The sequence below is a fragment of the Haliotis asinina genome, chromosome 8 (genome assembly GCF_037392515.1).
Source record: "Haliotis asinina isolate JCU_RB_2024 chromosome 8, JCU_Hal_asi_v2, whole genome shotgun sequence".
Lineage (NCBI taxonomy): Eukaryota > Metazoa > Mollusca > Gastropoda > Lepetellida > Haliotidae > Haliotis > Haliotis asinina.
In genome coordinates, this window is record NC_090287.1 from 52,331,215 (window position 1) to 52,475,393 (window position 144,179).

The following is a 144,179-nucleotide window of genomic DNA, read 5'->3' on the forward strand; positions in this document are numbered from 1 at the left end:
TGCTACGACGGTATACCTGATCATCAGGCGAAACACATGTAGCTATATTATCCTCAGGATGTTCTAGAAGAGACATGCCTGTATTTCTCACTAGCTCGTATACAGGATCTTCCTCGTGAACTATGATAAGAATGTCGTCGTCATCACCCCGTGGTCGTGAAGGTTGCCCAGTCCCGGACTGGTTTGATGTGTCATTAATGCTGCGACGGTACACCTGATCATCAGGCGAAACACATGTAGCTATGTTATCCTCAGGATGTTCTAGAAGAGACATGCCTGTATTTCTCACTAGCTCGTATACAGGATCTTCCTCGTGAACTCTGATAAGAATGTCGTCGTCATCACCCCGTGGTCGTGAAGGTTGCCCAGTCCCGGACTGGTTTGATGTGTCATTAATGCTACGACGGTACACCTGATCATCAGGCGAAACACATGTAGCTATATTATCCTCAGGATGTTCTAGAAGAGACATGCCTGTATTTCTCACTAGCTCGTATACAGGATCTTCCTCGTGAACTATGATAAGAATGTCGTCGTCATCACCCCGTGGTCGTGAAGGTTGCCCAGTCCCGGACTGGTTTGATGTGTCATTAATGCTGCGACGGTACACCTGATCATCAGGCGAAACACATGTAGCTATGTTATCCTCAGGATGTTCTAGAAGAGACATGCCTGTATTTCTCACTAGCTCGTATACAGGATCTTCCTCGTGAACTCTGATAAGAATGTCGTCGTCATCACCCCGTGGTCGTGAAGGTTGCCCAGTCCCGGACTGGTTTGATGTGTCATTAATGCTGCGACGGTACACCTGATCATCAGGCGAAACACATGTAGCTATGTTATACTCAGGATGTTCTAGAAGAGACATGCCTGTATTTCTCACTAACTCGTATACAGGATCTTCCTCGTGAACTCTGATAAGAATGTCGTCGTCATCACCCCGTGGTCGTGAAGGTTGCCCAGTCCCGGACTGGTTTGATGTGTCATTAATGCTACGACGGTACACCTGATCATCAGGCGAAACACATGTACATATATTATCCTCAGGATGTTCTAGAAGAGACATGCCTGTATTTCTCACTAGCTCGTATACAGGATCTTCCTCGTGAACTCTGATAAGAATGTCGTCGTCATCACCCCGTGGTCGTGAAGGTTGCCCAGTCCCGGACTGGTTTGATGTGTCATTAATGCTGCGACGGTACACCTGATCATCAGGCGAAACACATGTAGCTATGTTATCCTCAGGATGTTCTAGAAGAGACATGCCTGTATTTCTCACTAACTCGTATACAGGATCTTCCTCGTGAACTATGATAAGAATGTCGTCGTCATCACCCCGTGGTCGTGAAGGTTGCCCAGTCCCGGACTGGTTTGATGTGTCATTAATGCTGCGACGGTACACCTGATCATCAGGCGAAACACATGTAGCTATGTTATCCTCAGGATGTTCTAGAAGAGACATCCCTGTATCTTTCACTAACTCGTATACAGGATCTTCCTCGTGAACTATGATAAGAAAGTCGTCGTTGTGTGCCATGTTGTGATGGGGGTAGAGTGAAAGATTGAGAGAGAGAGCTGTTTATATATAGTTTTCGTAAGTTGAGGCGACGGCGTCGTGACTCGGGGTGGTCGGGGGTGGTGGTTGGAGGACGACTGTGTAATTAGGTCTGGTTACATCAGAGATGATTTTCGCCTTCCAACACGTGATATCGAGTGGACATTTGTGACGGCTATGACAACAATGAGAGTCGAGGAGCATGTGTGAGCCCACAATCAAAACATAGTATTCATCTATACGAGACAATAGACAAGTGTTTGGGAAAGAAAAGCGGCCTTGAGGCGACGGTGTCGACTCTCACACACAGTGGTCGGGATAATTGCGGAATTAGGTCCTATTAGCAATACGTTAATGAGATAATAGAAGCGATTTTCACCTTCAACCAGACGGTATCGAGCGTAACAAGGCTGTGACTACAATGAGGGCATGCCCAATTAACCTTCGGAATGTGGTGGTTTTACCCACACCGCTAGGACCTCCTAGTAAAAGTCTGAATGTGTTAGGGAATTGAAAAATTCTGTCGATTAGGCGTTCTTGTCTGTCAGCGTGATAGCCAGCCATGTATGCTCGGGAGGAGGTTGTGACAACGCCACGCGAGAGCGCAAGTGTGAAAAAGGTAAGGAGGGGACAGCCGAGGAATACGTTGAGGGGAGAATACCAATACGCTTGTTTCGTGTTTTGTTGTCTTTCTCCAAAGAAGGTTGTCTTTGTTCGAAAATGGAATCCGCGGCTACAAAGGGAGAAAGATACATGTGTGTATCTGTGCATACGTTAGTCGGGCTACTGGTAGTTGGTGTAACTGTCGCGTGCTGCACACTGGCCGTCATTGCTTCCACAGCTATTTCCACAGAGTAATGGTGTAAAATAACCGCCAACACTGAACGCATAAATAATCTTATGAAAGCATTACGGCGAAATACTCTACAGCGTCTTTGTTAAAATACGCGTATTTGTATTCTGGTGTATGCAGCAGGGAGAATGTACAACCCACATCAAAGGCATGACACACCGATCCATAGTTATGACACATTGTTTCCGTTGTACGACTAACCCGATGTATGACACGACGTTCTACTAACTACTCGCACACTGTTCCAAAAGTATAACAGACCCTCCCCAAACCACATCATTTTGTCGAGGACCCCGTTCCATAGATTCTACTACTGAAAGCGTGTGGGGAGAGCGCATAGTCGCGCAAAACGTATGACACACCGTTCCAAAATTAGGAGACATACCATTCTAAAAGTATCAGTCGTCGTTCTTAATGTACGACCGACTGTTCTCTAAACAATATGCGTTAATGCGATAATGGAGACGATTTTCGCCTTCGACCAGATGGTATCGAGTGTACATTGCTCTGACTGCAATGAAGACACGTCCAATTAACCTTTGAGGTTGTGGAGCAAATATGAGCTTGACCAAAATCAAACCATACTGTTTAGTAAGACGTACTCCTCGCTAGTTCCTTACCACCACAACCACCTTCTAGGGAACCATGGCTTCAAGCAACGATACTCCTCTATACCGCTGGAAGTGTCCACATATGTCTGATCACGTGTTCGAGAACTGTCCGTTGGCGGTGTGTGGAAATAAATGTGATGAAATATTCCCCCATGCCGTGCACAGTTTGTCAGAAGACTGGCCATTACAGGAGGACATTCATTCACACCATGCAAAGTGGTGTTACTTGCGGCTTTTAGTGCTTCTGCAGTGAGGTAGTGTCCCGCAACGATATCATACATATTGGACGTAATAGGTATAATTTGACCCCTCAGAGTCCACTGCCAGGACGAGACGTCACGCCCCACTCCCTCTTTTGTCCGTACGTGACCACTGATGGTGACGAGAGTATGACGCGCAACAGACAGGCAGAAAAGATGGAAAAAGATGTGAAGTTTGCTGCAACGTCTTTCCGTGTTGTATTGTAGAGAGCTTTACATACACAGAAGGGCGTGTTACTTTTGAGTGTCTTGGAACATTTGTTTTGCTGCTTTGTATTGTAGAGAGCTTTACATTGACAGTGTGACATTTACAGACCTCCTTCAAAAAGTGTTATTTATTTCCCCTGCGTTGTGTTTTTTTACGATAAAGAACGTAACACTCCTCCTCTTGCTGCTTTACCGTTCTTTACCTCACTTATTACCTTTATGTAGAATATCACCGTCTTACCGTCTTGTATTGTAGAGAGCTTTACACAGACGGGGGTGGTCGTGTGATTAAGAGTGCGCGGGAATGTGTCTTGCGGTCTAGTATTGTAGAAAGCTTTACATGGACTGTGTGACATTTCATGAGGTGAAAAAATGCGCGTGAGGGCAATAGTGAATACTGGTAGGGTAGTCTGACGTCATGAGGAGGGTATTATTTGACACACACACGTAATTCACGTGTGCGCGCACGCACGCACGCATTCACACAAGACAATCATATCCCCACATAGACTATCTGTGACGTCAGATAGACTTTCTGTGCGATGACCGCCATGTCACACCATCCCGTGACGTCAATCGCGGGGTAGGTGTATAGCGACGTCATGTCGTTCTGACGTCATACGTGTTTGACGACATTGGTGACTCCACATTTTCGAGGTTGCGTCACCACATGAGCATCGTCTCCCCTGTCTAGACCTGATTCATGTCCAAAATCTTATGCAACTGTTGCTGGTGTCTAAATAGTTCCGATTGGACCATGTTGAATCTGGTCACGTGACTGCAAAAACTCATGTAACGTAACTGTACTGTACTGTAACTGCCTCAACAATTCGTGTTCAAGACTAGACCACACGGCCCGCGAAAATCCGCGTTAGTCTTCAGCAACATGCCTTTAAAAGACAAGCGGGATCCAGTGGTCAGGCTTGCTGACTTGGTTGTCACGTGTCCTGTCCAAATTGCGTCATTCGATGTTCATGGTGCTGATCACTGGATTGTCTGACCCAGGCTGGATTATTTACAGAAAACACCATATAGATGGACTGACTATTGCTGAATGTGGCGTTAAACAGCAGACAAACAAACAAAACAAAACATTCTGTTGCTAGGGTTATGCGGAATTGATCAACAAGTTGATCTCCTCAAAACTGAAATATGTTTTACGTACAATCAACTTCGATGACCCAGATAAACGTACACTGTTAGTATTTGGGATGAAACTAATTTGACGTGGGTCCGACCACCTTTGAAATACACAGCGGGGACTCTCTTCACGACTGGAAACTCCAGACCCGGGCTCAACATAATATACAGAACAGCAAAAACTCCGCAAGTTTCGAATATATGAAGTCTCATGAACGTAAACGTTCATGTGTGTGTGTTCTATTTAAAAACTTGAAAAAAACGGCGTTGCGTTTCTTTTGCTGTTCATTGTATATATATATATATATATATATATATATATATATATATATATATATATATATATATTGAGACTCGAACTCATAACGGAGCCCGATCGCTTATCGGAATGCAGTCTTAGGACTGAGATGAACGAAAGTGATATTCAATAAACCACTTGTAGATGGAAACGATAAAATCATGTTTTCAGATCAGATCAGCGAAAACATTTCAGAGGAATGACCTTCTCTAATAAATGAACACGTTACACTGTTAAACAAGACTCTACTTTAATGCACATTTCCATGTATCGCCTGAGAATAGATCGAGTGACAACTTATTTAAACCGTTTATGAAATGGACCGGTTTTCGGCATGTTCTTGGTTGACCATCTGACTCATAGAGTTTCACATAAACAGTTTACCACTGTTACAAGGAAGCTCAATGGATATACGTTGGGCCACACTTAGAAGAAGGGAGACCTTGTTCAAATGTAGAAATTTGGGGTAAAAAGTAGAACAAATGTAACTCGGACGATAAGAGATTATCTGAACTATTTCATGGCTGAATGAAAACGTACGTGTTTATTACATGGATGAAGCCCATATCTCGGGTCCACCGCGTTGATATTGCTTCAGTATTGCTACTGGGGCACTGATGCGGAGCAATTTCCGTGGACTGGTGGTTTCGTTTGTTATTGTGTTTCTCCCGTGAGTACCCGGATGATATCCCAGAATTCGTGACTGGTTCGTGATCTCTGCTGCGCCTCCCATATGCGCAATTGATAGTTTATGTGTAGACTGATCAGATGAAGTCATTTTACTTCGTTGTTATGAAAACAAATCAAACACCTTGAAGTTTACTCATCTGCCAGTGATATAAAAAAAAACACGTTAGGACTGAAAAATAACGAGGTCCATGTATGTCTTTATATTTTGTCTTATAAACCTAACTAGTCCCTTGTCACATTTGTATGCATTTTGAAAGTTAATAAAAAAAACCCCATACGGTCTGCTAATACTTACAGTGAATTTCTAACATGATTTTAATATCTAAACATTGTATAAGTCTTTGAAGGGCATTTAGAAGTGAAATACATAAGAATGAAGATTTTTATGGATATCAACTTCTTTATATGAGAACACAATGTTTCGGAGTTAATGCTTACTCCTTCATCAGATGAACTCAGAAACGTTGTGTTCTCATATAAAGAAGTTGATATCCATAAAAATCTTCATTCTTAAACATTGTATAGATTGCCAGCGTGAATCATATTTCACACACACCCTATCCGCGACCTGGTGCATGTTATCTGTAATACAGATTCTGCTGAATGCTACAAGAAATAAATTAAAACAAAATGCAAATATTAAATTTAAGACAGTTACAGCAACAATGTCAGGCTATTACCTCGTTCATGAATGTATCCATCAATACCCACATAAAAGAACGATTTTCCATTCATCTGCAGATGGTAAATAATCCTGCTCTATGTTTTGTGTCTTTCAGCAATCTAATATGCGAAAAAGTGACACATCGTTTGAGAAATTTTCACACTGGTGTATACATAATCTCACCGGTCACCCAGGACAGCACACCTGGCAACTAACTGTATGATGTCCGCCATTAGTTAGCCTATACTGAGCAACAATCAATGAATCAATGTAGTGACGGTTATTTCTTTGTCGGAAGGATGTTGTTTTTACACTCGTACTTTACGACAGGGTGTATTTAGTATAGATTATGTAAATCTACACTCATAACACTGCCTTGTTGACAAATCCGTGCGGAAGTAACTAATCAATCAGTGGGTTATTGGTTAATCCTTTGATCGATGTTTGTTTTTGTAACTCAGCTGATAAACCCTCTTGCACCACTTACATGCACATATTACATAACATTCAATACATTTGCCACTACAGACCTTACTTTATAATGTTGAGTATTTACTCCAGACAGGAGAAATGCCAAATGGGAACCTGTGTCGAGTAATTTTTGTGGTGTTACCACTATTTATACCCATTATAAATTCATTAACTGACCATCAGGTGAATGATGACAAATCATGTAGGTTTATACCACCAAACGCGAGATTCAGCAAGGTAGATGTATTCTCTATGTCGCATGCAGCCTGAAAACACCTTTGGGCCGAAACTGTTTTGAGGATACCAACGGATTTTCGTTGTTACATAAGAAATGCACGTAGGTATTTGTTGTATACTTGGGTAAATGGGTATAATCTTTTTTTTTTATTTTACGTAAGAAAATTTTCAGATTTCTCTACCAATGGCAAAGTTGTTGTTATTAGTTTACGAATAAGGATAAGGAATACCATGGATATTTGTAAATAACGGCATGTGAAGGACATCCGACCTCCTCACTTTTTAGGATGAAGAAATTCTGCAAATGTGGCCAGGAACCCAGTCCCTTTGTCCGTCACGGTCGAGGGAGCGGGTGCTGACCAATTTGCAGCTTGGTTTCGTAATTAGACCGTTGGTGAGAAACATTTTTCGCTCCGCATCAGTGCCCCTTTTTATAAATTAACTCACTCGCACACTCACAACACGGACGAAACAAGCCTGATCAACACCGCACTCAGATGAATGCATCCAGGTACCATGACGAGAAATAATTTAAAATTTGTATACATTCCATATATTGTTACAATAGCAATCCGTAAACCAGAAAATATAAACATCTGGGCTAATTGCTGCCTAGTGGCACGATACTAGTAACCAAGTCATATTCCTCCATCTCGACCGCAGTCGTCACTCAGCATTATACAGAGGCAAGCTGCAGTATTCGGCAACATAGCAGTATACGTTCCCTTATCTTTTACCTATCTTCATGTCCTGATGGTTTTGTAACCAAACTTTGTGAAGGACCGTCCGTTATTCAAGATCTCGTGATTCTCCACTAGCTCATTCCCCAGTTAATATGTCCAACTATGAGTTGTCTCAATATAAGGCTGTCTTATCGAGCATGTATCGTACTTTCAAGTCTTTCCTGGTCTCAAAATTTTAATTCAATCCAGCGATTCAGCGATTGATAAAGAAAGGGCTTAACTGAGAAAAGCGATTGTTTTCGGTGAATCCTTTCAAAATTCCTAGATTCGGCCATGTATACATAGTTGTGCATATCGAGATGTAAATACATCAAAACATTATTTACGTTAAGACTCGGGGTTGTGACGTGCACCAGTTATCATGACTTGCACAGTCCAATGTGCAACGCCTTCTATCAGAGGACAAATATTGACACAACTGTGTTGATACCTGCCGAGACTTGCTGATTGTTAAGGTTGGTACGTCCGCCTCCGTGGTTTGATGGCTAAAACCTTGGTCGCGTTATATCGAAGGGTGAGCTAGTGAGTAAGGTTTTACGCCGCGTTTTATATCCCATCAATATCAGAGTGGAGGAAACTGAAATGGGCTTGACACGTGGTGAATCGAACCCGCGTCTTCGAACTAGTCGACGAACACTTTAACCACTTGGCTACACGATCGCCCCCATACTAAAGATGTTTAAATAAGGTACTCATGGTTACCTTGCCTGGTTTTGGACAATGACAACGAACGATGTAATCTTCAGATATTTGGCATCATACATTCGCATGATATACAGTGGTTATGGGTGTTAAACAGTTATAGTCCTACTGAAAATATTTACATTTTTTCACCGAGACCTTTCAACCCGTATCAATCACGTTTTAAGGGGACATAACTGCGTACGGACAGCGAACTTACAGCAGCCAAATTGCCGAAGCCTAGCGCAGAGCCAGTGAAACACTTTTTGCATCTACAGTGAGACGATAATACTTCCGCGCTTCCGTGATCTTGGATGTTTTGATATTTCCCTCCAATGACAGCTGGTGTGTAAACTATTCTACAAATCAGGGATACACAAGGTGACCACGAATATCACCTGAACATGACACATGCAATTACGAGAGCCTGCTATTCACAAGCTCGTGGGGCTGTTGTGGGATGTGTTCGTTTCAGATACTCCACGGAAGTTGGCAAAGGAAGAGACGATTTCGCGTCAGCAAAACCATTCAATGACATCCCTTTTAAGAAAGGATACCCTGTCATTAACAATATGCTCGAATTTGCAGGAAAATATGGGAAGATGCATGAATTGATATGGTCTCGCCATCAGCAACTTGGACCGATATTCAGAGAGAAGTTGGGCGTGCTGGACAGTGTTATGATTACAGATGTGGAGGCTATAGGCGATTTCCTGCGCCAAGAAGGAAAGTACCCAATGCGGACCAAGGTACCCGTGTGGAGTCAGTACAGGAAACAGGCAGGGGAGGCTGAGGGAATATTTATGGCGTATGTTTGGTCATTATAGATAACTACTACTTTCTTCCTCCTTACACGTGAATATCCGAGCTAGATTTAGTCTTCAGCAACCACACTTGTCGTTAAAGTGAGATTGGTTTTACGTCGCACTCAATAATATTCCAGCTATATGACGGAGGCCTGTAAATAATCGAGTCTGGACCAGACAATCCACTGATCAACAACATGAACATCGATCTGCGGAGTTGGGAACCGATGACCTGAGTCGAGTCAGCGAGTCTGAGCACCCGATTACGTTAGTCGCCTCTTACGACAAGCATAGTCACTTTTTATGACAAGCATGGTTTGCTGGAGGCCTATTCTACCCCGGACTTTCACGGGTCGCTTGTTGTTAGAAGCGACTAGCGAGATCGTGTTGTGATGCTGCTGGTTGACAAATGCCAGTTTGTCCCACAGATCAATACTCATGATATGAAATTAATCACTGGGTTATTTGACCCACCACTGATATGTACAGACCGTTCTGATATTATAGAATATTACTTCGGGCAGCATTACACCACACATTCATTATAGCCGCAGAAAGTTTCAAGGCAAGGCTTGCCCCTTCGTCGTTTGTAACTGCCGTCAAGTGTTTAAAGAAATTTATTCCCTGTAACGCGGTTTTTGTTCAGTTTTTCATTACTTTCCGTGTAAGTCCGATAGGCTGCGACACTTTATATTTAGTTAGTATGAAGGTCTTGCCTAAACATTTTATCAATATCTAAGCCGGGTCTTTCTCAAAATGGTAGCTGCGCCACAGCTATGTGACATTAAAAGATGGTATTCTGGAAAGGTATAACATGTACGTACATCAAAATTAACATTGTAAAGGATTTTATTGTATTCATAGTCCACATATTCGTGTCGCAAAAACTCGTATTTGTATTTGCTTTGTTGTGACTAGTGACAGCGAGGACTGGCAGCGCATGCGCAGTGTGGTAGACAAACCGTTGTTGAAGATCAAGACTGTCGAAAGCTACGCGGACGTTTTTAACACTATAATCACCGAATTTCTGGACAGATTGGCAAGGCTCAGAGGCCCTGATGGGGTTGTTGAAAACATCGACGTGGAGCTCTTCAACTGGTCACTTGAAAGTATATTTATCAGCATTACTTCGTTCTTTTTACTGATTTATTCGTTGCATTTAATTGCATTCTGTAGATCCTGTCCCATCAAGAAGAGTAGGAGAAAGCTGTTATGTTAGTATGTTGCCAGTGTTACATCAGTGCATACGCAAATGCATAAAATATGTAATTAAATTACATAAGAGCAAATGCAACATTTTCAAAATGGCAATTCGATTATGATTTTGCAAAGGCAGTTGTAGCATACTCGACAGGTTAGAAGACTGGATATAACTGATACCATTTATTGGCAAATATATTCATTTCATTCTTCCTTCTGACAATGAAGCTTTCAACAGAAAAAATATACTTTAAAGTCTTTATACAGTGGACAAATTTGGGGGTGTTGCTTTTCAAAGAACTGACATTAATAGTCTTTTAGCTGAAATGATCATATTATTAAATAATGGTTTTTTACCAAAATGGCTTTTACACCAGATAATTTGTCAAATTAACCTTTGTATCAAATAGTTGTTAATCCAAATTTTAAGATCATTTCAAATTTTTTTGTTTCTCAACAATCCCTGCAAAGTTGCATGATGCACCTTAGATAAGGTTAATTTTCTTTTGGAAGAGATCATACGATGTAAACTTTAATTTGGAAATCTAAGAGTTTTACAACGTTAATGTCTTCTATGTAGAGTAGGGGAAAGTTCGTTCAAATCGAAAAGGACAAGTCTTTCTAAAGATTTGTGTGTTCTTTGACAAATTGTTGAAGGTATACTTTTAAGGGAATGGAAATCATTTTGAGGGTGGGGGTTATTTTTTCCAATATGAAGTTGTATCAATGAGTCAGTATTTGATTGCTGGTTATCAGTTACCATCGGTTGATCTCGAGAGGTGCAGTGCGACAGTCAAATTTATAATTCAGCCATTTCCACCGTGCTGTACGACAAACGTATGGGATGCCTGTCCGACGAGCGTTCTGGAGACAGTGAAGAATTTGTGAAAGCCATCCGAGTTATGTTGGAGACAACGGTTGATGTGGGAGTGTTACCTCCAACGCTGGCCAAAATCTTCCGACCTTTCCGATACAGGGATTTCACACGATCCACGGATACTCTGTTCCGTGTAGGTGGGTACAGTGAGTGATTGGGTACAGTTTGGGTGAATGAGTGAGTTTTTTTAAGATCAGAAACAGAGCTGTATAAACCTGGAGCTAGTTTAGTGAAACAAAGCAAACTTGACTCTAGTTTCAGAAGCGAACAGCATATTCCAAATATTAAGGGGAGTATGTGGATCGGGTGGTCAGGCATTCGTCATCGTAACTTAACGACTCTGATATCTGCTCATGATATCAGTCACCGGATTGTCTGTCTTCAGTCGATTGCTTACAGACAGTCGTGATATAGGTGACAGATGCAACAAACCTGTACGAGTGAATTACCTGTGTTCTAGCACGACAGTGTGTGGACGAAGCTCTGGCTAAACTGAAGGCGAAGACCGGCAGTCTCGATGAGGTTGGATTCCTGGAATATCTGCTTCTGAAAGACACCATTTCCCCCAAAGAAATCTACGCCAACGTCACGGAGTTAATGAGCGCTGCTGTCGACACGGTCAGTTGTCCCAAATGGACTGTTTGCTTGTAGCACATCCAGAACAGCAATTTTGAATTCGACTTACGTCGAATTTCTATATAGATGAAACTTCTCAGAATAGGCTTGAGATAGTGTGTGCCGGCCAGCAGCATTCTAGCAATACAAGGGACTCTAGAAATGGACGTCACTTGTACCCATTTTGGGAGTCAAACGTGGGTGTTTGGTTTGACGAACGAACAAGGGTCATAACATATTGTTACGCTTAACCTAAGTTTTATTTATAACGCCATATTCAACAATATTCCATCGACATTGTGAGTTGGATTTCACACCCCTATGAAAAGTATTCCATTTTCTGTACAATGCAAATGATATAGAACAGAGAGGCAGTTCCAAATGACATCGTTCGCACCTGGGATAGATGACAGTTCTCAACTTTGCAAAGACTTAACACTCGATCCATTACGTTTCCTAAAGCACAGGAGTTAAATCAGGTTTGCTAACAACGTTTTCGAATCTGGAGTTAACTCATTTTTGTTAGCAACGTGGATGAATCTGGAATTAACTTATTTTTGCTAGCAACGCTTTCGAATCTCGAGGTATCTCATTTTCGCTAGCAAGGTATTCAGGGCCTTCATTTTCGAAGGTCCCTTAGCGCTAAGATAGTCGTAAGTGCCATGCGTCAGCATTAACCTACGTCTATCTCAGGTCTAAGAAAGCTTCGCTCAAATAGCCATAGTAAGGCTTGTAACATCCATATATTTGTTATCGCGTTGACATTGAAGTTGACTTGTGAAGCTAATCTCTTCGAGACATCTGGTCCATCACTTACAGACCTCAAACACCGTCCAGTTCATGCTTTATGAGGTCGCCAAGAACCCGGATGTTCAGAAGAAGCTGAGAGAGGAACTGGAGAGATCGGTGCCCCCAGGAGAAATCCCCACGCCCGTACATCTCAGGACCATGCCCTACCTCAAGGCAGTTATCAAAGAAACGCTCAGGTAATATCAACCAAGATGTAAAGATGTCTCTATTAAAGCACATTCCATCTTTGGTTGGCAATGTATAGACCATGAAAGAATTCTTTGGAGATTCGGGTTAGAACAGGACTCCTGCATCCTGTGTTACACGACGGTTACTTAAGAGTCGACCTATTGGATCATGTCGTCTGACCCGGTGACGTGGTTAGTTGTGTGTCATTGTACCCCAACCACGGGAATTATTGTTCATGATATCAATCTATGGTTTGATTGGTCTAGGATCCGTCAAATAATCCGAATGTTGCTGACAGCTAACCCACAGGCTACTTACTTGCAAACAAGGATATATTGAGCATCGAGATGAACAGTCAAACAGAATGGGGATAGTGAGGCTGGTTCATAGCAAACCAGTTTGCTTTTGGTCCACATATATTGTGTAAAATAATGAAACAGAAAAACAGCTGCATGTATATAATTGCCTTGGTGAGGCTCACTACTTTTCGATATCCTCTCGTAGAGATAGTGTTCCAGAAGATGTGATATCAGTGAGATCAGGTTTTCCCCTGATCTGTTTGACTAGACGTTTTGTTTATGATAATGCTTGATGAGTGGGTCATCTTTGTCCCAGAGTGGTGGTGGGGATAGTCTAATGGTTAAAGCGTTAGCTCGTCACGCTGAAGCCCTTGGTTCGATTCCTAACAGGGGTACAATGTGTGAAATCATTTCTGATGTCCCAGGCCCAGACATTACTGGAATATTGATAAAAGTGACGTAAAACTCACATTGTTCCAGGTTGTACCCAGTCGGGAGTTACGTTGGACGAATCAACCAGCAAGATATCGTTATTTTGGGATATCAGGTTCCGAAAGGGGTATGTACTGACGGATATGTTAACCTAGCTAGTGTTAACCTATTCATTAACCTATGCTTTGGGGTCTATGTGGATTGATGCACTTCATACGTTCGTTTGAACGTCGTGCCTTGAACAGCGGCGGACAGTAAACTCAAATGGGAGCGACATACGTCATGCAACATCAGATAAATCCACGTCATTCATTTTCTCATCAATCGCGAAATAGCAGACGAGTTAAGATAACTTCACTGAGTGACATTTACAAGTTGGCGTTTTGAACGACGAGGCGAGTTCTGCAGATGTACAACTTCGTTATTATCAGCAATAGCTTGATAACGATATTAGTAGCTGCACCGAAACATCTCTCATATTGACTTAGAGATTGAAGTTGAATATCCATGTAGAACGCTCCTCTGTGACAGTACATTTAGAGTTCCCCCCCCCCCCCTAGATTTCTAGCTTTCATTCGGAACGCATCATAAATATTCGTAGAATGACGTGTTACATAATTGCTTCGCGATGTATACATATGTTCTTGTCATGTTGCAAATGTAATGCCAACAGTTCGGATACTTAAGCAGGGGGACATTAAATGGGATGGTGTAGGATTATCGAGACTAAATTGTAGATGATACTTTGAAATAATGGAATTTGTCTCAACCAATCACAATCCGAAATTTATGTGTAGGAGCAGTCTAGGTAAACTTATCCTCAGTACTTTTTGTTACACTCCACCACTGAGTCCAACAAAACCTTATGGAACGTCGCGTCAGGTAACCTTTGAGATTGATCAATCAGAACACAGCTTACCAACTCGCGAAAGTGCACATTCGCACATACCTTTTGAACTTTTTATCTCGAAAAGGTTCGTACCCGAACGATTCCGAATGCTATTTAGCGTACATTTCCAGGTGATGCACACGGCGTACGTACAACCATGACAACCGTGAGTAATCAGTCGCTGAAAATAGTGTTTTGGCAATATTCAGGATGTTATCTTGCGGAAATATTAGCTAATGGTAACCATATCAGCAGAAACAACAAAGCGTATATACTGCAGGTTACATAACTCTGTTATATGCGGTTTTTTGTTTGCGGAGAGATCTGTGTCGATGACCTGATTATTTTGAAAGTCCCCCCGATCCCTAAATAGTAGCCTTTGTCTGATTTCTTAAACCTATTTAACCGTCTCGCGTTTGATTGGACGGACATTGGTTGCTCAAAGGTTACCTGACGCGACCTTCTACTAGGGTTTGTTAGACTCAGTGGTGGAGTGTAACGAAATACACTGAGACTAAGTTTACTTAGACTGGTGAAGGAGATACCCAATTTATGTCTGCCAGGCAATAAACAGGCCAGGTGTTGACATATTACAACAGTAATGTGAAAACCATTACGTACTCATGGTCAAGCACTTTGGTTTGGTTTGGATGTTATTTAACTGTCCGCACTCTGCAATATTCTTGCTGTATGGCGGTGGTTTGTAAATCTTCATGTGTGAACCTGACAATCCAGGGATCAGCACGTAGTACTTTGACTACAGCCTTTTACAATGATATATGAAGTATAAAATTCCTTTTCCATTCTTTGGGTCGAAGGGGTAGCCTAGTGGTTAAAGCGTTCGCTCGTCACGCTGAAGACCCGGGTTCGATTTTCCACATGGTTACAATGTGCGAAGCCCATTTCTTGTGACACCCGCCCATTCGTAACTACACGCCTTTTTCCGTGACCTGCCATCCGGCTTGCCGGAATGACACGAGTAGTTACGAATGGACACCCATGATATTGCAGGAATATTGCTAAAAGAGGCGTACGTAACTAAACTCAGTCATTTTCCCCTTCCTTAGAAAAATGTGGTTGTGTCTTTGCATGCTGTGGGCCGGTCGCCCTCGCTGTACGATGAAGCGGAGACCTTCCGACCTGAACGCTGGATGAGAGAATTGAGAGAAGCCAGTGACAAACCTGCCGCGTTCTCTCATATACCATTTGGCTTTGGACAGAGGATGTGTGTTGGTGAGGTTAAATGGGGTTTTGGTTCAAGCAAATTGTTCAGAAGTCACTTTTTTGTCTCAGCTTTAGCTCAAACCAGCTGTCTGGATATAATTCAGAGTCCGTTATTGTATTAATTACTCATTTTCACGCTACGGATATATCAACTAAAATGTGTGAAATGTCAAGGACGTGTAAGTGACGTCACGACATCAGTTTATGACCATGCATTATTGATCTCCGATGATTTATCAGCTTGGGGAATCGTTCATAAAACATGTATAAACACAGTGTTAGAAAGTCATCCATCTTCCCTTGAATGTAATACAAGATATAGGTGCTCGGGAAGAATTGTATTAGATGCATAAATATAAGTATTTAAGGAAAGGCACTTCCTAACCACTTTGCGAAATGTATAGTTTCCAAATTTTGCTAGCCAGTCCGGCTAGCTATGGCTGAAAGTTACTAGCCCACAAAATACTTTACATGCTTAAAATATGAATGTGGACACGGGTTTGTTCATTAAACTGCACGAGTATAATGAACATTTTTATCAGGTCATACTCTTGCATGATTTAACAATTAGGAGACAGTGAAGAATGATCCCATGAAAATTTATTAAGCAGCTGGAACAGTTACTGTGGAGATTTACCGGCCCGACTGGGCACGGGCTAGCGGACCAGTGGGTGTTTCGCACACTGTTCCTGACTTTTTGTTTTGTGCAGATGTTTGATAGATGTCAGATGTTTGATCCATAACAAGTGTCTTGTATTAGACCTTTTGTTGTCAGGTCGGCGTGTCGCGGAACTAGAAATGCAACTCTTGGTGGCACAGGTAGGAACTTTACACAATGAATTTGTCAAATGAAATTCACATGTTTATTGTTAATAATATACGTAACACGCATTTTTCCTCCTGTCATCCACATAGCGTCAAATCTGTATTCTGTTTTGTCAGATGTTACAGCGATTTGACCTGAAACCAAGTGGTCAGTCTCCGCCGGACATCGTCCAGTTTGTGATCACCAGACCAAAGGATCCTGTCAGAGTCAAACTGATCGACCGACCTCCTCGTTAGAGCAATGTTATATGATATTCTGTGTAGGATGAGGCGAGACTGTGTAGTGCTTCGTTAAACAATTTAGTCAAGGCAGATAAATGTCCTCTATACCACTATTAAGACTTCGTTAAGCCGAATTTATCCACTGATCACTTTTTGTTGGATCTAATGTATTTATCTTTTGTGTTAACCCTGAAATGTATTCCTCCCTTTGTTTTGATCTCCAGCAACCAATTTAAGAGGAGACTGTCGCCTCCTAATCTCGTAGATCGATACTCATGATGTAAATCACTTGATTGTCTGGTCCAGACTCCATATAAAACGTACTGCGGTTATATTGCCGAGTGTGGTGTTAAACAACAAAGAGCCTTATGACGAACAATGAGATATATGTTCTACCCTGTTTTGGAGTAATTGTAATCATCATCATTATCATCATCCTATCGCAATAGACATTGATACATGCTCCCTAGACGTCCATGAATAAAATATATTTTCTTATCGATTCGTAGAGTTCTTTTTAGCAAAAAGCTACATTCATATACTCTTCAAAAATGTGTGGGAACTATGCTTTCTATGTACGATTGTCGAAATTTTGGGAGATATATGGGATTGAATCAATGTTGATACAATAATAATGGGTGTTTTTAGAATGCATTACCACATGGGATTTCATTCAAAGCAAAGCTGGAGTGGGACATGAAAATTTCAGGATTACAATTTTCAGTCAGTAGTGTATGATTTGACTCTGAAAACCCTGTCCATGCACAGATGCAAGAATATTATCGGGAAAAAATGGTCTACAGTGATTTACCGAGTTACCATAAAAACGTCAAGATTCAAAATGACTCCCCATTCACATGTAGGAGGCTCCCACGTTGTGCACGTGCTTCTCATGCATTGTGTGTGCGTGTGAGGATAACGTGCATTGATGCTGCATACACAAGATGAATGTCATTGTAACGTTCCTCAATGAGTTTTCTTTCTACCAGACTTCAAAGTTCATGTTCCCCTACTTTTTTTAAAAGGACATGTCAATCACTGGTCTAGAAATGATTGTATCTGTGCATTTATTGTAATTATTATTTATTAAATTACCATTATCAAACTATTTTCAGAATTAGTTGTACTGTGTATGACCTAAGACAATTCTTCTCAATATTTCAATGGTGACATGAAAGCATTGGAGTTGCACCAGCTTTGTGAGTCGAAATAGGCCGTAGACGGAATTTAACGCCTACTGAGCCACCATCGTTCTAGCAATGGCGCCAGATGTGACTTATGAACCAGACCAGGGCGATGGGGCAGCTATGCTAGGAGTTGCAAATGCTACAAGAAAAGTTACGAGACCCTGGGCTTACGAGAGCTTTGTGAAACGGGCCCCTGGTTCGGTTCCATTCATGGGTACAGTGTGTGAAGCCCATTTCTGGTGTCCCCCGCCATGATATTGCTTGATGATTGCCGAAGGTGGTGTAAAACTATAACCCTCAAACCCTGTTCGTAATGCGGCTCTTTGTTTTCAAGAATTTTACAGTTTTTTGAAAAACTCCAACATGGTGAAATGTACAAAAGTATATTTTCAGTCTACTGAATGTACATTTGATGTCACATCAGCATTTTTTCAGCGATATAGCGACGATGAGAAAGCATCACACAAAGAAAACTTATTATGCCTGAGATGTTAGAGTTTAAAAACTGGAAGTCTCCCATGATGCTTTGCATAGTTCCGGCACTAAAGAACCTGCTATAGCTGTCTTGCGAAAGAGGTGCGCGCACACACTTACATACACACACATTTAGTACGGGGATTCGAGACGCAGACAGATCAGCGGGAAAGGGACAACGGTCACGAAGACCCTTCAGCTTGCAACCTGTAAAGATCCAGGTTGAATTGGCCTTAAGCAACACATGCTCGTCGTAAGAGGGATCTATTGTCTGACCTACGATCCTGTTGGTCGCCCCTAACAAGCATTTTTAACCCGGATCTTCACGGACCGAGTCCAAAGATTCATTGAGTTCTCTGGACATATTTCTAGAGACCAGTAGCTCTAATAACAGTGTTTAAAACTCCCAAAATTTCAAGCCAGACAGTCGGACTGGAAACTTGAAAATATTACCAGTCTTGATACATACTTGCCAGTCCGGTTTTCAACACTAAAAAACCCCGAAAATACTCGGGTTTCTGAATACTGTCTTTACTGCATGCAAGCTACATGGCCTGGTTTTTAAATCTGTCTCATTTTCTGCCTCACAGTCAAGATAGGACAAATCTGAGTCATTGTCTGAGCCGGCAATGCAATTTTTTTCATTAATATCATCATCATCTGCAGCTAAATGCTATTTAAACACAACGGCACTCTTCAAAGCATTTTTTGGACCTGGGTGAGAAGTCAGGTCTTCTGTGATGATTTTGAGCCCATCTGAACCTGTCTGCCGATGCTGTAAAAAAATATACTGTTAGCCAGTTTGGCAACTTAGGGGTAAAAATATCTACCAGACTACCGCACTGGTTACTTTTGAAATAAGACCGTCCGAGATGAAAATAGACCGTTCCGGACGGTCGGGTAGGAGGACATTTTAAACACTGCTCATACTTATCGAGAATTTGTTTGAAACGAAACAGTGCAAAAAAACAGAACAGATTATAGAACGTCCTGCTATTAACACACCTACCTATAGTTCGGCATGAAATGCATGTGGACCCGGTTTCTTGTACATAACTCTTCATCCAATGATCCAATAGATCTCAAACTTTGCAAGTGGATGTTTTGTCAGACAGTCTAATCACATTGTAAATCACTGATGTTATGCATTTGTATGAATGGATCTGTCTATGTAACTGTCAACAAAATAAACAGCAGACTGCAGACTCCTTGCAGAGGGAGGGAGCCAATGACCTGTAACAGCGGCAGTGTTGGGTGATAAAGGTCAACGTTTGTCAATGTAGCTCTGCACCTGACAGGTAGGAAGAGGTGTCACTGGTCGTGAATTGGGTAAGGTGGGTGCCAGCTGTTAACCATCATACGGGCTTTGTTTCTCTGAGTTGTTCAACCTGAACCAGAAAAAACATTAGTGAGAATTATCCTTTAGGTTAAAATCTTTAAATTTGTAATGTTAATGTCATATTTTGTTTATGCAGTACCTAAGGGGAAATGCAACTAAAGAATACGAAAGGATATTTACCCTTAATCATTAATCGAACCACCCATGGTTAGAACTCAACAACTTTTAAAGCCCCGTTCCCACGTACACAAGCACACACAATCATGCACACTCACTGAAGAAAAGATATATTGAAGACAAAAGTGTTAGGTTTTGATGTCGTTCACATTCCAAATTAAGCAATGCATTTCTAGTAATAACTTTAAGCATATAGATAGTTAATATTTATATTTTCATGATACTTTTATGTGAAATGAGTGTTTCATGTTTATAAGTCGTTGGAGTTAGTGCTGTCATTGGTAAAAGAACTTATATTTCTTTCAAACATAAATATAATATTATAACAAATATAATAACAAAATTAAACTTCATCAAGTTCACTTCATTCTTCCACAGAGGAGTCATCAGTGTCCAGACGAATGAAAGCTGGATGGATCTTTGTGCCAGTACTCTTTCTCCACCTTCTTGACATGTTCAACACAAGCATGTTAGTGTGCAATGTCAATCTCACATATAGCAGAGTTGACTCTGTGCTTGACATCATTCAGCTTGAATGATTGATCTTTCCGGAAGTTTTAAGGTCTCCCCAGATACGTTCGATTGGGTTGAGATCACAGTGGTACGGTGGTACTCTCAAGACCCAATGGCCGTGTTGGCGTAACATGTTGTCAATGATATGTGTGAGTGGAGGTTTTGTAGTTTTAACCAAAGAGTACAGCTGTGGTTTAGTGGCCTTAATTGAAAATTGTATATTTTAATTTGTTAGCCATTGCTGCATATCTGACTTCTTTGTATTTGGCACCCATTGTTTGGATCTAGAACACTGTGATAGGGTGCATTGTCCATGACAAGAAGACTTTTGTCAGACAGAGCTGGCAACAATTGTTCCGCAACATACTGTGTGAAAACCGTTGAGTTAATTTCTGTGTCCATCTGTGCTCTTCGACCTAAATACCAGATTACAACTAGGTAGGAATCAACTGTCACTGTGGGAACCAGCGTGAAGAACGATTAAACGTTCGCCTGTGCCTGTTGGTATTTTCCTACCATCATTGGGATCAGTGGGTAGCCACTTATCCAGGTCTCATCCAGATATGTAGGTTCAAAACCATCCTGTCTTGCCTGCTTAACGTCTCTCTCACACATACAAGTTTTTTGTTTGCTACCTTCTTGTACTTGTATCCAAATTTGAGCAGTAGTTTGCTTAGCATAAACCTAGAAACAGTAAGGCTATGGTCCTCTGCAAGGATGTGTTTAACTTGGTTGTGGACATATGTTCATTTCTGGCAAATAGCCGGCGAATGACATCTCTGATGAACCTGATGTCAACGAATCTAACTTTGGATGCCTACCTTTTTGTACATGGTTTTGTTTATTGGTTGTTTATTGCTCACAATTTATAGCACGATGTTCTCTTTCATGCCAAGAGCAAAAGTTGTACGTTTCATTTAATCCGACACTTTATAAATTGGTTTGCTAGGTTTGCTCTCTCTCTTTTTTAAATTAAACCCCTTTCTAATTAAACGTTTAGCATCATCTGAAGAAGCGTTCATGATGACAGCTAGAAGTCAATGTGAATGATCCAAATGCTCAATCATTGTGCAGTGAACAAGTAACTATCATGAACCGCACGTGCATTCACCTTTCTGACCCAACACTGCCGCTGTTACAGGTCATTGACTCACTCCCTCTGCAAGCAATCTGCGTTCTTCTGTTTATTGTGTTGACAGTTACATAGACAGATTCTTTCGTCCGTGGAGATTTCCAATTGCAAATGGCTTGTTGTCGTTGATATCTCGTTAACATAGGCACAGCTGTTCAGAAAAAAAGTGAACGATTGCCGTTCAAGCCGTCAATTTATGCCTGAATGCATGCACGATGCGCATGCATCTCGATTTTAATATTGCGTTTGGGCGAACACTTCTCTTTCCACAAACAAAACCATTTCTAACCTCAATCTCAAACAGTCCTTTATTGGGTAGAACAGGCTATGCGCACCACGATTCACGTTTGTCTCATCCTTGACGTTCGGTGTATTTATAAAAAAATAGGTTCAAATTCTCCATTGATACTTAACTGTCAGTATTTGTACTTTTATGCAAGAAGTCGATCGGTGATTGTTATTCTGGTCACGTTTTGCAATGGCCCTGCCATACATGCACGTGACATAAATGATTACATGTGTAAACGTATTCATACGCATGCCTTTTTTATACCCTGAGCATTCCGCGACGCAAGCAGGTATCGTTATGGATATTTTCCATTACTCGCTTCGGCAGAGTTGACGATGGATGGTGAAAGTTTTATACCATACCGACTTAGGGTAATTAGTTTACTACTTTAATATACCGAGCATCATATAAACAAGATCGGGATTCCATCCATCGATTTGGTTAATGCGAAAGTGAGGTTGAATCCAATATGGATTCCTAGTTGTGCTGGCCAAGGCAAACGATGAGGTAGAGGTGAGCCGAATGACACGCTCCTCATACATAGACGTGAACACCGGAGGTTCTCAAGGTAGGTGGGTGCTTGGACTTGCAATAATGTAGATATACAAAGGCAGGACACGAAACATTGTGTAACCAGCATTAAGGAAAGAGAAATACAGTGGACTTTGTGTATTGTACAGTTTTTATTAATATATATTAATATTTAAATTATTTTGGGGTTTTTAGTAGTTTTGGTATTCTGCTTTCTTTTGTCTTTTAGGGTTGTTTAACTCTTAGTATTGTTTTGTCTCCATTTCCTATTATATCGCGCCGTGGTCTGTGTATCATGTCCTATATATGGCGATGTCCTGTGTCGTGTCCTCTGTATCGCGATAGTTATCGTGTCCTGACCTATGTATCGTGTTCTGTGTATCTGGGGATGTATCGTGTCCTGACCTATGTATCGTGTTCTGTGTATCTGGGGATGTATGTGTCCTGACCTATGTATCGTGTTCTGTGTATCTGGGGATGTATCGTGTCCTGACCTATATATCGTGTTCTGTGTATCTGGGGATGTATCGTGTCCTGACCTATGTATCGTGTTCTGTGTATCTGGAGATGTATCGTGTCCTGACCTATATATCGTGTTCTGTGTATCTGGAGATGTATCGTGTCCTGACCTATGTATCGTGTTCTGTGTATCTGGAGATGTATCGTGTCCTGACCTATGTATCGTGTTCTGTGTATCTGGAGATGTATCGTGTCCTGACCTATGTATCGTGTTCTGTGTATCTGGAGATGTATCGTGTCCTGACCTATATATCGTGTTCTGTGTATCTGGAGATGTATCGTATCCTGACCTATATATCGTGTTCTGTGTATCTGGAGATGTATCGTGTCCTGACCTATGTATCGTGTTCTGTGTATCTGGAGATGTATCGTGTCCTGACCTATGTATCGTGTTCTGTGTATCTGGAGATGTATCGTGTCCTGACCTATGTATCGTGTTCTGTGTATCTGGAGATGTATCGTGTCATGGCCTATATGTTTTGTGTCCTATGTATGACACTACGTATAGTGTTGGCATCTATACATCTTGTCCTATATATCATGGTGCATATATCACGTGTATCGCGACATGTATCATGTTGTGACCATTTACCAGTATATATCGTGTCGTGACCCGTGTATCGCGACATGTATTATGTTGTGACCATTTACCAGAATATATCGTGTCGTGACACGTGTATCGCGACATGTATCATGTTGTGACCATTTACCAGTATATATCGTGTCGTGACACGTGTATCGCGACATGTATTATGCTGTGACCATTTACCAGTATATATCGTGTCGTGACCCGTGTATCGCGACATGTATTATGTTGTGACCAATTACCGGTATATATCGTGTCGTGACATGTGTATCGCAACATGTATTATGTTGTGACCAATTACCGGTATATATCGTGTCGTGACATGTGTATCGCAACATGTATTATGTTGTGACCAATTACCGGTATATATCGTGTCGTGACATGTGTATCGCAACATGTATCATGTTGTGACCATTTACCAGTATATATCGTGTCGTGACCCGTGTATCGCGACATGTATTATGCTGTTATCATTTACCAGTATATATCGTGTCGTGACCCGTGTATCGCAACATGTATCATGTTGTGACCATTTACCAGCATATACCGTGTCTTGACCTGTGCATCGAGACATGTATCATGTTGTGACCATTTACCAGTATGTATCGCGATACGTATCGTGTCATTACCTATATATTGCGATATGTAGCGTGTCTTGGACCATGTATGCTGTCATTTGTATTGCAGTATGTATCATGTCCTATGTGCCGCAGAACGTATCATATCATCACCTATGTATCGTGACCTACATATCGCAGTACGGTAAGTATCGTATTGTGACCTATCTATCGTGTCCTATATATCACGATACACATTGTATCATCACCTATGTATCGTGACCTACATATCGCAGTACGGTAAGTATCGTATTGTGACCTATCTATCGTGTCCTATATATCACGATACACATTGTATCATCACCTATGTATCGTGACCTACATATCGCAGTACGGTAAGTATCGTATTGTGACCTATCTATCGTGTCCTATATATCACGATACACATTGTATCATCACCTATGTATCGTGTCCTGTGTATCACAGTACGTATCACGTCGAGGCCAATGTATCGTGTCCTGTATATCGCAGGACATATCGTGTCGTGACAGATTTATCGTACCCTATGTATGCGATACATATCGTGTTGTGACTGGTGCACTGTGACCTATATATCACGATAGGCATCATATCAGTGTTTGCGTGTGTTTGGACATGGAATTTACCATCTATCCAGTAAAAAAGGAGCTTGCAGAATGTTCACCGACCAGAACTGTTTACTGAAATTACTGTGTACTGAAATTGCTGTCTTATGCAAAATAATAAATTGGCATTGCTTCATGGGATATCAGTTCCAAGCATACAGATGTTGCAAATTATATAAATTGCCTATTTATTTACATATATACTTGTAATCGATAGCAGCCGAGAGGCTGCAACAATTGTTGTTATTCAAAATGTGTATACTGGAGAGGTTGTGGAGTCAGTGTCACTAAGTCAGGACTGTCTACGACATCTACACAACGACAGAAACTCCACGTCATCTGGAACAGGTAGGTTCCGGCAGACGTCATTCTCAGGGTTAGGTTGCTGAGACGCGAGGAAGCGAAGGAAGCATTCAGCCTCACTCATAAATGGGCAGATATCCAGCTCGCGTGTGTCAAATGGTTAGTGAGGCTGTTGTGATGGAGTAGAACATTCATTCTTAATCACTTTTTGTCATCAGATGGAAATATATCACTATCCAGTCTCACAGCCGCTATCATTCTTTATCACATTTTGTCATCAGGTGGAAATATCACACTATCCAGTGGCACAGCCGGTATCATTCTTAATCATATTTTGTCATCTGGTGGAATTATCACACTATCCAGTCTCACAACCGCTACCATTCTTAATCATGTTTTGACATCAGGTGGAAGTATGACACTATTCAATCCCACAGCCGCTACCATTGTTTATCATGTTTTGTCATCTGGTGGAAATATCACACTATCCAGTCTCACAGCCACTATACCATTCTTAATCATGTTTTAACATATGGTGGAAATATCACACTATCCAGTCTCACAGCCGCTACCATCGTTAATCATGTTTTGACATCTGGTGGAAATATCACACTATCCAGTCTCACAGCCACTACCATTCTTAATCATGTTTTGACATCTGGTGGAAATATCACACTATCCAGTCTCACAGCCACTACCATTCTTAATCATGTTTTGACATCTGGTGGAAGTATCACATTATCCAGTCGCACAGCCGCTACCATTCTTAATCATGTTTTGACATCTGGTGGAAATATCACACTATCCAGTCTCACAGCCACTACCATTCTTAATCATGTTTTGACATCTGGTGGAAGTATCACACTATCCAGTCTCACAGCCGCTACCATTGTTACTCATGTTTTGACATCTGGTTGAAGTATCACACTATCCAGTCTCACAGCCGCTACCATTGTTAATCATGTTTTGACATCTGAGTGAAGTACATTAGCTGCTATGCCAGGGATTTACGGACTGAACTCGCATTTTAAAATCCATCATTGTCGTTAGAGGTAATTTACAGGATCGTGTGGTCAGGTTCGCTGGTTTGCTTGAGACATGGTATTATCGATCTCCATGACGTCATTCACTAGACTGACTGATCCGGACTGGCTTAAAAAAAATAAAAGTATCTCGATTAATGTTGGACACGTTAAGCCAACATCTTTTGACTGGGTTTACTTCCAATGACCCGGAGTGATTCGGTTGAAGAAAGCTGTATCCAAATATAACTGTAGAACGTCGTTCCAGTCGATCACCGAAGGTACGTTTCTCACCTGTGTACAAGTACACACATACGTGTGTATAGTTGGTACAGTGTGTGAAGCCCATTCCCGGTGTCCCCGCCGTATTGCTGAAACATTGCTAAAACGGCGTAAAACTATACTCAGTTTAGTTTTACGCCGCACTCGGTAATATTACAGCTATATGGCGACGGTCTGTAAATAATCGAGTCTGGACCAGACAAATCCAGTGATCAACACTATAAGCATCGATCTGCGCAATTGGGAACCGATGACGTGTGTCAACCAAGTCAGCGAGGATGACCACCCGATCCCGTTAGTCGCCTCTTACGACAAGCATAGTCGTCCTATAAATAATAAAGATATTTTATTGTTGTCAAAAAAACCCCAAACAACTGCACTAATCCCGCAGACTACGCGTATGTATATCATCGTAATCCCAACCTCGGTGGAGCTTTTTTTTCAAGCGAAAAAGCTGTTATGGAGATAGACAATAAGAATATGGAGTATGTGTTAGATGAATTATAGTGATAGGTATATTTTAAAATAATATTGTCCTAATACTCTCATTCAAATAATTTTGTTTTAGCAACCGGTCTGTGTATTTCTCGCTTCCTTTATGTTTGTGTGTGTAACATAAGGTAGTCTATGGTGTAATATTTCATGTCTTTGGTTAAGACTAATAGACTGCATTTTCTAAGCTAAATACCAGGCACGAAGATCACTCCATTTAGCAACGAAGGACAGTAGTGATTTAACGGCAGTAATTTAACTAAACATGTGAAGACCATTTCAGGTGTCACTACTGGAATATTGCTCAAAGCTGCGTAAAACCATACTCACTCACTAATAGCTAAAGCAACCAATAGGCACAATTTGCAATATACAATTAACACCTAACATTCATTTGTAAAGAAAAACAAATTTAGACTTAGTTCTAGACTAACTGGTTGCGTGAAGATAGCCCAAGTAATATTAAGTAAGCAAGCTTCAGTCTACCCCTTACACAATTTACATTCCACCGTCTCCGGAAAAGTATCGTTATTTTATTAATAAACGCTAGTGTAGCGTCAAACATCATTATGTTTCTTTGTTAACGTTTTTGGGTAGAAATGTTAACTTATAAACAAATCTTCTTCGAGATGTTGTTTTACATGCTCTAAAAATGATTTCATTTAAGAGTTTTATTGTATATCTCCTTTAAAATATGATGATATCGTGTGACTGACTATAATGTTGTCTGTGAAATTGGTTGTTCTGACAACAAATGATTATTCATTGATTCAAATATAGCATGAAACGTATACAGTCATTCAAATATAGCATGAAACGTTATACAGTCAGACCGCGTTAGTCCGGACCCCGATAATCCGATACCCGCGATATCCGAACGGTAGCTAGCTGTAAGCATACCTTGAAATATGTATGTCTTCATATCTAGTGCATTACCAAGGATATATATCACTGCTGACTGCCAATCGTAAACTTTAATGGAAGTACCTCCTTGAAATCTGATGAGAGGTTCCGACTGTAGTTTCAGTATAAATTCATACCTGTACTGGGGCGTGGGGTAGTCTAGTGGTTAAAGCGTGGGTTTGTCGCGCTGTACTCCCGGATTCGATTCTCCAGATGGGTACAATATGTGAAGCCCATTACTGGTGTGCCCTGACGTGATGTTGCTGGAATATTGTTGAAACAGGCGTAAAACCACATTCATTCACTCATATCAGTACACGCATGTAATCCAAGTATATTACAATTGATGAGATACGTGTACATGTAGGAATATATATCAGTGTGTATGTCATAACTGAGTGGAGTAAGGTTTAATCAGCCATCCGTGAACGTTGACGTTAGTATCGAGTGGTAAGACAATCGGCGTTTGTAAACAGTTGCCTCAATATAACGCCGAAAGACCTTCGCCCACTAATATTCACTGGAAAAGTGGTCATTCACCTACCTCACAATCAGTGTCAAGCATGCCACTGAGTTTACATGTCTAATGTTTCTGACAAGTAGCCACTGCTGTCGCATTGCGAAATTTAGTCTACCTTACCTCGACATAACGCCAGTACTCGTTCACAATGCCCTTTATATGAATTCCTGACTTGCTATACCTCAGTGGGTGTGACAATACCCTCACACTAGTTTATTTCCAATGAAATAATTATAACTTTCTTGTATTTAATAAATGATTATTATGACAGAAATATCGATATGATACAGACGAAGAACTAGTATTCCCTTAATCCCATTACTTTGCGAGACAGGGCGTGTCCGAGGGAAAACAGGACAATGAGTATATTTCTTGGGGGATTATCAGGGTAGATCAATTATAGTCGTATCTAGTTCGTTATTTGATGAAGGTACAATACAATCATAGGTAACATAGTCTACCTGACATCAATATGTAGTCAATTACTGCCTCTGTAGCATTTTAATTTTCACACTATTTCTTACTGAAAGTGTAGACAAGTCTGGTTTCTTAGCTTCCACTCGGAATATGCATGGGAAGGGTACTTTTGAAAAAAAAAATTAATTCCTAACTATTTAGAAGAATATATATCAAAGTGTTAACACTAAGCTATGTAAAATATTATAGTAAATAATGGGATTATCTAAGATGTGACAATATGGGGTTTTTTCTTCTTTTTTTCACATTTTCTAGATTAAGTACATGCCCATTATCATGTATATGCACATGGCTACAGTATTGTGGTAGTGTCAAATAATTACTTGATCCCAATTCTTTTCTCGATCATACATAAATTCATGTACAGTAATGTCACGTGACTGGCTCAGTGACAGCTGCATGTCACAACTCAGTCGAAACAACCTTAGACTCCGGTTTGCACTTTACTGATATTGTATATACAGCAAGGGCTAAGCGATGCCGCATATCGCTGCATGGAGTATATATCGACCACTCGATACTGGATGTTATAGCGTTTTGAATACGTCATTGACTATATATAGCGTAGGCCAGAGTGAGGCTCTGGTGTGTTATTTATAGTCTGGCTTGCACAACCGATAGAAACATTCAACTAATATATAAGGCCATACATTTACCATATTTCATCAACAATAACGTTTCCCGACTCTAAGCGTGTTCAGCGCGTCAAGATGGTGAAAAAGTCGGAAAAACACGGGGTTCGCTCGGGAAACACTCTCCGAGCTTCGAATACCCGCTTCGCTCGCAAATATCACGGTGAAAGCTGCATAGTGAGAGAGAGTACTAACCTTAGCAGACGACAGGCAAACGACGAAGCAGACGACTCGCATCTTGATGCAGATGGAGTATTCTACTCACTCAACAAAAAGGGAAGGTGGGCTTTGCCAAAACTGATCAAAGAGAATATTAACCACGACGAACACGACGCAAGGGTGTCAATGTACCAAAGACACAAGCTCAAACGTCGGTCGAACTGCGTGGAATTTTCATGTAGCGAAGGACAAGTCAAATCTGTCGTATCAACATCAGGTTACTTTAATGACTCCAGCCTGCTCCCAAGAAATAACAGGAAGGAAGGAGGGAGAAGACGCAAGAAGGGAAAAACAAAAACAGGTCAGTCTAAAGAAGGGGAAGGGGATGAAGGCCAGACTGACCCGGACCCTGATATACGATATGACGTTTTTTATCCCTCACCCGCCACCAGCTCTATTTCTCACAACCCTAAATACATATGGCTACTCGATGATAGCGAATGTGTGAAATCAGGGAAAGGTCATAAAAGGAGGAACAGGAGACACCCTTCTGTGAACTGGGATGAACCAAACCTGGACGCCGAGGAGAATGATTCATTTGATGACCAACAGAGCGAAAATGAATTAGACTTTGATGATGTTCCTGGGGATGTTCAAACACCAGAGGTGATGTTGATTGATGTGTTAGAAGCAGCAGAACGAGCAAGAGGCCTTTGTACCGAGCAGCCAAAACGACGAAAACTGAAGGCAAAGAAGAAGCCACACAGGTTGGAGGAGGACTGGGTTCTCGTCCCAAGTAGGGAAGACGAGAATGATGAAGCATACTCAAGCAGTGACGATGAAAGCAACAGCTCCGGGTCTACGTTCACTAGGCTCCCCCCAACACCGAAGATGGAATCTGTCCGAGTTATCCTTCAGTGTGACACAATTCATCCATACCAACTCCAGGAGACATTCCAACATAGATACACGGAGTCGCAGTGTCAGCCACGGAAATTCATCATAGACACGACAGAGGATGTGTCAGAGGCTGTCAGGAAATCCAAACAAGCACAAATGGGGTTTCTTGGGGGAACTGATTTCTCGTCTTGTCTAGTTTTTTCACGCGATGCAAGTTACGACAAGGGACTAGATGTTTATCAAGTGAAGTTCAACATCAACTGCAGCGTCGGCACAATACGTCTTGAGGCTTTGTTTGATCTGATGCCTACAACGATACCCGAGGTGATACAAGTTACGGCCATGTTTACCTCCACTCTACCAGCTGAAAGCTTCCAGAAGAAGGAGATAGGTGAAATGGCGTCAGCTGATCAAAAGATCATGATGCTGCAGCTGGTACCTTCTGTCAACAAGTGGAACACGCACAGCGTCCATCTTGACGACCTAAGTGTTGATGACAAAGAAGAGATTGAGCACATTTCTGAAGATGAAGCACTGGCGACTGCCCCTACCAACGACAACGAAAGGAAGGAACAATATTGCAACATCTGCTTTGATGAAATCAACCCTGAGCTGTTTGACAGCAAGACGGCAAGCTGTGTCCTGCCATGTCGACACTGGTTCTGTGATGAATGCTGGAACGAACACATTATGGAAAGAATTCACTCGGGTGCTTTAAAGATAAAGTGTCCCGAGTACAAATGTGACTCTGTTGCTGATACAGCAATGCTTCTGTCTATCGTCAGCATCAAGCACGTCCAGTTGCTACAGAAACAAAGGGCTAGTTTGGATGTGGAAACTAATCCAAATTTAAAATGGTGTCCCAATCCAAGATGTGGTCGCGTATTGAAAAGAAGAAACGATGGGAAGGATTCGGTCACAGTCAGTTGTGAGTGTGGTCAGGTCGTCTGCTTCTCCTGCCTCAGAGAAGCTCATTGGCCTGCTTCATGTGAGCAGACGACACAATATGCACAGAAATTAAAGAAGCACGGTGATGACAAGGTAACAGCCGCGGCTGCAGTTGGAGTGCGGGGAAAACAATGCCCCAAGTGTTTCCGACACATTGTGAAGAATGGAGGATGCAAATGCATGGTGTGTCTTTGTGGATACACGTTTTGCTGGATCTGTCGCTCACCATGGGAAGGCAACCATTATTCTGTGAAATGTCGAAGTGTTGGAACATTCCGAAAGACAATCAAACATGTCGATACGTCCAGTCGAGATCACCAGACCAGTTTGTACAAGATGGCTGTTCTTCACAGGAACCAACGCCAGACTAGAAACGTACGAGCTCTCAAATCCACAACCGACTCACTGACCATCCAGCTGCGAAACCTCATGCTTAAGGGGGTTGATATCGGAGCATCACGTATCCAAAACGATGGCACGCCGGTGACAGCCAAGCATGTACGCGACTTCCTCGTGCAGGTGATGCAGCTCAAGCTTGAGCTCAACCACGTGATCGAGTACACGGCAGTGCTTTTGGATGGCCGAATGCTCAACAGAGGATCACGGAAACTGACTCATATTTGTCACAGACTTGACTCAATCTCTAAGTCTATCGATGCAGACTTAGCCAGCAAGGGGAGACAAGAGCTGTTGAGGGTTCTCGGTAGCCTCAGTCATCTCAGGTCCCTGTCTAGGCGGGGAGTTACCGCCCTTGTCAAACACCTGGCACTGGTTCAGCATATCGAAGTATTTGACAAAGAGTGAAAACAATGAGTGTTTCCAGTGACTGGTTTCAATCTGACAGTGTTCAAACGTTCCTTGTCGCTGTGTCTTTCAAAGAAGAGTGATATTATTTATAATGTAATGAATTTCTTGTTATAAAGGTATTATTTGAATATACTTTTGATATTTACAACCTCAGTAGGCCACAGACACATATACACGTCTCACAATGCATGCACTAACATATAATTGTGCAGCCTATCATTTCGTTAGCTGTTTTCACCACGCCCATGCGGCAGAGTAAATAGTGAAACATGTAAGTTTAATTTCTTAGTGGATAATAACATAAATGGAATCCTTAAGGCGGGAAGGTACGGTTGGGTGGCCTAGTGGTTAAAGCGTCCACTCGCCATGTCGAAGACAAGGGTTCGATTCCCCACATGGGGACAGTGTGTGAATTTAAGCCTATTTCTGGTGTCCCTTGCATGATATTGCTGGAATATTGCTAAAAGCGGCGTAAAACTCAACTGACTGACTCATTTGCACGGTATCAAGACCATCAGTCTCTGGATGGAGTAGACTAGGGTATGCTTATAACACGTTAGACTTATCGACTCCTAAAGATCCTGGTCAGAAGTGATCCGCAGCAACCGGGCAAGTCTTGTTGGACGTAGTGCATAGTCAGGCTCAATGACTTGGTTGACACATGTAACGTATCCCAATTGTTTGCTTGATGCTCATGATGTTGATCCCTGGATTGTCTGGTCCAGACTCGATCATTTACAGACTGCCGCCATGTGGCTGGAATATTGCTGAGTGCGGCGTTCAACAACAGACAGATTTAAACGAATAGAGAGCTTTGCAGCTTCAAGAATGAACACCTTGCAACAATGAGACCCACATTACGCGGAAAGTTCCCCTTTTCACTATATAGAGTTGCTTCCATACTGAAGCCTAAATGGAACACAGGATCGTCGGGTCGACTCGAGTCCAGATTCACCAAGATTATGGTTCTAGGCCTGGCAGTACCATGCTATTGTTCAATAGTTCCAGATAAAGTACTACTGAAACCTGCGTGGTGATATTTTTATCAAATAATATATACATATCATTTGATGATGTAATGTTTTCTGATGGACACGACCTTATTGCTGCCTTAAGTTAAAGAAGAAATGTTTTGTTTTGTAAGGTTTGTGTGAGTTCAAATTAAAACTACCCGCACATCTTTATAGCGTAACACGATGCCAATCTTACAAAACGAAACATTTTATGAGCTGTAAAAAACTATATTAGGGGGAACTAATACACCCAGGACATGAAGCAAAGAAAACCTGTCCTTTACAAAATGTCTCTTCGTGCTTGAGAAACAAGGCGGTAGTTTAGTGGTTAAAGCATCTTCTCATCTCGTAAGTTCGATTCCTTACACTGGTGAAAAACTTGCTTGTGTCCACGTCGTAACGTTGTTGGAATATTGATGAAAGCGGCGTAAAACCATATTCACTCATTCCACATCCTTGGTTTAATTATTACCGTTGTGGGCGTGTCGTATGTCTTTTTTATCATAAATATCATTTTTGTTAAACATCTGCGGAACCTGTCAACAGTTTCGATGTCCTCCAATACCAAAATTTCATTTCACGTATAGATGTCAGAATAAATAACACGATGGATTAGCTATTAACGTCAAGGCAGGAGTTGTAGCTGGCTGGGAAATGCTTGTTAACTATTATTTTAGAATAGCACATGGGAGGAGGACCCAGTCCATTGCTAGAACAGTTGAACGCAAGTGTACGTATTACTGGATCCGGATTTGGAATACGGTGTTAGATGGACCCACGAGGATCCTGATTAGATCTGGGCTTCAGCAACCCAGTGCTGTCATAGGGAACTGGCTCGCTGACGTGGTTAGTGTACATAGTCTTATTTCAGTAGAGTACAAATTGATGATCATTTGATTGTTCAGTCCAGATTCGATGTTTATAGAACGGTGTCTTCAGAAGAAAATTAATATTGCTGAGGACAAACAAGGAAACGGTATGATATGTTCTAATACGGACAGAAAAAATAGATGGTAAGAAAAACAAATAATTTTGTGTTTTGTTAAATATATAATTTCACTGAACAAAATGTTAGAAAGTGTAAGTAGCTTACAGATGTGGGATACGTTATGCTAGAAAACAATATGTCTGCCTATCTAGCTTTTAGAAATATAGTTCCTTGAGGACCCTAATCGATTGAACGCTCCATCGCGATCAATGGGTTGCACCGACAGTTGAAGGGAGATAACCCCATTCGCCCTGATTTGTATGATGCGGCATCAGTTATCATCTTATCGTAGCCAGGCTCCCTCACATGCTGACTGTTGCTGTCACCATAAGAGTATACTACATCTGTCCACATCATCCTTTCACTGGTAAAATCCTTGATTATCTACAGCAGGGATAGGTCACTCGCTGTGCCTCATCATGCACTAACACGCACAATGATTTCGTTCTTTCCTAGCGCAACTTCGGTTGAGGTTAACAGTGCTTCAACCAGTTTATTATATCAGTCGGAAACTATCGTCAACTATCGGAAAAACACTCGGTAAGGTTTTCCCTCGATTTCTAAATTATCTTCCAGATTTTACAATGAGTTCTATTCGTCCTGGTGAGTAGAGGCTAGGTTGTACGTGGAGTTATGTCCCTTGCATTTTAGGGCCATAAATTGGCAATATGGTTGTCCACACAGCGTACGTTACAACCATGACAACGGTGAGTAAACAGTCGCTGAAAATAGGGTTTTGGGCAATATTCATTTTGCGGAAATATTAGAATGAATCACACCGAATGAATGTGTTCTATTTTGAAGTTAAGTATGCAGTAAATGTATGTAATGTGCGCGCTTGCGTGCGTATGTGAAATACATGTAATACAATTACGACTCCTTTATTGTCATCCATGCTTAGCGATATTAATCTACAACTCTAGGTAACTCTAGGTCTCCCTGATCTTGGACGATCATTTGTCGAATTTGTTTGACAAAATCGATCCCACAATCGAGTTATTATGCTGGGATGAACGTTGAAGATCCTTGCCACCTCACTTTTTGATTCGCCAGCTTGTAACCGTTAAATTGTCTGATTTCGATCGGCAGCGTTGAGACGTCCCATTTTCGTGTGCAGTACTTGCAAAGATCGTGAATGTGATATCCATCTGGGTCTTTTATAGTCACATGCTGTACTCATGTTTTGCACGTGAGAAACAATCACTGTGCCTGCTATTCGTGCTGCATGACACCCACGCACACCATGACAATCCTGATTGATAAGATTTTTTTAACAGTGTATATCACAGCTGACTGCCACCTTAATTGAATCGCTTCCGTGAAAAACTGATGAGGGGTTCCGATTGCAGTTTAAATATAAATTCCTACCTGCTGAGGGGCATGTGGTAGCCTAGTGGTTAAAGCGTTGGTTCGCCACGCCGTAGACCCTGGTTTGATTCCCCATATGGATACAATATGTGAAACCCATGTCTGTTGTCCCCCGCCGTGATATTGCTGGAATGTTGCTAAAAGCGTCGTAAAACTAGACTCTTTCACTTTCCCATAATTTTCAGTCGGAGGATATATTATAGACTTTCTCCAAGGCCGTTCTAAACGCTAGGCCCATTGATGTACGGTAATTCTATCTTGTGCAGTCTAGGTAAGCTGACAACAAATTCCTTTTAAACTGTTAATTATTACCGGAGGAACTTGTGCAAGCCCAGAGGATGTATTTCAATGCCTAGCAACACCATTCAGATGAGCAATTGTGGCGATCTCTGCCAAACACTATAAATGAAAATATCTTTAGTCATATGCATAAATACATTGTGCAAAGTAAGTGCCTCGGTAAAAGAATAACATGTTTTAATATCATTATGGCTATTCGTTATTGTTCATGTTTCTGATGGGGCGGTGATAAGTTCCATAACTTGTGCACAATCCTTTTCAACATTGCATGAAATATGTTCAAACAGACAAATGTTCCCATGTGGTATATCTCCTGTCTTGCTGCTGGACACATATTAGATGATCCTGCGCACTAAACGCATTTGCGACAAGAGAGGCGGTACAACGAATTGGGCGAGTACACTTGGCTGCTACAGTTAGCTTGACGATTATGCACGTGCAATACACGCTGACCGTGACATGAAATCAACACCGCTACCGATTAACACCTGTCTCTCTACTGTCTAACACCAGTCTCGCCAGCGGAATTATGGACGAAAATCAGCCCGTACAGAGAAATAGGAACAAAATTATGGGATAAAAATATTTCCCCCTTGCTGCTCTGATTTAGCCACCACCATTCAGTAACAGATAACTTTTAACATATTAAAAATTTAAATGAAATACTATATGTAGTTATTATCTGTTTAATATTTAGCAGACGAAAAGTCAACTTTACCCATTAAAACAACGCCGCATATTCCTTCGAATGATAAGACTGCAATTTCAGGCATAAGATACTGATACTCCACGCTAACATCTAGTTCAGACGAAGACAAATAGATGATTGGGGCATTGACAAGCATTTTAGATATTCAATAATTTTGTTTAAAAAACCCAGGAAAATGTCATTTGCTTCGTGAAATGGATCGGTGGTCCTAAACATATTTGCTCAGTATATTGTGTTGATTCAATTGGTTGGGATTGTACCTGTACCCCGTGAAAGGTTCAATATTTATCAGACAACCTGTCTCCCTCTTGATTCAAGTGGATCGTTCTGTGGGGCGTTCCCAAGTATGCAAATTGGGGTCATTTGTCAGGTCGTGGATCATCTTATATGCGTTTACCAGTAGGTAATTACACAGCACTATAGCATCAAGTGTGATATGGTGAATGCCTGAAGGTTATATAATCATGCACCTGGAGGGTGACGAGAGAAATTATTGGATAATTAAGAGAAACATCGATAATAGAATACTCTGATAATAAGTTGACTGAGTAATCAGTATTTTTTATCGTAAACAGTAGATTTGTCACATGTTAGTGCTTAGGTATGTTGACTTACTACAGCTGAATGCACCAATATCTGAGTACCAAGTCCTTGCGTAATAATAGCATAGTTTGTTGACGGGATTAGCCGATAATACGATAAGCAGGGAACCTTTGTTTGTGAATTCAAATCCCAGGTTGGACCCGATCTGATTGCCCAACGCCTGTGTCCACATGCGTAATAAAACTGTCGACATCTGAATTAGAATACATACATTTAAAGAGCGCAGTAATTCACACTTGATGATGTGCTCTGTGCCAGGTGAGAGTTGGAACTCGTAGTATTGACCAAACAGGTAAGTCTCTAGCTGTAAAGAAGAGGCAGTGGTAACGGTTTGGTCGATATCAGAATCCCGTTTCACAAAGCTATCGTAGCGTAGTATAGAAGGTGCGACAGTGAAAACGGTAGCTTTGTGAAACGGGGCCCTGGAAGAGAGTTCCAACTAGACGCAGTTGTGAAAGAAAAACGCTTAAAACCTTTATATGTGTGGACAGAGAAGAGGTGTTGAAGTTATGAGCCGAGGGCTCTGTGAGGATAGTAGACTGGTAGGGGTTCTCTGAGGTATGATGGTGCAGGGTGGTTGTAATGTTCGTAAGTATTAGCCAAGTGGAGGTCATGAAATAATACGTGAAGCACATGGAATCTAATGGAGCTCTTTTATAAGTGGTGAGGTATAAGTGAATTTGGACGATCTCTAGGCAGTTCTAGTTCCACAGGTCGTCTGTGTTTCCCACTAAAGACGACCTCACATAGTGAGAGGGATATTTGAGAGCGATATTAGGGATATTTAACAATTCACTCAGCAAATATTTAATAATCGAGTCTGGATACGAAACACCTTTTGATAGACATCATGAGTGCTGATCTGCACAAATAGAACCACCCGATCCCGTCAGTCGTTCTTACAAGCATGGGTTGCTGAAGACCAACACTTACTCTTATCAATATCCATATCGTCATTGGTTGTCTATATCATGTCAAAAGTACGGACGGCCTAACATATGATTTGGTTCAGAGTTCTAGCATTCAACTCGTGCAGTCCGTCGACATTCCAACCAATCTTGAGTTCTTTCATATGCGTAAAAACGAAACACGTTTTCACCAATGCCCAGGCCACATATATGGAACATTGAGCTAAGAGTGGCGTAATTTCTTCTTTAACAGACTTACGATGATCACTTTGTGAAACAGCGCCTTATGTAGTGACTGTTTGATTGACTTTAATTTCAATAAGTGTTAGGACAACTAGGCCCATTTACACTTTGCCTATCATAAAGGTCTGCTTAGTTTCTAAATTTTTATGAAGTGTCTAAGCTGCCACACGTTTTGATATAAGCAAGAAATGCATTCTCAGCTTCATGGCGAATGATATCCCTTGAACATTATACATACTCCAGCCAATGAGAGGTCAGTATTGAGAGCTTTGAGGGATTCCAGCATTGTCTTACGTTAATTTACATCTGTTTTCGCAATACAACAACAAAGTGCCACATTATCCAGCTAATTACGCCATTTACAGAAATATGTTTGAAGCAGCTAATCTGCACATACACAGTTACTACCATTATCACATGCCCACGTGTCTCAGCATGACGCTTTTAACCCAAGGGAAGTAACTCTATCTGACGCCTAGAGTTACGTTCTCTTGGCCAGACGTGAAACGTGCACGTTGGTCGAAAAACAACTATCGAGGTACTGATGAAGATTACAAGTTTTCAGTAGTAAACTTCCTGTTTAAGCTCCAACCAATGGGCCCAGCGGCAACAGTAGTACCATTAGCACTGTCGGAGATTCTGCACAAAACCCTCTGAGGTGATTATCATATCAATCCCCGGACATTTGTTTATTTTGTTCATTTGTTTATTAGTTTGTTTATGTCAGTCGGATTGGTATATTGGTTTGCTGTTGAACTCAGCAATATCCCAGCTTAATGGTGACGGTCTGTAAATAATCCAGTGATCAACATCATGAGCATCGATCTAGGCAGTTTAATTGGATATAGATCTATATATATGTCAACAAAGCCATCGCAAGCATGAGGTGCTGAAAACCTAACTTGACCATGATATCTACTTTTTGATTCATCGATACTATGAAACAGTTGTGATGTAGGTCTGAAGTCGGACAATATTATTTAAGAAATAATATTTAATAAAATTTAATATTCATAATATTTAAGAAATCAACATCGGGAAGAATCGTGTGAATTTGATAAAGGACGGAGTGTCTGGTCTTACACAAATATATACGGTTTCTGAAGGTGTCACCCTATGTGTTAACTGATTTTAATACATTAAGATATCGAATAACAATGCGCCGCATTAGTGAGAGCATATTTTGTATATGTTCAGTTCATTTGCAAGTAGATCTAACTGAGGATTATTCTTCCAGTCCGCGTGTGTATCGCCCAGTTCCGCCACAGCGCCACGTGTCTATCTCTACCTCATTAAATGACAGGACTCTTCACAGCAATACATCATTGCCTGAGCGATCTTCTGTGCCTCGCGTCCTGTCTTCTTGAGTACGACCGAGGTGAAGGATTAGAGTAGAGGAAATACGGTACGTGTCCACACCTACATGGTTCCCATTTCGTTGTAAATTTACATGAATGGAGAAAGCGATGAGGGATATTCAAAAGGGGTAGTCACTTGCGTCATTGAATTCGAATCTCCGACCTCCCTATTTAACACACTAATCTGAAATACAGTTGCTTTAAAATACTTGTTAATAATTTGTTTTAGATTTATTGCATCATGGAAGTTAAATGGGGGACGTACAGGATTATCCATGAGTTAAGGCCATCACGACTAGGTCAGCCATTGTCCCATTGACCTATAACTCACAATCTCTTTTCACACACACATACAATGAAAGTGGATCTTGGTAATTGCATGTAGTGTCACTAGAGCTTATTAATATGGAAATTTATAACCATTAAGGATTAGATTTTTAGCAGTAGTCATGTTTGAATATTTCACTTATAACGTTGTTCCTAGCCTATGATGACGTACTATGATTATGTGACATTCATCGGACAACTCACTATCTTTATTTTGCCATATAGCTGGAATATTGCTTTGGGCGGCGTTAAACCAGCCAGCGGCGCTTTATGCGTGACATCCAACTTCGGAAATCTTAGAATCTTGTGTTGTTGGCATACAATATATACGGAATTATACAGCTTTGGAGTCGGTCATTTAAAGCGGCCGATTGTCACTCCGCAAGGCCGTGTTCCTTATCAACATAAATGCAATAGGTGATCCCTGTCTGCTGTCCTGATTTTGCTGGAATATATCTAAAGGCACCGCAAAATCAACAACTCACTACTTTGTTTTCTTTGAGATTATTTGTTGGAATTATATTTAATTCAAAAATCGACGTTTCATTTTCGCTTTTGACAGTGAATGGATGTGTTCAGGTTTTCAATATTTCAATATCAAGAAGAGGGACACCGGAAATGAGCCTCATACTTTGTGCCCATGTGGGGAATCGAACCTAGGTCTTCAGTCTGACAAAGAGTACCCCACTACCACTTGCTTATGACACCCATTAAACATGAAGCATCCTACTGTATCGCATTTCGACAATTATATTGAGATGCGTTTGACTTGCAGGGAATACCTTTGGAAGGTTCTAATTGGAGCAGATGGACGAAGAAGTTGTCGTCGCTCATGACGTCGTAAGACACGCAAGCAGCAGTCCTATCAATGACTATATAGCCGGTGCTTTGGGAGGTAGGGTTCAACGCCTTAAGGAGGTTGTCCGTGATACGTCTGGACGCAAAGATGTGTCCCTTATCCTGATAGGATGTGATGATATTGAATACGCCACCGATGGTCCGTAAATACCACGCCCGCGTTTGTGGGCTTTTAGTTTGTTCTTTTCATGAACACGTCTGATACTGCTAAATTGCTGTCCTGGTTAAGTCCACGAAATGAACATGTTTTGAGATGTATCACATAATACACATAGGCAGACCTGGCAGATGCGACCTGTTCTGAAATTCCTGCCTAGATTGATAAAGGTGTGATTGTTTACAACCAGTTGCCATGGAAACATGCTCGTGCCAGTGTTTTGTGTCCAGCTGCCCCATTGATTTAAGTGACTGAATATTGTTTTACGCACCAAATGACTTGTACTCAGACCTGGGACTTCATTCACAAAGCACTAAGGTGATCGTATGTCACTAAGGTAACCTTAGTCCAGTGTTAAAGAATGGTTAACCTTTGTACAGGTTGCTTCGTGAGAGGAGCCCTTGGGCGTGTCTGCCCCAGGAAAACCAATGGTTGATAGCAGGAACAAAACAATGACGCACTAGCAGGCACAGGGTTGGAACCTACGTTGAGTCGGTTCTCTCCACGGGAATGTGATTTTGTTGTTGTTATTTCTTTACCACTGTGGAATATTTGTTATTTTCAAGTTTACTCGCTCCCTTAAATGCCGAGGAAAGGCTGGAGTAAATGAAAACATACGTGTTTCAGGTATGGTGGGGTTGGTGGTTGGACACCCATTCGATACAACAAAGGTAGGTGCGCACCTGAATAGATTATGTCCTAACTAGTAGTAACATATAAGTTTAAAACCTCAAAAAGAAAAACACCAACAAACGTAACGCACCAGCACAAAACCCTCCCAAAAAGACCCCAAAATAGTATATTACATAACACTCCCACACCACACACCGTTCCAATCAACCAATAATTCAACCAACCAACCAACCTACCAGCCAGTCAGACAATCCCAGCCACACCGACTTGAAGCTCTTGCAACATCCCAACATCAAACTAGGGTTACCAAACTTGTTAATATTTCCTACCCTTCTTTTTTTTAAAATGTACCGTTAATTATTATGCATAGAATTAATTGTTATCGCCACGATATGGCTCTAATGTTGCCGATGTGACGATAGCTTTAACTCACTCACTCACTCCTATTCTTCTGATGATATATTGACAACAAAGGCACCTGTTAAAACTTGTTGAATATGTTTGAAAAAAGGATAGGCATTATCCGCATACAAGATGCGACAAAATGGCAGACTCGCTGTTCCTCAAATTGTTTTTGCAATGAAGTATTTCCCCCTAATATTTAATTACAACATTCATGTTCAAAACGACATGCACACAATTAGTTGCATCGTGTATTACTTTGCGATCACCGCATTCGAGACCTGAAAGCCATAAACAAATATTCTACAGAAAACTGGCGCAGTAGATCTACCTCATTACTGAAGTACACCTCTAACAAATCACTAGGATTTCAGGTTCATTTAACTTTAAATCCGAAAAACTAACAAAACATCGAAAGTTTTAACAACTACCTGACTAAAGTTGACATAGTTTAAACAGACCCTGTAATAGATCTAGTATATGGTCTCTGGTTTAAACAATGAGTCAAAACAGAACTGTATATACAAAATATTCTTCATAAACCTAAAATATATGTACATAAATCAAAACATTGTACGGAAATGTTATTCAGTGCCATGTGTGAACATTTACATATGCTCAACAGCAAAAGAAACGCAAGTTTTGAAAAAAATAAAATCTCCTAAACGTAAGCGTTCATGTTCATGTTTTCTATTTAAACACTTGACTAGAAAGACCAGTGTTGTGCTTGTTTTACTGTTAAGTATATTTGGAAGAAATAATAGAACGTGTTCGAATGTGATACTCGTTCACAGTTTTGCTATTGGTTTCGTATAGTGGGAATATGCAAACCGCGTATATCAAACATGAATTGTGAAAAATGTGTGGCAACCGTGTCGTCGTTATAATCTGTATTGGAATCACGTAGAGACGCCTCAGATGACGGTCTCTCGTTCGTTGTTGTGAAAATAGGGTTTCATCAAATATACATCTGAAACGCAGGCGCTGAATGTGTTGACTCCTTATGGTAAAATGAAGAAATTGTAGAAAACTTTCAGAGGTTAAACATTAAAATGTTTCGGGAAAATATAATAAAAGAACCTGTTCGAATGCAATACTCGTTCACAATGTCGCCATTGCTTGGCCAAATGCCAGCATTATCTACTTATCGTGCCCATTATCGCCCTTGGAATGTCGTTCAACATGCGTCCATGGGAACTATTCAGGTGACGGTGTCTCCCAGCCAATATTGGAGCGAGTATGGAGACCATTCGTTAAAAATATAGCTGAAAGAAAGTATAATGAGCATGTATAAACCACATGTACCAAAACTGAATTGTGAAAAACGTGGTAACGTTTTCACCCTCATAACGGCCACTGGAATCTCTTCGAATATTCGTAGGAGACTATTGGTGTGCATCCTTTTTGAGAATTTCGTGTCCAATGCTCGTGGCGTTGACCGCTGGATTGTGTTGTCCAGACCTGACTATTTACAGACAGCTGCCATAAAGCTGGAATATTGCAAAGAAAACCGTAGGCTACTTGCCAATACAAACCTACCCAACCAACTGCAAACAGACAACGATGGAGTATGGGATAAATGACGCAGAGGTGATGAATATTTGTTTGTTTGTTTGTTTGTTTTAACGCCGCACTGAGCACTATTCCAGTCTATAAATACTCGAGTCTGGACAAGGCACTCTAGTGATCAATAGTATGAGCATCGATATTCGTATTTGGGATACGATAACATGTGGCGACCCTGACCAACTGATCCTGTTAGTCCCCTCTTACGACAAGCATGGGTTGTTGAAGGCAAATTCTAGCACGGATCTTCAGATGACCTCGTGTTTAAAATGCAATGATTTCAAGAAAGCCTTGGTGTTCGCAGGTACAGCTGCAGACGCAATCCACCAGGACCAAGTATGATGGCACAATGGATGCACTGAGGCACATACAGTCACAAGGTCTAGTAAGTGTCGGCTAGGGTTGGGAGTTAGTAGTACAGCAGTATTACCCCTGGCGCGAGGGTCCGGTGGGCGAAGCTTTCTAAGGCGCCAGGCTGCTAATCCAGAGAGCTTCGAGGTGCCGGGATCGAGCCCACCTGTGACCGGGTGTGAAAAACCTTGAGCGCCCTTGAGCAGTTGTACAAGCTAACTGGATATCGTCGCCATACAAATGTCTTATATATATAAATGGCTTTGTAACTGTGTGGGCAGTCGAACCCGGGTCTTCGGTGTGATGGGTGACCGCTTTAACCACTAGGCTACAATACCGCAACCTAGGAATATTAAGAATGAACTTGATGATGTCATGTTTGCAAGATCTTTGATAGAGACAATATATGCTTCAAGAGTGCCTCAAGAAACGCAGTTCTTTTCACGAAACGTAGAAGCAGAACAAGTATATCTACAAAACGTGTTAAGGGTATGCCAGATAATCCATGAGCGATTTGGGGGTCCTTAAGTATTTGAGTTGTATATGTTTCATAATATCTTAGATACGGTGAGATAGCCAAGTGGTTAAAGCGTCCGCTCGCCACAATGAAGACCCGGGTTCGATTCCCCACATGAATAAAACCCGCTTCTGTTATCTCCGCTGTGATATTGCTGGGATATTGCCAAAAGCGGCATAAATCTAAACTAACTAAAGTAATATTTTCAGAAAGCATTGACCTTAAAGCATTGTAATTCAGTATCAAAGGAACGATATTAGTAAATGTCTATTAATAGCTTTGCATATGAACTAAAGATAAATGACATTTTGCTTGTGTTACTTGTTGGCTCTTTTTTCTTATTTATGTGTACGTTACTGGTTTCACCCCACTAAACAAATGGACAATATTCCTGCTACATGACAGAGGCTGGTATAAAATCGATTCTGGGCCAGACAATCCAGTGACTGACATAATAAGCACCGTGGGTATGGTGACGTGAATGAACAATGTCCACCTTTTTCCTTTGTTCTTGAAGACGAGAGGTTTCTTCCGAGGGATGTCATGGCCGCTCCTCTCGTACGGCGTCATCAACTCGGTATTCTTCGGAGTCTACGGAAACACCCTACAGTTTATGCAACACAGGCGCAGTGTACGTGATCGAGCGTCGTATTTCGACATCTACATCGCAGGGTGTGTAGCGGGAGCCGCCCAGCTGGTTGTCGCTTGTCCTGTTGACCTCTGTAAGGTCATTCTACAGTCACAGATACCCCACGAAACTACCTCAGGGATAAAAGGTATCACTTAACTTTCGTTTCCATGCTTTCTTTTTTTTATGCCACTCAATATTACAGCTTAATGGCGGCGGTCTGTACAACATCCACATCCTGGTCATGGCAACGAAGTCCGGCAACTCGAAGTGATTAAAACGGGGCATTCACCAAATATGGGTTGGGAACATTTGAAATAAAAAACGGGCTATATCCTCTGGGAAGTACAGACATGTATTAAAATATTGACCACCAATTTCACACTAAATTTTATATTCCGTTCCTTTTATTCGTGTTATTCTAAGCTAGGACGTATGTGCAATTTTCCATTTAGTTCCTTAAAACTCGAAAGAAATGCTTTCTGATGTGGGTAATGGTTGGTCAAAGTTCGCAAAAGGTTATGCTTCCTTGGCATGTAATGGAATGTAGTCATATCTGGGTGTAGTCGTAGCGAGCAAAAATCTGATTTTAATTACTCTGGAACACTTGTGGCATTTTTCGCACGGTTTAGGTTTATAGAACGCTTTGCGCAAACTACTACACGTTACTGTTCTCGACCTCAAACACTCACACACACTCTCTCTCTCTCTCACACACACACACACACACACACACACACACGTTCCTGATTACAGCTTATTTATTTTGCGTTTTCTATCATACTTGTTGAAACTATGTACATGCTTTCTGTTCATATTAGGTACAGCCAGAGTTGCCTCCCCCTACTTCAAAGGACCATGGGAAGCTGTCATGGCGACCGTTCGAGAAAATGGAGTGTCTGGGTGTTACCGAGGCCTCACGGCAATGGCCTTCAGAGACATCCCCAGCTACGGCCTCTACTGTGCAATCTACGAATACCTCACCCACGTGATGCACGATCGTGGACTCACAGACGACCGGGGTATATTCGCCAGTCTCATGGCAGGAGGGACTTCCGGAACAGTCACGTGGTTCTCAATTATGCCATTTGACGTTGTCAAGAGCCGGATGCAAGCGGATTTATCCGGAAGTTATAACGGCATGATCGATTGTTTGAGAAAAACAGTAAAATCAGAGGGTCTCATGGCCTTATATAAAGGAACTTTTGTAACATGTGCGAGAGCATTCCCTGTAAATGCAGCAACGTTTTTAACATATTCGCAGACATTAAAATATCTAAGTTGAAACAGTCCATTCTCTCTTTCAAATGTCCAAGGTTACCTGGGTTATAAATATTGTAAGCTGTGAAGGTCCGGGAATAGGCCTTTAGCAAACCCATGTTTGTAATAAAGGAAGACTATGCCTGTCATAAGAGGCGACTAATGGGATCGGGTGGTCAGGCTCACTGACTTGGTTGACACATGTCATCGGTTCCCAGTTGTGCAGATCGATGCTCATACTGTTGATTACTGGATTGTCTGGTCCAGAGTCGGTTATTTGCAGACTGCCGCCATATAGCTGGAATATTGCTGAGTGCGACGTAAAACTCTTTCAGTCGCTCACTATAAGTGTGGGTTTACCCAACTTTTAGCAATATTCTAACGGTATAACGGCGGGGAAATCAGACATGGGTTTTGTACCCATACGAGGGTCCTTAACAACAACGCTACGCCACCGCCAGCGTCTTATAAGTGCCTCCGCACAGGCTTAGAAATTGTTATAGGGCGGAAGTAAATCCGATTTTATGTCGCTTTGAACATCATTTCAGCTAAATGTTAGATGAAGCCGGAAGACCAAATGATTCTCAACTCGGGTGCAGGCAAATCAATTAAGGATCAGAATCCAGGCAAATGTGCAGCTGAAATTCAAATTAACAGAATTCCCAGCACTGATCCACAATGCTTTCCATCATGCCCAACTAATGTTTAATGGATCCAGGCATACCAGTCGCTTGAGTGAGTGAGTTTAATTTTACGCCGCTTTTGGCCATATTTCAGCAATATCCCATTGTCTTCCCACAGAGGTTACTCAAGTCATATCTTCCCACGTAAGCTCCGTTTTAATGTGGACATATTTCACGATTCTCATAAAATCCTCTGACGGACAAACGTGGCAACACGAATTAGCTCCCTTCTTTCTGTCCTCTTGGAACACATATTATGTCGATGCAGTATGGCGGCCGCCATGGAGTAAGTTGATTATTATACGAAGGACAGATTCGGTATTTTATGCTTAACTGAAAAACAGAAACCAGCAATGAAAAGTGGGGCCACAAATATCCCTCCTGTCCCGATGACCTATGTTGACGTGACACATAAGACATTTAATGGCTAGCTTGTTCGTTGTCAACGAGGCCGACGGAGAAGCCATTGATCTGCCGTTACATGACTGAGTTCTGTCCAGAAGAAATGCACAGGAGCATTCTTAACTATTCGTGTCATTCCGACTGGCTGGATGGCGTCTCACACCCCTCTCGTGGCCATGGGTACGACTGGGTCCTGTCTAAGCGCAAACGGGCATGGAGATGAAAATAGTCTAGTACTATTATCAAGCAATTTGCAAACATGGCTCTTAGAATATCCTACATGCCATGGGCAAAACAGCAATACGGTCATTCCCTTTGCCAATATGTTTCATTGTTGAAAGTTTATCATCCTTTAGCTTATGTTTAAATTGCGCTTGGTATAGTTTTGCGAGGTTTCAAAGTTCAACGTTTCCTCCATTTTCAAGTTTAAAAATGCATTTTACTGTGCGCGATTTGACTGGTTTTCCACGATTCTTGGCAATAATGGTGACTTGAGCAACCTATGTGGGAAGAGAATGGCAATATCCCGGCGCGTACACCAGAACACCAACTTCACACATCTTACCCTTGTGGGGACTCGACGTGAGGAACGGTGGCTACCCCACCGCCCCACAACCCGATGATGCTCATGGTATCTTAGCTGACAATTCCGCCAAGGTGTTTGTTGGTCCAAACTTATTTACCTCCAGGCTGTTGTATCATGATAATACTTTGTGTGAAAGGCATTTTTTGTAATCTACACACTAATCTGACCATATCTTTGCATTTAGGCAGCAAGGAGGACCCATTCTTGTCATACGCTGCAATTTGACAGTACCACGTTGCGCCCCATAAGCCAGACAGTCATGAATTCGAATCCCGGTTCGCGTCGCTGATAGTTCTGGTTTTGTCAGCCCCATTCCTGTGCTCGTAGGTTTCACTTGAAATGTAAACATAAAAAGAATGAAAAACATTGAGGTCATGAGAGGCGGTGGGGTAGCCTAATGATTAAAGCGTTCGCTCGTCATGATGAAGACCCGGGTTCCATTCCCCACATGGGAACAATATGCGAAATCCATTTCTGGTGTCCCCGGTCGTGATGTTCCTTGAATATTGCTGAAAGAGGTGTAAATCCCAACTCACTCACTCACTCACTCACTCACTCACTCACTCACTCCTACATCATGTTCAGACACCGTTCAGTAGTAGGGATGGTGGAAACCTCTCCCATGCACTGACTCACACTCTCCAGTCACGTCAAGCAGGATCGAAATATGCCAGCACTGTATTTCTAATGAGTGATTGATTTTAGCAATTTTCCACCCATATCACGTCAGGGGACACCAGAAATGGGCTTCACACATTGTAGCCATGTGGGTACTCGAGTGGGTTTTCGACATGACGAGCGAACACTTTCATCACTGTGCCCACTTTATTCCTAAGACCCTCAACCGATATAAAAGCGTTCGTAACAAAAAACATTTTCAGCTTTTGGTTGTACCAACTTTATTCCATATTTCCCTAAAAGCAGAACCGAATGACATCCGTAGTTTCATTTTATTTCGAACATTCACAGGTATGCCACATCTGTTCTGTTGGCGTATTGCTGCCATGGCAACTGGACCACTCCCAGGTAACTTCCGGGTTGTCCCAGCCCAGCTTACTGATTTGATTGCCATAGTTCTCCAGGTCAAAATGCACTTCATAACCGTGAGTGTTGGTCTGCTTGCTTCCTGGGCCTCCCTTCTGGGCACACCATTCCAAATTGGGGGCCTCGTCGGGGCAGTCATTGGTAATCATAAACACGTGACTCTGACCAGCACGGGCACCGGTACCAGCGCCAGGGATGGAACCGCCTGTGTTAAAGAATAAAATATCAGCATGGAGTATCCCAATTCATGAGTGAGTGGGTTTATTTTATCGATTGCGTCTTTATGGTGGCGGTAAGTAAATAGTCGAGTCTGCACCAAACTGATCAACAGTGTGATATGGGAAAAGATGACATGTCACAGCCAGGTCATCGAGCCTGACCCCTCGATTTCGATAGAAGCCTTTTACAACAAGCATGGGTTACTGAAGAACTTTGTTTTTATTTTACACTGATAATTTGAAATGATATATGTTGAGAAAATATAATGCAAAGAAGACCAAATGAAAATAAACGAGCGACAAGCTGCCAAACATAGGTGAAAGTATCATGTACATAGATGGACTAAGTGAGTATATTTTTGTCTCAAGGAGACCGGTGACAAACTAGGTACAGTTGGTCCGGTCTAGTAAAGTCTTATTCTTTCTCTTCCCACAGATGTTACTCCTGTCATATCTTCCTGCGTAACCTCTGTTCTAATACGGCCCTTTCATGGTGCGAGTGTTCAAGACTCGCGATTGGAGGCGTTCAGATTTAGTTGTGCAATCAGAGACGTTGTTTCAAGAGTGATCATTCACAAGATCTCGGTGATTTCCGAATGCATCTGGAAAACTTGCCACTACCAGTTTTTGTTTCTACATCCACATCATGGCGGTTGATCCCTGCACTCTCTATTGCCAGTTTCTGATTTTCAGTTAAACGTGAATTACCGAATCTTTCCTTCGCACTTTGATGAACCAACTCCATGGGGGCCGCCATATTGGAGCTAAGTCTACTTAACGCGTGTTCTGACTGGATAGTAACAAGGGAGATAATTCCTGTTGCGATTTTTTGCCGCAAGGGGATTTCTGGATGACCGGGAAATATGGCCGTATAAGAACAGAGGTTATGTAGGAAGATATGACAGGAGAAATCTCTGTGGGAAGAGAATGAGTCTTATTAGGACGTCGTGCAATTTGGTTCCTGAATATACGCCTGTCACCGGAAATCTGGTACCGGAAGTAAGCTTGGACCCCGTCTCGCATATCGCGCAGAGGACGCCAGGAACCACCGGACGTACCGGAAGTAGCGCCTCGCGAAACTTACAAGCCCCTCTACACAAACATCTCTCGGCCCAAACTCCGTGTACTCACCAGTTGTCGTCAGCTTGACGCACTTGCCGCAGCTGTCACCGCACCACTTCGTTCCAGACTTGCTGAACAATTTCTGATTAGCTGCTGCCACATATTGGTTGTTGTTCCATGGGAAAGGTGTGTCATTGTGTCCACACCCACACGCGCCCTTGTGGCCGTCGTTATAACGGGTGGTGGATGCACAGTGCTTGCCGTTATACATCCTGATGCCATTGTGCATTTGACACTTCTGGTTCGCCCAGGCCGAGGCTGTTAAAAAAACAGAAATGGTCTACACAACAAAGAAATCCTTTTCATTACGCGCACAGTAAACTATGTTTCTAATCATGCGAAAAACAAACTGATGAATACAATGAACTATTTTAGGGCGATATATGCCGGCGGTCTGTAACTAATAAATAAATAATCAAGTTTGGACCAGTCATCAACAGCACAAGCATTGATATATGCAATTGGAACACGGGCATAATGTAGTCACCACTTACGCCAAGCATGAGTTACTGAAGATCAATTCTAACCCAGATTTGCACTCAGTGAGTTTAGTTTAACGTAACGGTTGCAATATTCCGGCTGCATCGCGGCGGTCTGCAACCAGTCGAGTCCGGACTAGACAATCCAGTGATCAACAGCATCGATCTATGAAGTTGGAATACGAAGAGAGGCCCGACCACCCGGTTGCTGAAGACCATTTCCAACCCATCTTTACGGGTAACAGCAGTTACTATAGATTTCAGTCGCAACGTGTAAATGAAACTATCTTAACTGTTTTTTAGTTTCTCTATATATTACCAGACATATTAGCAAACAAAAATATGTTATAATGAAAGAATGCCTGGATCGTTGTTGCCGCGGTTTTACATCTACACCCTAGCAACCTGTAAATAATCGTCCAGCAATATTCCATCGATTTACGGAAGAGAACACCAGTAATGGGTTTCAGGCATAGGACCCGTATATGGAGTCGAACCCAGGTCATCGGCGTAAATAGCGAATGCTTTAACCATTAGGGTACCACACCTCCCCAGCAATCGTGTCAAGTACATTCAACTGCGTCATTTACCATTATCTCAGGGTCGACAATCGTTGGGGGTTAGGAATTTGACACAGTTTTTGCATATTTTCTTTCTGAGATAAAATACCTTGTGATATGCTGCCTCAGACACATAGCTGGCGTGTCTTAACGGAGAAGCCGAAACAATGTATTTTGAACCCCAATGTAGCTGAATGATTGGGTACGATATCTACCCTGTGTATGGTTCTTCTTTTTCAGTACAACATCTGTACCAGTCAGTAGCCTACCTCTCATTAGGCACTTTAGCCATTTGCCTGTACTTATTTGTCTCGGCAATTTACCACTATGCCCGTGACTTCAGCATCAAAGCTAGGTTGTAACGGTAGTATGGCTGACTAGCCACTGTGAGAAAGCGGACCCAGCAAAAGATTGTAAAAATATCGGGCTTAGCCGTAGATGCATCCAGGGCATACTGGAGATATATCGGAACGTATTTCCTGGAGATATATCGGAACGTACTTCCTGGAGATATATCGGAACGTATTTCCTGGAGATACCGAGGATGCCATAGGTGATGTTCGTATGTTATCATTTGCACTTATCCATGTCCACAGCGACATGCCACTAAGACCCGTGAAGGTCCCGGGGTAGAACGGGCCTTCAGCAACCTATGTTTGCGAAAAAAAAAAAAAAAGCGACTAGATTTGTCGTAAGAGGCGACTAACGGGACTGGGTGGTCAGGCTCGATGACTTGGTTGACACAGGTCATCGGTTCCCAATTGCGCAGATCGATTCTCATGTTATTGATCACTGGAATGTATCGAGTATTTACAGACCGCAGCCATATAGCTGGGATATTGCTGTGGCGTAAAACTAAACTGAGTCACTCACTCACTGACATGCCACTAAACAAACATTATATTGTCATTGGGCGATGTGCTGCTCGGAAGATGAAGACTTTATAATGTACCGACAGCAATACAGTTTACTCAAAGAATACACTGTCAGACTTCTGTTGTTACTGATCCACATAACTGTCATGTGTTCAAATTATGATTATATATAAAGTAATCAGAAGCTAGCATTCAAGCATTCTAGCATTCAAAATGTATTCTCAACACTACATGCAACAATTGGCTTCAGCCGCTAAAATCAGCACTTGTCTACAGATTTTTCCATATGCACATAAATATATCAAATGTATGCTGACTGATGTTAACACCAACATATCCCCCTCGCCCAACACACCCCCCACCCCCCACCCCCACCCCACACATATACCTCATACCTCACCTAAACCCAAACTAGCAAAATTATATCAATTTATAATTATGCACTGATCCAAGACGCTAGAGAAAACGAATATGATATTTGGACCTAATATGTAAAAGGTGTACTTGATAAATGTGGTCTATCTAATATATTTTATAACCCCGTAGATGCTTCCTGCTAATGGTTAACTTCTCAGGTGGATTCAATCCTCAAAGATCAATTTTGTCAAAGTTTGAAAGCTCAAATAGAAAACAGCCCTTTAGGTTTTTATTACAAATACATTAAAAATCTCCCGATTTTAGAAAATTATCTTCTCATGCCCGCTTATATACCTATACATCTATAGATATACATCTACCAATTTTAAAATACTTATGTTAACACCAACACACCCCATAAGAGTTGTAGGCACTTACCGGCGAACAACAAAAGAATACTGATCGTTGTCTTCATGATGCTACAAATGACTGTCGTTTGTACAAAACGTCTACTTATGTGACTGGAAGATTCTAATCTACAGCGTGTTCAGCCTGACCTGAGCTACTCTAAATATGCATAACCCGGTAGGTCAATTGACACAAGCAGCAGGTGGAATATTAAATGTTTAGCAGCGAACAGCGACCTTGTCTCGGCTGTTGACAATAAAGTGGCATGGGTGCACCCCTTCACAATAATGGACCCAACCAGTTGTGACAGGCATCATGCTTGATGTTTTATTGAATGGTTGCCTTGAACGTCTGAGACCTAGGCACCAGTGGTCTGTTCAAAAATAGATGTGCCATATTTGGATTTCTGAGTCTTGATAGGAACCATGGTACATGCACATCGATGAGATTTTCACCGAATTCCTCTCACGAAGTTCTCAACAAAGTGGACAATGTCAGCACTCCCTCTCCTTGACAGTCACAACAGGCACGTGACAACTGACTCAGCTACCGAGTAAAGATCAAGATTAAAATTGGTCTGCAGTCACCGATGCTTGTACAAGGCGACTAACGGGATCGGGTTTGCAGGTTCATTTGACTTGGTTGAGACATTCATCGTATCTCATTGCGAAGATATGCTCATGACACCAATAACTGGTCTCTCTGGTATTCACAGACGCAGTTAATGATAATAACAGCACACGACTCTTTCCTTCGTGCATGGATTCTGAAGTCTCTTCACTGTACTGACCTCGATGAGCGACTACCTGATTTACTCAAGTCTTTAATGAATGGCTGGTCGACTCAACTTGAAGTGTACTCGCAAGGACAGATTTCGGAATCTATTCCAATCAGAAGGGGAATATTTCAGGGGGGTTCATTCAGTCCTTTGCTTTTTTGTCTGTCTTTAAACTTGAATCCTTTGAGTTTTCTGCTCAATAGGGAGGATTGTTACCAGCCGGACCCCCTCAGCACAGATCCCCAACACCGCTTACTGATCTCATTTGCATTGATGACATCTAGCTCCTTGCCAAAGGAGATACCATTTTGAAAGAAAAGGTTCTCCTTGTCGAGTCCTTTTCTAATGATATTGGCATGGTATTTTGACTCGACATGATGGATCAGTCAAGTTACTATGGGGAGGAGTTATTGAGCATCTTGTAGAAGGTCAGGCCTACACCTATCTTGGAATGCAAGTTCTACCCAACTCTAGAATGCCCAGATTTAAGCATAACTTCGCCTCGAATATATATCTTGCTTAAAGAATATCTCGAGCTCAGAGATAAATGCTCGAAACAAGGTCAAAGCCACCAATACTTTTGCTGTGCCAGTCCTCTCCTATTCGTTTGGAGTGGTTGATTGGACAAAACAAGATACCCAGAGTCTTGACCATGTGACCAGAAGTATCATGTCTGATAATAGAGCCCGCCACCCTCGTTCCCCTCTTAATCCTTTATATATGCCAATCAATTCTGGAGACCGGGGTTTCATTAATGTGGAGGCTCTTCATGGTAGAATTTTATTGTATACATTTGCACATATTTCTCGGATGATCATCTGGCGATGCATGTCAAGATTAATGATGAAAGCAAGGAATTCCACAGCTATTGAAATTTTAACCAATCTGAAATTTGAGGTTGACTTGTTGGTGGCGATGTACTGCTTGACGGTACAGCGATGTTAGTAAACCAGGAGAACTTTTTCACCAAGTCTGCCCAGAGTCTGTCATTTGTTGAGGAGCCTTCTGAGAAATCATTGCATCGTGTGTGCATGCAGTTTGTGGAACAGAATAGCAATCCAGCTGATTGCTTCGCCTGGATAAAGTCGGCTTGTCTCAGATGTGAAGCTGAGGGTTTCCCTGTTACTGCTCAGGACCAGTCACTCCCCACTCGCCAGAATGTGAATTTTAATCAAAGTCGTAATATTAATTTGAAATGTCGACTGTGTAGTGAATTTACAGAGACTGTCCAACACTTTCATAGTCGATGCCCTTCCTTGGGACAAACAGCCTATGTTAAAAGACAAGATGGCATGGCTCGCTGTCTGTGGCCTTGACTCTGAGGCCCATCCATGGTTCCACCCTGAACATGTCGAGGGCGTCATGGAAAATGATGCTTTCATTTACAGCCTGAGGAGAATTCGAGACAACAAACCTGGTCTTGTCCCTTTTGATAAAGCCAATGAATTTATATCACTGAATTTTCTGTCCCTTTTGACAGCTCCATAATTGGCAAGATTCGGGAAATGCATGTTAAATATGCGGACCTCGCCTTTGAAATGTCCCGCTTGCATCCCAAGCAGTACTTTAATTTGCCATTTGGCCATTTGGGGCTGCAGGCTTTAAATTCTACAGGCCCTGAATGAAGTCGCAGGTCCATTTTGTTGAAGTTAAACCAATGAAAACTACACTGTTCACAATTTCACACCGTTTCTACAAAATCAAATAGCGAATCCTATGGCGCAGAGAGACGTTTTCATTTGTGAAAGACTGGTGAAAGACAAGTACCAGGAAGTGAAACTGAAGTTGTTGTAACATTAAGGACCATGAATGATTCCCTAACGTTAATAAAGAAAAAATAACGAAAGATCCCAGTTAGAAAAAAGACAGATACTTAACTGAAGGCCACAAGGACCTGCAAATCTTTGTAACTGCCAGACCAGTACAATAACTACCAGCACGGAGCCTCTGGGCCGGCGATTATTTCGTAGGCTGATCCCAAGTACTCTGTCATCAGGCTCCCCATTTTCTCGGCGCCTTTGGTTTGGTACCTCTCTTGACACAGATCAGTGCCTGGGTTCTCCATCGGGACACTCTGGGTAATGCAGATGGCTGCAGTGTTGGGGAGTCATCATATTCTCTGGAGGGTGGGTGTGACTAGACAGCGTCCCATTCGCTGTATTTCAGTGCATGCCTACGGTGCATGTGAAGAAACCTGGAAAACAATACAGGAACACTTGTACGTCATGCGTTCCCTTATTTGTTTACATCGGGTACTGCTACACTTTAACGTACTGATAGAGCAACCATTTATAAAGTACAACCCATGAAGTCGTAAAAGGCGACTAGTGGGATCGGGTAGACAGACTCACTGACTTGGTGAACACATGCAGTCGTATCCCAGGTACACAGGTCGATGCTCACACTGTTGATCACTGGGTTTTTGTGACTATTTACAGGTCGCCGCCAAGTAGCTGGAATATTGCAGAGAGCAACATTAAACAACATACTAAACTGAACAAAAGTCATCTGGTGCATTTAAACTACGCAGGTCTCATTTGATAAAGGAGATGCATATTTTATTTGTGAAAGAAATCTGATCTGTTCGTGTCAGGATATACTAGTATGTAGGCCAGGATCAGTAGATATCATGTTCTGAGATATGAAACGTGATTCTATGTTTAGACCTTGTGACATTTGTTAGATAATATTAGGAATAACAAAAACACCCATAACATTGTCCACTAACTGACTGCATGATTAACACAGTTTCAAAACAATTGTTACTGAGTGAAAATTGTTGTACACCTGCTACTTTACCAGAAACGTCATCCATCTTGAAACTTTAAATTAATTAAATTACTTTCTAATTACACACCTGTGTCACCTCATTATAACAACTCGTTGCAATGCACATGGTCTAATTTTGGATCAAAAGGGAGATTGGGGTCTCCTCATCACGGTGACGTAGGACGTTCTAGAAGGTATGACGTCAATTAGAAGGTAGGCAATATAAGTCCCCTTCAAACAGTCCCCACGTTATTTACATCTCAGTTGTGACAGAGAACGTATGTATCTGATGCTCTTGGCTCTGCTGGTGCTGGTATTTGTTTCTGTCGAAGACAGAAAATGGATATGACTAGTATCAAAGAAAAGGATTTCATCAACATCTTAAAGAAGGGACAAAGAGAAGGGGAGTTGCACTCTGACACTGCCTCACATATGCTATTGATTGTCCACGTTTGTGATGACGACTGTTCTAGTTCCAATTTAGAAGACCTTTCGATATACCTGACATGTGCAAGGTAACTATTTTAAGAAATCCATCCATTCTAAAACAAATTGGTCTTATTTCATTTCTCGTATGTATGCCCAGTTTTTCACTCGTCAGGCTAGAGATGTCTACAGATTTGAAATAGAACATGCAAAAAAGTCTTCTGTTATTTATGTGACTTGAATTATTTTATATTTGGTTTCGGGATTTACTGTGGGACCGTCGATTTGCCCTGAAAAATGTGATGAAGAAGACGTCTGTGCCACAGGTCAAGTGAACATATTGCGTTTTACCACTAAAGGTGATCGGAATGAAGGCCAAAATGCATGTGAATGTGGGAGCAAGGAGCAAGATTATGATCAATCGAAACACAGTACTGCTTATGCTACAAAAGGTGAAACAGTGCACATGATTTGGCAAGAAGATCCACCCCACAACTTGATGATGGTTTTTTCATGCAATAGTCCTCAAAAACTTTCCCAGGGGTTATGTCTTGTTTGGCCCTGGTAAGAGTACCCCAGAAAGAGATGTCTCGCAGGGGTAGTCATGCGGATTCACATGCGTAATGTAAAATACTGTCTATTTGTGAATATTGGAAACTAAATGAATGGGAAAGTATGTCTGTGTTAGTTGTTTGTGTATATATAGAGGTTTACTCGAATACTCATCTCATTGAGATCCCAAACAAGACAGGAATAAAAGCTTGTTTTCGAGAATTATGGCTAGGTACGTGTTGAAACATTATGAAGTTTTAAGGTTCATGTTAATGATTCCAAAAGACATCTTAGAGATGGACAGAGAACAATTCTTGCTGTCAATGGTATTATAAATAGGTTATGAAAGGGAAAATTCCCGTGACTCAGTATGAAAGACTGAAGGAAAATGATAGAAATAAGACTAGTTCCAAAGACTAGTTCACCCTCTGCGGACGACATACAGTATTTGGAAGAGACTTTTCTCCAGTTTCATGCCCATCGTAGCATTTGTTTTGAAACCACAGTTTGTCAAGGCACTTAGAAATGAGGCTATTCAAAATACCTGGTTGTTAAATAGAGCACTGTCCATTTGCTACGGCTTAGTTTGCCATTCATGCATGACAAGGCAAGAAACAAAATGTTAGTGATGCTGGAAGCCATACCAAGCCATGAAAAGTCAGTTAAGGTATAAAGGGCCACAAAGGCAATCTCGCTTCATTTAGTCGTCGATCAGTGACAGTGACACATCACCTCAATTCGATCCTGTGTTCATCATGAATAATCCACAATACAAACTCTATGTATCCGATGCTGAAAAATGGACCCAATTTTACATACTCAGAGTTGAAAGGAAAGGAGACCCTTATCATTCCATTATACGAGGAGGAGAAAATCTGCTATGATATCTGTGGTTTGGTATTTGGAACTGTATGATCCAGAGTGGAAGAAAATTAAACAAAATCCAGAAACTTTAGAACAGCCTAAGATGGCTTTTGTTACTCCAACTCAGCAAGTGGTCGAACAGGCCAAGGCTCTTATTCAGATGCAGAAGAAAGGGGGATCTAAAGGCGATACAATGCTATCCCAGAGTTCCATGAAGAAAAGCAGCTAGTAGACAGGTTCCCATCCATTAGACCATGCAGTCAACAATGTCTCCCTTGTGCTATCAGTCTTTTTCAAGGACAGACAATACACTGAGACAGACGACAGAAACATCAACAACCCTCTCCTCCTCCTCTTCCTCCCTCTACTCCTTGTCTCCTCCTCCTCTTCCTCCCTCTCCTCCTTGTCTCCTCTTCGTCTCCACCGCTTCCTCCCTCTCCTTCTTGTCTCCTCCTCCTCTACCTCCTCTCCTCCTCTTCCTCCCTCTCCTCCTCGTTTCCTCCTTCTCTTCCCCCTCTCCTCCTTGTGTCCTCTTTCTCCCTCTCCTACTCCTCTCCTTCTCTTCCTCCTGTCCTCCTTGCCTCCTTCTCTTACTCCCGATCCTCCTCTTCATCCCTCTCCTCCTCTTCCTTTCTCTCCTCCTTGTCTCCTCCTCCTCTTCCTCCCTCCCCTCCTCCCTCTCCTTCTCCTTTTCCTCCTTGCCCCTCCTCCTCTTCCTCCCTCTCCTCCTTCTCCTCCTTCTCAGCAGCAGCAGACACAGTCACCAGTGCAGTCGCAGCAGCAACATGGGTGATGAATTTAGACTCTTACACCCATTTACCATGATCGTCTCAGGGCCAACCTCCTGTGGGAAAACCTACTTAGTAAAGCAGCTTTTAGAATGGATGAACATTAAACCTTATCCCAAAGGTATTATATGACTTTACAAACGATGGCAGCCATTGTATAACCACATTCAAACTCTATCTTGAATTTCATCAAGGCACTCCTTCTGACCTCAAAAAGGATGAGTTCTTGAACCCCAGTGTTGTACTTAATGTCTATGGACATTTACTGATCCATGAAGTGGTTGAACACACACTTCTCAAGTAGCGCGCAAAATCAGCTCACCTTTACAGACTGGATATCTTCAAGAGAATTGTATCGTCACACAAAGCGATGTGAATTTGGCAGTGTCAGATGGTGTGTGATGTCAAATGGTGTTTAATGAACCTTTTATAGTCTTATGTAAAACCAGATTAAACTGGTTTAAACGTTCCAGAATGTTCTCTGTGAGCATGACCTGACACGTCCTGAGGTCATTCTTATAGACAATGCCTTATAAGCTTACCTAATGTGGTCAGCCACCTTGCAAAACTTACTCTGTGAACGTGACCTGATGTCAATCTGGACCCGAAATTAATGAGTCACTGGTTCCAGCAGGTTCTACATCATTGTGATCAGGGGCTGACCTTCATTATGGGGTCAGCTACCCTGAACAAAGGGGTGACAATTAGGGGTGTTTAATTAGGTCAACCAGGTGCTTTATTAAAACTTCAAGATGGCTGACTTTTCTGCTCAAGTAGCAGGTATACAGCAGCAATACATCGGGGCCTAGATCTTCGACATGAAGTTAATGTTAATGTATGGCACTTAAGACTGTCTTAGTGTCAAGAGAGCTTCGAAAATCTAGACCCTGGAGTGTTGAGTTGCGTTTTTTTTCAGGTAAAGTGGGCACTGGCCCATTACACAGGTACTGCATGTGATTAAGTACAATTGTAACTTGGACGCTGATCTTTTCAATAGTTTGACCAAATGACTGAAATTTGACTGTGGCATATATAATGCACATGTATACTGAATGCCACCCAAAACGGATGTGGTATCTGTTGTCCTAGAACTTAAAAAGTTCCATTGAAGGTTTTCTTCCTGCGTGCGATACAGAGGATGTAGGGATAAGAGGCTGTAATGCTGACCCATTTCGAGTTCGAATCCCTTTTGTATTATACCAGATGTTGAGGATAATTTCACTTTTACCTCATGTGCCCATTTCACATGTTTCCAGGTCGTGAGAAAATGATGTTATTATTTTACTCCACTAATCATTAAATATGTAAAAAGCTAACAAAATATACATTTCTTGCTACTAAGAAACGTGGTTCATTTTCCAAAGGGATATCTGTGAAATGATATCTTAGTCACACTAATATTCGTTCTCTTCCCACAATAGTCACTTGTCATATCTTCCTACGGTCTTGGGAAAACTAGAACCTCTTCCAAAGCGTGATACGCAAATGTCATCTACCCAGAACTCTTCTTTTATCTTCTTTTTGAGAGGCATTTAGAAGCTGGACCAACATGAAAACATGACAATTTTATGGATTACAACTTCTGTTTATTCTTTACATGACGTTACAAAGCTGATTCTTGCTCCTGGCACCCTTAAAGAGCACCCACCTCGTGGTGGGTGCTGGGTAAAGCCAAAGGCTCTTCGCCTGTGTGGACCCGCGGTCAAATAGGTTCACAGCATCCCATTTTTTGTTGTAAGAGGCAACCAAATTGGTCAACCTGTCTGCTGTGGGTTGCATCCAAGTGTTGGCAGAGGAAGGGAGTCTAATGGTTGTGGATGATGGAACCAGCAATAATCCAATACACCACTTCAGACCTAAATTTGCCTAAACGAGTGGTAGAGCAGGCCCAATTCTACCAATCGGCTGGCCATGCCGTGTGCTGTGCATGGAATATTTATACAAAATTTGGTATAACATAACATACGTTTTGCGTGTTCAAAATGTAAACTGATACCCTGTCAAAACCAATCAGCTGTGGACATCGATTTACAGAAGGTGGTGGCTCATGGACCAATGTGGTGATGCTGACCTATGATATCTCTGATGTCTCCAGTTGACTGTCATAGACCGAACCATCCTGACCTTTCATGTGGTAGACAGTTGCAGCATCTCATGTCAAATTCGCTGGAGTAAAACATCCCCTTATCCTCAGTCTTTCCAGCTCAGAGATCCGCTGCAACATAATGTCCTTCCTGACATTCCATGTTGGGTGGGGAGAGGGAGTGACCGCCGCATTCCTTATGATATGGCTTCCCAACACCCCGGTTCAAAATGAAGACATATGGATTCTGCCAATTACCCGTCCTACTGAAATTAAAATAGTTTGCTGTCTCAGCACACAAACCACTAAACATGTGTAGAGGCATCGTACATGACAGAGCTCGATGCCTGTCTGACATTACCGAGGAACAAATTGTCCAGCAACTCACCAAGCAGTGTGTCACAGCTGTAAAGAGATTCACGGTCAAGAAAGATGATGTGGTTCAACCTACAAACACGTACCTCTTTTCCTTCACACGATCAAAACCTGAATCGATTAAACTTGGTTCAAGTAACATAGGTGTAGAGCAGTACATACTCAACCCACTCCTGTGCTACAACTGCCAAAGGTTTGGACATGAATCCAAGTGCTGTTTGTTACCGCTGTGGTGACAAGCATGAGGGCAATGATTGTACTAAGGAAGTGAAGTGCACAAACTGTGGTGGTAAGCATATGGCCACATCAAGGTCTAGTCCAGTGTGGCAACTTAAATCAGAGATCCTAAAGATCAAACACAAAGAAGTCTCCTTTCATGAAGTAAAGAAGAGCGTTGCAAGTTTAACTGTAACCCCTTCAATCATCTCATACTCCTCTGCCGTCTCCCATCCTCCTACTATTACTGCAACAACCTCATGCCACACCGATTTGACATGCGTCACATCTCAACCGATTTGTCTCCAGAACCAAAAGTCAAAACCAATGAATCTCAAACACCACAGCCAACACCAGAGTGTGAAACAGAAACTGCGCACCTAAGAGGGAAAGAAAACAAACTACAGAAACTGAGGCAGCTTGAGCAACTACCACACACCACCCCTCCCCTGGGGATCCCCGTCAAGGTCATAACTCCTTTGCACCTCTGGATTAGGAGTTTGTCAAACGCTTCCTCACGGTCCTGTGACAGTGGAAACACCACGAATCCATGAAACATGATTCAGTGGACTTACACAGGACTTGAATTGTTAACGTTATTGGTCCAAGATTTTAAACCATTTGCGTTTTGTCTCCAAGAAACCTATCTAAGAAAAACTGATTAATTTGACATCCGTTGGTACAGTTTCTACCACTCCTTTTACCCTCCTGGTGTTGAAGCGACAGGAGGCACTCATATCCTGGTCAGGCAGGACATCCCCGACAGCCCTGTTTCACTAAACACCAACCTAAAAACTGTTGCAGTGACTCTGAACATGGGGTTTACACTATGTTCACTCTATCTTCCTCCATCCTCAACTGTCCGCCTATCAGATCTTCAGAACTTGTACAATCAACTCCCGAAGCCCTGTATAATCATGGGCAACATGAACGATCATAACCCCTAAGGGGAAGTACTGATACAAACAACAAGGGAAAGGTCCTAGAAGATTTTCTCTCCATATAATGATTTTTGCATCACCAACGATGCTTCATCCTGCCACTGGAACTTACTCGTTTTTGATCTATCACTTAGAAATTCTATTCTACTAAACGAGTTTGAATGGTCGGTCCATGGTGACCCTAGTGGAAGCACCCACTTCCCAACAATTCTTACTCCTATCAATCCCGTGGATGATCCACCTTCAGCAAGGTGGAATTTTACTATGGCAAATTTGCCATTGTTCCAAACCCTATATTCTGAAAACCCTAAACCTGACAATTTCAGGAATGTTCCCTATCCCATGGAACTATTTCCAGACGTCCTGAATGCCATCGGAGACAAAAGTCCTCTGCAAACCTACACATACACAAACCATGGTTTGATACAAACTGCAAACAAGCCAGAAAAAATAGGAAGAAGGCAGAAAAATATATCCGACAGCATCCAAATGCTGTTACAATGACAAGGGCCAGGGCCAGACTTACCTTTAAGCAAACTAAACGCAGGTCATGGAGGAAATATGTGCCCATATCACCTCCCGCACATTCATCAGCTCCCGCACATCCATGTCCAAAGTGTGAAACATGATACAAAAGATTAAAGGCAAAGGATTCAAAGCTAATGTTCTCCACCTCAAACATGGTGACTCCCTTTTCACCAATAAAGTTGAAATTGCAAACACATTTGGCAAACCTTTGGCAAATCACCTCTCCACATCAAACTGTATCCCTCGGTTCCAGAAATACCAAACCCAACAAGAAAAGAAATCAGTCAATTTTGTACTCTGATAATGGCAATGATTACAATGATACATTTTCGCTCCATGAATTACTGATATTCATTATCAGCTTCTAAAGCACCTCCTTGATACAAGCTTGGAAACTAACATTTCTTTTTACCAAAACCTGGCCATGATCATACTGATCCCTCAAACTACCGTCCTATATCACTTACTGGCTGTGTTTGTAAAACCATGGAATGCATGGTCAACAATCGATTATTCTGTGGTACTTGTAGACCAATAATCTTCTCATTGACCCCAAATGTAGTTTCTGAAAGAACCAAAGTACCATTGACCATCTAGTGAGTCTGGAATGATTCATAAATATTCCATTGTCAACAAACAACATGCTATATCTATCTTTTTTGACTTAGAGAAAGCATATGTTACAACGTGGAAACATGGTATCTGAAAATATCTACATGAATTTAGGATTGAGGGGCAGATTACCGAAATTCATATCCCAGTGTTTAAACAGCTGAAAATTTCAAGTACGGATGGCTTCCACATTGTCTGACTATTACCAAGAAGACCAGGGCGTCCCTCAAGACAGCATCCTGTCTGCTACCCTTTTCAGCACCAAAATTAACAGCCTCACTAAAGTTTTAAATAGTTGTGTTGATGGGGTCCTTTTCGTAGATGACTTCAATATTTCATGCCGTGGTGAGAATATGCATGCAACAGAAAGTCACCCACAACTCAGCTCTTAATAAAATCCAAAACTGGGCCAATGATAATGGCTTTAAGTTTTCGAAAACCAAAACAAACTGAATTCACTTTTGCTGTAAATCAAACCACACAAGGATCCCGACCTGTCTGTCAACCTATGAACGTTGTAGAAGAAGCCAAATTCCTGGGAATCATATTCGACCCTCACTTGACATTCTTGCCACACATAAAATATTTGAAAACGAAGTGTTTAAAGGCCATCGACTTACTAACAGTGGTTTTAAATACAGAGTACGGGAGGGGATAAAAGTACCCTCTTTCACCTGTGCAGATCACTGTTTCGTTCTAAAGTGGATTATGGCTCCATTGTCTATGGTGGAGCCTGCAAGAGCAATCTAAAAACTTAGATTCTGTCCACCATCAAGGCCTTAGGCTCTGTCTTGGAGCCTTTTGGACCTCTCTGGGAGACAGTCTATGGGAGGAGGCCAATGAACCCTCCCTTGAACAACGCCACATTAAACTTGCACCACAGTATAACACTAAATTGTGTTTTCAGCACTCTATATGATAATCTCTTCTCTAAAGTGCCAAGCCTGGTTCCATCACATGGAATCGGAGTTCCAAACCACATATCTGCATCCAAAATTTATGTTGATCTCATAGCACCTCACCTTACCTTACCTGGCAGATGGTAAAGCCACAGATCGACCTTACCCTCACCAAACTCAAAAAGTCAGAAACAAACCTTTTGGTGTTCCAACAGGAATACAATCAGCTACGTTCCAAGTGTAAAACCTGTAGATTCACTCTCACAGACGGACCCAAAGATGATGGCCATGTTGCCAGTGCTACTATCATTGGATCAATTACTGTCTCCTCCAGAATCCCAGACAACAGTTCCATCTTCACTGCTGAAGCCAAAGCTATCTTCACAGCTTTGACCTATACTAAACACCAGAACACTCAAAAAACTTCACCGTTTTTCATAGTCATTATCTTGCCTTCAAGCACTTCAGAATGTTACTTCGAGCTACTCTGTACTAAATATTTTAGAACTTTATAACGATGTTTCTACTGGCCAGTGTGACATCGTCCTATGCTGGTTGCCAGGTCATGTCGGCATAGCAGGTAACACAAAGGCCGATGATGCAGCAATATTCCAGCTATATGCCGGCGGTCTGAAAATAATCGAGTCTGGACCAGACAACCCAGTGATCAACAACATGAGCATCGATCTGCCTAATTGGCAACCGATGACATGTGTCAACCAAGTCAGTGAGCCTGACCACCCGATCCCGTTAGTCGCATTTTACGACAAGCATAGTCGCCTTTTACGACAAGCATAATCGCCTTTTACGACAAGCATAGTCGCCTTTTACGACAAGCATAGTCGCCTTTTATGGCAAACATGGGTTGCTGAATAGAACACTGTCAACGACAAGAACGAAAAACAAGGGTGCTGAGACACACAAACACCATGCTGCATTGGAAGTCTGTCTTACACATACAGTTGGCTGTTGTGTTTGGGCGTTGGCATCACACATGGTGCTCGAGTTTTCAGAACCCATGTTTTTCGAAGTTTTGGACAATGTTTCATTTCACTCAAATTCAACGAATATTGATTCGATTGGTTCACTGTTGTTTAAAGTGCCCACTAAGCGAAGAAATGGTTGCATTTACCTTATGTTGTAAATGATCTCACCATCTTCAAGTTGATACATGACTATAAAACTTTAGAGTGTTCCCATACTTTTCGTTTGTAGTATATATTATCGTTCCTCGGTGTAGTAAGGTTCCTCATAGGCATAATAAGAACAATATATATGCTTCATCAAGATCTGTATGAAGTATTGCCTTAATTTATTACGTAATTATGTCTGTTTTGCATTATGGATTTGGAAATCTAAAAGTGTCGCATATGTTCAACACTTTGACTGTATGCTAAACATATAAGTGCATTCAAATTTCACAAAATGTACATCGCTGCCATACGCAACATGCGAAGTGTATTGCTTCACGTGGGCAAATTTCGTGGATGTTACAAGAAACCACGAAAGTCAATGATGGACGAACATAATATGGGATAGGAAAAGCAGCTGGCCAGAGATGTGGTCTTTATTTTATATTTTGCTATGCCCCTACCGCCTTGGGCGTCTGTAGTAGCCAAATGTAGATATGGAGATGAGATCATGATATATATTACTCATATGGCGAATCATAACCATGTGCCGATATCACTTTTGCCTAGAAATTATTGTTGCGGTATCTAATAAGCAACTTGACATGAACGGATGACGTCTTGAGATTCTGAAAGGGCTGTATCATCTCCGGGGTTGTCGATCTGAATGGTGACGGTCCATGTCGCCACTTTGGGCCGTTTATAATTTATGGGTGGGATGGGTGAGGTGGGTGAGGGTAAGATGATTTTTATGGAGTTGCATGTACAAATTAAGCAACCCCACTGGTTGTCATGTACAAATTCAGTGCAGCTGTGATGTTTGTCTTTTTATCGAATCACGTGCATATCTAATATTAATATTCCGTGCACCAAACTACTCGTACAAACAAACACAATATAAATTGTATACATGTATGTTCAAATGCGGTCGTTTTGTTACGGTCATAAACGTCTAATTAATGGTCGTTAGTGTTGGGGCACTTACAATCATTACGTATTTGGTTGGTTCCACAAGAAACCAAGGACAAACATCTGCGGTTTCACAGTCTATAAATGAACATGGGAGAGGCAAGGTTACTCTGACCTTCACCTTTCAACAGTAGATTGGGTAACAAGATTTCGGGTCAGGTATCTGTTTCGAATATTACCAAAGAATTCTTTCTGTTTCACTGTTGTTTCATGATTAAGAATGTCTGCCAATGTTCCTGGACATCTTCCTATATTGTGATCTGTCTGAAGACATCTGCCAGTGTCGTTGTCTGTTTAAGGACATCTATCAGTGTTGTCTGTTTAGGGATGTATGCCAATGTTGTCGTCTGTTTAGGGACATCTGGCAATACTGTCGTCTGTGTAAGGATGTCTGCAAATGTTGTCTGTTTAACATTGCCAATGTTGTTGCGTCTGTCAGTGTTGTATGTCTAAGGATGTCTGCCAATGATGTCTTTAGTTAAGGACATCTGCAAATGTTTACGTACATCTGTGTATGTTGCATGTCTAAGGATGTCCGTCACAGTTCTATGTTTACGAATGTCTGCCAGTGTTGTCGGCTGTTTAAGGACATCTGTGAATGTTGTTGTCTGCTTGGGGATGTCTGTCAATATTTTCTGTTTAACGATATATGCCAATGTTGTTGTCGCGCTCACTTTCATTCACTCATTTATATTTACCCTCATTCATCCCCTTCCAATTGTCCGGACCAGTACCTGCGTGCATGGGCCCAAGCACGTGTGCACGCACGCACGCACACACAGACGTGCATGCCTGGTTAAAACAAATTCAGTAACCACCAAAGTGAAAAATGAACCATAATTTATACCACCTGACACCATTACGCATGTTGCCTTCAAGAAAAACAAATGAGTGTGTGGGTATGGAAAATTCAAGCTACCAGTTTTGTTTGTTGTTCTTGTTAGCAAGTCTGCACGTACTGTATGCTTTCTCCTTTCACTACATATTGAAGCGTCCTGGAACACCCTGCCCTTCCCCCTTGTACCTATATGAGGTTTACATGTATTTACTGTATACATTGTCTGTATATATTTATACTGTATGTTTGCTCATGCACAGACACGACACGTTTTAATGTATTTAGACCACTATTTGTTTAAAGAGACTGTGCTTACTTATGACGTATTACTGACCGCTAGTATATTCACAACACAGCTATCTTGTAGTACGTGTAGGAATATATACTTGTGTTTATGATGGGTACGTTGTTCTGTTTCTGGTTTATTGAAAAACCGATGGTTTCACTGTTTTCACTTGCGAACCACATCTAAATGAAACCACTGGACCAAAACAGCATCTGATGTCTATGAGACTATGGTGCAGGCCTGCCACATTTGCACAGTTGACACCGCACCAACCAATAAGTGAAAGTTCTCAAGACATTCCCTTAATGGAACAGGCCCAGGGACTAAAATAAGCCCATGCAATGACTAAGCCTTGGTCAAGATAAGAAAAAGTTGTAGGTTGTCAGTTGTCTTGTTTACAGTATGTATCCATCAACATTTCTGCATGAAACATCCAGAGTTTTTGGATGATCCTCTTAAGAAATCCACAGCTGCTGGTCCTGAGAGACAAAGAACAGGAGTCATGTTGTTGTAAAGAGGTAAGACTTTTATTGGGCAGTATCTAATCAGTAGACATGAAGGTAGCGCGCGAAAGAAACTACATGTCAAGCTGGGGTGATATGTCGCTGGTCGGCGGTCAGCAGTAGGTCCTTTACATCACTACTCTGTTCACTCGACCAGTCTTAGCACAAGGTGCTAAATTTTGATTTCTTTTTCATGGTGTAATATCAAAATCTACAGATCATGGCTGCAAATGTTTTGATTACCTTAATAACACCTTGACGTGAGTAGATTAATGTACAAATCTGTATAAAGATTAGTAGTGTATTTGTTAATGACATGGCCCAGCTTATATGCAACAATGCATCTTTAAAATATATGGCTTGTGGCAATGTGTTATACAAAGTGTATCTATAAAGAAAATATTTTCAAATCACATTTTATGAGAGTTATGCTTGGAAGATCACGAAGGAGCAAACAAAGACATGAATTATATTTGATAAATCTTATGAATACATCAAGCAGCTATGTCCAGATAGTTGAACTGAACCTGTCTTCAAGGTTACTCTGCTGGGTTATGATAAATACACACATACCAGGTATAAGCACTTCTCAGTCCCATTGTGAGAAATCAGTCATTTAGCACGGTATGCCAACCAAACACATTAAATAATATCTATGTAACTAGATACAGCTCATGTTTAAAATATTACATCAACATCCCCACAAAGTAAGGGTTGGCAGACTGGAGGCCAGGTCCGCCTATAAAATCATCTGTCCAACAGGAAACCAGAAAATTGAAAATACTCTTACAGCAAACCGTACACATGGACATGATGGACTTTTTATACACATACTCTCCCCCATCCCCACCCTCCCTGCCCCTCCCCCCTCCCTACGCTGGCATGGCAGTGTTATGTACGTACACTCACAAAATACTTGCTAGATCTACGTCTATGTTGGTATTAATACCATACACAGCGGAACCATTGTGGCACGGCTGCTTCACAGAACGCCAAACAAAGCCTCTACGCCATCTCAACCTGTATATTGCCTCAGTAGTCATGCTCACAAAAATATCAGATGGGTATGCATAGCATTCAACGTGATGTGTAAAAATTTCAGCTTTTTGTAAAAATATAAGCCATGTATCATCCAGGAAGCATTGTTAAATATGCAGCATAGACCAAGGCATGGGGACTACTTTGTGAAGTAGACAAGTTTATATCCCATGATAACTGGCTACGTACTGGAGACCACGCTCACTTGCTCCAAACGGAGACTACAGTTTGGGGTCTACAGCAGTGACCAGGAGCATGCACAACAGAAGAGGGTCGGTCGGTCGGTTGGACGATGGCGTTAGTCGCAACTACAGTATAATTGATACTGATCACACGGAGACACTCCTCACATACAAATTAGGGTGGGCTAAACTGCACACCACTGCCTGGCTATGCTGCACACTCAGAGTAGTGTCCCCTGGTTGCCGCTGACCACTGTCTAGAGGTCGCTCTCACCGTACAGGGCTGTGGAGAAGGACATGTAGTCGAGGGCGCCGGGGACAGCATCGCGGCCGGTGTAGGGGGCCATACGCTGGATGCAATATTCTGCTTGATCTGGGGGAAGCTCCTGGCGCAGGATCTGAGCAGTGATGTACGGCTGGAAGAGGCAGAAATCTTGTTAGCATAAAGGTAAACTTCATTCATTTTGTATTCAAACACAAAAGTGACACTTCAATAACTCACGGTTTCCAACTTCATAACCAGTTTAATCAAGTAGATTATGAACATTCAATATTTAACCACTACTAGTAAACATTCAATATTCAACTACTAGTAAACATTCAATATTTAACTACTACTAGTAAACATTCAATATTTAACTACTACTTGTAAACATTCAATATTCAACCACTGCTAGTAAACATTCAATATTTAACTACTACTAGTAAACTTCTAACCCAGGACACTTCATTGAGGAGAACAGTGCTTTTTAGTACCAGATAAGGATTTGCCCTTTTCAAACATTGTTTGCAATGGTCAGACTGAGTATGGGTTTACACCACTTTTAGAAATATTCAAGCAATATCACGACAGAAGATGTCTGGTAAAGTTCACTCATTGTTCCCATGTGGGGAACTGAACCAAGTTCTTCAATGTGACAAGTGATTGTCTTAACCACAAGGCTACCCCACCACCCAGCATTGATCAACTAATAGATCATCAATGGATCAACCATTAGTAATGAGAACAGATACTGTCAGTTTGACCAGGTCTTGATCAGGTACGCACTCATCCAAGTCACAGAACCTGACCATCAGATTCCTTTCAGTCTATGCAAAAAGTGTAACTGAACCAAATAGAGGCCCTGAATCTATGCAAGTTCCCTGTGACACTCACCTTGTCTCCTGCAAGGATCTTGAAGGACTGCATGACCTGTTCTGCAGTATCTGTGTCTGCTGTCTCACGAGTCATAAAGTCGAGGAAGGCATCAAAGGTGACGTATTTCGTACCATTTGGATCAACGATTGACATTATCCTCTGGAAGTCTGCCTCACCCTGAAACATACATGTACATGAGATAGGTGTAATTTGAGAACTGAAATGTGACTGTGTGAGTGAGCGAGTTCAGTTTTACGCCGCAATCAGCAATAATGCAACAATATGGCGGCAGTCTGTAAATAATAAACTCTGGACCAGACAATCCAGTGATCAACATCATGAGCATCGCTCTGTGCAACTGTTAACTGATGAAATGTGACAACCAAGTCAACGAACCTGACCACGCAATCCCGTTAGTCGCCTCTTACAACAAGCATAGGCGCCTTTTATGGCAAGCCTGGGTTGCTGAAGGCCTATTCTACCTGGACCTTCATGGGTCTGTGACTGTGTAATTTTGACATTTCTAGAAGGATCAATGCAGTTGAGGTTATGTTCTTGTGATGATATATATTGTACCTGTCTGTCATCTCTGATGTTGTATCCAAGACTGACAAGGCAAGCCTTGAATTCCTTTGCCTCCAGGCGCCGGTTACGACTCTTGTCAAAGTGGTTAAAGGAGGCGCGGAACTCATTCATTTGCTCTGCACTGATGCCCTTAGAATCACGGGTTAAGATCTAAAATGGAATGTAAACAACATCTTAGAAGTTGTGTATAATATATGCAAGATATGTGCATCCACACATGCATCTACATTTTCTTTTTATCTAAGCTGCCGGATCATGCCTAGACTGGTCAAAGATCCATGAATGACTTCACTTACAAGATCTTAAAGGGAGAAACACAAAATCTTCACAATCAACAGCAAACATTTAGGAGGAAGAACCCTAAACCTGCACTGGAAACATTATGAAAGACAACAGCCCAGACAAGCCATTCATCAAACCCTCTTAACTGTCCATATTCCCGCATGTTAGACAGCAAGCACCTTAAACAAATTTCCTTCTAACATAGCAGTTAATATCAAGATAAATTACTCAGTCACCTGCTGGACACATCACTGAGTCAGCTTAATGCTTTGTCATATCCTAGAGTCAGTTTATTGTTGTTCTCAAGTGTGAAGTAATGCAGGTCTAAGGCATGTCTTACTTCGAATAAGACAGACCCACAACTGTCCGATGTGGTACACCTTAGGCCCTCAAAACTGATGCCGCATCTTAGACAACTGGGCCATGCGGTCTCCCAGTGTTATAGCTTACCTGGTTTTCCACTTCGTTGCTGTTTCTTGCAATGGCTGTGAGAAGCTGTTCCCATCCTACCCGAAGAGTCTGTAAACAAATACATAGCACTGACAAGGCACCAACTAGCATCTGTTTTGGCAAGGACAAAAAAGCCTGCACAAACTGATTGTAAAACATCTACTTTATAGGTCTGCTTAAAATTTGTCTCAGGTGAAAGATGAAAATATTCCAACGTTTAACGGGTTTGAATTTGAAATAATATCTGTGGAAATCTGCTGATGACCAGAAGACTGGAGAGGGACCAACTTACCTCCATAGAGTATTGTGTGTATCGGTTTTCGAAAATCATTGCCTCTTGCACCTCCTGTAATATAAAATAGAAGGTGGGAATCATATAAGTACAAAGTATGTTACAAGGACTGCAACGACCATAAATAAACAACACCAAATTCATATAGCATGTGAGAAAGTAAGGTTTTACACTGCTTTTAACAATATTACAGCAATATCACATCCGAGGACACCAGAAAAGGGCTTCACACACTGTACCCATGTGGGGAATAGAACCTAGGTCTTCAGCGTGAGGAGTGATTTTTTTAACCACTAGCCCACCCCACCTCCCCCATATAGCATGTAATAATATCCATGAATATTTGATTCTAATAATTGTGAACAACAAATTCATGAATACAGATTCAAATCACCAAATACAAGAGTGAATCATACCAGCCCTATTTGCTTCTACTGCCCGACACATTCCCTACACTTAGGCTTATTAACAAAGTCAACAGATGGATAATGGTCTTACATATTCAAAATATCTCATTACTCAGAATTTAATATCATGACATAAACATACACACAAAAATACATCAAAATATGAGCATGTATTAATCAGTCATTTCAAAGATGGTATAAAATCATCGCTGGCAGTGTCAAACATCAGGTTTAAACACAACACACAGCGGCCATACCCACCATGTTGATTCTCTCCAGCTCATCCATGTTAGTCTTGTATGCCTGAACTGCACTGTCGAACTGCTTCAGCTTCTTGAGCTGATCTTCCAAGGACATCTTGGACTGAAGACCAATTGAGGCCACGGCATCCAGGTTGGTCTCGATCCACTGGCCTACTACATTGGCCCTCTTTCCGAACTCCCTACGCAGGTGCTCATTGCGTTGCTGCCTTGCCATCTCCCTCTGGAGAGTGGAATCACGCTCGGGCACCAGGTGTTTGACTTCCGACCATTTGTTGGCAATGTCCTACAAATAAACCATCAACAGTCAGAACCGCTTCTTGATAGTTGATACCTGTCCTCATTGTGACTTACTTCTACTGAGCTGATGACATACAGTAATATTCTGTCACATCACTGACTTCACAAAATTTGTCAATACATGTATATTATCAAAATGGATCACATACAACTTTTGAAATGTTGCCCATTCCTTCATTCCTAATGAGATACTATGAGAAATCAGACTCAGAAAGAACTAACGTTCAACTGCCTCCTATTAAAGACAGCAGTTCAATCCCATGTGTGAGTCTGGAAAATGGGGAAAAAAGTCTTAAAACTGACAACTGTTTTGATGCTGAGACAATGAAACAATGGTACAATGAGTATGATGTCACAATGTTGATGTTGACAATGATGGCTGCTGATGGACAGGCAAGCACTATGGCATTCATTATGCATAGTATACTCATGAGTAGTTCTAGCATTTTGTCAAACTCAATACAAAACATCATGCAATAATATTACAGATATCAGAGATGTTTTTCATGTTAGATTATAGACATGATAAGCACTAGACACTGTTTGAAAATATTTTAACTTTGAAGAGAAATATTTGCAAATCAAGTTCATTTCAGAGGATCAGACTGCACAAATGTTCATAATTTCAACAAAATTAAAATTATTGTGAGTAAATTATCAGAGTGAGTATACAATTTGAGATTAATATTAGTAGTCATTATAGAACTACATGACACTTAGACTACTTATAATTTCTCTCACAGATAAACAAAAGTAGTAAGTACTCAGAGATACACTGAAATGGCTTCTTCAAAAACCTTGCAGCAAAAGAACTGAAAACCTTTTGTTTCTCTTTCCAGAAAATGTTTACGTGCATGAGAATGGATATATCTGTGAATAAAGAGTTAAAAACAAAAGATGTTTATCATGCTGGTAACCAGATTTGACCTTACAAGAAGATTTGACCAAATAAGAAGTGCCAACTGATAAAGCTCGTTTTGCATGCTGCATACACCCTCCCACCCTGTGAAGAGACTATTATTAGTATTAAATGTTATGTTTTAGTATTTACACAGTGGCTACACAAAGAATACATAGAGCTACCATTACTCTGTCCAAATGCACTGCAGGCTGCCGTTTCACATAACTATTTCAGTCTTAAGACTACCGTATGTAAGTTGAAGTTACAGAGTTACAGAGTAATTACTGTTGCAGCCAAAACATGCATTGTTCAAAAGAGGCCAGGGCATAGTTTCTACATGGGATCTTAGCACTAAGTTAATTGTGACTCCTCTACACTAACATAGTCTCACAACAGTCCTAAGATCCTTGTATAGAATGGGGCCCATTTCCATAGATATTAAGGTTCTTAATAGGCATGGCTACATATTTCTCATTATACAATTCTATTTACAAGCGGTAATGATTACTATTTCATGCAGTATCATGCATTCACATGCTGATAGAAAGATCAGATAGCAACAAATTTTCACAGCTATAAAATGTTGGATTTTCTTTTATTGTGATGCGATGTTTGGCTAATCACAATTAGACAAATATAAACGCATGACGGATTAACCTTGGTAGCTCCTACACATACTGACAGTTAGTTCCCATAACCTGAAGCAGTTAGTATATAGGTTTGCACATACATCATTGTTATCGACTGTCAGGAGAAATGTGACATGTAATTAGTTGGGCGTGAAAGTTGGGCAATGTGAAGTGAGTGAGTGAGTGAGTAAACGTTGCTTTAAACCAAATGAAAACTGAACAATATGAAACACAGAAAGTTATTTCCTTTGCACCATTAGACATGACAATGACGGCGCCAGTATTTCTCCTGGGATTCTTGAGCCGCATGTTTATTTTCGCAGAACATAGAACTATCTAAACAACAAACACTAAACTAGGTACATCTGTGTGACTGATGGCATCAGACTGCAGACAGCAAAGATAAATCCCCATCATTCAAACTCCATGTTTTCGAAGATGCATGGCAGGATGTGTTCTAGAACTTTAATGCTCACAAAAATTTTGTGAACACAATCAAAATCAGCTATAACTGAGACGCTTAATCAGAGAATTCCCTCAAACTTAATAAAGACTAAATGCCACCAATCAAAAAGCTAATAAAATTGTTCACTCAGATTTCATAAGTATTCAAAAAGAATTCTAAAAACTTAAAAGAATTCTCATTTCAAATATTCATGCCAAAATATGCCTTCACCACATGCCAAAGGTATCACACATGACTAAAAAAGTTTAATTTTGTGATCCAAACAGACCCAAACCATCCCCATCCACATAAAATCTTGTACATTGTTCGATATAGCCCATCCCCATTTCTTTCCTCCATTCCGTCCACACAGATGCACATTAACAAACATGATAACAACAAAAAGCCAATCTAAAGTGACAGTGAAGTACAGCAACACTGTATGTAGCTTTCCTCCATTGTGCAACAGGGTTAGCACCTTGCAATAAACATAGACATTACAAAACAGCTGAATACAGAGGTTGAGTAGAGAAGCGATTTCTCGCCGGCTCTCTCATACCCAAGCCAGTAAGGGCAGCAATACTAACCTCCTACTCCCAGTCCAAGGCAAAAACAAATGTAAAGAGAGGGGACAAACACTTTAAAATGGGTGCATGAATCTAGATGGTATGGGTTAGACATTTGCAAATCATTCGTGAACAAAACATTCAAGTAATTGATGAGGTTATGAAAACTTGGATCAAGCATGACACAGGTGAAAACAAACATCATTACACACCTAATCTAACCTTGATAGCAACAACCAGCTGCGTCATCGTGACAGCCAGCTGATTATACTAATAATCAGCCGAGTTTTAGTAACAGCCAGTTGTTTCATGGTATTGGCAAGCTGATTTATAGTAACAGCTGATTCGTAGTACAAAAAGCTGATTTTTAACTTCCGAACACATTCATACTTTTTAACAAAAGACCTTGCACCATGAATATATATTATTCTCTTCTGAAATCAGACGAAATAGGACGCCACAAAATTACAGGCATTTTACATTGATTAAATATCAGTGCATTTTATAACAATACAAAAGGTTAATATACATAGTGCAACATTTATTAAGGGATATTTGTTTACAGTTTAACTAAGGGAAATATTATAGTGATAATAGAGGGTTTGTGATATTAGCATGGCCCTGTATAGTCTTTACTATATCTGTAATCACGGTGCCTAGCATACCTCCATTGGGCTTTCATCCTGCAAATTCAGTGGTTTGTGCAATAACACGGTGAAAAAAACCCTTATTTTAGGCACTGCACACTGCTAGTCTAAAACATAGTAAACTGCATGTGCATGCTAAGAACTACTGTCCGCAATTAAAGCTGAAGCTGAGTGACGGATATAGAAGACTTTCACTAGACGTGTGATTTAGAGAAAACATTTAAGAAAGTTGAGTTCCTAACCATAGCCATCTGCAACAGACGCCAAAGTGACTTTTAACTCATTTGATATGGAACTTGACAAAGGACCTGATTGGACTCATTGTAAAGAAATTGAAAACAGTTACATTTCCCATCCAGTCTATGTAAACTTAGTCTCAGTGTATTTCGCTACACTCCACCACTGAGTCTAACAAAACCTAGTAGAAAGTCGCGTCAGGTAACCTTTGAGCGACCAATGACCGTCCAATCAAACGCGAGACGGTTAAACAGATTTAACCAATCAGACAACAGCTCCTATTTAGGGATTGGAGGGACTTACAAAATATTCATGTCACTGACACAGATCTCTCCACAAACAAATATCCGCATATAACACAGTTATTTGACCTGCAGTATATAGATTTGGGGGTTTCTGTTGACATGGTTACCATTAGGTCATATTTACACAAAATAACATCCTTGAATATTGCCAGAAACACTATTTTCAGCGACTGTTTACTCATCATTGTCATGGTTGTATGTACGCCATGTGCATCACCCGGAAGCGAGCGTATGGTAAATAGCATTTGGAATCATTCAGGTACGAACCTTTTCGAGATAAAAAGTTCAGAAGGTATATTTTGCGATTTGGTAAGCTGTGTTCTGATTTGTCAATCTTAAAAGGTTACCTGATGCGACCTCCCATAAAATTTTGTTAGTCTCAGTAGTGGAGGTTAACGAAAAGTACTGAGGATAAGTTTACTTAGACTGATTTACCATGAGAATTAAAATTATTCCAATCATAAACCCAACACATTATAACAGAAATTAAAACCGGCACTAGCAGTTGTCTGATAAGTAAATATGCCCAAACTTGGGGAATTTCAATTTTTGTACGTACTGACATGTCTATTCAGAGAGTGATATGTTTCCGGTTCAAACTGCATCAACCATTAAGATTCAGAACAAGAATTAAAATAGAACATTCAAGATCTGACGCAGCAAAACTTTATTAATTTGAAAAGGCATCCCTATTCATTAGAAACTAAATTGTCAAGTTCAATGCCAAATGCTTGTTGCAGCCATGACTATGCATACCTAGACGTCTACTTGAAGATGTATACAGAGACAGACGTCCACGTACCTGAGCATGCAGTGTGGAGTATGGGTTGTCAGGTGGCGTCAGGTTGTACTGTTGGGCCAGATGGTTCACTTCCTGCACAAGGGAGATGATGGTCTGGAACTCCTTGTCTGCCTCACCCAGAGTGGCCTTGAACTGCTCATGGGCGTCAATCAGACCCTGAACAACCATCAAACTTACATTAAGTGCACAGAACCTCCAAGCTAAGAAGACTGGGTTTTTAAAGGAACATCATGGACCTTTAACAGGTTCATGATCACAAAAATTTACAACTCAACATGACCAATATAGTCACCTTTAGATGTGGTTCACAATACATGTTGAATATAAATAGTTCTCATTCAATGTTACATTAAAAGTTGTTCACTGGGTACGAGGAGATCATGGGTTGATGTACCGTCGATGAGCCTTTGAAACGAACATCCACGGTACCTCAACCAATGGTCACCTTGTGACCAGTGAATAACTTATAATGTCTAGCTTATGAATAAAATTGTTTCATATTAGATAACTATCTCAGCTTACTATGCTCAACAATCAAAGTTTTGTTTTTCAGTATCAAACTCTAGGAGATAAATTTGCTGACAATTAAAATTAGGTTATGTTTTTTGTGACAACTGGTGTCAGGACTTGCCTGCACTTCCTCTGTTGTGTGCACGATGAACATATCCATCAGATCTTCCTTGGCTCCATCCATCCAGTTGTTGAATGGCTGCAATGGATGTCACACACAATGTAAACAGTTCTTAAGTGCATTCCAAACTATGTCAATCAATCCACTGCATCCTTGTTTCCAATCATCTTTAACACTCTATATACGAACGACTATAACATAACAGCAGATCAGTACCATATTTATTCATTGATGTAGATTACTGCTAGTTTCTGATGCACAAATTACCCTAAATGTTTCAACCTGGACCTTGGTCCTAGTATTTTGTAGCATGATCAATCAATCTACAGGAAATGGTAAAAAAGACAGTTAAGTATTCAAATCTACATGAAGCTATAATGTGTTGAAGGTAACTTACTGCAGCTCTCTTGGCAAACTCCAGGTGAAGTTGATCGATCTTTTCCAGAATCCTCTCAGCCTCCTACAAGACAGACACAAGGTCAGTTTTATGCATGAGTATGTCTAAATAAGGTTGTATTCTTTCCCAACGCTGCATCTCTATTATTCAAGTCATCATGGATGAGCTGATGGATGAATTGATAATCAAGATGAAAAATGAATCATTTGTCCATGAAAGTAATGTATGAATCCTACTCTAAAAGAAATGTCATATTGACATTAGTTTGGGGTTTTTTCTCAAGACCCTTACTTTATGTATTACATCAACACACAGGTTGATCTCAAATTTTATCTTCTAATCACCTACAGTCCCTTCCAATATTACTAGTTTAGCGTCCAGATTGGAAACATAATAGATGTTAACCCAGTTGCAAGACTCGATTTCAGTCATGGCTTACAATATAAGGTGAATATTAAGCATTTCTTTCCCACTGTCAATGAAATTGTAATACATTTATTTTCACATAATATTTTAAGGATTTCTAGGAGAAATTATGTAACATGTGAACATGTGACAGAGCATATATGGGAACACATAACGAACAGTCAACAAGTCCATCATCACCGATAGTAAAGGTCAGAGATGACAAAAGATAGGAAACAAACAGCATCACTAAAAGAAGAAAACTTACATCGAGTCCATCTCTCCTCTTCTGCGTCAATAGACCAAGACGGTCCCACTGATCACAGATATGCTGAAGGAAAAAGGAATATTTTAACTAATTATGTCTTATTAAAGTACAGACATTTTAATATGATAGACACAGTTACATGGAACCTATATGTCTGTATTTGTTAATCATGCTGTCATAGCAGACCAAGGACAATACAATCAGAGGCATTTACTTGATGCTTAACTGAAATTCGGAAACAAAAGGTGGACTGGGCCCCAATTCACAATGCCATTGTAGTGCTATTATAACTGGAGACTGTGTTTATAGTTTTAGCAATATTTTTTTTTATAATGATTTCAAGTTGTTCTTGTGTTCATTAGTTTATGTGCTTGGGTTACTTAATAAAGCAGTAGGTCTGTTTACGGCCTTCACCGTCCAGCTTTCAATACAATAGCCCTCAGCTTCCCATTTGATTAACGTTGTATAACTTTAGCTTACCGCCATAGCATTTGCACACTTTTCTAGTCACACAGCTAACAACTCTGCACAGGACAAGCCTCTCAACACAGCTAAGGTTAGACATTTACTTTCTATTATCCTAAATAGAATCTCAACTTATCCATTAAATATGTTATACATGACATAAAGGGTTGTAAATATTAAATATTTTATATTAAGTAGTCAACATACTTTGTAATTATCAATATGAAATGTCCAGATGTACGTATGTGTGCCAGTGTGATTTGATTGGTAGTTTGAATCCAATGCTAAAATAGAAGTCTCTTTCTACATTTAGTAATGCAGCCATAGTAAAATATGGTATTCATTATTTGCATTAGGAATGCAATAACCCAGAATACTAGTGTGGGTATATAGACACACTCCGGTGTCACCCACAGGGTATGTGCATTATTCTTTAGTATGTATGTAATTATCTATGTGTGGTTTAAATATCGCGTCTATGATCATTTAAATTCATCATCTGCATGTCAGATTACAACTGTTATGTGTAACTGTACTTGTTGCATGTTTCGAATAATGTACATCATTCTTTCTTTTATTACAGGGTGACTGACTGATCAATCGAATAACATATTATACATACTTGATGTTGGACTGGAATAAACATGACCTCATAAAAACACCCACAGCACGTCATTATTATTGACATATCCCTGCAATACTGTGACTATCATACGTTTATGTTACAGTATAGGAAGTACAGCAGTTGTAGCGCTACCATAGCTTTGAGAAACGGGGTCCAGGAAAATGTGTGCAAGAAGAGAGTAGTGGTTGTCTACCTGACATCTTGAATTGACTGATGCCACATCATGGTACTCCAGTGCACTGAAACATGCATAATAATGATTGTCACACATACATTCATATAAAAGCCTCATCAAGTGGCTCATCTTAACACAGAACATATGAGACATATCAAGCGAGGAGGTTTGGTTTAATGCAACGTTTAACAGCTTTCCAGTCATATCAGTGTGGGTAAAGCTAGGAGGAATTCTTGTCATGAAAGCATAGACATTAAGCTGAACATTCAAGACACAATTGGGGCAACCAGGATTTGATTTGGTTTTGGCTTCAAGGGATGTAACTCTGCACAATGAGTGAGTTGGGTTTTACGCTGCTTTTAGGAATATTTCAGCAATATCGTGGAGAGAACACCAGAAATAAGCTCAACACACGTGGGGAATCAAACAACATCAGCGTGATTAGTGGATGCTTAACCAATAAGCTAACCCCCAATGTCCCTCTACACAATGAATTGTGAAATCCTTCATAAAGAAACACCTCAGAAGCACGGCACACATCTGGATGCCACAAGCGCAATAATCATACTTCTGTGGAACTATAAATTTATGATTTTTGTTTCATTTTCAAAACAGTTCACTGTGGAAAGAAAACATGTTGACCATTTCAGCAGATCATTGAGTGAAGTAAGAAGTGTTGTTTTTAAATATTGCCGCCTAGCTTTCATGTTTTGGGGGGGCACTCACTTCAACTCCTGTGCAATAGCTGCGATCTGCTCCACACGATCCTGGTGGGCTGCCAGGTCACTCTCGAAGGCCTCATGCTTTTTCTTCATAGCCTAGACGTACAAGAAATCATGTTTACTAAGCTGGGTTTACCACTATTCAGATGTTGGTATTCAAGTGACGTGAAACAAACCTTCATTACATAACATAAACAACAGGACAACTTGTAACATTTCAACTGTACCAGAGTTACCAGTACATGTAATGGTCCTTGATATGAAACACAGAACATAGATACATGGAAGCAGTGTTTTCAAGATGCTAGTTTATCTACACTGCATCTGGAGATATTGAGGGAAAACAATCAATTGACACTAATATGAGAGCAGTGAAAAGATCAGGAAACAGTGATTTTTTTAATCAGTCAAGTGACTATATGGAATAATCACATATATATTGACCATGATCTCGAACTTACTGACCTTAAGTTCATTCAGTCTGCATTGCTTGAAGTCTCGGCTCTGCAGCATGTCCTCTTTGCCGGTTGACCATTCCTCGTGAATTTGACACTTGTGGCGGAATTTCTGAGCCAAATGATCCAGGCGCTCTAATCTGTAAATAAGCACAACAATCAAATTCAATCACAAATCTTAAGAAGAAAATATTGTTAATATTTTGACTACCACAACATACCACTAAGCATTAAGTTCCTGTGACCGAAACAGACTGACCCAGTTTGTACTTTCTCGTGCTGTTTGATTCCTTTCTGACAGCAATAACACCAAGTAGGACTAAAGATCAAATTAGATTATGGTTATCAATAATCTTCAAATAAATATGGGAAGGTTATGTGGTGTTTTCAGTGTGAATAATCGAAACTTTATTTCATCACAACTGATTATGTAAAATGCTATCAATGACGATTTTCATATTGATAATCATTAATAATTCATATTGTCATATTGATAATCATTAATAATTTTGCCCAATGAGAATATTTCTGATACCCTTTTTAGCCAGCCCCAAATGAAAGGTCTTGATTCTGTTCTTCCAGCAAAACAAGTTCAGGGACAGAGTTAACTACCTTTGAAGTTCTGAGAGGAGCCACTCCTCAAATCCTTTCTCTGCAGACTCCAGGCCCTTCCAGGCATTGGCAATATCCTGCAGCAGACAAAACATAATGGTGTGACATACAGTATACTTCATTTCCAAAGTGGAATTTAGTACTGTAATGGAGTACTGTACATATAACAATCCTACCTGTAAGTGACAAGTAATACTGGTAACACAATGTGAATGCTATGTACTGTGCGTGCTGGATTTTACACCACTTTAAGAAATGTTCCAGCAAATATCACATCAGGAAAGGGCTCGACACATTGTACCCACGTCAGGAAGTGAACCTAACAAATGAACGCTTTAATCACTTGGATCACCCACTGCCAATGTTTTGTACAACTGCTCACTACGAGAATAGTATGCTTTCAAACATGGGGTGGTACTTTAAGCCTCCCTAACGGAACAACCCAGCCAAAATTTATCCTCAGCAATAGTATTTATTCATATTATTATAGGATATTTATATACATCCAAGCAACTTGTGCTTGCTCAAGGCACTGGTATGTTTTCCCTAGATCACTGGATGTCAATCTCAGCAGAACATCATATTATCAATCTCAAATCCCTTGGGAGTATATAACTCTTGCTGCCTCTAAGCACACCAAGTTTATTGTGGCTTCCTCATCTTAACGAGGTACCCATTAACGGTTGGTTGGGCACGGTTACACAGTCCCACTACTTTGACTACCCAGAAGAAGGTTTTGTAAAGAACAAATCTGTATATGCCACGGGTTTCCAGAGTCCAATATGAATCTAAAACCTACCGAAACCATTTTGCCTTCTGTGGGAATATAGGCTGGTCTGTTGCTCAGCCTCAGTCTCGTCTGTAGGGTGTTAAAGCTGTTTTCCAGCTGAGCTTTATCGTTCAGTTTTGGCGGTTTGTGCAAGCGGCGGTAGTCACGGAACTCATCCAATTTGCTTCTGGTGCCAGGCAGAGTATTGTCTGTGACACGGTTCTCTAGCCAGGGGCGGGTCTTCCTGATCCACTCAAGAAGCTGCAGAACAGGATGAGTTCATGATGATGCAATCAGCAACATTACATCCTTATCCTCCAACAGGACAAAATAACAGGATTTGTTGAAGTAACATTATCATGTGAAGTTTCATTACTTATGAAACAGAACAAGATCTGTACAACAGGATACTGTTTACTCACATCACTGGCAAGACGCTCATACTCCTCCATGAGTCTCTCATTCTCCTGGTTCACCTTCAGCACCTTGCAGATACGGTTGGCGGCTGTCTCGGCCTGAAATATGCAGCAACATTGTAAAAAAATCCAGTCAGAGCAAAGGTTGAAATAACGAGCAAAACTGAAAACAATCCAGTCAAAATAGAGGTCAAAATAATGAGCAAAAATGTAAATTCAGTGAAATCAGAAGTCAAAATAATGAGAATGCACGCAGGCATGTTATGAAATCTGAAGAACCGGTCCAAATACACAATGCCAATTGCAAGAAGCACTTGGAGTTATTCCAACCCAGAGGTGTTATTCTGATCACTTTGAAAATGGGGAATTTAATATGAAATTGTGATTAATATTGTTCCGCTTAGTAGTGTCACTATCTTGAATGTAAGTGTATTCGAATGGACTATTCAGAGGACTAACATGCGCCAACTCTCTGTCCAGCAGAACCAGAATACAAAGTCATTCTTCTCACCTGCTGAGCTCCTGAGAAGGCGTGGTAGTAGCAGGACACGTATGCCATCACTGACCTCTCATCTGGTTTCACGGAGTTCACCATATCTGTCAATAGCGAAAAATAACATTGGTTGCAGATACTAACCTGTAGGATCTTCTAGAGATTTATTATTTTCAATATTCCAGAAACTTGCACACTAAGGACAACAATTGGTTTCAAAATTTCTTCCACAAAACAAAGAAAATCTGTGACTTTGAAGCAAAACGCCACTGTTCTGACGAAACCGATCACCTGATACAGAGAGTTCAACTGACACCCTTCCAGTGCAACATATCATAACAGCCTTTTATTTTACAGGTAAAAGATGTGTCACTCACCTTCTGGATCCAACATGCGGGGGATGTCTAAGTGCTGTTCAGCAACATCGAAGGCGGTGTTCAGATTTTGAAGTGGGTTGTCCTGATACAGAAACATTACAAACATCAGACCCACATTCACAAGCAGCATTATTCCATACATTAATTCATGCTAACATACAACTGCTTACACTTATGTATTAGTAAAGCCATTCCTATTCAATCTATACTCAAGGCAAATGTTGAATCACTCTCTGGAAGCTAAGGTAGACAACTCCTCTTAGGAAATCTAAAGGGCAATAACTCCACTCGGCACTTCAGGTAAGTCTTCAAGGACCTCCAAATTCATGTTCCTCCAAGGCATCAATCATTGTTTCATCATTATTGCAGAAGCATTATCACACCAGCATGAACTAAAGGTGTAATCTATGTGACCTACTAAGTGCTTGGACATCACAAACACGAACATATGTCATAGAAACATGACTTACATAATTTATATCCTACAAACATTCTAGGTAAAATTTCCACACAAATATTTTCTGATCATTCTACTTGAATGTTGAAACATTCTATGTGAATAAAAAAAAAGTTGTAGAAAATGTCTATTTCTACTGGAAAGCAGCTCACTACTTAATTCATGCACTAGGGTTTAACATGCTCAATTCATGGAGAAAATGGGCACATGTACAAACATTAAATCACTTTTCTTGAGCATTGGTACTATGAAACTATGCTAGACTGAATCTAAAACTGTTGATATCCTAGCTAAAGAATGGCCTACATAAAGGTGAAGAAACAATGCTCAAGAAAAGTGGCAAAAACACAAACAGAATCACTGTAAAAACGTTTAATACATGCCCAATCATCATGATGAAATCACATCTCAAAAACAAATGTGTTTAATGAAATTAATCAACTTAGAACTTTCAAACTTGGAAATTGAGATATCTGAATGGCTGCATGCTCTGTAAAGCTTGCTTGGCTTGTGACACAAATAGCAGTAGTGAGAACAAAATGGCATGTTCTTGACGAAAAAGTGATTGAAAAATAAAGATTTATATGAAATTATTGACAAATTCAAACAAAAATGATCTTCTGAGAGCTTTTTAAAAAAAACCAATCAAACAATTTTTAAAAATAAGTCATATACATACTTATCATTTGCAATTATATTCTCAGCTGCAGATGATTGTGTCCAGCCCAAGCTCCCTACACCAGCGACTGACTGACCAACCAATCCACTGTCATGTCACCATGCCCCACCCACAATACCAGCCGTGCCCAACAGCAATTGCTCAGCTAGCCAGCCTCTGATCGGGGACCAAGGAATAGACAGATGAACCATTCAGAGAAAGGTCATGCAAATATTCAGTAAAGTTACCAATACTGATATCCTGATCTTCATATTTCTCCTTTAACTGTTGAAGTTGACGAGAATTAAATCACCACTCTGAAAGCACCTGCCAGAACTGATCAATCAGACCACAACAAAACCTCACGCCCTTGACCTCACTGTGGACCACCATGCACCGAGTTGGTGGGTGAAGCTTTACTTCAAAAACAAATCAGACCATTCCATCATTATCGTAACACCCATTTTTTTTACATAAAAGCAAGCAGTCTAACAATGAGGCTACACAAATGCTTCAACTGTTTTCCTAAACCATAGTAAAGTCTATATAGAATCCAACAGGCCAAGCCACATAGACCTTCCCTAAATTCATTCGTGTAAACCTTCTGGAATAATCTCAAACAGACCTATTGTGGAAACAACCAGTATTATTTACAACAGGATTCTCAAATCATGACTTTGACTCTATCACCATATCAACAGATATCTCATGACTCTATCACCATATCAACAGATATCTCATGTTTGACTCATCTTCTAACACTGCTGTCAACTTCGAATTTCTCTCTTAACAAAAGTCTTCTTAAACAGAAAACAAAATAACTCAGTATTCGGGCAACTTTTGTTCTGTCCATTTTAACTGTTCAGAAAGTCAACACAGATACACCTTTCAGAGTCGTAAGAACTATCCCGAAAAAGGATATGTTAGTAGAATCCTCGCAAACAAAATACAGTAAAGGAATAATTTCAACCAATTTATAAAATGACATATGATCTCTATAATAGTTCAGTCTACACCAATATAACAATTTTGAATAGATACACCATGTCTCCTGACTAGCAAACCTTATTTAAGAACCCAACGAAACCACATAATCCAAAGACCATTAAAAGACACCTGAAAAAAACCCAAACTCCTTTGACTATCAGTTCTAACAGGTGCTTCCTGGTTGTCCTTGACCTCTGACGTAGCCTATTTGACCCCATAACTCACCTTAGATAGTTTGCTGTAGTCAATAAGATCAGGTCGGTGCCTGTGTATGAGTGCACAGAATGCCAAACCATCTTTAAAGCTGAAGAAGAAATTAAAAATAAGCACATGCACAGGCTAACGAAAGAAAGAAGGTAATGTGTTAGATGTTACGGCAGCATTCTCGTTGGGCGAGGGCGCCACCTATTACCCGTGATAACTTGTAATAGTCTATGAGTTCAGGCCGATGTCTGTGAATTAGGGCACAGAAGGCTAAACCATCCTTCCAGCTGGAAAAGCAGACAGTCACATTAACAACATAAATATGGCTACGTAGGAAAAATGGCAACTGAAACAGGGAAAGGAGATTTTAAAAACTATCAACTCATTTTCTTTGTTTCTACTGTAGAACACTACTCACTATAGAACTCCAGGTCAGATAAGTTTATCAAACTCTTAAACTTGAAAAAATACCTTTCAATGGTTACATAAAAATTTGTATGAACTTAATAACTGTATCTTATAGTAATAAATGAGCAGAGTAATTTCTAACTAGAAATTTTACCAAGACAATTCACAATATTACAAAGACTGGGCAATATACTTAACACTATTCTAGTCACATAGATTTAAACCATGTTCTTGTGTGTCTACTTCTGACTACAACTCATAAAACTAAAGCACATGGTTCAGTGATAGTTATCTCCCTTTACTAGGTCTCACCTAAGGTGGAAGTTCTGTACATTGACATTTCTATATGGGGCAGTCTTCCTCTGGCACCAAAGAAGTAAACCTTCTTTTGCTGTCATTTCTGTAAATACAAGCAAATGAATTTCAGAAAAATTAATTTTCTTAAGTCTGAACAAAAGTCAGGTTCATTCAAGTAACAATACTACTGAGCATAAAAATGCTTTTTCTAAAGTGTAATAACTACTTGAAAATTTATTTGAAAACATTACTTCATAAAATGTCAAGTACTCACCTTCTACTGTAATGTCTTGAATAGCAAATCTTAAAATGATCGTCCAGATCATACCTAACGTCATTTTTACATTTCCATCTACAATTTCTGAAATTAGAAAGAAGAAGAATTTAGAGGTTATCAAACTGTATCCACATGTGCAAATGTGACACAACAAAATAGTCAATACAAAGCATTAAAATGACCCCTTGTTTGTTTGTTGTTTAACGTCACAACAATTAGCAACATCCCAGCCATATTGCAGGAAAACACTTGTCATGGTGAGCAGTAATATCAGCTATTAAAAGTAAAACACATTCCATTAACGTTATGAAACTGTTTCAACTTCCCTTCATACTGACAAATGACATCAAAATGCAACAACTTTATCCTCACACAAAATACTGTTGTGCATCAATGTACGTTCATTTATCATGTCCTCATGGAAGCATCACAAGTTGTATTTCAAGTAACATGGCAAGTTAAATTTAACACATACACTAATGCTTAGTCTCTGAAAATATATACTTGTGATAACAACAAGCACACCCGTAGCACACCAGCAATTCCGAACCTGAACCTTAGGAAATCAAAACTTGCTTCATTTAGGGCTTTAGCACTGCGAAGAAGACTTGGCAGCAGGGAAAATAATGTGGTTCATGGACTGTGAGACAGACGGATAAGCAGACTGTACCAGTAACAATTCATCAATTAAACTCAAGCATAAAAAGCCAAACTCCACATTGTTTCATACACATAAAAAAAGACACATTTGCAAAAACTGACAGTCTCTCAAACAGGTCATTTGTATAAATGTCCAGCAACAAACGTTTTCGAAATCACTGGAAATGTCCTTATGCCACAAATAAGAACAGGAACTTCATAAATAGCTGAATAAATATTTGATGTAAAAGTATGTCTAAGATATTAATTGTCTTTTTATCTTACCAACTTATTTTCATCATTATTACATTTAAGCACAAACAAGACCAATTTAGCAACTGCAAGTCACTCTGTAAGTTTAATCCTAAAATAATATCACTTTACACTGTAAACAAATACTCGATACACCCTTGTCAACCTATTGCTGTTGAAACTGTTCTCTTTTCAGTGAATGTTTTCAGTATCAGCAGGAGACTCTAAACTAGGTCAGGTCATCATACCCACCTGCAACTTATTATAGTATTCCTGAGCAGACGTCAAAAAATTTATCTTTTAACAACCTTTATTTCTTTGTGAAAGATTATTGTCTAGTTTATGACTGATAGAAAAAAAATCAAGAGTTTTCAATTAAAGCCGCTAGTCAAAACTGCCTGCAAAAATCAATAATCATGAAAAATATATAGCCGTATGGAAAACAGTACAACTCATTTTCAAACCCAGAATTAGAGATCCATATTTCCTCAGCACCTTTTCATCATAAATGTATTCATGAACATGAATTTTTTGTTGAACTTTTCTTTGAGAGCAGATTGATTGAACTTAGAGAAAGGAAAACCAATCTGCTTTTAAATCTGTCCTTCACATGCTCTGAAACCTCCAAATCTGTGTCAGTGTGACCTGGTTAGATCATCCCCTGAACACAACAAAGCCCTGTGCAACATTATCAGCTCGTGTGTATGTATGGTACTTTCACTCATTGACATACTTTACAAAACCTGAGTATGCACTGTGGGTCATAGGATTTATGTCTACCCCTACACACTTTGCATACTTTCAGCTGGTTAGAGTTTTCAACTTCTTTCCATAATCAGATCTTTGTATGTGGGCCGGCTGGGAGGCATTGTTGATGTGAAACAGTGTGGAACGCCAGTGTGGAACGCCACAGAGACATCTGACTGAGCTTGCACACAGAGAGAGAGAGAGAGACCAATTTGTGTCACAGGAACTGGTGCACATTGTGGAGCTCAGCTTAACATTTTATTCATTAGTTGTGGCCCTGACTATACCTTCACACGGACAACACACTAATCACAATCAGGAGCACATAAGCGGTAAATGTGCCTGCTGAACCTCTATATATACCATTTAAAAAAAGTAGGGGATATTTTGTCAGCATACCACTACCCAATGGCAATGCATAAGACAAAAAGGTGTTCTGGAGACAGAGAGAGAATGTGACACACTGTGAATTTTCCGTTCATTATCTGTTTTGTCCTTGGCTTCATCACTTGCATTTTATCAATCCTGAAAAACCAATGTCCCCTACTTTTGTTTAATGGTGTATTTAGGACGGATATCAGTTGGAGCTGCATATGTAGAAAAATGAAAACTTTCAAAACGTTTCACATTTGTCTGAAATAACAGATGATTTATACCTTTTAAAATATCCATAAACTACAGAATTACGACAATTATATGTTATTCCTCTTTGAATGGATATCCATGTGGTCAGCACCAATGTCCATCAAGAAAGGATGTTTCAACTAGTATCAGTCATTTATCTCTTGCAGCTGTGACATCATTTGAGAAGCAGTCAGTTCTCTATGGCAGCCAATCATGTGAATTAGCAGACGATTAAGAGCTATAGCCATTTCTAATTTCATCCTGTAACTAATCTTCCAGCACTTGAGAAATAGTTATAATGTTGGTTCCTTTTACACAAAATCAAAGCCCAACACAGCAATCCATTTTTCTGTGGAGTAAACAAGGTTACTATTTTTTCTTGTTTGCAAGGGTAAAGTGACACCACATGTCAACCGCTGTGTTGCCAGCTGAGCGAAGTCTGATTCTACCACAACCCATACATAGTATCTACTTCCAGCATTGTATACCCATAACATGGACCCATAAACACTATGACAGTGCCTACAAGTTACTAATACCATCTGGTTTTCGAGCAGAGGAAGGATGAGTACCTCCATTATTGTATACATCCTTCATCCCTCAAGCTCTATGATACTGCAAGAAAACATGAACTGAGCCTCAAGGGTCTTGTTTGTTTATCTTTCAACCTGTTTTTGTTGATGCTGTTTGGTAGTGGAAAGAACTGAACAAAAGGTCAAACCTGGAGATAACCCAACATGATTAAAACCAAACTATTCATTTTATTTAGTGATTTTCCTTGTACAGAATGCTAAATACCTAGCAAGAAAGTCAACGTCCTTGTCGTAACTCTATGTTGAAAGTAGAACATTTAACGTTTCTTGTTTATTGTTAAATGCTGTGCTCAGCAAATTCTCAAGCAATATGACTGTGGTATGTAAATACTCACCAGTGATTGACATCATCAGCATTGATCTATGGAATGGGAATACACAGACATGCATCAACTTATCGAGCCAAACCACCCGATTCTGTTAGTCGCCAAAAGCATGGGTTGCTGAAGATAAATACTTAGGTCCAATAAAAACATCATGTGGTGCATGAGGTTAGTTTATGCCACTTTTAGCAATATTCATATATCATGGCAAGGTGCACCAGAAACGGGCTTCACACATTGTTTCCATGTGGGGAATCAAACCCGAGCCTTTGGCACGACAGCAAACTTTAACTACCCCCAAGGCCCACAACATATCTGATAGCAGGAAGAGGAAATATTTATTACATGGATTTAAGCCACTTGTATGCAGGGTTTCCCTAAGACATTTATATTTGGGAGTCAGGTTGAATTTCCAAATTTCTACGGCATGTCAACATCTAAAGTTGGGGGTCAAACAATGTACAAAGATAATCAGTTTTCAACTAATGTCCTTTTTTTCAGTTATATGCCTCCAACTTTGAATTATCGTGTGTACTTTCTAGTCAGAGTGAAATCAGAAATCATTTTAGTTACAATTATTGCCTATAGAATTGAAAGGTGTGGTTTTGATAAGTGATTTTATTGCATCAAAAGCAATACATTCATTTACTCAGGTTTTGTGTGTCATGGAGAAACCTGCTTGTATGGTCAACAAAGCTAAAGATTGATACTACTATTTTATAACATTATCAGAGTTATATTTTCTCAACTTGTTTGAATTGAAACATTTTTTGTAACTCAATCATGTCACTAATCACTGCTTAAAATTGAACATAACCATCAAAAGGATATTATCAAGACTTTGGGACCTGGAAAGATAGAAGGTGAAGGAATGTTTTTTCCTTAAATTACTTCACCTTGCCTTTAGAATACCACATTCCTACACTGCTAGTAACTGTGAGCCTTAAATATAGACCACATGATTGTAGTTTCATTGACAAAGCAACAGAGGCAGCAAGATGAGGGATTTTATAGTCAAATATTGCTACAATATGCAGACCTTTATTGATTTGAGTACTTCTAGAGAACACGAGGTGACAACTCTAGCAGACAGGAAGATGGGGAGACTCTGGGAGGAGCAAAGGTCACCCGCACTCTATCATGAGTCACAGAGTCATGGAGCCATGTTGTGTCCATTTGGCTTTTCTTTGTTACCTCACCAATATTTAACAGGGACAATTCCAGAACGAAGTGTTGGACCAAAAGGCTCGTGTAAAAGACAAACAGTTAACATGAAGCTCTCCTTTATCAAGAGAAAAAGATCTCTTGAAACTCAATTATATGCATACAAATTAGAAAAAAATACTCCTTCAGGACGGATCCAATTTCAAATGAGACACAATTGTTCCTTTCAAACTGTTAACACTTGCACACCTAAATTCAGATGCGTATGGGCTATTATCAAGATGGTAAGACTATTGTTTAATTGTTTCTAGACTGGTTGTGACGTTGTGACTAAGAGCTAATGGGATTGAAGGAGGCATCTACACTGTCACGCTTACGATACATTCCAGTTAGAACAGGCATTCTAAAGTAATGCAGATGTAGGTCAAGGCTGCAGAGGCTCAAGTCTTGAGAGGCTCAATGATACCTCATGCAACACAATACAGACAATACACTTAAAGCACTTGCAGATTATTAATAATATCCTTGCAGTAAGTGCATGTTATGCCATATTGTACAAAATATTATCCCTTTCTGCTTGTCATCCTACAGCCCCAGATTTGATTCCCTACATGGGTACAATGAACAAAGTTCATTTATGATGTCCCCGATATGGTGTCACAATGCCCAAAGTGGCGTAAAGCAGAAATTCACTCACTGACTGCAATATATTTTGTGCAAAATTTTTTAACTTGTTTCAAGGCAAGAAAACTTAAATGTTTTACAAATAACTGTTTGGTTGTTACAATTTTGATGTGTACTTTGTCATAAAAAAGTCCTTAAGATCCTTAAGATCACTTCGAATGAAATCAAACATAACCATCCTTTATGTTTAAGCACAATTTCATCGCTATCAACTCCACAGCCTCAGTTTATGTGCACAAAAGGTCACACTAACAATGAGTTGAATGAAAACATCACAATTTCCTGGTTTCCTCGTTTTAACCCTTCTCGTTTCCGCAGTTACTACAATGTGTAAGTGAAGCCTGTAAACAATATCCCAACTTGACCTGTGTGTACAACACTTACTGGTTTAAGTGGTTTGATCGAATTTGAGGCCCTGTCACTGCTGTACTAAGTCCATCAGCAACTATCATGTAGAAAAGCTTTCATTTACATTATCTGTCCATATATAATTTGTTTTCTGACACACAAATAACTACATAATACAATGTCTGATTTTAACTGTGATGATAAAGTACTACTGAAACTTAATTGATTTTCTATTTCTTTATAAATGGTCTCATCATGAATAAAAAGAAGTGCTGTAAGGTGTTCAGTGTAAGAAATTATATACTTTAACAAAATAAATTGACTAAATGTTGAATAATTCAATGCTACTGTAACCATGGCAACACATCATTGTTAAAGGATCAGATCAACCCATTGGTCATTTATGTACAGCACTATACGCCTAAAAACACTTGATATAAACCTCTGCAGACTTTAGCCTTACTGGTTACAGATGAGAAAGTACAACTTTATGGACAGTAGGCATAATGTCAAATCTGAAAATGACGTCAGCAGTTTTCACTACAGATGCCTTGATGTATCAATACCTTTTTCTAAGACAATACAGTTATTGATATATTCAAAGCTGTAAGCTAAGCACTGAAAGTATGAATGTTAATATGTTTATGTATCGTTTACATTTTGCCACTGTATCATGCTTTTTAATCTTATGAGAATAAATTATTATTTTTCATGCTCAAAGATGAGAAACTTTTTTAACTCATATTTCCTGGAACTAACATGACCATAAAGGTATATAACACCAAACTATCTGCAACACAAACCCCATGCAGCCTGTGAAGATCTGAGTTAGAATTGGTCATCAGAAACCCAAGCTTGTTAAAAGTAGCAACTAACTGGGGTAGATGGTCAGACTCGCTAACTTAGCAGTCACATGTCATCATATCGCAACAGAGTAGATCAATGCTCATGTTATTGATCAGTGTATTGTCTGATGCAGACTCGATTACCTACAGGTTGCCTACGTACATCTGGAATATTGCCGAGTGTGACATTAAAAACAAACCCAGGGACCTTTCCCTTCTGCACTCTTTCCCTTACTAAAATATAGCCTACTTATAATGGCCAATGAACATGAGCAAAAGAAGTAAAACTACAGTTATCCTGTTGTGTCAAAAACTGCCATTGTTTGCATATCTGCTAATGTGCACAGTCAGAACAGTTCCTCTGCTTTCTTCCCTGTTCACATACTGAAAATATGTCTACCACCACTGTTTATAAAACAAGGAAGAGTGCATGCAACATTACACAATTAACTTGCTCTTTCCTGTGATCTACACAATTCCCATAATCTTTGCCCACTAAAGTCAAGAGTCCATTTTGCAGCCATTACATCCTCACCACACAAGTGGATGTAAGTGTCATTGATACTGGGTTATCAATTTTGTGTGTCTTTTTTAACTCTCTCAATCCTAACCTTGTTGCTACTCCTATTTTCAACTCTATTTTAACCCAGCTCAGCTATGTCTATCCCTGCATTATCCTTAACCTCCTTTCCTGAACCTTATGTTACTTATATCCTTTCTACTTATATCCTTCCAATATCTTTAACCATATCCTTAACCTTATCATTAAATTTAACCCTAACAGAACATTTTCCCTAACCTGACCTTACCCTTGCCATATCAAAGCTGTCTGTGAATTGTAATATGCCTTTCAGGAAGTATCTTCAGGTTAATCAGAGAATGTCAACACATGTACTTTGCTAGTCAGCCATCAAAGTCCACTAAATGGTATGAAGCATTGTAGCCATCCAATCACCATTCTTGTCCAATACAGGTGACCGTTCCCCAGAGTAATTAAAGTTACTTAAGTGACATGAGTGTGAACTTGGACATTCTTGTTTCCAAATACCCAGCTGGAATTGCTAGTAAGTAGTTCACGACATAAAACACTGATTATGATACAAGGCCACCATTAAGTGGTTGCCATATGTACTAGCTACTGAGAATGGTGTTTATGTATGCCAATGCTATCCCAGCAACACCAGACTGCTGCAACGCTATGCCACTGACTCCAGATCTATGATGTATGAAATGGCCCCTGGTGTTCGATTTAAGTGCTTACTGCAGTGTAATATCTCGTGTACAGCTGGATGTATGTAGTTGCACAACACTGTTGCAGAGAATGTCATGTAAACAGTACAGTCAATTCCTGATATCAAAACCACAAGCTGTTCTGATAATCAGATATCATAATCTTTTCTGTCAACATGACACATGTTCCAACCAAGCCTATTGATATCATTGATCTAATCATTTAAATTTGTGCAATATGTATTTAAAATGTGGTATACTAGTTAAAGTCATCAGCCTAGGAAAGACTAATAGTCAGCACTATCATTACACTGAAGGAATCAGAGTTTATGTGTGTTTCATATTGGATTCGTAATCCTCTGGCTATATCAGAGCAGGTACGACAAAGTTAAATCTTGGCTGAACACACCAAGGATGGATACTGAAGCAACAAATTAATCACACTGGGTCCAGTTTCAATGATAAGCCAAGACAAACACCCTCATCATCATCCATTATTTGGTTCTTGTGGCATACAGGGTTACTGAAGACCTATTTACCTTGTGTATCCGAACATGATGTACAAATCAAGGTCAAGGTTAAATAAGAGATGAACCCAGAATGCTCAGGAAATGGAGGGTTATTAGACCAACCTGAGGTTAATCATGATGTTCCCCAAACAATCTGAACCACAGAAAGTGAAACATAGCAACAAAATACTCCAGCATATTAAGGAAAAGTGGAACAATCTTCAGTGTTCAACATTAATATAATATAATATAATATAATATAATATAATATAATATAATAACATTCATAAAGTTAATATAGCAAAAATCTAAGTAAACTTAGTCTTAGTTCTTTTAGTTACATTCTACTACTGAGTCGAACAAAACTTAGTAGGAGGTCACGTCAGATAACCTAAGAGCAACCTATGACCGTCCAATCAAACGCGAGAAGGCCAAATGGATTTAACCAATCAGACGATGGCTACTTTCAGGGTTTGGCTGGACTTAACAAGTTCACTAGTCATTGACAGTGATCCCTCAAACGAAATTTGTATAAAACACCAGCATTTGACCTGCAGTACATATGCTTACAGCTTTAAATAACATGGTTACCATTAGTGAACATTGCCAAAAACGTTATTTTCAGCGACTGTTTACCCACTGTTGACAGTATTGTAGCATGCTCCATGTGCATTACCTGGTAGCGATCGTATGGAAAATAGCATTCAGAATCGTTCAGGTACAAACCTTTCTGTGAAAAAAATTCAAAAGGTATGTGCGCATGTCCACTTTCACAATTGGGTGAGTTGTGTTCTGATTAGTCAGTCTCAAAGGTTACCTGACGTGACCTCATTTTAGGTTTTGTTAGACTCAGGAGCCAAATGTGACGAAAAGTACTGAGACTAAGTTTACTTAGACTGATCTAGCAAAACCCCAAAAATGCACTCTTGACATAACGGTTATGAGAAGGATGAGTGTATTTTGTGTCACAGTCCCTGAACCATATTATTTTCCCTACTGCCTTGCCTTCCCTGCAATGCTAAAAGCCTTTAATGAAGCAAGTCTAGATTTCCCCATGCATGAGTGAAGTTAATGCTTAATTTCAAACAATGGTTTAGTTGCTCACTGTAGGCACTACTGTCACATGTGACAGGAGACACTTACCTTCAGCTCCTATTGAGACCAACTTAACACCTTTGCTGGCAATGTAGTCCAAAGCTTTGTTCACATTGGCTATTTTGTGGAATCTCATCTTTCCTCGGTCTGGTTTAGGTAACTGCTCCCCGGAGATTACTTCTAATAATAACATAAGTTTTAAACCATTTCGAAAGTCCTCCTCTATGTTTTCTATATTTGTTCCTGCTTTCCGCAAGTGGGAGTTGCACCATGCTGTGAAAGTCTGAAAAAGAAAGAAAATACTTTCAAAATAAGTCACCATCATCATCACCATCATCAATAAATTGAATCATAATTATCATTCACTTTCTAGTCCCATTATTAAGAATAATTCATTGTTATTATTATTGACAGATTACAATATCATCAGCATAGAAAATTACTCTTCTCTTCAATTAAGTAACTGGAGGCAATGGGATAGCTTCAAGCCAAAAACCTAGGCTCAATTCATCATATGGGTACAATGTGCGAATCCCTTTCTGTGTACCCTACTTTGGTATTGCTGGAATATTGCTAAACATGGCGACAAGCCATACTCACATCACATCAGTAAAGTTACCACAAATCCTCAATACATAAAAAGTCGACACCAACTGATGATAAACCATCAAAATGAGACTCAAGTAGATTTCAGGATCATACACAAATCGTACACTTTACAAACATTTTCTTATCAAAATTATGAACATTCCCTATCAGGAGGCCATAACACTGTAAAAAATAGGCAGTCTACTGAAAACATAGAGCATTTATTTCCCTGTATGACCTGGTTACTTCATACAGAAGTATCAGTGTAGAGTTCACAAGATATTCTACTAGAGTTGACACCATCTGACAAACATTTCCCCTAAGATGTAACCCTGTTAACATTCCTCAACATTAACAACAGGACCTGCAATCTAGTGAAGCCAGATAACTTGCCCCCTGCCTTGTTGTGCTCACCCTGTCAGAATAGCAGCAGGATCCTTTGATTTTACATGACTTGCAGAATCACACAACATTGTATGAAATGATAACTTGGTTTCTAGCCTCATGGCCAAGATGACTGCAGTTTATACATAAAGTAGCCTTGGAAAGAGAAGTCAGTGATTGACATCATGAGCATCAAGGTTAAAACTGGGATATGATGACGTTATGCCATTCAACATGGTTACCTGTTATGACAAACATTGGTTGCTTATGACCAACTGTAGAACATGTTCATAGGTACCTCATAACTGACACTAGCTGCAAATCTATTTACAGATGGACTCGGTGCACTTGAGAGAAGAGTAGTAGTTTGTTGTAATAATGCATGTCTGTTTGGACGCGACTACCAAAGCTAAAACCTCTTTTCAAAGGGCTGAGCAAAATCCCAGCAATATCATGATTGGGGGGTGGGCAGCAGTAATAGACTTCATGCACTGTACCCATGTGAGGAAGCAAACCCCAGTCTTTGCCATTACAAACAAACACTTTAACCACCAGGCTACCTCACTGCCCCTCAAAGAAATGGATCATGACACTGAACCAAAATACAATGAACAAGTCTGTGCATAACCTACAGTTAAGAAGAAGGGGCCATACACCATACATCTCATGTCGGTCCTAATCACAGTCCTGACATGGTCAATCTGACAGAATATGGAATGAGACTTTGCACAGATCATACATGATTTACATCCAAACATATCATGTAGCATTACATGCCAGAATCCCATGGCCAGCCTGGGGCATATTGATGATAGCAAGCATTAAGATGTTCTATGCCTTACACATCAATCACACTGACTAACAAGCTGCCTATGTCTGGCAGCAGTCATCACTATTTACCTCTCCTCAAACGTCACTTAACAACTTGTCTGCCCAAAAGGTTACAAGAAACTTAGAAATCACTTGTTGGGAGAGGATAGGCTAGGAGTATTTACCAACATGCTCGCAAGAATCTGTGACATTTTTTTAAGAGAACAGCTTTGAAACAAACCCAAAGACCAGATTCCATATAATTTAGTAACCATATAACTGTCCTCCTGGAACAGTTTCACAAACCATTTCTGCCCTTTGATTTAGCAAGATATGGAAAATACACCTGTCTTAGCACTACATTTTCTTAACAATTCTAAGTTTGACAAATCTCGAAACCTCTAAAAAAAAGAAAAACAAATGAACAACTATTATGACTGTTCCACCATAGCCACTGTTCCTTCTTGGAATGCTATGCGATAAATATTGTATGTACCTAATTTGCAAGTGTTTAAAAACTTTACCCATCTGCTGAACTGGTTTGTATACTGTTATATTTAAAGTTTTAATTATTTATGTATTCAGTAAAATAAATGCAAAATATTATCTAAACAAGACCCAGTATCACTGCATCTCTAAACGACCCAGTATGACTTAATTGCTAAACACGACGCAGTGTGACTGAATTGCTAAACACGACATGGTATGACTGAATTGCTAAACATGACACAGTATGACTGAATCGTGCCTGATGCCACATCATGAAGCGTGACTGCAGTTGTAGCAATATTGACAAGTACCTGATGTCTGACACAAGTACCAATCAATTGTCTGTTCTGAACTCACAGCTGTGACAGTCTCCCATTGATCATGATCTCGCCCATTTGATTCTTGTCCCACTTCACTGCATGTTCAACATGGATGGACGCTACTTTTAGTTAATGTAGGTTTATGTCTGACACCAGCTTAGATGATGCACTTCCAGAACCATCACTTACGGTACTACAACATATCACTGCCATGTCTTATCAACCATGTTCCATTTGTTAACAGTATGTCCTGCTACAGGGTTAGACACTAACAACGAAATCTAGCTAGTTCACTGTCAAATCCTGACCATGATAAACTGACAAACTTGCATCTCCACCTGCCTGAAGACTGAACACCCTGTATCGTAATGTTCTGACTGTCCCTAAATACCTGCAGACAAAACAAACAACATAGAACCAAACACTGTTTCATATCAATCTTCCTGTCTCCCACATCATAGCCATGTCAAGCAACGAAATTTGAGAAAATGTTTCAACCAAATAACACAATCCTTTCTAAGTACAACCCACTTGTTAAGCTGGTCTTTAAGCCACAACAGGCTAATTCCTAAACAATATTTACCAACAGCAAGTGAGCTGTACTTCACTTCTCAATAAAGAAACACTTGTACCAAGCCTTTGATCAGGCCCTTTGATCAATACCTGTAAATAATCAATAAACTTGCAAGAAAGCCAACAAATCAACTCCTTTTTTTTTACCCAAAACACAGAAACAGCTTCAATTGTTTACAAGTGGCGTAATGATATCCAAGGTCAGACCAACATTTTTCACAAATTCATTTTCTACACCCAAAGCTACCTTTACCTGCTGATAACTATCTCCTAACTGAGTGGTTTCCTAGTGATCAAAGTTTTATGTTCATTGTGCCTAGAGAAGGTAGAAATGTTCAAGGTGAGTTGGGCCAATGTGACTTGAAGACATTCTTGCTGAAGGCAAAGCCTGCTACCTCCTCCAGGTAGTTGTGACAGATGCCTGCCTGCCTCCCTATCTCCATACCTCCCAGTCTATATATAGAGCCATGCTGCTGGGACCCAGTGAAGCAGCAAGCCCCCATCAGTGCAAGGTAGGAAATGTGTTCCACACAAACAGGAGTGAGAAGCATACAGCTCCTCAAGCTTCATGTTGAACTACCCACGACATGGAGAGGCTACAGATTGTACTCACTTCTGACGATGCAGAACTGCTGATCCAGACTTGGAATGTGATATTCCATTCCCAAACACAGTCTAACACGGAAATACTCTAATTGCTCCCAGGCCAGATCTACATCTATACCTGCACCTTGGAATACAGCTCATCACAACAGATTAACTGATACAATCACTGCTTCACTTGCTTCTTTATACAGACACCAGGTCAAATACAATGTAACTTCTTAATGTGTCCAAATGAATAAATATTTCAGTTCCCTGTCCAAAACTCGTAACTATGAACATTTCTAAACATGGAAGTTTACAAAAAACATTGTGCAAGGAAACCGAAACTATCCTATAATCTGTCAGACTGTGTGCCCTAGAAAATTCAGGGCACTGTAAGACAGTTAGTTCATTTCTCCCTCTTGTTCATGCTGTGTGCCTAATCTATATTGCTAATGTCAACTACACAGACGTTAACATAGGACTCAAACAACCTCCTAGCATCATATTTATTATCAGCATCACACACAAACATCAGATGTAGCACTCATCAGACAAACATCAATAGAGTGTGTCAGTTTTTCCAAAACTCTCATAACAGTCTCAGCACTCCATTTTCTCCAGTATTGATATAACCAGAATGTAAGATATCTTCTTTGTACAAACAACCTGACTAATTGCAACAGCCTAATAAAAGTATTATGGTGTGAAAGCCTCATTATTTTCCCTGCTATAATTGACACCTCCCTAATCTCCAAGCTCCCAAACACAGCCAACCTAGCAACAAAACCCTGCACTCCACAACACTTGAGGCAACATTAAGTCCCAAGAGACCCGAAGCCAGTCTTTGCAGGCAGTATCAAAGAGCTTCTGGGTCTGATTGCATTGTATTCCTCACTGTTGGGCTCTTCTCTGACCTGCTACAGCATCACTCACTGTCAAATGCACTGGTATCATAGGCTAAGCTGTTCCATTAAGGGCAGAAAATCGGAATGTCCATAGTAAAAGGATTGTGTGGTCCACGAGGCATTAGGATAGATGACAGTGTTAGGGCAATAATGTCTACATTCAGGATGAACATGGCTGAAATGACCCGAACATCTGGTGACAGTGAGCAAACGTAATCATACCTATCAAAACTGTAGAACATCAACCTCGTTATCCTCTAGAAATTCTTCTGTCAAATGTTGAGAAACATGCCAAATATTGTCAAATTTATAAGACTGAGTTAAATCTGTAGTTTCAAATTTGGGGTGAAATATAACGTGACCATGGCTGTGACAGGTCAAATGGTTAAATAAAATTATGAGAAGTCTTGCACATGTTAAATGCTGCTACCTCTAACAATAAATGAATCATTTAGCCCCCTCAAAACTCCTTTTGTAGGTCACTGCATACAGAAAGAGAAGTAATGCTGACAATAAAAATCAATTCATTCTATCTCTATGTACTAATAGCCAGTTGCAACAGCTAATTTACCATTTGCAGCTGGAATGTTCTGCACATAATTCAAAATCAATATGAACAGAGGCATACAAGCTTCAGCAACTTTACAATAGGTGTGGCCATCATAAACCTATATTTACCTGCTCTGAATATAACACAACTTGTAATGATGTATCATGTCAATGGGGAGGAGGAGCGCCAGGCTGGGACGGGACAGTTTTATGTAATACTATGGTGATGAAGGGACATGTCCCCCTGGGTGGGTCATGGGGCAGGGCACCTACAAGGCCATGACAGAATAAATATAGCAGTGGCCTACAAACATGGAAATCAATGTGTAAATTGACTGTGATGAGATTGCACACAAACATAAGCGTCCGTTCAGGGCAACAACACTTGAGTGTCACCAGATTAGTACAACTAGGTGGCTCTGTTTGCTTTAGGTGTTGACAGTGTAGTTAAGTAACCACAATTACTCCAAGTGGAAGGACTACAAATGCACCATGGCAGGACGACTCGATTCATCCCTTGCTACAACTGGAACACTATGCTACAACTGGAACACTATGCTACAACTGGAACACTATCTGCAATACTTAAATAGCTTCCTATTGAGTGCCTCACTTGAATCATGTGGAGTGAATGAGCAAATCAGCAAGACTTTCAGCAATATTACATCAAATTCATAGAAAACACCTAAGAGGGCCCTGAGCCTACCAACTTAAGGAAGCAAATGTACCGCAACAGAAATATACTACGGGATTGCAAAAGAAATCTCTGGCAATGGATCATTTTCAGGATTATTAGCCATTTTATGAATTTAGAATGGGTCACTGCCCTTGTATGACTTGTAAACTTCAAAATTCTAATGAGCTTTTTATTCTGATGTGCAAATGACACATGGCTCCAGCCTTTCCCAATCCCTGTACTAGCTCAACTGGTCTCCTACAGCAGGTTCAATGACAGGAAATGTTTACAGCTGGGACTGCACATTTCATTACGCTTTGTTATTCCTTGTGACTGACTAATCACTGCACACTGAGGTGGGCAGATTAATAACAATCCATGTTTACTGCGGTGTTGTGAGAATAACTTGAAATAACTACACCTGAGCAATGTGTATGTAGCAGCATACAGTTAGGTGACCTTGAAAAACCCAGGTCTCTGAAAACACATAATTTTCATAGAAACAAACAGCTCCAACTAAAATGCCACCCATATTCATGTAGCAAGTAGCATCATACCTTGACAACAATGTTTCAAAAATCCAAAATGCACCTCCAGATGGCAGCATCATCACAGCAGTCACCATATCTACAGTTGCATTGTAACTCGTATGACCTTTCTGCAAACAGTTTTCTACAATATCCAACTCACATATCTACCAGGAAATAATCAGCATATCAATACACACGTCTACTCAAAATGTTTTATTTGCAACAATTTCATCACCCACTTTCAAGCCTATATATCATTATAAACAATTATTAAGCAAGTTTTTCAACTTGTATATTCCTTCTTAAAAGAAACTTCCAAACACTGTCACCACTCTTGCAACTTTTGCTTTAACAAAAACATGCTCATACAGATAAACAATAAAACTCTTCTACATGCATATGCAACAATTCATCTAGCAGTCCTGACGTGATATTGGACAAACAACACTTTAACTCAGTGTATAGATAAATCCATATAAAATTTAAAACAAATAAAAAATAAAATAAATACAAATCACTTAACACAAACAATGTAGATCCCTCTATGTCCTCTATCTTAAGCTGTAAGGAAAAGCTGTCAAAACATAAATCAAGCCACAATGTCCTCTAAGAGGCCCCAACAACACTATCTCAGTAAACCAAGCTCAAACAGCTGTATACCCACTCTGCACTTGAGGTTATCAAAAACTACCCTCTGGAACACGAAACTCTTAAACGTTTGCATAGATTGACCCAGCCAGAGGTATCTTGTGCACATTAAACTTTCATCGGTTGATCAACTGAGCTTAGCTGCCATACTGGGATCTTGTACACTTTGCTCAGTCTATAAACAAGTTAGGGAGAAGGATACAGAAAGTGTGTCTGACATCCTCAATCCTCATCAATACTGCATGCAATGGCTTCTGACACCAATGTTAACTTGCCATCTGGTAACCGATCTGTTTGAACATTGTTCATACAATGCCATACCTCACAGAATCTTTCTTAAGAATAGCTAATGAACAAATATCTGAACATCAACTTCATCATCTCAAGTCTGCTTTACGAAACAGATCAACCATTCTTTGAGTGATCATTAATTTGGTTTGCTTCAATGCTTCGGGGGATGTTTCACAGTGCACTTTAATCGGATTACCATTAAACAGTTGACAAAGTATTGATGTTACAGATTTCAATGGGATTAACTGCAGGTGAAAAACAACTGGCTGGAAGCAGTGATACTGATGGACCATATTGAGAAACAGGTTAGGGCAAATTATGAGAATTCTTAAGAAAGCATTAACAAAAATATCTGCCACTAAGCTTGTAAATGGACTGTGAGGAAAAATTTACCACAGCATCATGTACTATAGATCATTCCTCTTGAGTGAGTTTATTTTATAGTTTTGTTAATATTCCAGCAATATCACAGCGGTGACACCAGAGATGGGCTTCACACATAGCAATCATGTGGGAAATCGAACCCATGTCTTTGCTGTGACAAGAAAAGCCTTTAACCACTAGGATACCACCCCCATTCCTACGAGAAAATAACCTCTCTGATCCGAAAACCTACAAATTAACAAGCATACAAATCTGTGGGGAGAGGTGGAGACCAACCCATGTGCTTATAATACTGTAGAAACTATACCATATGTGCTTATATGGAGCTGACACGTATTATAAAAGTATGTTTCCATTTTTGGTCATAATAAAAAGAGTGCATGAAATAAGCAACTACACAATAGGCAATGTCAAAAAAGATATGCCCAAAATATATATCAATATTTCAATAGTATTTCTTTCCAAGTAATACACAGGATATTTTCTCGGACACAAATTGATAGTCAACAGTTATTCATACATGAAAGTAACAGCATTTTCAAAAGATGATCACTTTATGGAAAGACCTTAATGTCATTTGTCACAAATGAAATCACTATACATTTCACTCATTTGACAAAGACACTCTCCTAAATGAGCAAAAGAAAATGGTAATGAACTTTGACTTAAAACCAGTGGTTAAGGTAAACACATGGCACAGATGTAACACCCAGAACAGGAAAGCACCTGTTACTCCAAGCTGTCTACTCCAAGATAACTCCACATATTTCCTAGAAGTAGGCACAACCTGGCTATCAGATGAAGCAACTTCACACCACGAATGTCCTAACCTTTGCTCAGGTGAGCTAACCCAAACAGACTTGTAAGTAAAGATATGTCTATGGTTGTAGCAGTGCCTACCAGCACATGTTGATGACATTGCAATGAAACCCTACTCTCTGGTTGCCCACATCTTTGGCTCTGCTACAAGAATCTTGGTTCCTTCCTATCTTGGTTAAGCAGAATCAGCATGTATGCTTGTACTCGGCACCACTTGCATATTGTGCTGAGCTGGCTATTGCTCATATCCAACAACAGTCAAAAACTGCAACATCATTAGGAGCAACACAAGCCAGGTGTTAATCTGTTTATGGGATCTAGCGCTGCATTATACAGATCAAAATTAGTTTCTGTCTCAGAAATTGCTATCAGTTGTATCTAGGCAGTCACACCATGACTCAACAGGAATCATTTTATGACCAGACGCATTCTTTATGGGACAAAGATAATGACACACACTAACAGTTAGAATGCTGAACCCACTCAGAAACAGTTAGTGCAGGATTGATATTTTGCGAGTTTCAGTGACAATCTGGGTACATAAAAAATCTGAACCGAGAAATATCAAAGCAGCCTTCTTTGTGGCAACTGGAGGACAGAGCTACAATAGCCTACATACAAGCTGCATAACGTACTGACTTCAGCCAGGGTTTTAAATTTATACTGATTTTTTTCACAGGTTTTGTCTTAGTCGACTTATTATTTTATCAAAGGTCATCATAAAAATCAGCACAAACGTACATCATTTTCAAAATATCTAAAATGCCCAAATGCAGGAATTGATGATCTCAACAGCTACCTTGCATTTCAGAATACTACCTCTGACAGTCCCTATTTCAAGTCTTTAACATTTAAGCACGGGCACTGACTTGTTGAACGTGATTTGGTCTGAACTGAACCAGCTACCAACAACATCGCTATGAGTCAGCTATTCTTAGCTGGATAAGACAGCTAAGCTCTGAACATACTCTACCACCACTCCTGGTTTAAAACCCTCTGCTAAGTATGACCTAGAGGACACACTAACAAACTGTTTAATTCCAACAGCAACACCAGACCCCATCTTGTCAGTCTGTAGACATACTTGGATTTCATTAAAGCTAAGTTCAGAGTGAACTACCTAATCAGACAATTTAACAACCATCCAGATGAATTAGATATACAAACAATAAACAGACATGTTAATGCAAAGTTAAAACCAAAAACGAACTGACATGAACTTTATACAGTACTCTGGTAACATAAAAATTGTAGTGCTGAGAAGACTCAGGAAGGATTCTCATCATGTTGAAAGATAATTTCCATGTCATAATCTGAAGCTTTTGATTTCTTCCATAAAGCCAAGGCTGTAGTAACCTCTGAGCTGTAAACATGGCTGAACTTCCTGAGAGTATGCACCAGATAAAGCCTACCAGACACAACGTTTACAGAGATAAAACAAGTCAGTCTGACAGCCACCAGAGCTTGTGTGACAGTGAATTCATGAAGTGCAAGGTTAAGATTAGCAGACCAGTGAGGTACGAACTGCGACACCTCACACCCTACCTCAAACACTGAATGTTGACATGGTCAGCTTTCGCACCCAAAAGTGTGCCCTAAGTATGTCACACACACGATAACCACACTTTTAGCACCAGCCAATTTGGACTTGCCTAATCTGCTCAGAAACACTTCTGAGCATGAAAATACTCAAGCAATTGTTTTGGAATTTTTTTTATAAAATTGCCACAATATAAGAGATGAGATTCTGTATCCTCTGACCAAGAACGAAACATCTTAGAAATTACAGCAAGCACCATGGTCAAATTTACTTGATTACCCTAAAATCTGAGTGTACTGGTCCAAGCACAGCCTTAAAAATTATTTTCAGTATATTTATTATATATTTTCAGATATACTGTGAACTAACAGAACTTCTTTGACAAACAGAATTTTCAACACTCAGCTTCAGGGCAGTGGTGCATGTCGCAGATTTGCTTGAGTGTGCCATAAACAGCAAAAACACCACAAACCACCAAATCTTTGTTCATTGTCCTATATTGCTATAATGTGCTGATAAAGCAGACCAAAGGGCTCTAAGGATCCAATAAACTTCAGATAATAAAATCTATGGTTTCCTTAATGGTAGTGACAGATCTCTGAACATCCTTCTCTTATCTCAATAAGAGATGACAAGAATCCAAGTTCTGTCTGCCTCAGGGTCAGTGGCTGGTTAAACACTATTACACAGTTGCAAATATTCAGATAACCTAATGTAGAAACAAGGTATCCTGTCCGGTGTCCGAATAAATGTATTGGCCTAACACTGCTGGCATTGTTGCAAGGAACACAGTACAAAGGACATGAATGTAGGCAAGGTTAACTGCTGGTCACTGGGGCTCAACAGACAATAACACATTTCAAACTACATAGTATAGTGTGGGTTCGAGTACTGTAAAACGTACAGGACAACCTGTGAAACAAACACATCAACACCTCTGTCAGTGTGTGACACTATATCAAGGCCAAGATCAATGCACATCAAGGCCAGTTTGTTCGTGATGGGTGAATATCAATTGTCCACTATATTAACTTCACCTTATCATTAAAAGCATGATTCAAAGTCCACAACCAGCCATGTTCACAGCAAAGGTCTTTCATTCATGTAATGAGGGTAAGAGCAACTTCATTTTACAATACAGGGCAGGCTACTCCTTTGAATGTATTCTGGAAAGTGACAATGTTCCACCAAGTTGGTACACTGTTCAACCCAGCAATACACCCACCCAACTCACTCCAACAAAAAAACAAATTGTTGGGTATCATATTGGCTCATTTTCCAGGACACTGAATCTCATCTAAAATTACCTGATGCCTCTTACGATATCACTTTCCATGAATCAAAACTGGGCAGCAGACATAGAATAAGTTTTGGGACTCGAACCCGGATCTTTGATCTGATAAGATAACACTTTAACCACTAGGCCACCCAACAACCGCCCTACAAAGCTGGCAAGATATTTTTTTTTTCAAACAACAGCCGCCTTACTTAGCCTTCTTAAATGCCTGAGGCAAACACCACACTAACATACTGCACTGGCAGCTACCCTTGGCCATATTTGACTACAGGTTATGAGGCAGTTCATAGCCATCTCTATCTGAATGTCAATAGGTTATGCCCAGCCTAAACAAACATGTAGCAGTCTATTATGTTTGTCTATGTCATTTTGTTTGTTAGAGAAATATTACAATGATCATTTACAGCAGTTGATCTTTCCATATTCTTATACTTCATGTCTCAATACTAAACCTTACAACAATTGAAAGTGCTGACTTTCATCATCATTATCATCATCATTATCATCATCATAATCATCATCATAATCATCACTACAATCAAGACAATGGCTGAAACATTGCTAATGGGATACTATCTCAAAAATATCCATAAATATCAATTAATCATCACCTAAATTGGCGCCCTCAAATTACATGCTGTTACCAACAAGTATGTTTTTAGTGGGTCATTATCAAAATAAGTCAGCCAGTAATCCCCATGAGCTTGGAATCTACCAATCTTAATGTTTAAATGGAATCTGATTTCCTATCACATTATTTAATTATACTGAACATTATTTAAACAATGAACTTTATTCAATCACATCCATTATCATACTATCTTTCATAATACAAACAAAGTGAGAGAGTCTGGTTCTAAGCCATTTATAGCAATTTTCCAGCAATATCACAGTAAGGGGATAACAGAAATGAGCTTCACAAATTGTACCCATATGGGAAATCGAACTCGAGTATTTACATTAACATCTAACACTTTAACTGCTAGGCTACTCCCTGACCTCATACAACCACAGCAATCAGTGAGAGTGAGATCCAACGACCTGTAGACAAACTACTGTACACTCAGGTGTTGAAGTCAGTAACATGCTCCTGAACAATCTCCCCATTACCAGTAACAATGGCCCTACTAAGTGGTGTCAGCTGTGACTTCACATCCTAAACCGACTGCAGACACAATCTACATCAACAGTTTCCAGCAAGCTGACCCAGTTTCCTCAAACACCTCTCAGTGTCAAGGCAGGGTCAAGCGCTGATTTATGTACATATTTTGTCAAGATAAAATTGTAAACAAACTTTTTAGAAGTATCAGATAGCTATGGCCTGGTGTGTATCTGCAAGACTGAAGGTGAACACCATACTGACAAAGGTTGTGGGAGATTTCAACACATTAACATTTATCAAACCATGATAACTTACATGAGTATCCAAGAACAGATGCTTCATTTTCAAATGACACCACAAATCAGGATTTCATTCATTGAAATACCAAATATCTAAAATATGATATTGAAAATGTATCAAGGCTTATCATTTTATGACACCAGACTGAACCGAAAGATAAGCATTTAATTAATGAAGAGATATTAAACATGGCAGTCACAAACTTGTTTTAAAAATGCCCATGGCCAAATTCCTCTTATGCTTGAACACACCCCTGCCATGTACGCATTAAGCTACTTTAATCCAGATGTAAACACTGAGGCTAATTTCACCTAAACATACCAGTAATCTATTTACAAGGGTATCATATTGCCTGTAACTGTACTACTCCTACCAGCTGTCTGCTTGGACCGTGGCCAGTGTAGTTGATACTGAGTGCTACCTGTATCAAACAGGTGAGAGCGCAACAACAATCATTATACACACCCAAGAATGCAATGAATGTCAGACTATCAAACTGAGACGACCAATAGGTGGGTTCAACTGACACACTCCCTGATAAGACTCACACAAGAGAATCACAACAATATGTGAGTCATTTTACAAACCGGTGACAACAGGGGACGAGATAATGTTTCAGACAGTAAGCAGTGAGAGACAGGCCACCATGTGAACAGAACCACTGTCAACCTGACTGTTGAGTCAAAAACTGAAGGAGGCTTTTTATAGCAAGGCTGTGATTACTATCACCTTCACTATTTCAGGTGCTGACTCAAAAACATTCCACAATCTTTTCAGTTGATTGTAACCTGCAGTTATTTCAGAAAATTTAAAATTGTGTTAGCTGGTCATATAGCTAGATAAATCAGATGATTTGCCAAAAATCTGTTCTGAGGCAAATAGAGTTAGACGACATTCATTCTTGGAATCCTTCACAGATACAAATTGTCATTTTCAAAAATCCCCTTTCAATAGATCTCCATCTGTTATCATGGTTAATATGAAAGTTCAAAACATTCAAATCATGTCTGGATGTCCTCATTAGACATGTCAAAAGCCAGTACCATGATTAGCTGACTGCCAGAAGCTTTGCATCAGAACTTTTTGAAAACTTCAAAGGCAAAGCATTCATGTTGAAAATAGTTTTGAAAAGATAATATGACATGAATACTTAAAGGATGTGGTATAGATACATAAACAAATCTAAAAAGAGACAAAACTGATACCTTCCAAAAGTTCTACTCTGATTCTGTGCCATGTCACTCTGTGAAATTCAAAAACCATTGGCTGACTCTACAATTAGTTTGAAAAACATCTTAAACATCAAAGTGTCAATTACCCAAAAACATAACTTATCATCAGCATATTTTCTTTAATATGATGAGTAAGCACAGAACACTGTGTAGCAACTGGGGGCATCCGAGGAAGCAGATATTACTGGATAAAGACCTGACTGTGAGTTACTTCCTCTTGTCTATCGTGGTATGCCAATTATTCCAGCAATAAAATGAAATCTGACATGCACTGCAAGCTGTCAAATATAACAGGAACTGTTGAAACCTTTCATTATTGCTGTGTTCAAAACAAAACAATGTCACATGACTCAGAATCTTTCAATAAGCTTGATATATTCTCACAGTCATGCCTGTTGCCATTTTTGGTCATGGTAGTAATCCACTACAGTGTCAGAGTTGCATTGCCTCACACACCAGTCCTCATGCTTATGTCGCCCCCTTATCTTGTTAATCCCCATAATATTTGTCTATATTGAGGGATATCAAGTTCATCTATGTTAATTAACAGCTACATTTCAAGCGCAGTGTAAGCTATATCGCCAAGGTTACATTCAGAAATAGAACTCATTTATAGGTCAACCTTGTATTTTGCTGAACAGCTGGTTTAGAGAGTGGTCTTTGGACACATCACAAAACTTGCAATGTGAAACAGTTTACACAAATGGAAACTTTAGGATAGATCATGACTAATTATTGAAAACAAGGAAGGTCTTTTTTCATAGCGTATTTTCAAGACTGGTCCACTGATGTAAGGTCAAGTTATATCTTCACAAAATTTTGTTTCCATGACATTTTGAGGATGAAGACAACAAGACAACTTATTGTTGTGATAACTAACATGACGATGAGGGTTGGGACAGTAGGAAGGACAGCAGAACTTGTCAAATGATACGAGACGATTTACTAATTTCCAAGTACTCTGTAAATCCATAGGGCATAGAGTTTAAGTTAGACTGACACATCCTATCTTGCATTTGACAAAAGTCTGTTGTTACTTCCATTCATCCATTTATTCTGTGCATAGTTGTAGAAATGCCCCGCCCCGTGCACTACCATATTAGGTGTGTAATCAACACCGCTAACCCAATACACGAGAAACATGGCGGACACCGGCAAGTGCGCTAACTCTGTCCCTACCTCTGTCGCCCGCTAGAAAACACTACCTGAATTATAGTATCCAAACGAACACAGAAAGATGAAACTCGTCACACATCCAACACGGTTCAGCATGACTGGTTTGATTCGCCATGCGCGGTGTAACAGCTCCTCGACACTGACCTTTTTCTGCTGCTTTTCCCATGCCGGGTCGAGTAAACCCTCTCGATCCCATTCCTCCTCCTCTTCCATATAACCATCATAGTAGTCTTCTTCCGCCATTTTTGTGGCTCCTCTCCTCTCCTCTCCCGGCTTACAAAGGTGCTGAAAGAATTATATTCGACAATTTTGATGTGCTTTACTTGGGCAGCATGAATCTTTACGGGGCTGTACACCGCCCGCCAGCCGAGTAAGATGGTTGGTCACGTGACGAGAGCTCCGGAAGTGAATGCCTTCTTTCGTCAGAGTTCCGTGTCAGAGGTCACAGAAAGGAGGTGTGACCGATCGGCTGCAGTAGCGACAGTGGAATGTTCACTGAAAGTCAAAACAAACAATAGTTACAAACTAATGACAACCGAAGAAATCCATATCGCACACAAATTCAAGGTTTGTTGAGGATCGTACAGTAACAAGCTCGTGAATAGGCCAAGGCGCTAGGCACACTAGAGCCAATTTGCAATTAGCAGTCAATCAGATTGTCATCACGCGCGTGTGATATCATTGACAACTTGTAGGAGTGTTGTCACATTAAACATTACCCATTTGTGAAGTTTTAAAGGAAGGGATCATTTAAAAACATCTACAAATCCGTTGCTTGGATTTAAACACACAAAACATAACAGCTTATGCTGTGTTTGAATTAACAGATGAACTCCAGTGTCCGTGTTATATATAAAATAAGAAGATTGGTCTCACGTTATGCAGGCGAGGGTAAAACACATTGACAATGAGCGGGATTATGACTTAAGCTGGGAAATCCAACGGCATTACGAATACTTCCTAAATGCGGAAATGACCATATTAAGTCAGCTGTAAACTGAAATGCGGTTATCAAGTTATTATATCCTTAGAGATATGTAAATCGTAACTTCAATCAATTATCCTGTTAGGCTATTAATTATATGTATGACATCACATCAGTGGAATGAGTCTAAATTTTTTATTACACGCCTTTCACGTGAAAAGAAGTGTATGTCTATAGGGTGGACTTGTAATGAAGCTAAATATACAGCTGACCCAAATTAAAACGAACAGTTCGTCTCAGGTATACATTTCTAATCAGGGATTATTCGATCAGTCATTTGTATCGACAGTAATAATCACACGGATGGGTTAGCATTCGATGTGCCTTTTAACACTATTACACGAGGGTGGGCCATCTTAGTTGTTGTTAACATGACATAACCTATTTTTATAGCTCTGCTAGTACTTGATTATAAATCGTTTTGTGTCCAGCGACACTTACGTCATGTACGGACCGAGGCAATCAACGCATGCGCCAGGTACAACCATAAGCGGACACTAGCCAACTGAAACTTGAGCTGTCTCAACTGGGTTAAAATAATATGCCCATTTCGCTAGGAAAGTGAGTAAAATGTAAAAGTGAAATTGAACCGGTTAAAAAATACTGAGTTTTAGAAACTAAAACATTTCCTCACTGGATTTGTCATTCCCAATTAAGTAACCACGAGTTGTAGATGCCACGACCCAGGGCATATGTTGTATGTAGACGTCTCAGTGACACAGAAATAAACAACTGACACCTACAAGCATAACTCCAGAACAACCTTTTTTCACAAAAGTATCACCATCATCAGCTGTCCCGCATAGACAGTCCTCTTAAATATTAGATTTAAAACATTTTCTCTTTGGGGAACAATATGTTATCATTATACTATGAATTTTAAATTTATTCGATTAGGCAATCAGAGATGATTAAGTCACAATAACGACGCTTTTACTACTACCCGTGGTATCATACCGAATACATGTACATCTCCATCGAATGACATCTTATGCGTTCCAGTATCAAATCTGGTGTCCCCGCCACCCATATAGCTAAAAGCGGCGTAAAACCCAACTCACTCCAATATCAAAACAACGATGTAAACTTTCTTTTGCACGGTAGTTTATATAGAAATCTGAAAATATGTTATATTATCGGTAAATCGGTAAGAAGTGACAACGAAAAAGATTTTGTGAAATACATGTATTCCAGGTCCAGCCAACCAGCCAATGAGACTCAGAACTCCACATACATATAAATAACAAGGAACGGTCGTCCCAGAAGGGGGGCTATATATACAACGCCAACAGGTGCCATTATACTAAGTACAAAGATTTATGTACTAATAACGAGAGATTCCCCGTTGACTCTGTTACCAGACAAGCTCCATGGACAGGTGAACTAGCTAATCCTGGTCTAAGTACTGCTGACTATTCTGAATGTGATAAATTACATGACGCTAGTCTGTCTCTCAGTCGCTGAAGCACATTATTTTCCCTACTGCCTGGCCCTCCCCATAAAAGTCCTAAATGATGCAAGTCTAAATTTCGTCAGATTCAGGATCTCCCAACTGACAGTGTCTCCTTTTCATTTTAAGTGGGTTTATTTCTTACTGTCCAAATTACAGGTACTTATGGACAGAGTTAGTCTAATGACATGTATGTTGCCCTTCTCTCGTCCACCTACCTTCTCAGAGCTCTGTCTCTGCCAGTGATGCCCTCAGTAATCACTGTCCGAATCGAAACTGACCGGAGTCCGTGGAGGCTGTACTATACCTCTGCGCCGGACGCTGTTGAGTAATTCGCTGCAGGGGAAGACAGAGGTCGGGTTTCGCTTTTCGGATGTCCACAGATGACCAGCGTTAATTAGGGTAATGTGTGCATGATCATTGTTATAGTGTTTCTGGTCAATATCATGTAATGTCCATTAGGGAGCTATTCGCAGTGGTTGGTGACTTTGAAACTAAGTGGTTGATGTAGGTCATTTTGAAATTAATCTCTACGGTCGAATTCCTGACGTAGCGTGTTCTACGCATGGGCAAACGAAATCAGATAAATTTCAGATAAACAACAGCAAAAACTGAGCAGTGACAAATTTGTCATCGTGCAGGGAAAGTCGATCTTATTCAAATCAGAGATTGGTTCCCGTTATGATCTGTTATACAGTCTATTCATGCTAACCAAGTCTAGATCTGTGTACTTTCAGGAAAACGAAGAAAATGTATGGGCTCCCTTAGAATGTTTTTGGACTTTTTTTCTGAAAAACACGTTTAAACATTAGATGTTAGCCAGTTCTCGCTACTGCTTCTTTGTTTTGCGGAAGATACAACTTAGACCTGTAACTATATTATGACGCTATGTCATTAATAAGTCACAGTCTTTGCTTTCTGACTTTTGTACTTCCTTGTAATATTGGTCTGTTGCCTTCGTACACGTTACTTGCATTTAGTTGTCCTTTGCCATGTTTCCTTTGTGCTGTTCTTTTTTTGTTTTGTTTTGTCTTTTCTGCATTATGTGCCGAGTCTATTATTGACCCATTGCTGTCATTTTGCTATTTGTTTTGTGCATCTTTTTTGTCATGTCACTCGTGCAAACTTCTGCCCTTGTGTCTCATGCAACCTGCATCCCCTGTGTCTCATGCAACCTACATCCCCTGTGTCTCATGCAACCTACATCCTTTGTGTCTCATGCAACCTACTGGTCTTGAGTCTCATGCACCCTACATCCCTTGTGTCTCAAGCAATCCACTGGCCTTGTGTCTCATGCAACCTACATCCCTTGTCTCCTGCAACCTGCTGGTCTTGTATCTCCTACAACCCACTGAAACCTGTATGCATTTAGTTCACACGGATGACTAGATTCATTGAGTCAAGAAAATCAATAGATCAGGAGTCGTCTTATTGCAATCTAAGAGTTGATATAATTCAGATTATAGAGGAAACAGTATCATATGAATGTCAAGTGCTTAATAATGCTTATCAAATAATTGGGTCTATCCTATTTGACTTTCTGGAAAGATAAGATTTTTTTGCTGGCACTGTCTCTGTGCACCCCGGAGTGTGCGTATAAGCTGGGGCGAATTTCTTCATCCCTGTATGCTAATGATAGAGGACGTGTTTATGTATGACAATACCATGTCTATGTGACGTGATATTTATCAAATGTATGCGCATGCTAATTTTACCCCACCGGATACAATGGTGCATTTGTATACATGTAAAGCCATTTCACCAGGAAACGATCAATACTCAAGTATAACACTGTGTGATTGTGAGGCTTCTCCTGAGTAACACGTGGCTTTATGGCCTATACATGAATATTTGTTTATCGTGATTTGTCATGGATTTACGTACCTACCGATACGAAATTAAATGAAACATATGCATGCAGTATCATTGTATAATCCTTTAGAGAGTGCGTTATCCTTTTGGGATATGGAAATCCTTTTGATATTTTGTGATTCTTTTGATATTAGTAATCCTTCTGAGATATGATAATCCTTCTGAGATTTTGTAATCCTAGAGCGATTTAGTAATTCTTTAGAGATATAGTATCGTTTCAAGATTTAGTAAACTGTACACCACGAGCAAAAGACTCAAATGTACCGCTGTGATTGAATAAGTTCCTTCACATCAACGCTGCTGTTTGTGTATCCAGTTATATTACGTCATGTCTGCTTAAAATGGGAGGAAAACCCGACGTGATGCAGATCTCGATTTATGATGCTAGCAAACATTGGTTTCGGAAAGGATCAACGATCATAGATCTTCCTGAATCTTAGGAAATCTAGACGTGCTTTATTTGGAGCTTTAGCAGTGCAGGGAGGGCTAGGCAGAAGGGAAAATAATGAAATTCGGGGGTTGTAAGAAAGGGTAGTTTCTGACATACCCAAGTGACTCAACTCTCTACAGTTTATGCGGTGGACTTGCACACAAGTCTCTAAGGTAATATTTAATAGTTTAGATGAACATTTCTAAAAATATTATTAATAACAGTCTGGCGTCCCTGTATTATTCGCTTATCTAGACTTGCCTCTAGAATCATTATACGTCCATGGGCTTAGCATTCAATGTAGCCTACGAGCAAGGCACAGATGCAGCTCCTTGGACCAAACCATGAACCGAGTGCAATCATTATCGTGATGATTGTTATAGTTTGAAATAGGTAAAATGTTTCAGTCAATAATTTTATGTATCTGCATCATACATCGGAACTGATCCACTAATGAGCGCCATCGACGCAGGAGAAACAGAGGCTATGGTCACGTGATGACCGCCAAACAGGTGGCTAGCAGACCACGAATATACACCGTCGTCAATTACACTGGCACATGTCGGACCGTATAACATGGCGTAACGGCATCTGTATATCACCAGAGCCACGCCCCCAGCTCTGCGTGCTTGTCTGTCTCGGTTGCCTAACGTTAGGTCACCGTCCCGCTTATATATGTAGACTTTGAGGAGGACACGTTACCATTACAACGAAAATGTTCCATACGAATAGTATGTCATGTGATTGGTCTTGTCAGTCTGGACAGCTGCCCGGGCGGTGAGGTAGCCAAGTGGATAAAACGTTCGCTTGTCACGCCGAAGACCCGGGTTCGATTCCCCACATGGGTATAGTGTGTCAAGCCTGTTTCTGGTGTCCCCCGCCATGATATTGTTGGAATAATGTTAAAAGTGGCGTAAAACTAAACTCACTAAAAAGCTAGCATTGCTAGTGTCACTATAGCTGGTTCGACCTGGGTGCAACGATGGGTTCTCTTCCACGAAGTGTACTTAGAGGTAGATCGTGTTAACTCATACTTTTGCACTGCCTTACATGCATTATGTCGTAGTGCTAAGATCGCTTTTTGAGGACGGGAGATTTATCAGGTGCTTGAAACATGTTAAGTCTGAATTTCATTCTTGGCATTGATTAAACGTTGCTGTTGAGTCGCCGACAAGAGTGAGTGTGTGAGTTGATCTTCCACATCGCAAGATACATGGAGCGGGAACCGCATGGTGTTCATGATGGAAACTGAACCCAGAACTTCGGTATAACGAGCCAACATTTCAACTGGGCTATCTCCAATCTATGGGTGCAGAATGGGAATCGGATGGCTTTGTCTGGCAATGATGATTTTGTGGCGTCATAACACGTGGCCTTTACTCTGGCTGTCGAGCAGATTGCATGATATAGTCGTGAAACGATATTCAGTCAAGTAATGTATGGAATACCATTCAACAAAACCTAGTCATTCTACTGCTACTGGGTACGCAGAAATGGGCGTCAGTCCTGTTAACGTAGGGAACAGAGCGGAAAACATTGGGCTAGCGAACACGATCACTACAGGGCTACTTTTGCGTATCCTAATTATAAAGAGACGTGTGCCATTGAATTACATCTGTTATCCTAATATCCAGACATTGCTATCCCGTGGGCAAGAAAACAGTACCTTAGCTGACGAACGAACGCTGTAAGCATACGAACGGACATACGCGCACGCATGCATGCATACTTTCATACTTTTTGTAAATTGTCTGGAATAGTCAAAATTTGCTGATCACATTGTTGAGTCTCCAACAGCAATTAATCGATGGTAGAAACTAACAACGAAACGAAAAACAATTAATGCATCGATAGTATGTGTAGGAATCGATAGTTAAGCAGTAATAATATATATTCGCTTTGATTTAGAGCAACCCGCCCCTTATGCCTCTTAAACAAACATGGCGGCATACGACTAGGAGTCTAAACAATAAACATGTTTTAACTGTTTACTTGAGCTTGATCTGGGTTTCAGGTTTCCTGTCAGTTGTTAAAAGAGAATTAAACTAGTTCAACTCGGTTTTATTTCATATAGACTATACGCTCATTTGGGAAAGAACTTCAAATGAGTCAGTTCAAGCGAAAAGCAATACTGCAGTGGTATATATCTGCAACCATGCTGCTTGATACCCTCACCCCCATGGGTATTCAAGTCATTGAAGAGTAGCACACAGATAGCCGGGTCATCCTTTCACGCAAAATGGAACGCCGTTTCTTATACGTACAAATGACATGACCACACTTCTTCATCGACCCCAAAGGATAGATGAAACAAAATCGTTTCTTACCACATCGTGCAACATTATATTAATCTGTCGTTAACACAGATATAATATGGGGCTCCCACCGTATCCATGACACAATGCTAATAGACCCTTGACTCCTCATAACACCTGTCTCCCATTACAATATCCCAGTGTTTACTGGACTCTTGAGTCTTATGTGTATTTGTATACACGCTTAATCTTTGTAAATACGACCCGATATCCGTAGCTATAATGGCTAAATATATGTAAGATTTAGTAGGTCGCGCGACTTCGCCAGCTTCGTAAACTTGACGTGTATACTCACAGAGAGAGAGAGAGAGGGAGAGAGAGAGAAAGAGAGAGAGAAAGAAAGAATCGCAATACCCATTACTTTTATGCGTCCGACCCAAACATCCCTCCAGTTATATTTTTATCACAATTATGTTTGTTGTATGATTGTTTTCACTCACTCACACAGACACACACAGAGAGAGAGAGAGAGAGAGAATCGCAATACCCATTATTTTTATGCGTCCGACCCAAACATCCCTCCAGTTATATTTTTATCACAATTGTTTGTTGGATGATTGTTTTCACTCACTCACACACGCACACACACAGAGAGAGAGAGAGAGAGAGAGAGAATCGCAATACCCATTATTTTTATGCATCCTAACCCAAACATCCCTCCAGTTATATTTTTATCACAATTATGTTTGTTGTATGATTGTTTTCACTCACTCACACACACACACACACAGAGAGAGAGAGAGAGAGAGAGAGAGAGAATCGCAATACCCATTATTTTTATGCATCTTCACCCAAACATCCCTCCAGTTATAGTTTTATCACAATTATGTTTGTTGTATGATTGTTTTGACACTTTGGATGAACCTACCAATGAGTGCTGCAGTCACAGGCAAACATCACATGAAATAATTGTACCCGTCATTCAGCATATATCAAGTTTCGGAAAACTGTTGCTTGAACTCGAGAATCAATTGATTTCATTGTTGATGAGCAAATATGGGGCTTCCTCAACTAACAACTGCAAAAATTGGCAAGTCTTAGTAAACGAAATGCTGTCATGAGGACCTATTGCAACAGATGTTTGTCTCCCACAGTGTACTAAAAGACTACTAAAAGATCATCAAACCAATGAAGTTAAGGACCATCAGTGTTTTGGTCGGCCACGAGTGAAAACTGCTAAGGTGGTTACAGCTTTCATCATAATTACAAGACTTCATCCGTTCCTGTCAGGCTGCTTGTTAGGCTGCTTCTACATCGACGCTTGACCAACAGGACGGCCCCAACTAATGGGCATCAGACTAGACAACGGTACATCACTGACATCCTAGATCCTAGAAGGGGTTGTTGTACCACATTTAGATCACCGTCCTCTGAACACATGGCCATGTGGACGACAATGCTGGACCATTGGCGATGTCGTACGACAGGAGTCATTCTCACACTCTTTATATTTGGGAAATTCGGCCGGGTATAGAGTCAGGGTCGCCTCAGGCGTCCCTTGCCTTGTCATGCCCATGCTCCCCCCCCCCCCCCTACCCCACCCCGGTGTTCATCATAATGAGCGAACACTTTAACCACTAGATTGCCCAATCAACGCTTTTGTTTATGAATTCACTAAACATTCTCACCAATGGAAAATAACATTAAATGCTACTTGCTACTGGATTTCGATACGTATTACTTTCCCGTCGGGAGCTGTAGGGTAGCCGAGTGGTGAAAACGTTCGCTCATCATGCTCATCACAACTAAGACCATGCTTCGATTCCCCACATGGAAGCAATGTGTGAAGCTCAGTTCTGGTGTCCCCTGCCGGGAATTACCTTAAAAGCTGCATAAAAGCATACTCACTCCTTTGATCTTAACTCCCTTTGTTCCAGTTAACCCACGAGAGAACATAGGTTTGACGTGCTGAAATTAATGGGTCTTTTTGGTTTTTCGAAACTTGTGTTTCCTTTGTGGTTCAGTATAAGCCGGAAGTGACCTCGAAATGGCTACAGGTATATTTAGCATACCAATATTGATATAAGATATAACGAACTTATTTGGTCATCTAGATCAGGGTTTTAGACAGGACCCATTGTCCTGGCACACGTGACCGTTTCATTTCAGTATTCAACGACTGGAATGTGCGTATGGCACGTAGGTGTTTGAATCATCGGAATGAAGTACACTTTAACTTTAATCAAACCAAAAAAATCCTTATCGACAAATATGGAGTCAATACCAAACCATGTGGGTTAAACGGAAGTCCTGCCCCCAAATGACAGCCACTCCCTAACCTTTTACGTCACTGGAGCATTTCCGGGACCCAGACCCTCACTGACACTTGTCACACAAAGGGGCCATAGTGCTGCAGAGCGATACGCAGTGTTACTATCGTTCATTCATTGACCAGGGAAATATGTTATGCTCGACCCCATTCTGCTCTAGTCAGGCTTGAGGTTGGCCTGTGAGTATTTCTGGATCTGAAATATTTGTGGTGACGTTGATTTCTATCTATGAGCGCTATTTATACTGGAACACGATTTTCGTGCTGTTGACTATGAATGCAGACGTTCTGAGGAAATAAAATGACTTTCCTGGTTGTCATCTGTATATCGATTTGGACTTATCAGCGTTCAGTTGAATATTGCTACTGTCGTAACTGGTATATACAGACCGCGGATTAACTTTTTGATAGGTGACCGGTGATCACACGTATTCCAAGATACTAGTGTTAATATTTCTCTTTTTCTGAACCTTCGATCCTCTCTCACTTATCTTATCTTGTTCGACGCCCTTAATTTCGTTCATGTGTCATTTTTCTCTCTTTTTCCCACCCCCTTTCCTTTTTTCTCTCTCCCTCATGCTTTTATTCCTGTGGTTTAGCCTAGTGGTTAAAATGTTCACTTGGGTCCGAGAAGTCACGGGTTCGATTCCCCATGGGTTCAATGTGTTAAGCCCATTTCTGGTGTCTCCCGCAGTGATGTTCTGGAATATTGTTAAAACCGACATAAAAGCATACTCACACACATTCATTCATACTACTCTCTCTCGTCAACTATCTCTCTTATCGTCCTTCCCCGTCTCTCTCTCTCCCTCTCTCTCTCCCTCTCTCTCTCTCTCTCGTCCTTCGCCTATCTTTTCCCCATTGTCTCTTGTACTCTAAACTTTCTCTCATTCTGTGTGTTTCTGTACCCGCCCCTCACTCATCCCTCTCTCTTCTAGATTTCTCTCTGGTATATTCCGTCTCCCTCCCTCTCCACCTTAGTTTCTAATTAACCTTCAGTGGCACGGTAACGCGATGCCATCTCCTCACCAGCAGCAAGCCAGATCATGCCTTGCTATTTAAATTGTGTTTCAGCTAACGATGAGTATTCCTCTACCCGTGCACGAGAAACAAAACACTATAGTGAAGTACACTGTTTTTTACACATCTTCAGGCTTAATATGCACCCCCTGCATATATACGAGAACCCACATTCTTCACAGAGGCAGGGCGAACATGGTATTGTCGAAACCGTGTGCAATTAAATATTTACAAAGTAACTGTAAAACACATTCTCAGCCATAACGTCGCAGTTTATCTTCCACGTATTGGTGAGCAGACAGATGCATATGTTTGATAGAAACATAGCTGAAATGAAACCCCGAGAAGGTTCAGAACCTGAGAAAATCTAGGCTTACTTCATTTAGCCATTGACTTGCAGTTACAGGAATAGAAAATAATATTATTCAGGGACTGAGACCAGTGACTGAGTGAGTTTAGTTTTATGCCGCCTTTATTTCAGCAATGTCACAGCAGGGGACATCAGAAATGGGTTTACACAATGTACCCATTTGGGGAATCGAACCCGTGTCTTCGGCGTGAAGCCCACCGCCCTCAGACCAGGTAGCAGAGAACGCTTGACTAGACAGAACCTTGAAGGTCGTCTATCTACTATTTCGTGACTGACGTCTTGTCCCTTACAGTCAGTTGCTTCGATGTCCGGTGATTAATGGAAACCTTGATTTCGATAAAAGGTTAAAAAAACAAACTCATTTGGTCAAATACATGTATAAACTTTTAAAACACAGCTTGTATAATCAGTTATGAGAATTGTGACACAAAGCCAACAAACAATTGACTTTAGCGTACATTTCGTTCTGCTTAGGTAGTGTATATAAATTACTACATGACATCCATTCCTGTCAACCATCAGAGACTTTGTGCTTCAAAGTAAAACAGACGGGTAATTGTGTTTTCTCACTTGCACGTATCTGAGGACATTTTTAGAGAGTTATGTATGCATCATCACATTAAGAGGCTATGTAAAGTCACCTATGTGACGAGCGTAACGGTGGATGTTTATCGTTCAAGGTATGCATTTTAATTGCAACTGACAGAAGGAAGGGAGCCTGGAAGAGTCACGGCTTACTGACATACGTCTTAACTGTTCCACGTCAGTGCGTAAGCGGTGTACTCTGGAGACAGCCTGAAAATAGGGCTTGATGCACGACTGATTGGAACACAATCAACAAATTCAACATATGGAAAGGAGATACAACGCAAACTGTTGATAAAAAATGTATTAATTGACTGCTGAAAATGTACATTGATTGTTAAGAGACATTCCACTACCAAGGCCTGGGTCGGCAACTGGTTTCACATGTTGTAGAGAAACAAAGCCGACTCTTCTGTACCAGGATCGAACACGTTAACTATAAGTCCATCCCACAAGCTAAGGGCTGCTAAACGCAGTGATAATCTCAGTATTATTAGACACTAGTTACAATGCAGGACCAGGCACATTGTGAGTCATACATCGTATACCTACGGTACGCATGGCTGCTCATTGAATTAAACTACAGGCCAACTTGATGTAAAAATATTTCCATAGACACGCTTTAGTAAACTACCTACATACTCTCTCTCTCTCTCTCTCTCTCTCTGTCTATCTCCTCCCTCTCTCCCTCTCTCTCTCCCTCTATCTCCCCCTTCTCTCTCTACGTGTAAGCACGTATCCTTTTTAAATGGTTCAGTTTGAGCCTAATTTGTACAATTTCTAAGCTTGCGTGTTGACACGTCCTGGTGATTGCCACACTTGTGGTAGTTGTGTCATTATACAAACCGCAGACCTAGTTACTCATGTAGAACATGTCAGTCATAAATATTTCTGCAAAGCGCCATACATCCTAGCATTGCAATATATATTCTTCACGCTTGCGTTTCCAGAGGGAAAGAGAGTTGCGTTATATGGAACCTCACAGGAATACACGGAATAACGTCGTCATCTTCAACATGATCATCATCATCATCATCATCATCATGATCGGTGTCGTGTATGAGACAACACAAGTACAGCCAGGAGATACATGGCTTCATGACAGCTAATACAAAAGTGGTTACCGTTCACAAGCATTTACGGGAAAAACGAGTGAATACGGTTTTAAGCCGCTTTTAGCAATATTTTTTTAATATCACGGCGGGAGACACCAGGCTTCACACATTTTATCCAAGTTGAGAATCGAACCAGGGTCTTCAGCGTGAGGAGCGGGCGCTTTAACCAATAGGCTACCCCAGCTCCCCTTCACGGGGAGAGAGCACTTGCTCGTCTATCCAAGGGATCAGTTACATTCACCTTTGTATTCCCTGCCGTAGTGTGACTTGAAGAATGCCAAAATCCTTTAAACTCCTTCCCACTAACACCCAATGTTCATTTACGCACGAGAAAGAGTTTTAACCTGAATTATTTATTAAGGGCGATACTCTCAGCATTCCACGGCAGTGGGAAAGCAGAGGTTAAACCGAAGGTCCAGGTTCGATTCCTACATTGGTAGAACAGTTCTAAGCTTACTTGATAAGTGACACTATGTACAAAGTCTATCTGTATGTGGAATGAGTGAGTGAGGTTAGTTTTACGCCTCATACAGCTATGTTCCAGCTATATGGCGGCGGTCTGTAATCGAGTCTAGACCAGACAATCAAGTGACCAACAGTATGAGCATCGATTCACGCAATTGGGATTAGCCGACCAGACCACCCGATCCTGTTGGTAGCCTCTTACGACAAAAGAAGACCAACTCTAACCCACACCTTCACGGACATAAGACCCTGGTGATGCTGCATTTAGACCTCACTCAGTGAGTTATTTCGAACCTAGTGGCGTCGGTCGTCAAGGTGTTCTTCTAGTGAGTATATTTAAATATGTTGAAGGTTATTGGACCCAAATACTATTTCACTGACTAATGACCACTCAGAATGGTAGAACATCCACCCAACAAGTCCAGTGAGAACATCCCAAAATCTTCCCCCTGATCGGAGTCCAACCAAACCGCAGTGAAAAGGCTTTCAAAACTCGACTTGCAATACCTTGTATTTTTATGTTCAAAATAAAAATATTTCTTTCCGCACTGGCCACTGAAACGAGAAAATAGTATTCAGTTTTGTGGAGAACAGTTGTTTTTTGCTTCACGAATATGCTTTATGTTTGAGAAATGAAGAGCATCCAATTGCAAGGGATGATTGACTGTTTCTAAGGCAATGGCGGAGAGATATAGCAACGACATGATTAAAATACTGACATTGACAGACAGACTTTAGAATACATATATAAGGGCAAAAATCAATAAAACTTGAACAGAATATTCATATCAAACCCTATTATTACAAAAAGTGTTTTATTGCGTTTTTCTCTCAACCTACATTAACGAATTAAATCTTTAGAATTTATTAAATATACGCATTGTGATCAAAATTGGAATTATTTGTAATTACAAAATAATCGGGTTGAAAAAATTAAATATCAAGTCGCGGACTAGGATCGATCATTGTCATAGTCTGAAAAGACGTAATCTCGCTGCCTGTATTCATCGTTAATTATTCCGTGACAGAGATGTGAAAAAGACGCCGTCGTTTAGTTCCTTTCAGATCGTTCAGATTATGCAGTGATCGATCACAAATCAATACCGACTGATTATTCGGTACAACCAGAACCTCCAAGGCCGCTTGATGCGGGTGCCGTCACCTGTTGCTGCAGGAATTCCATTGTAGGTCGGAGCGCAGCAATTTCAGGAAGTGTCGTAAAGACATAAGTCGGATAAAGATACATAGACTATTATGAAGAGTGTGCAAGTCATTACGTTGCATGTGTTACTGTACGGTCCATAGCACAGTATCTGAAAGTAAGGTCTACCGGTGATCCATGATCGATATAATGAGGACATGCTAACATGTACGTCACAATATATTACATAAGAAATCTTACCCAAGTGTGTATACTAATATCAATTATATCAACACGCGCTGATACAGGTACATATATCCTAGACTTGTCGTGGATAATTTTACTATTATCAACCAGTGTTGACATCTGATATCAGAAGACACGAGCGTGTGAATATATTTATCAGCAAAAATCACTTGTCTTTAGTTTTTCAATGAAAAAATTCCATCCCTGAACAGTTGACAGTTCTGTGATGTAAGAGCATTGTGACGTCAAATTTGCTACGTCAGGGCATTGTGATGTCAGCAGGTTTTTCTTTACGTCAGTTTGAGTCATGATGATGCACAAACATTGTGATCTCCTGCACATTGATGATGTCAGGTCACTGAACAAATGTGAAAACGATAACTCCAAGCAGATATCGTCTGTGGATGATAAATACTTGTTGCATATATGGTGACACGTATTGATCAATGTCCTCAAGACTTGTTGTTTGGTGTGGGTGTTTTTGGATTGTTTTATTTGTTTCTTTAGTTGTTTTGGTCGTTTGGTTGTTTTTGAGGACGGGTGGAAAGAGGGATCACATGCTCCGATGTAAAGCACAATGTCTGCGTTAGTTACAAAAGGCTACATGCTACAATGTTGCATTGAACAGTTTCTTAGGAAATATACATACAATGTATTTCAGAACGTCTAGAGTAACTGTGATGCAAAATTGAGCCTCATGGTACGACGTATGCCACTACCTCTGCAGTTCAAAAATGTACATAACGGGGCACATGATACAGCAAGTGCCACAACGTCTACAGTGAATATGATACAAAATGGGACACATGTTACACTTTCTGCCACAACGTCTGCAAAGTAGGGGCACATGATACGATGAATATGGTATGCCACATTGTCTGCAAAATGGGAGTACATGATACGACATATGCCACATCGTCTGCAGAGAATGTGATGCAAAATGACACATGTACAATGTATCCCACAATATAACCAAAGAATATAATACAAACCGTTAACACATTACCATGCATGACCCAACACCTACTACCAAGGGCGCGGTGCATACTAACAACATATGTCATAATGTGTAAGGAAGACTGTATTGTTTCGCCAAAGAGCATGTGTAAATGATACACGAGCAATACCATGCAAGGGTATTTACTATGTTGAACACATGTGCCCTGACATGCAGCCTGTAACTACTGCAGACCGCATAGCCCCAGAGATGGTGCAAACAGGTGTTGCATTGAAGGAACATTGAAGAACCAGGTTAACAGTGTTTTAGGATTTGTTTCCTGCAGCCTCATGAGACGACAAAATAAATCAGTGTAATCTTAGATGATTTGATTTTCATCATGTTATTACACAGTGGCACATGCTATCGTGATGGAGCACAGGTCATTATATGGGGGCATTCGTGTGCCATATGTACATACATGTTATTACGAGTATGTGGGGGCACATGTTATTCTGTAGGAGGGGATATACCACAAGGGGGTATTCGTTGCTATGGATAGACACACGTTATTAGACAGTATCACGTGTTATTATGGAGGGGCACACCTCATTATAAGGGGGCATTTGTTGATATATCTACACCTACGTTATTATGTGGGGGCACAAGTTATTATGTGGGACCACGTGTTATAAGAGGACATTCGTTGCTGTATATAGACATACATTAATATACTAGGGCACCTGTTATTATGTAGGAACATGTGTTATTACAAGGGGGTATTCGTTGCTATGTATAGACATACGAGTTTACGCAATGGCATATCGCATTAGGTAGGAGCACGCATTGTTATAGGAGCGAATTCGTTGCCACGGGTAGACACACGTTATTATACAATGACACATGTTATTATGGAGGGGCACGCCTTATTATAAGGGATCATTTGTTGATATATCTAGGCCTACGTTATTATTTTGGGGCACATGTTATTATGTTGGCCCACATGTTATTATAAGATGGCATTCGTCACTGTATATAGACATACGTTAATATACTATGGCATATGTTATTATGTAGGAACACGTGTTATTACAAGGGAGTATTCGTTGCTATGTATAGACACGCGTTATTATACAGCGTCACATGTTATTATTGAGGACCACGCGTTAATATAAGGAGACATTCTTTACTGCATATAGACTTGTATACGTTACCATTTGGAGTCACATGTTAGTATGTAGGAGCACACATTATAACAATTGGCAATGAGATGTTCACATGTAAGTTATTATACAGGGGTATATGCTGTTATTTACAAACACACGTTAATTCGGAAGGCACATCCTGTTGAATGGGACACACATTATACAGATGGAGCACACGTTCTAATGTAGGGACCTATGTTTACGTAGATACATTAAGTAGAGCATGTTATATTATTAGACCATACGTTGATATGCAAAAACACTTGGTAATGCTGGGGCATGTTTCGGTACATGGGACCTGTTACTTCTATGAGGACAACATGCACTCGTTTTCATCTTTTTCATTTAGAACTAATATTGACTGAATCTGTTAATATGTTTAAAAACTAAACATCAAGTTAAATGTTTTCCATAGCTCTCCATTTAGTATGACAAACACAATAAAGCAAACACACAAATATGCTTAATCAAATACAAATTTTCTACACGCGTGGTTTGTGTGGATTCTATGTAACGCATCCTCCCGTCACTCAGTACCGTCTTCCCAGGTGCAGATGTCTCTCCGTGTTATGAATTATATTACCGCAGCCTGGAGCGGGTATAAACTAGGGCCCCCAAACCGGTTCTTCAAGTGATAGTGTAGGGAGTGATAGACACACACGACTTGACAGATCTGTCTGCATCCTCCATCTACATTCGACTCTTGATGGAGTGTGTAACAACGATCAGACACACAAACCATGTTCTCTGATGTCTCTCTCAGTCCCCTCAAAATAAATCTAAGAATGATTCCAACTTTAGAATGATTTGGGTCATATTGACTCAGATTTAGGAAATTGAGAATGTTCTGGGTGCTATTTGGATTATATAATGTTTTTGTGTGTGTATGTTTTCCAAACAATGATTTTATTTGTTGGACTATAGTTAGTCTGTGTCCTTCCCTGTGCTGGTGAATTTCATAGAGGGGCGGAGGGGTAGCCTAGTGGTTAAAGCGTTCGCTCCTCACGCCGAGGGCCCGGGTTCGATTTCCCACTTCTGTACAATGTGTGATGCCCATTTCTGGTGTCCCCGCTGTTAAGTTGCTGGAATATTGCTAAAAGCTGTGTAAACTCATACTCACTCACTATGTTAAACTGTACATCGTTGTAGATTGCCACACCTAGAAATCCCCACGCCCTCAGATGCCAGTTTGTGGTCTCATTGGACATAGAGTGAAGATGTTTAAATCATGGTTTAAGTGTTCAGTTTCGTTTAAGAGAGGATATATAAAGCTGCATCCTTCCGTGTTGGGAGATAACGGGAGATGCTTTACACGTCACAATTAACATACATGTATACCGGGAATATAAAGCGAAACCGACTCGATATGGGAATATCCAGCAATTTCACAGCAATATTCGGACGTCCTAAACCACTGGTTGACAGCATGAGCAGTAATGTTTGGTATGGGAACACTATGATCAACTCTTAGCCTGATCGGGGGCGGTGGTGTAGCCTAGTGGTTAAAGCGTTCGCTCGTCATGCCGAAGACCCGGGTTCGATTCCCCACATGGGTACAATGTGTGAAGCCCATTTTCTGGTGTCCCCCCGTCGTGATATTGCTGGAATATTGATAAAAGCGGCGCAAAACTAAACACACTCACTCACTCTTAGCCTGATCGCAGTGTTTAATAATGTGTTCAGTATTATCATACTGTAAAGAGCAGCCCAGTAGTTCAGGTATTTGCTTGTGACGCCTAGGAGCCGTGTTTGGTACTCAGCAGTGTGCCTAATATGTTGATGTCAAATGCCTCCATGTTGTGGAATGCGACTCCAAATAAGATATATGAAGAATTTCGGCTTCGATATCGATTTTACAACTGAATATACCATTGACGTGTAAACTATGATACAGAAGAGAATCCATGGGTCTAAATATGCCAGCCATGTAGCAGTAATATTTCTGAGCGTGGCATAAAACTAAAGTCACTATAAATATTCCATGGTATTTGTATGAGGAATAAGCATCTCCTTATTGCCAACGAACGTGTAGATACATCATATACAGAAAAAGGCAGTACTGTCACAATAAATGAGTCATGTTACATCAAAGTGTGTCGATCAGTTTAATGTGGGAGGGAAACCCGAAGTAATGTAAGTCTCAGATGTTTAGCACATAGGGCATCCCTAAAGCACAATCAACTCACCCGCAGTCATAGAATTCATCCTTGCACCAAATGATGGATTAGAGCTACTGGTAGGCCGTCGCGTAACAACACTGGTCGCGTTCTGTGAGAGTCTTCATCCTTGGGTCATGGTCATTGCTCTATCGGAATACTCCATGGGGTTTTTTTCTAATCAGCTTATTCAGCAATCTGTGGTTTCCTGTAGGACGTAATGCGTTCTTTATCCTGAATAACTGTTTACTAATGACTGTTAGTATGATTATCGTCTGTGCTTTGCTTGAGAATTATATCTATGGCATGCTTTCTTAGGGCCAAATATGAGTATACCGGGGTCGATTCTTAACTTCAAAACATCATTGTCAAGACGCAGTGACGGGTACCTGATTGATATTTCATGGACAAAGCCACCGCCCATTCATATACCAATCGCAGTGTAACATATCCTCATTGTGTACTGGGGGCTGATTATTTGACAGTCTGGTGGGAGTTGGTGGAGTATAAAGTTTATACTGGATTAAGTGTCCCCTTCTCTTATCATAGGCAAAATTGGTAAATCTGAAGTATTGAATGAAATGATTCTCGACCTCCATCACTCCTCGTCCCCACGGGGCTGAGGCCGGAAAACCTAGTGGTTAAAGCGCTCGCTTGATACCCACGAGACCTGGATTCGTTTCCACATGGGTATGCCCATTTTTGGAGTATTGCTGCAATATAGTTAAACTCAGTCACACAAAATATTAACCTCGTGTCCCATCCGCACATAGGTCTTCAGCAAACCATGGTTTGCCTAAGAGAATAAATGACAGCTGGCTCCTTCCTATGGATGATGTATACACCGTGCCCCAATTGCCAAGGTCGATGCTCATGATTTCAATCAGTGGATTGTCTGGTCCAGGGCCCATATCCACAAAGTGCATATAACGCCTTCTATGGAAATACAGATGTACGATAGTCGTAGACTTATGAACGCTTTGTGGATCGATCGCCAGACACTATTATTTACAGAGAGGCGTCATACAACTGAAACATTTCTGCGCTGGACAACAAAAACAGTATTTCAACTTGAAAAATTCAGTATCCAGGACCCTGATGTGTAAGCAGCTTGTCGTGAAGATAAGACACCATGGACATCATTGCTATCTTTCTGCTTCAGCGTATAAATTCCGATACGATCAGAGTACAAAAAGACAGGAATTCGGTGTACATGCTCAATGTTCAGTGTACCTGTTACCTGTTCAATCACAAGCCTGATTCATTCAATAGTTTTCAGCTAGACACGTCCAATCCTACCTACGAGAAACACTAATATTGACGTTTTCGTCCACTACTCATCAGAAGTACCTTTATACTTGCCACTTAAGTCAATAACTGATGCATGGAAGTGCGTGCCTGCCGTGCGGCGGGACAGTTAACACCGCTAATATGTAACAGTCAACACTGCTGGTATGTGACAGTATGTAAACCAGGTAGGTGTTTGGCGCGCCTATCCAACAGCGTTCCATGACTCTAATTAGCTGGACAGCGTCCGAACAGGTCAATGTTTGTCTTGGCTGCGATCAGGCATTCTGACCACTTGACAACGCTTGAACCGATTAGTCGCATGGAAGGTCTTCCGAAGTGGGCTTATAGCTGTCGCTGTTAGCTTTGATGTAGTGGCCAGTGAAGTGTTTACGGTGGTCAGCATGAGCCGGGATGAGTGGAGCTCATAGAAGCCGTATCACTGAGACACGGCGAATATCCCTGGAGATAAAGTTCGACAAACGTCCTGGCAGCTATTACAACGTGTTGATATTCTTTTCGAGGGTATACAGTGGTCATTATACGGTCATTAGGATTTTCACTGTTTTGACGGTATGACGCTGTGGTGATTCCGAGCTGGTCAACACTCCTAGTTTGTATGGTGGCCGAGAGGTGACATCGCTTTATGGCCTTCAAGTATGGCCGCGACAAAGCGATAACACCAGGCGAGAAAGCGAAAGCACGCGACCAAAAAGCGATAGCACGCGATAACATGAGACGCTGTGGCGGCTGTACAATATCGCTTTATACTATATATACTACTAGATATTTGTATAGCACCGATATCCAGTCGGTTCAACTGCTCAAGGGCGCTTTGTTTTTTTCCTCCATCATTGGATGGCCATCACAACGGCACATAGTATTTTCGCACCGAGTTCATGTGGCTTTCCAATCCTTACTAGGTACCCATTCATAGCTGGATGGACTGGGACAGATAGTCACAGTACTTTGTCCATGTTGTCAACGTTGCTGTGCCCGCAACTAGGTGTTTGCACGTATTCGTGTGACCACCATTTCTCGTCTCTTGCTACGGCTTTGTCGCCTCGAGTTATCGCATGTTCATCTCTTACTGTCGCCTTATCGTGTCGTGTGATCGCTTTCTCGTCTCGTACAATCTCGTTCACGTCTCTTTATCGCTGCGCCGCTTTCTCGACGCTTTATCTGAAATCGATAAGAGAATGTCCTTTCCCAACCATCATACTCCATTGGTTTGCTTTTACCAGACTAAATTCACAGACAGGCCTGATACAGCTGGAATATTTCTGACTGTGGTAGAAATCCTCCAGAACATTAATGTCAGAAATTAATTCGCTTTATCCGAAACAGATTCCACTGCATGTGAAATTTGCATATACATATCAGTGAGGAAATTTACACACTCACCTTTTCAAACATGTTTGTTTGTTGTATAATGATGTATAATTTAACAGTTCATTTCAACAGTCAGGGTAGCACCAAACATTCTTATCTGGCGTTCATTCTCTCAGAAGTCAGATAATATTTTCAGGCCTGTACGAATGGTTTTTAAGTATATTTACGATGCTGCAATGCTGCCAGAGAATGCCTGCATTAGTGAGTGTGGCATTACGCCATTCATGGCAATATTCCAGCAACATCTCGGCGGTTGTCACCATAACTAGGCTTCAGACGTTTCACCCATGCAAGGGATCAAACCCGGATCTTCAGCGCCACTAGCGAACGCCTGTACCAACTGGCTACCCCTGGGCCCCCAGTAACGAGTTGTGTATCAAGTCCCGGACGTTCAGAACAGAAATTGACATGAAAAACACCAAAAAAAAGTCATAAAATATAATGACTATTTGAAGAGCAATTTAAATGAATAAAGTAGTAATAAAGTAATTTAAGAGCAAAACTATAATATAATAATAATTACCATTGCACTTCAAGTCTTTCAGAATGTGCTGGAAGTGGGGTAAGTTAAAGAGTTGGCCCCTCAGGCCGAAGGCCCAAGTTCGATTCTTCACATGGGCACAATCTGTGAAGCCCATTTCTGATGTCTAAAGTGATTTGATGGAATATAGCTAAAACAGGTGTAAAACCATATTTTCTTATTCAAACTGTGTTCACACAGCTTCATATTTGGGAATCTAGTGATAAAAATGAACCGTCGTCTGGTATGTCTTCACATTTATATACTGTGCTTATGACGTGCTCGGAGTGCTTATGACGTGCTCGGAGTGCTTATGAGTCCTCTGCAATGCTGATGCTAAACACGTAAGGCGACACATTTCGTATTGTTGAGAAATAAGGATATATTCTATATAAAACACGCCGCACTATTTCCCAATCAGTTTCACTGTTATTTCCCAGAGACCAAATTAGGTAATGTGTCCGCGTTACACCGAACAGAAAGGGAAATAAACAACACATGTCAACAACCTGGAAGCTGTACCATAACTTCACCAAGAAGGAAAGTATTCCCTTTAATGTGCGTGACGCATGTCCTGTATCCAATCCATGGTTTAACTGTTAGTTAAATCACCATACATCAAACTGGCGATTCAACAACCAGATCTCATTGTTCATGTTGCGTGACGGACAAAGGGAAAAAGTAAAAATTATCATTTGTAATCCGCTGACCTCAACACCAGGCGCTAGAGAATTAATAGTCACATGACTACCGGGTACCCATTTTCTGCACGGTGATCAGAAGCAGTTTTGAACAAACTCACTTGCCTAAAATGAAATCACATGTTCCATGTGCTTCATTGTGGGGCAGGATTGAAACCCCCAAACAATTAAAAACAAAAGACAAAACTAGAAGTACTGAACAGGTGTTGCGACATCTTGTGTCGCATGTCCAAGACTTGGGGCCGTCTACAACTGCTGCGTCAGTATTGACTTATTACACCCATATCTTACGTGAGGTGTGTCGTCCATGTTGCAGAGACGTCAGAACAGATGCCATTCAAAATGATGTTTAATCGTAGATATGTATGATAAGGCCACGTGACTGAACGCCGCAAATCAACGCTTTGTCAGATGGTATGGCATGCTGTTTTCTGCACAACATGTTCCAATTGTGTCATCGGTTGTTTGGCGACTTCAGTTGTGTCAACAATGTAAAGTGCATTTTGCAAGAACAAAGTCACGGATGGGGAAAAGCATGCTCCATGTCTGATTGCACTGTTACTGGTGTTGCCGCGAACGGGTGTGTGAGAGAGACATTTGATATTGCCCTGTGCACATATCCACAGCATTTGAAATCTACGTCATATTGGAGATTACACCTTCTCAGTAATGAATAGATTCTATCACTTGCCATAGAACCCAAGGAACGTCATCCATATGTCAGACTTCCAGTGTGTTTGGACACCGCGGTGGCTGAGTGGCTTAGTGAGCTGATGATTAGATCTGAGAGTGTGGATGCGAATCCCGGATTGGTCTCATCCGATTAAAGTGCTAAAAATGCACATTTGGTCACTTTCTAAATGGAATCGTGTCTTCATCTTTGGCGTTGTAAGCGTTTAGGGCATATCCAAAGTTCTGACAAAGGGACCCATGGATCACATGTCAGTAAGAGGAGGGTAAAGTGATGGCGTGATTATGATCACTTGAACAGAGATGCAATATAAGTAATATTTATTCATGAAGCTATGTTGACAAGAACTAGTCACCACAAGCGGGCTTATGGTTCCATCCATCCCTGCACAACAGAAACAATACACAGATATTAGTATTGAGATACACAAACGCATGCAAACAATTGTATTTTAATAACCCAAACACGTCAACACCTGGTTTATGATTTACAGTTTGTAAGGGTTACAAGAATTAGTCGTCATCAAGCCATGCTTGTGTACATGCGAGAAACGGGATCACGTGGTTCGGCTCGCAGACCTGGTTGACAAATGTCGTCTTATCCTAATTAATGCTCATGTTCTTGTTCACTGGATTGTCTGGTCCAGGCTCCATTATTTACAGACCGCCGCCATATAGCTTGAATATTGCCTAACCAAACAACAAGACTTAGTGAAAGTTTTATCCAACAGTATGTATTTTGTATATGTCGCCATGGGTGCAGAACATGATACATTGACTCTAGACTGTCATATCGAAAACCTTCAGTGAGTGACGAGTCACATTCTGCGTCTTCATTCTCGCTCTCGAACTACCCTCGTGATATCCAGAGTGGGAACCTCCCCTGCTTGCCGTCATCTAGAGCACATAAAATTGTGACTTGGGTAATATATGGGCAAACCTCTCGACAACACCCAGTCCTCGCCCTTCCACGCACAAAACATATCTTGATCCGCCTCCGATTACTTTTAACAAAAAATACACCCACGATAAAGATCCGATGCTGCTTTTATATATGGCCCTAAAACTGTATCTCAACCCTATTTATAAATCAAATATAGGTTTGAGCGCGAGACCTTCAAGTACATTGTTATTCAATTCAAATTCAAGTTTGACATCACCCGGTAACCGGTGTTTCAAACAAGTTCTCTCAGGTATCAACAGCGATATGGAAACTAGATTCAACATTCAAATCAGTTGATGTGAGCGAGGTTGTAAAACAGCCTTTCAGGCTCGACACACTTGACTTAAACCACAACGATGAAACTCCTCGATCAGTGCGAGATAAAGAGGTATTTTTTGTATAAAATCTAACAAAGCTTTGAGCCGTGTGTGCTGACGGTCTCGTGTGCTAACTTGTCGGTGTATGATTTGAACCTGATGTGTTGACACTATCGTCGTCCGTCAGTATGGTGTTTGTACAGGCTTACTCTCTTCCCTAACATACCTGGCTGCGCTAATGCGAGGGATTAAGGGATAAGCGTAATGAAGTACAACCAGTTTTGGACCCGAGTTTAAACTTGAAACAGGGTTACCTCCCTTGATGGCGCCATAAATTGAAACCTCGGTTGGCGCGCTGAGGTTAAAACAGGGAACGTCACGAGTGATACTGTGTGAAATTATGATAAAAACATCAGGATGGTACCTGAAAGAACAGCGAACCCGTAGCAGTGACGGTACCATAATTATACTCTATAGTCTATAGAGCGGATTGAAACACAAAAATCGGGTATCAAGCTTAGCCTAAGCCTGGATATATATAATTTTGCTAGTAACAAGCAAACATATTTTAATTGAAAAGGAGCCCCAGGGAGACCAGATATTCAGAACCTGAAGAAATCTAGACTTGCTTCAGCACTGCAGAGAAGGCTTGGCAGTCGGAAAAATAATGTGGTTCAGGGATTGAGAGGCTATCATCAAGGTGTACATTGTCACTTTGATGTAAGACGTCTTTGGGCAACAGAACAGCTACAATATCCCGAATGTGATAATGTATACCTTGATGTCATTTTTGGCGTTGCAAGCCCACATTGATGTGCTGAAAAATGCACACACTCTGACATCGACAAATTGACAGATGTAAACAACGAGCCTCCCATTAAACTCCCGTAGTATATCACTAAAGTACTTTCCAGTCCGTCCATACCAGCACATAATTGTGTTTTCAACCCTCTGTGAGAAAACCTGTATCTTAATCTACCAAGTCTAGTTCCTCCACTTGGAACCAGAATTCAACCATACATACATGCAGCTAATGTTCTCGATATCATAGCACCTTACCCACTTCTATCTTCCCCACCCTAGCAGATGGTGAAGCCACAGGTAGATCTTATCATCACCAAACTCGTCCGAAAACGTCCGAAACAAGTTCTTTGGTGTACCACAGGAATACAGCCATTTGCGTTGTCGATTTAACACCCATAGATCCATGTTACAGACAGGATGATGGCCAAGCTGTCAGTGCCATTGGATCCAAAACTGTCTCCTCAAGTATTCCCGACAATCGTTCAATTTTCAGATGAGCCGCCCAAAGCCAATATCAAACAGCTGAAACATTCCAAAAACTTCGTCATCATCATCGTCATCATCATCATCATCATCATCATCATCATCATCAACACAGATTCACTGTCTTGCCTTCAGGCACTTCAAAATGTCACTTCGAGTCACCCTGTCATCCTGGACAATTTCGAATTCTACAACGATCTGTCTACTGGCCAGTGTAACATCGTCCTCTTCTGGTTACCGGGCCACGTCGGCATAGCAGGTAACACAAAAGCCGATGCTGCAACTAAAACAGCTCTTGACAAGCCCCATTATCAAAAGTTATACATGGGGACCTTATGTACAAAAGGTGTGCCAACCAAGTGTGAAGAAATAATACTTGGGCTGTAAGTCAGGACATGATGACGTCATTTTACGACGATGTCGGAGTGGCCACAGTCGCTTTACAAATGACTACCATCAAAATGGATGGGGATGGACCTCCTATGTGTGTTTCTTGCGATGAATTGTTCAGCATCAAGCATATTCTGGTTGACTGTTTGGACATTGCGATTGTAAGGGACCCACATTATGGAGCGATAAATCGTAAAGAACTACTTTCCCCCGTAAGCGGACATCTCAGAGTTACTTTGTTGAGTGAGGGAAGCTGACTTGGATCAAAAATTGTAACTACGTAAAGCAAATGATTTGTTTGTGGATTTTTTAAAAATTCAGTGCCATGGTATTTTCTGTTTGTAGATAATAATGTAATGAATAAATATACTTTTTAGAAACTCAGATCCCTTAAACTTTACGTATGCAGACGTGGTCTCGTCATCATACGGCTGAAATGCCGATGCAACGTAAAACTCAACTCAACTGTAAACAACATAGATATGTTGAATGCAGTCACACGTTGACGTATTGCCATGTACGGCACATTGATGTAATGACACATGTAAACACATCGATGTGTTAACATATGCATGCACTAATTGATATATTGACAAATGTATTCGCACACACTGATGTTGTTGACGTATGCATGTACGTATTGACACATACCCAACCCACTGATATCTTGACATATGCACAGGGACATGGAACTCCAATACTGGCATCATGATATATAGTATCACTGACGGGGTCTTTTGTAAGTGCTAACCCATAATACAGAGATAAGAACCTGTCACCGTAGTCTGTCTCACGGGCCCTAAACCATATTATTTTCCTTACAACCTATCCCTCCCTTCAATGCTGAAACCCTAAATGAAGCAAGTCTGGATTTCCCCTCGTTCTGAATCTCTGGTCTCTCTACATTTTAAATGGGTTTATTTTTACAATCAAAATTATATATGTCTTGCTGCCAGGTTTGAGATTTACAAGCCGCTGTGGACACAAGCGCATATAGTGACGTTTTCAAATTGGTATGTGCGTTTTCAACTGGTGTGCAGCAGCAAATGTGCCTTTCGCCATTCGACTTAGTGGACTGGGTGGTCAGCCTTGGTGACTGGCACGGCTGATCACATGTAAGGTCACATTATGATCTTGTTGTCTGCAAGTCTAATACACGCCAGATTTTAGGCGATTTCCGACCGTTGAAGACTAGCCTTGCGTTAAGAGGATGGTCATCGAAATGTGGTACAACAACCCCGTCTAGGATCTAGGATGTCAGTGATATACCGTTGTCTATTCTGATTTCCATTAGACAATATGGAAGCCATTCTGTTTTTAACACTGGATACGAACAGATTAAGTCTTGCGATTCTAAGGAGGGATGCATACTCCCTTGGAATAATCACCGGTGGTCTACCAAAACGCTGACCACCCTTTACGTCTTTAGTTTACTTTAGTTTTCTGGCCAGTCGGACAAACGTTTTACCTTTCTTCAAACAATTCAAAACAAGAAACTATCTAAACCCTTAAATATACAGGTTAAAAGTGTCTGTTTTGAAAAGGTTTATGCCAGTTTTCAACACCAGTTAAAGTGTGATTCCATCTGTCGTGGATTCATTTCAGTGTCTTGTACTAATGTACTCAAGTTACACTCAAGACACTGTGTGTCCCCAACCAACCCATTGTACCAATGTACTCAAGTTACACTCAAGACAATGTGTGTCCCCAACCAACCCCTACCCCTTCCTCCCCTCCCCTCACCTCCATGTTGCCATCAATACTTGTCACCATGGGGCACTTAGGCTACAGATTCGTGTGTGTCACAGGAACACGGTCACTCGGTCGTCCGCGGGAAATCGTGGTAAATGTGCACTTCCCCTCATCAGGCCGACGTATTGTGCACCACAACACTGATGCTATCATGCTGTAATGAACTTTCGTCTTCCTCGGATGTTATATATAGCGGAACCTCGTAAATCTGGTCTGCTCTTCATAAAGAGTGCCCTTATTCCTCGGAAGTGAACCGTCGTAGGATATCGTAAAAATCGAAACCTTTTTAATCTGGACTGCTATTAATATCTCTCAGAGGTGAATCAGCGTAGGTTTTCCTATCAAGCGAAACCTCTTTAATCTGGACTGCTGTTCATAAATAGTGTTCCTGTTTCTCGGAGGTGAATTACCAAAAACAAAATTTTTAAAAAAGTGGATGAAACCTCGTTTATCCGCGGACTGCTGTCAATAATTAAGTAAAGTAATGAAGGCTATTAGAGACCGTTCATAATTTAATAATATATGGCTAGAGAAGGTGATTATGATTTCAGGGAGGGGAGGGGGGAGTGGATGCGGGTGGTTGGGGGTGTTCATCCATTTTGTTCTAGGGAGGTAGGCGGGTCATTTATTTCATACATGACAGGCAGGGTGTCACTAAGTTTGTACAATAAGTCAGCAATATAGCACACTAATACGGCTGTAATGAAGCTGGAACAGACAAACCGATCACATGAGTCTGCGACACGTGATCCAGATCACGGAGGTAAACTAGTTTTTAATGTTCACCCTCCATACTGGTAGTATACAGACCATCCTTTGTGACCATCCGATCTCAATCTGAATCGTGGGTTTTTATTCATTACGAAAACCCCGACGCTAAGCCGCAAGGATACACTGTATATATCACTAGGAAGTACTTTCAAAATCGAACCGTTATCAGTTAGTGAGTGAGTTGGATTTCACGATACTTAGATCACTATTTCAGTCACGTTGCGATTTGTCACAGTGGGAAGGAAGCCCGAAGTAATGTAAGTCTTCGAAATTTATAACACTAAGGATCTTAATCAAGGAGAGTATAGTGACATATTGGTCAGTGGGTGAGTTCAGTTTCACACCATACTCGGTAATATTCCAGCTGTGTGGCGTCTTTCTGTAAAAAATAGGGTCTGGACCAGACAACCAAGTGATCAACAGCATGAGCATCGATACAACTGGGATACGATGATATGTAGGATATCATCCTACCGTGAAGATTCCAAGGACATGTAACCAATTCTTGCATGACGTCGTACCCCGACTAAGTGTTTAGCTACTCATTCTTTCAACCTCTTGTTGCTCGTACTACTCGATGGCTATGCTGCTGTGACATAGCTGGGGGTGCTTGTGGCGTAAAACAGCATTCACTTCATCATCACTGGATTTAAGATGTTGGTTTAATACACGACTAAATGAAATGTTAAAACAAACATAACGGTTTTCTCTCAGAACTCAGAAGCTCTATAAAGGCGCGTGAAGTCTTCGATCCTGCCACCAACATCTGCTTGCTGTCCCTAAAGGAAATTTTAAACCCTTTGGATTCTGTTCCTTAGCGGCAGCAGCAACCGACAGGTGGAGTAGCCTGCCCAAACATATTTCAAAAATACACAATGTGTTCAAGGAAAATCTGAAAAGACACCAGTTTTGGAAACATTAACAAGTGTAGATAACAGATATTCGGAGAGATATATGTGCTGTTTGTTGTTACGCGATAAATGTACATGATATTATTGTTTTTTCGCAAGTAATTGTTCAAGTTAAACTGTGTTTATTATGGACGTAAGACACTTGACGTTTTAGGCATTGAAAGAACTCTGGAGAGTGCATGGGATATTTAGAAGTGGAGGACTCGTACTCTGTCAGGCAGGATGGCGGCGAAATGGCCTCCTCGCTAACAAATCCCCCTCCCCCTCAACCATTTTCGAAGGAGGCGGAATGCATCCTTCAGACGCTGGTGACGTCATGCAAATGCTTCCCTGTGTCATGGGGGAGTCTGGTTTGCTTTCTTTAAATTAAAAAGAAATTGAAAACAACAAATGTCATGTATAATTAAACGTCTGCTTGCCTCAAGCACACACGTTGCTTGTTTTGATTGAACAGATTAGTGACTAGGTTGCAGAGCTCTGTGTTGAAGCCATATGACGTCACAAGGGCTTGTAACGCTAAAACAGAAACCACAAAATATATGGTCAAAACGTGTAAGACAAAAATTAGCAGCTATTACATATTAATAAAAATATATCTTATTGATAACAACATCTTTTTTATTGCACACAGTAAAGGCTGCGGGTTATAGTTTCACATCCATTTCAATCTGAGGACTGTGTAATTTTGGAAGAAATTACATCAAAACGTCCCTATGTTGAAAAATGAGTTGTTGTCCATAAAGTCGTGTAGCCATATTTACCCACCATCAATAAAACAATTACATGGTATCTGGGCTAATTATGGACTTATCTTCTTGCTGATACTTTTCCCTTAAAAGACACTGATGACGTATGGGGACACGAAGAATTTGCTTCATACCTTTATCCTCTGGAATCGAACCCAAATCTCTATGAGTGGAGACTTGATCCACATGGCTAACCCACTCCTACCTTACATCAAATGTGTCCTTTTGGTGACTGCACCAAGACAGTGACACGATAATACTCCAGTGTCGTTTACTGAACATTGCGTAATTGTTTTGGAAGCGTCCGAGATACATTTTTGTCAGATATGAACTTCATTTGTCTACACAATATTTTCGACATAGCCTTGCTCCAAGGCTGCACTGAACGTGAGATCTCCGGACTTAAACTAGTTTTATATTTTAAGGAGGTAAATCTAGATAAGCGGACGCCGTTATTTCGGTTGTTTTTATTGTTGTTGTTTTTGTTTGTTTGGTTGGTTTTTGTTTTTGGGGGTGGGGGGTGGGGGTTGTTGGTTTTGTTTTTGTTTTGGGGTTTTTGCTGGTTGCTCTTTATAATAGAGATATATATCCGTATAGTTTCTGTTTGTTTGTTTTTTTCATTGTGTGTCTGATTTAAAAAATTTCATATCAGTTAATAATTGTTGACCTAAAACTTGGCCAAGTCGAGTTTCGACAGAACAAAGGCCACATCTTCAACTCTCGCCCATCTCTTCACCCCTTTATCACGTGAGACATGTAACAACTTCATGCCTCCACCACAAACGTGTAGGGATGGGTCTTCACCAACCCGCCATCTCTATTCCTAGTTCGAACAAGGGGAAAGGTCTGGGTGTGACTCCCTCGCGTTATAACGAGGATTAGTACACGCAGCACTAGCACCACGGTGACAGACAACGGGAGCAGTATCCAGGTGCGACTGTCACGTGATCACGTTTAAATTTAGGCGATAATTCAAGTGATGTTGAAAGTATTGTTTCTTGAGCTATTATTAGTCGTGTCAAAGATGCCTGCACTAAATATACCTGGGTTAGTTGTGCTCTCCCATTGTTTTCATTTTGCCATTAATTCCCGTTTTGACTGCATTTAAACGAGGCTGTATACTTAATCAAACGCATCTCCAGACATATGGCGGTCTTCACAGCATGCTTGAGATCGGGGATAGAATGTTCATCGTATTGAAGACACCATTTGACACCAGTATTACATTCTCTACAATCGATAGCGCAGTGTGCATGGACCTTGTCAAGTGTGCAATTTTGTTGACAATACTTCAACTTGTGCAAGGTTTATAGGCCTCTATTTATAACACAGACAAGCCTCGATGTAACGCTGCTAAACACTTCACCACCTTCGACAAGCAGGGATTTCAGGTTAGACTACCCCTACATTATCTGTGGAATCAGGAACTTTGTGGGAAAGAAG

The 144,179-nt window shown here is 40.6% G+C and overlaps 6 protein-coding genes across 8 annotated transcripts; 3 read left to right on the plus strand and 3 right to left on the minus strand.

Moving 5' to 3' along the window:
* Positions 1-8,588: 8,588 nt before the first annotated feature.
* On the plus strand, positions 8,589-17,275 carry LOC137295112 (1,25-dihydroxyvitamin D(3) 24-hydroxylase, mitochondrial-like). The gene is made up of 9 exons (XM_067826418.1): positions 8,589-9,218; positions 10,135-10,325; positions 11,227-11,430; positions 11,754-11,911; positions 12,728-12,894; positions 13,666-13,744; positions 15,574-15,739; positions 16,506-16,549; positions 16,673-17,275. The coding sequence occupies exons 1-9, from the start codon at positions 8,815-8,817 to the stop codon at positions 16,790-16,792; spliced, it is 1,533 nt and encodes a 510-aa protein (XP_067682519.1). The 5' UTR covers positions 8,589-8,814; the 3' UTR covers positions 16,793-17,275.
* Positions 17,276-24,964: 7,689 nt separating this feature from the next.
* LOC137294500 (solute carrier family 25 member 45-like) lies at positions 24,965-46,388 on the plus strand. The gene is made up of 7 exons (XM_067825528.1): positions 24,965-25,073; positions 39,540-39,707; positions 40,763-40,882; positions 41,630-41,673; positions 43,908-43,988; positions 44,989-45,247; positions 45,921-46,388. The coding sequence occupies exons 3-7, from the start codon at positions 40,795-40,797 to the stop codon at positions 46,382-46,384; spliced, it is 936 nt and encodes a 311-aa protein (XP_067681629.1). The 5' UTR covers positions 24,965-25,073; positions 39,540-39,707; positions 40,763-40,794; the 3' UTR covers positions 46,385-46,388.
* On the plus strand, positions 29,323-32,298 carry LOC137294980 (uncharacterized). The gene has a single exon (XM_067826215.1). It carries the CDS (start codon positions 29,435-29,437, stop codon positions 32,165-32,167), a length of 2,733 nt encoding a protein of 910 aa, XP_067682316.1. The 5' UTR covers positions 29,323-29,434; the 3' UTR covers positions 32,168-32,298.
* A 2,516-nt stretch (positions 46,389-48,904) lies between the features above and the next one.
* Positions 48,905-53,219, minus strand: LOC137293426 (endoglucanase-like). The gene is made up of 3 exons (XM_067823957.1): positions 53,124-53,219; positions 50,424-50,672; positions 48,905-49,279 (listed from the first exon to the last, which is right to left on the minus strand). Exons 1-3 carry the CDS (start codon positions 53,158-53,160, stop codon positions 48,981-48,983), a joined length of 585 nt encoding a protein of 194 aa, XP_067680058.1. The 5' UTR covers positions 53,161-53,219; the 3' UTR covers positions 48,905-48,980.
* Positions 49,076-112,882, minus strand: LOC137293422 (alpha-actinin, sarcomeric-like). 3 transcript variants are annotated; one of them, XR_010957481.1, is made up of 24 exons: positions 112,613-112,882; positions 97,316-97,550; positions 88,212-88,298; positions 87,953-88,040; positions 87,441-87,519; positions 84,927-85,008; positions 84,568-84,653; positions 84,063-84,155; positions 83,671-83,901; positions 82,872-82,948; positions 82,270-82,399; positions 81,809-81,900; positions 81,101-81,146; positions 79,818-79,880; positions 79,145-79,207; positions 78,748-78,825; positions 78,117-78,272; positions 73,286-73,570; positions 72,618-72,671; positions 72,326-72,394; positions 71,585-71,743; positions 71,027-71,185; positions 68,977-70,286; positions 49,076-49,086 (listed from the first exon to the last, which is right to left on the minus strand). XR_010957481.1 is itself a non-coding variant. In XM_067823951.1 (23 exons), the coding sequence occupies exons 1-23, from the start codon at positions 112,709-112,711 to the stop codon at positions 70,128-70,130; spliced, it is 2,670 nt and encodes an 889-aa protein (XP_067680052.1). In that variant the 5' UTR covers positions 112,712-112,882; the 3' UTR covers positions 68,653-70,127. The 3 variants fall into 3 exon arrangements, 2 of the variants coding, with proteins under 2 accessions (XP_067680052.1, XP_067680050.1); XM_067823951.1 differs by lacking the exons at positions 49,076-49,086; positions 87,441-87,519 and adding an exon at positions 87,254-87,332 and having other exon boundaries at positions 68,653-70,286; XM_067823949.1 differs by lacking the exon at positions 49,076-49,086 and having other exon boundaries at positions 68,653-70,286.
* Positions 58,847-65,214, minus strand: LOC137295293 (octapeptide-repeat protein T2-like). Its single transcript, XM_067826607.1, has 2 exons — positions 65,156-65,214; positions 58,847-59,219 (listed from the first exon to the last, which is right to left on the minus strand). Exons 1-2 carry the CDS (start codon positions 65,212-65,214, stop codon positions 58,847-58,849), a joined length of 432 nt encoding a protein of 143 aa, XP_067682708.1.
* Positions 112,883-144,179: the final 31,297 nt, after the last annotated feature.

Excerpts from the sequence above, each read along its gene's own strand:
- LOC137295112 (XM_067826418.1), top strand. The coding sequence starts at position 8,815 with ATGACACATGCAATTACGAGAGCCTGCTATTCACAAGCTCGTGGGGCT. Across the intron at positions 9,219-10,134 it reads GCTGAGGGAATATTTATGGC|TGACAGCGAGGACTGGCAGC; the intron begins GTATGTTTGGTC and ends TGTTGTGACTAG. Across the intron at positions 11,431-11,753 it reads GGATACTCTGTTCCGTGTAG|CACGACAGTGTGTGGACGAA; the intron begins GTGGGTACAGTG and ends CCTGTGTTCTAG.
- LOC137294980 (XM_067826215.1), top strand. The coding sequence starts at position 29,435 with ATGGTGAAAAAGTCGGAAAAACACGGGGTTCGCTCGGGAAACACTCTC.
- LOC137295293 (XM_067826607.1), bottom strand. The coding sequence starts at position 65,214 with ATGGCCATCATCTTTGGGTCCGTCTGTGAGAGTGAATCTACAGGTTTT. Across the intron at positions 59,220-65,155 it reads ACAGGTTTTACACTTGGAAC|GAGGAGAAGGAGGAGAGGGA; the intron begins GTAGCTGATTGT and ends GCTGCTGAGAAG.
- LOC137293422 (XM_067823951.1), bottom strand. The coding sequence starts at position 112,711 with ATGGCGGAAGAAGACTACTATGATGGTTATATGGAAGAGGAGGAGGAA. Across the intron at positions 84,654-84,926 it reads CCGCATGTTGGATCCAGAAG|ATATGGTGAACTCCGTGAAA; the intron begins GTGAGTGACACA and ends CGCTATTGACAG. Across the intron at positions 83,902-84,062 it reads ATGAGCGTCTTGCCAGTGAT|CTTCTTGAGTGGATCAGGAA; the intron begins GTGAGTAAACAG and ends CCTGTTCTGCAG.
- LOC137294500 (XM_067825528.1), top strand. The coding sequence starts at position 40,795 with ATGGACGAAGAAGTTGTCGTCGCTCATGACGTCGTAAGACACGCAAGC. Across the intron at positions 41,674-43,907 it reads ACCCATTCGATACAACAAAG|GTACAGCTGCAGACGCAATC; the intron begins GTAGGTGCGCAC and ends TGGTGTTCGCAG. Across the intron at positions 45,248-45,920 it reads AACTACCTCAGGGATAAAAG|GTACAGCCAGAGTTGCCTCC; the intron begins GTATCACTTAAC and ends TGTTCATATTAG.
- LOC137293426 (XM_067823957.1), bottom strand. The coding sequence starts at position 53,160 with ATGAAGACAACGATCAGTATTCTTTTGTTGTTCGCCG. Across the intron at positions 50,673-53,123 it reads TATTCTTTTGTTGTTCGCCG|CCTCGGCCTGGGCGAACCAG; the intron begins GTAAGTGCCTAC and ends TTTTTTTAACAG. Across the intron at positions 49,280-50,423 it reads CGTCAAGCTGACGACAACTG|GCGGTTCCATCCCTGGCGCT; the intron begins GTGAGTACACGG and ends TCTTTAACACAG.